We start from the raw sequence: 144,179 nt of genomic DNA on the forward strand, positions 1-144,179 counted from the left end.
TCAAGACAAGCGGAAGCAGGTACAGACATGTACCCAAACTGCAGTGCTTTAAACACATCATCTCCTTCTTAGCTGTACCAAAGCTAATTTTATCTGCCCAAGAGCCAGGAGATATGACAGAACTGTGCAGAACACATCTGCCAGTCTTATGAAGCTGTATTGAGAAGCGTAATTTCCAAGTGCCTGGGGAAGGAAGCCTCACTGAGCTACAGCCATAAGTGCAGAGGAGGGTGCTGAACTGGAAACAGAATGCAAGAGAATTTGTTTTATGTATGTTCAGATAGTTTTATATTCTCCTTCTGGGAAGAAATGCAAGAAATCTCCTCAACAGAACAGTCTGCAGGATTGCTTACCTCATTATTTTGATTTTTCAATTGACCTCTAGATATGGAGAGGTAAGGTAGTATTTTTAGCAACATTCAAAATGGGCAGGAGCCATTTACTGCTCACAGTCCCTTTTGATTGCTTCGCTTGAGCAAGGAGAAAAATGTAACAGACATTCAGGTAAAAAAGAAAGAGACAATGAACCTCAGTCAAGCCATAATAATAGTGTAGTTAGGATGATTTATTTATTTGCCAGTCCTTGTGGGCTGCTTTGTGCTGACTTCATCCTGTTGCTTTAACCCTCTAGGCTCTGCATCATCTCGGGTCTGCGACTGTAGAGCTGCATAAGCTTCTCCATTCATTTCCTTTGCAGTACTAGGATTTGAACGATAATGAAGGTGAAGGGTATTTATGGCAGGCTCAAAGAACCTGACAGCCTGTGATGCAGCTGGCCAGTCACTCGAGCGAGATGCCCAACAGAGGAGAGTGGAGGATGTCAAAACACAGCTCAAACCCCCACACAAATAGCTTATAGAATGACATAGTTTATGGATGGGTATTTTTCGTTGGGGGGAGGGGGCGGTGGGAGGTCTACTGCATTGGAAGAGAACTGAAATCGGGGTTTTCATTTCCAGTGTAATTCCCAATCCTGTTATTCACTTCCAGCGTCTCCCCGGACAGCTCACTCGGGCTCAAACCTTGATAACCCCATTAGTTTTCCTTTCTCCAATCAAAGAGCCTTCGGCTGGAGACTGGGAAGCGCCGAACACCTGCGGCCCCCACACGTTCCCCGTTCTCCCGAGGGAGCTGCCAGGGTTCCCCGAGAGGCGGACACGCCTGACGGGAGGCTGGATCCGGAGCTCCCCGATCCCCACCGTCGGCGGCACGCTGGTTCCTGCCCCTCAGGACACGCCAGCGGCCCCGCGCAACAGGGACCGCCTGCCGCAGCGCGCCCGGCCGACACCGCGGAGCCTCGCCCAGGCTCGGCCGTGCTCCCCGCGCCAACGCGGCTGCCACCGGCTGCTCTCGGGAGGGGGAGGCCGTGGGGCGACACCGCCCCCGCCCCGGCGGGCACGGCACGGCACGGCACGGCACAGCACGGCACAGCACCGCACGGCGCCCCCGCGCCCCCTGGGGCAGGGGAGGACCGCGCCTCGGGCGCCCGGCGGTCCCTTAGGGCACCTCCCCCGACGGCTCCGGCACCGGGCACGGCCCCCGCCCACCGGGGCAATAGACGCGCCCCGGTCCGGACGGTGGCCGCCCCTTCCTCCCGGGACCGCGGCCTCTCCCGCCGCCGGGGGATCCCCGCCCCATCGAGGCGGCCCGCGTCCCCGCTGGCTGGCGGCGGCCCGCGACCCACGGCCGGAGGGACGCGACGCGACACCCGCCTGGCCCCGCCCCCGCCCCGCCCCGCGGGAGCCGCTCGTGGCAAAGTCACCGACCCCCGAAGCCCGCCGGGCTCCATCAAACGCCGCGGCCCCGCCCGCCGACGTCATGGAAACAAGCGCGTCAGCCTCCCGCCCGCCAGTGGCGGCGGCGGCGGCGGGCGGGCAGCGGCGCGGGGCTCCGCCTCCGCGGGCGCCGTGCCTACCGGGGCCCCGCCTCCACCTCCCCATTCAAGGCTCCGCACGTCGAGACCCCCCTTCCTGGGCCGAGAGAGGGGCCCCGTCACGTGGCCCGCACTCCGCAGGCGGCGAGGGAGGCGGCGGGGACCGGCGGCCGCGGCGCCGGGAGAGGAGGGGGCGGCGGGCACGGGCAAGTGAGTGACCGCGGCGGGCGGGCGGGCGGAGGCGGGAGGCGGGTGGATCGCCGCGCTCCGCCCCGCCCCGCCCTGCCCGGTGGCGCCCGGCTCCTGTAGCGGTTGCTCTGCGGCGCAGGGGCTCGGCGGCGCGCTCGGCGCTGCCCGGTGTGTGCGGGGGAAAGGAGGCGGGCGGGCCCCGGGGAGCGGCGGCGGCGACGGTGGGAGCGCCCGAGAGGAGGGCGAATCGCTGATTCCTGCCGGTGAGGCGACGGGGGCGGGGCGGGCGGTCCGCGCCCCCCTCCCTCCCTCCTTCCTTCTCCTCCCCCGGCTCTCCCCGCGCCGGTGCCCCCTCCCTCCCTCCTTCCCTCCCCAATTCGGTCGCCGCTTCACCCCCCCGCCCCCTCTCCCGCCCTCCTCGCGCGGCCGCAGGGCGGGGGCGGCGCGGCGGGGCCGGCCGGCCGTGGGCAGGGCGGGGAGCGCGGGGACCTTGTGCGCTCGGCGAGAGAACGAGCGGGCGGCGTCAGGTTTACGGGCGCCTCGTCCTGGCCCCCGACCGGCGGCTGTGTCGGCCCCACGGCGCAGGGGTAAGCGCGGCGGCGGCTCGGGGCGGCTCTCCTCCCGGCTGGCCGACCGGGGCGGGCAACAGTGCGGCGGCAGGTGCAGCGTCGCTCCGCTCCCGCCGCGGGGCTGCGAGCCGTGGCCGGGCTCGCTCGGAGGGCCGGAGGGCCGGGTGCCGCGCTCCTGGGCTCTCGCCGGTTCTCCCCGCAGGTAACCGGAGCGTGCACCTGGCCGCCACCGTGCAGCCGGGGCACGGCGTGACCTTGAGGGCAGCGGATGCGGGGCTGAGGCGCCGCGGGAGCGCACCGCCGCGCCGTCGGGGACCCCGCGGCTGGACACGGCCGGCACGCCACAGCCCTGCAAGCTCCTGGCGGGCGGGCGCGCTCACGCCGTGGATTAAGGTGGTGCTCAGCCCCTGCCGCCCGCCGGGTTAAGTAGCCGGGATTAGCCCGCTGCGGCAGCACGACACCGACATCCCGGGCACTTCGCCGCCCCGCGGGGGCTGGGAGCCCGGCACCCGCGCAGCCTCGCCCGCCCGCCGCGCCCCCAGGGCTGTGTTTTTGGCCGCGGCTGAGTCGTACGCAGCTTTCCGTCGGAGCGGACGGGCTGGTTTGATTTATCGATGCCCAGCCGGGCTGCTCATCGACCGGCGCGCACGAGGAAGGGATGCGGCGCCGCTTCGCGTGCCGGGAGAGCGGAGCCCTCGCGGGCGTTTCGCCGCGGGTGAGCCCGACCCCGCCGGGGCCGCTCCGCGGTGGGAAGCGCCTCTAACGGCGGTGTCATCCTCGTCCCGGCGGTGCGGGTAACCTTTGGCTGATGCACCACGTGAGTTTGGGAGCGGGCTGGAGCCTCCGCCGCGGATGGCTGGCCGGTGCCGGGCGCGGGAGGCAGCGCTCGCAGTGGGGAGAGTGGGGTGCGTGTCCGCGCCGCCGTCTGCCCTGGCTTCCTGCCGAGCCCTTCGGTCAGTCGGTAAAGGCTGAAGTCGGAAGGACTTAGGATTTCGAGAGGAAGATCTCGTGAAAAGCGGTTTGTTGTCCCCGGCAGCGTTTCCTTTCGAGCGGCCGTGCGGGTGTTGTTCGCCAGGGGCAGGAAGGGGCTCAGCCTGAGCCCGGGGAAGCGTTTAGGGAGCGGAGAGCTGTGGTTCAGTCTGTCCCAGGGCTCGCAGCCTCAGGGGCAGTGTATTAGTTCAGCTGTAACAGGATGTTATGTAGTGCTGTGCGGAATCCACAAAAATCTTTTTTACCTTTGACTTTTTAAACTGTAGGGGCTCGTGACGAGAACAGTAACAAAATTTCGGGAGCTTTTTTTCTTGTCATTTTAAGATCGACATTACAGAAATCCTTAAATACTTGTTATGCATGGCGTTTGTGCATTTATAACTTTAGTTGCTGAGGCTTTCTTCTCAAGGTCTGTTCAGAAGGAGCTGGAGACACCTATGCTGTGTCTGAAACTGTCATTCTGAAAATCTTTGCTGGTATCTCACCTCACAGTGCTTGAGAGGTGACTGGCTAGGTGATTATTCAAATCATGTCCCTTCTTAGAAGTCAAGTTCCAAGCCCACAGTGCTGGTGAAATATCTTCATCATTACTGGCTGGCAATCTTGACCCCCTGGGGAATTAAGTGAGCGTGCATTTGGAAAACTACCGCCTGTAGGAAAGCCTCTGCATCCCTTAAACATTCCTGGCTCCTAATGAATTAGGGTTAAAATAATGTGTTTTGGTACTTGGAAAGGTGTTGGTTAGATAACTTGCCAATTCCTTGGTTCATGATTCTGTGTGTTCAGAGGGTGGTAGCTGTAGCTATAGCCAGGGCCATTTTTTTTTTCAGCTGTTTGTTGGTGCTTTTCAAGGATTTCTTCCAAACACCACAAATTGTGAATTCCAATAGAAGTAAACTTGTGTATCTTTAAACTGTTGGCTCTTCTGGCAGGAACAGCTTCCAGTGTACTAGAGCTTTAATACTTATGGCATAATGAATGGAAACTCTTGGTGTCAGTGGAAAAAGTGGTCACTGAATTCAGTGAGGAAAAAAAAACTCCTACACTTCAATGTGAAATTTTCAGTCTGGAAGAGCATCATTGTGTGGTTCGGTTTATTGCTGCTCCTGCTGATGATTATGGTGACCGACCCAGGCTGAGTTAGCTGAAGGAAATGTGAATCCTGTGTTGTGTACAGATACTTGCAGGTTTTCCCAATCAATGTTCCTATGTCAGTGCTGAATTGAAAAATTACTTCTGTTCACTCATAGAAAAACGCATGGAAAGCCATGTGGATCACTCAAATGATACAAGCCAAAACTTATTTTAAAGGGAATTGTGGATGTACTATTTGTAAGCGCACATACTGTTACTTATGTATATGTAGCAAATGTTTTTGGGAATTTAAAGCAGAAAACAAGACTTGTGTCACATTAGCATTGAGTAAACTGTATCGGTTTCTTACACAAAGTTGCATTATGTACAGATAATGGTGCAAGGGAAGGATCCCCATTCCCCAGAGTATGTATGTAATACATATTCTGCTAATAACCTGGGGTTAACCCTGGAAATTGAAATCCACTGTACTCTAAAGGAAGAGTCTTGTTTAGAAAGTCACTCTTTTGTGGACCACAAAATATAGAGAACTTATGTCACTTGTTAAAATTGCAAACATCTAAACTGTTTTGTAGAAAGCTTCAAAGGAAATTCAGGCTTGAAAGTGTCCTGTAGCAAAATCACAAAGGTCTAGTAATTACTTCTATTCGCTTTAGTTTTAGCTGTTTGAATTTATTTGTAAAGAAGGATGTGATAAATGGGAGGTAATTATGAGGTGATACTAAGAAGGAAGATACATAGGCTGGATCTGCTAAAGCCACCTCAAAAACAGATGCTTTGGAAGAATTAGCTTCACCGAACATTTCAACATTTAAGATTTTAGAACTGGAAACTTACTATTAACTGGCTAGTTCAAAATGAATGTGGCAAAACAATCAATAACATGCCATAGCAGGAGAGTCTCCCTTGACATGAGGGTGGACATGATAACCTAAAGTATCTTCTAACTCGAATTTTTTCCATTAAGGTAGACTAAATATTAATGGCATTCTTTACCACTGAAATGTGACCTCACTAATGTCTTTCAGTGTTTGAACTCTTTATTTTTATATATGTTCTCTTCTGTTTTTAAAGAGAAAATAGTACTGGTGCAAAAAGGGATTCACATTTTATTTAAAGGTGAACTCAGATGTCAGCCGAATTTAATGCAGAATAGCAAACAGCTATGATTAGTCCTGGGCATCTAAAAGTAAATATCTTCTGAGAAATAAGAAAGACTGCTTGAATCTATAAGAGATCTCTGTTATAGAAATACATTCTTATCTTATTACAAAAGGATCAATAAAATTGCAGTAATAGTCTTAAATTTGTATTCTCTAGTATTCTCTACTTGTCTTAAGTAATAATAACAATAAGACTTGTTAAAAGTTGCAGTTCAGCAGATAAGGATCTTTCTCTATACAGTATTTTAATTAAAAACTAGATAAAATCTAGGAGTTGCAGAATTGTGTCTAAAAAGCTCGGATTAGCTCTGCCTACTGGCTTTCTAGAGTGTGTGCAACAGTCTCAAGAAGGGTTTTTTGGCTTTTTTATTCAAACCTGTTAAATTTTCTCAAAAGACATTTTTATTTCTTGCAAAGTGTAACAGGTCAAAGAACAAGGGAGGTAGGAAAGATAAGGTGATACTGTTGCTGGCTTGAAAAAAAATAAACCTATGATACTTTGTGTACAGGATGGATATTTCTCACAAATATTAAGATTTATTAATTTATTCACAATAGCTTGCCTTTATAAAGACTGGATTCCTCCTCTTTTCAATACCTAATGTTAGTGTTCTTCTGGCTTAAGTTCAGTTAGCTGAAAAGACCATGTTCATTAATTGAACAGCAGAGTGATAAAAAAGTAAGTTTTTCTTTTTTGTTCATGAAGCCCTCCAAACGTATCTTAATGCATGTGAAAAATAAAAATGTGTTCAGCAGTTTCACACCGAAGATGTAAGCAGTGATAATGAGCAATATAGAAGGAGGATTTCCAGGAGGTGACATGTACAATGAAATCAACAGGCAAAAATTAGACTAACCCATCTTGAAACAGTTGCACCTACTCAGACAGAATGTCATTTCTACACAGACACTTGGTATTGTCCAGTTTGTCTTTTATTTTTAAATTATTATGCTTTCAAATACTGTTAATTAAAATGAATTTCTAGTTTTCATGACAGATTTCACTTGATATGAGCAGTATCTTTGAAGGAGCTGTCTGTTCAAGCTATTGGTATTCAAGTAAACATTATGAAGATTATTTCTGCTGCCATTTATAAATCTTACTCTAACTGACAGATGACAGCAGGAGGTGTTATTAGTTTAATTTTGGTGAATTGCAAAGTAGGTATGAGGCTTTCTCCATTGGTATTTTAAAAGTCTTGTGGGAGAAGAAATCTAAGGAAAATGTAGGAGACATTTAAAAAAGAAATCAGAAATAGCTTTGAAAATAAATATAACTTCTTTTTTCGTCCAGTAAGAGATAATATGTAATTGCTGTTACAAAGCAGACAAATAACATTTGCCCTGCCTTTGAAGGGGAATGGAATGAGAAAGAGAATATATTCCTCCTTTCTGGTGTTGGCAAGTGCACTGTGCATTTAAAGAGTGCATAGATCCATATTGAGGATGACAATTGATGGTCATCCTCCGTAGTGCTGGCCATTAAGTCTGGCTGGTTTTGCCACTTACAGCATGACCAGTCTCAGCACTAGGGGTAGGTAGCCCTGGCTTATTGCTGGCTATAACCTGATGTTGCTTTGTAGATGAGAGTTAGGTAATTTTCTGCATGGCTTCCTATTTACAGTGGACTTCAGTGGTTTGCATGTCTTTTTTTCTTAATATTGTGTTTGAGCTGGATGTTGCCTTCATTCTCAGTGAGCACAGGAAACACCATGTTGCCTTCATTCCCAGTGAGCACAGGAAACACACTTCTTGGAGCCTATCACTTGTAATCTGCTACCCTTACTTGTGCCCTTATATTCACAGAAAGATAAGGTAGCAGCAGGGAAAACAACACTATTGGTTTCTCACCACTTGGTGTACAGTGTCTGGTCCTGTAGAGAGGAGGCCCAGGATGTACCAAGCTCTGCACAGTTGATAGCAACAAACCCCAACTCAAGGCAGGAAAGATGATTCAGCCCACTCTGCTTTAAGCAGCTATCTAACTTCTGAGACCCACCCCTAGGGTTATAGTGGTGTTCTCTTTTCCTGCTTACATGGTCATTAAAACTTAAACTTTCATATTAATTTTAAGATTTTGAATCAAAGATGAACTTAGTCACTTTTGCCTTACATACACCAGTGAAAGAAACCCAAGTGCTCTTCAGTGGAGTGTTACAGATGTGCCCTTATGTGGAAATCACACTTCTGCACTTGTTATTTCACCAGGGGCTGGTGGCTTGTCTGCATGGCTCTTTCAGGATTGCCCCTGTGTCTCTGCAAATACAAGGATGTGTTCTTGTGCTGTGTATTTTGGCTCCTGTCTAGATTTTAAATAAAACAACTGGTGACTCCATATGGGGATAGGAGGAAGAGTCACTAGCTGTGTTTGGTGGAGTTTTCCACTGTAGAAAGAAAAAAACCATAGTGCTATGGTCTTTATTGAAATAAGGAACTCAGGCCACTAGCAATAAAGAGGTCTTGTAGCTACAGCACACTTCTTAAAAGAATATTGTAGAGTGTTCTAAAAAGTTCAAGGTGATCACTGTGACTCTCCAAAAGCTTGGAAAACATTTGGTTTTGTATGGTAGGTGTTTCAAGAGATAGGAGTCTTTTAAGTCCCCATTGAAAGATTTGTTAGTCACTTCTGTTAATATGTTTGATGCTCTTTTAATATTCCAAAGTTTTGTCAGACTTTTATGATGGCCTTCTGAAGGTGCTGGTTGATCAGCATAATCCAAGAGGCTGGGGACAGAAAGAGCATAATTTGTAATTGCCTATTTGGCTTGTCACTGTGAGTGCAAAGTTTCTCTGGCTGGCTGAGGTGACCTTATGGCTAATTTCATTTCCATCTTAGCCTAACTGCAATAATTCCCCCCTCTTTTGTGCCATCTCTGCCACTTTGAGTCAACTCAAAGTGCACCACTAGATGGTTTGTCACAATCTTTGTGCACAAACTGGTCTCCCCAAGGTGAGAAGTGAGGCTCACATGAGGAAAGCAACACAAATCTTTGGATTGATGGTTGGGAATGTTCCTCCTTGTGCAGTAGTCATGTGAAACCATTCCCTGGAGAGTATTAACCTTTTCACATGGGAGAACTTGAACTTATTGTTTTGATGAGAGAGTCATTTGAGTACCAGTTTTCAACTAATGGTGTTCCATAAAAGTATATTTGGGTTTAAACACAAGAACTATATGCCTGGGTGGTTTCTGATACTGCAGTGGAGTAAAAGAAATTTTGCTTGTGTTGAGCATCCAGGCTTGCTTTCTGATGTTTTTACATAGAGAAGACTGAGTAGATAGTAACAATAAATGGCTAGAAAAGGGGGCAGTTGTGGTTAGCCCTTGAACTGTTTAAGGGTGGTATTTTTGAGTCTCTTCTGGTTGTTTAGATCTAATAAATAGTAGATCAGGATCTCAGTATGCATATTGAACAGGAGTTTTTCGCTTCCATCCAGGTGGTACTGCTATCAGTATTGATATTGCACTTCAAATGGCTTTATGTTGCTCGGATCTGCCAATTTTTCTTTACTTGGGAATGAAGCTGGTGCAGAACTTCATGAAGCCTATGGAACATAGTGCAAATCAATACTTAAATTAGAGCAGTGTTTACCAGCCTCACTCAGTTGAGGTTGTATGCAACATGAAATGATTTAAACTGGCTGTCAGGGTCTGTGCCAGATGGCTTTCAAATATGCATAGTTGAGACTGACAGCTGGAGAGAGTAGGGAAGGTACTTTACCACTGCTAGCACCACTGCTTTACTTCTGCTTTATTAATAACACAAATCATTACAGTTTGTGTTCACCTACTTCTGCTCTGCAATCCAAGTAGTTAACGTTGACAGTGATTTTTCTTATTCTGCAAAGAGCTTGCTTTGCATAGTGAAACATCTTGACATCTTAACAAAGTCTGCTTTCAGATGCATTTTGATAATAGGTAGATCTTGTTGTAGTGACTGCAGATCTAAGGATTTGTTCCTAAACTAGAGCTGTATTTCTCAAGTGAATTAAAAGAGATTTGGAAATAAAGGACTAAATTCTCTGGGATTTGAGAAAGGCATGGTCTCTTTCTCTGGATTTGTGTGTATGTGTGTTGTTTATTGGTAGTGGAGTTATCCTTCACGTAGAGTTATTCCTTCTGCAATGCATGCCAGGTTATGGGAACCTTTTGAAAGAACTTTGGTGCAAACACACACATCCAAAATTAGATGCCAGCATATAAAGCAGTGGTACATGCTAAGTCTTGCTTGTGAGTAATTTGTGAATGGCTCTCTGTTTTTTTTATTGATCCTGGTGTTGCCGGGCACTGGACAGCAGCTCCTCAAACCATATTAGGAAAATGGTTTAGAAAAGTTGTCTTGGTTGTGGGAAGTCTCATACTCTAAAGCTGTGTTGTGCTACCTTCTAACACTGGAAATTGGTTTACCAGATGGAAAAATACAAGAGATGTATGCTTGAGGGGAGTACTTCATATTTTTTGGGAAGACAGTTAAACATTCTTGACAGATGAACCTCTCATTCCAAAACTGCAGCGCTGAATTTGCATAAGCTCAAAGTTTTATATTTACCTTCTTCTGATAGTCAAATCTAAGGCTGCAGAAATTGTTATGGAGAATAAGGTTGTATATATAACCCTGGGCAAAATGCTTTGAACTGGACAAAGTTAATACATGTTACTTTGAGGCAGCTATTGTAAAACAGGCCAATTTCAAGCTCCTGATGGGGAGCTGCCCAAGGCCACTCCTGAGCATTACTGAGCTGACACAGTACAAACACATCTGACAGCTTTCCTCTTCACTGTCACAGCTGGCAGTAGCTGAAAATGGTGGCGTGGTTGTAGGGCTACTGCATGGCCTAGATTCCTGGAGCGAGGGTGAGCAGGAGAGCTGAGGCTGGCTGGCACCTGTACCTGCCATGGGGACGAGGATGCCTGTAGGAAAGGTCTTGGCCACCCTGCAGGACAGGGAGCCTGAGCCAGCTGCTGGGCTCACCTGGGCTGGCAAGGACAGGCCCACGCTGGGCAGCACGAGCAAGAGCGTGACCAGTGGGCTTTGCCTTCAGTCGTTCTTGTGAGGCCACGTCCAAAAATGGTGCCTTGTTTTGCACCTCTCCTGGCAGTCGATGAGGGGCTGTCCTGTGGTGTGTGGAGAGAATTAGAGTGAGGTGGCTTTGCTGGAGCTGGAAGGGGAAGGCTAAAGAGGGACCCTGGTGATGGTCTGTAGTGGGGCTTTGCAGGAAGGGTGCAGCCAGGCCCGTCTTTTTCCCAGGATGACTGTGGGGGTGTGGAGAGGAGCTTCCATGATTGACTTGAGCTGGTGAGGCCTGTGCTGGCTGGAAGGGGCAGTCCCTGTCACCGTGTGACCTTCAGGATGAACCGCTGGTGTTGCTGCTGTCCTGCTTGTCACCGGTTCTCATCTCGGGCTGTCCCCTGCCCTTGAGGTCAGGTGAGCGGCGTGCTGGCGCAGGGCTGTACCTTCTGGCAGTAGCACAGCCTTGGGTATTCCTGAACTAACTGTGAAGCCACATCCTTCCTCTTGCTGTGACATGGTAGTGCAGCTGCTCGATATGCGAGTTCAGCCCAGCCGACTGTGCTTAACTTTGGCAGAGCAATCCTGGCCACTTACATAAGCGTCTTAAAAAACTGAAACCAGTCACTCTGCGCCGCTTCTGTTGCTGAAGCGACGCAAGCGCATCTACGATGAGATGCATGTGACTATTTTAGATCATGTCCTAGGTGGCTAAATATAATATTTTCATAGATATGTTTTAATTTATCCATTGGCTATTTACAAAAAGCGCCTGAAGTGCCTACCTTAGAGGCAGGTGTTCCTGTTTGGGCAGGTGAATCTTGCATATGATGGAAGGAATGTGAAGTTTTAACCCACAAAATGCACACAGGCTTCAGAACTTAAGATAGACCCTTCAGGTGGTGAGAACAGGTGATGGGAAAGAGCATCACTTTAAAAGTCAAGACTGACTTTTAAAAAAGCTCTTGCATCTGTTGCATGATGTCTATTACCAATTATTGATGTACTAAATCATGGGGAGTGATTAATGCTAGAATCAGTAGTTGTTCAGCTGTGTACTAAATGTGGGGGTTTCAGGTTAAAAACTGAGATAACAAGCCTCTGTAGATCCTTAAAGGCAGCTGTAGTAATTCTAAAGTATAAAATTCTGTGGAATTTTCTGTAGAAACTTCACCAAGAGGAAGGATGCTCATGTTTCAAGGGGCTTTTCAGCCCTTTCCCCCACGCCCTACCTACTTTATATAAACGGATCATGTGTCTTAACTTGCTCGTTAGAACCCTAATGTCAGCCTCTCAAATGTGAAGTGTGTTATAAACATAGTTAGTTGGGAGCTTAGCAAGGCTCTAGTTGCCGGATGAATTAGAATTTGTGGTCTATTTCCTGTGAGTATGGTGTCATATTTGCTTCACTCAAGCAGGTTCAGTGTAGTTCTGTGCCATGTTTTGAGTTGGCACTGGCATTGGATTATCTGTGTGGTGAGTCTGGTTAATAAAATATAACCATTCTGCCTGAAAAAAGAAAGCATTTTTACTATCTGTATACCACTCTGTGTACCTGCAGGAACTTCAGTGTTGTCACAAGAGACTGCAATAACTTGGGGAAGTAAGGGATGATCAGAGTGGTTGGTATGCATCCTGACACTCGATCATCACCGCGTTTGTGATGGAAGAAGCATGGCTTTCCTTGCTGTGGTTGCTCTGCATAAAACATATTGAGAAGCCTAGCTGGAGTCCTGGGAACCACCCAGGCACAGCACACAAATAGAGAACACTGCAGGAGCTCTGAGTTTCAACAGCAAAACTCTGAGGTGGCTTGGTTGCATGATAGGGGTAAAACTTTTTAGTCAGCTATAAAATACCGTGTAAGCTCTGTAAGATGGGAACCAGCTCTGCCCACACTGAATTACTAATTTTGTGAATCTGCCATGTGAAAACGAAGCTGAGAAGTGAATACCACTTTCTTGTAGATGGGGAGAAGAAACAGCCATCTAATTTGCTGAAGGGTGGTTATTCTATTTTTACAACCTGAAACAAGTGAAGGCTAAATTATGTAGCTACAGGCACATTCTTCTTCAGTAGGTAGTAATCAAAATCTAATGATTAAAGCTGTCAAAGCTTTTTAAAGTTCATGTGAAGTTTAAGATGATGGAAATTTATCTTTTCTTCAGGAGGAGGAGTGTTTTGCTGCTCTTCTAAAGGAAACTTTAAGACAAAGGCATTCATTGCACTTGTATGACTTTCTCATATACAGATTTCTAAATAGTGAAACTTAGAAATAGTCCCCCCAAAAATTATTTGTTGAATGCTTAAGAATTCATCAAATAATTGCAAAGAATTGCATATGAGCTTAGCCTTGTACCTACAAGTTAAGAAATGTGAACTTTATTCAAGAAAAAAAAACCAGTAGATTTTGTAGACTAAAAAACGTGGGTGTGTGTTTGTGGAGTTTTTGCCAGGAAGGTATGTTGTCTCATGTTGGCCTATAGTTTTGGGCTCACCTCCATGAGGTGATGGCAACAAGCTATCAATCTTTCTGCTCAAAGCCTATTTCTCTTTCCAAAACTGTTTCCACAGCCGCCACTGTGTCAACACCGTTCAGTCATAATTGTCAACTCCAAAGCAGGCTGATCAATGGAAATGCTAAATAAAGCAGCAGGGCTCTTGCCTCCGAGGCTGTGTGAAACCAGATTTGCCAGGAGGTGTATGCCTCTGAATATCAGCAGAAAGGCTCACTGTTTGTTATCACCTAGTCCAACACTGTTGTGTGCCTTCAGGGCTCCTTTGCTTGATGTTGTCTTGACCTCTGAGTTTTTCACCTTGTCTTCCAAGTGAAGTTGTTTTCTAAGAAATGGACAACTAAAAGGGTTTAGTTTTTCAGAAATTGAGAGACTGGAATCCATAGGAATAAAAACTTGAATTGCAGCTATGTGATGGTTTTAATTGTTGAGTTTTTGGTTGTTTTTTTTTTTTTTTTTAAATTTAATTTTTAAAAATGTATTTGAAGCATCAGACTTTATGGTACTTGTTAATACTGTTAGAATTGCTCCAGCTATTCATCAGATATGAGACTTTTAAAATGTGACAGCTGGTTGAGGATCCAAAACGAAATACCAACTCTACTGCCCATTGACATACATATCTATGAAAGACCAAGGAAGTTCTTGGCATGCTTTAAACTAAGTGCATTAGATTTGCAGGCACAGCTCTTTTAGTGCTTTCTTACAAGGTATCTTTTTCACAGCTGATAAGTAAAATGATGTCTGTACTCCCTCTGCTGGCTCTGCAAAAGTAGCTTTCATGAGCTTAAATAGCTGAGTAGCACCTCTTACAAATATGCCTGCATGTAATTCTGAGTTAAGAACAGTTTAATGAATAGAAGAGAGATTTTCCTGAAAAATGGGTCAACAAATAGTTCCTGAAAGCCAATCAGGTGTCTCAGATGCTATCTCCTGCTAAAATGGTAAACACTGGTGTTGTGTATACCTTTGTAATTGTAGTCTGATCTGGTTTTGTGTATCAACAATTGGATGGGGTTGTCCATTAAAATACTTGTACATCTAGTTATACATCTAAGCTCTGCTCGTAAAGGGATTGTGTTCCATATGTATATGAAGAGCTATGATTAGAAGTCTCACATGGGGAAAGAAAACTTATCTACTTCCATAAATTCGAGTGCCATATACCTTTATTTGCTTATTCTGAGACTACTTGTTTTTTTCAATGTGAAGAGATGTTCAATATAAAAATTCTCAGCCAGAATGGAAAAAGTTTAGGCTTGAACGAAGTCTTGGTGTATAAATAGGTGTTATGAACATAATCAAAACAATTGCACTTGGAATTCAGTAGACATCTTTACATGCCAATGTAGTTCATTCTGTTGTCTTGCTTTCTGGTATTATTATTCTATTATACTACTGCTCTGGTTATTTTTAGTTTTTGGAATTCAGTGACAGTTTAACAGTTTCAGAGAACTAAAAGGGTAACCCACCCTAATATACTGGTCAGTAACCAGATAAGTGGAATAATAATCCAAACTGCCTTTTTACCGTTTGCCAGTTCAAAACGTCTCTGAACAAGAACGTTTGAGCCTTGTGACATGGAGTCTGGTTTCTGGTTGTGAAGTCTGAGGAGATTTTCTGGATTTTTGACCCTGCAAAGACCCTCCAGTCTTTGTCCAGACACTTTACTGTCAAATATTCCAGAACAGTAAAAAAATTGAGCAAACTCAATTAAGAATTCAGTGCAGCCATTGCAGTTCCTCCTGTTGAATTTCTCTTTGAGTGTACCTGTGGCTGTCTGCAGATGTCTTCAGGCATTGCTGTACTTAGAAGGGGCTTTTTGGCTGCAAAAAACCAGACAGTTGCCCAGGCCTTCACATTGAGGTTAGAACAAGTCATCTTCTCAAAACAAGTGAGTTCCTCCTACCAGATATGCTCTTCCTCCCCCTGCTATGGTGGATTAAGTTTCTGAAGTTTATCCCTGTGACTTGGCTTATGATCAGAATTCAGAGTATTACTACCATGCTCAATATTTTTTTTAATGTGCAAAGTTCCATTTTAATAATCATATAAATTGGCAAGTAAACCAAAAATTGTGGACCTCCATAATATAGGCCATTAAATTTAGCTCGGCAATGTCTGCCTTCCACCCTGGTCTTGTCAAACAAGAACAATGGAGGATTCTCCATGCACAGGAAAATGCATCAAGTTTTTAGGAACCTAATAGTACATTTCAGAATCTCCAAATTAAAGAGTCAGAGAATCCTGATCTTAAAATATCTTAAAATAATAAAATAGCTTGGTTTAGGCTTCCTGTGGGCAATTTTGCCATGATGCAGTTGTTTAAATACTTGAAAATATTTGCTCTGTGCAAATATGCTTGTGACAGCTGATGGCTTATTTTAATAATAATTGCTCAACAACAAGGTAAAGTTTTAGTAACTACCTACTTTTTCAGTTTTGAGAAAGCTGTCTTGAAAGCTGTTTAGCTTAATTATGTGCCTGAAGCATCACACGTCAAACTCGATTGTGACTTTGACAGACAGCCCTGTAACTGCCTAAAATTGTTCTTTTACACTTAGTTTGATTCTGGATTCTGACTGTATGCTCTTTGATCACATTTCTGGCTTCCTTTATTAGATAACTGTTTAAACACCAACAAAATTAGCTATTCCATCAGCCCCCCAAACAAAACCCCAAACAAACCAACCCCTACCCTAATTTCATGCTATATTGGTTAGAGCAGAAGATTTCAAAGGCAATGGATACATGTGCAAAAATCTGATTCCTTTGGCAGGGTTACGACACACTAAGTAGCAACTTGCAGTTAGTAACCTAGAGCAAGCTACTAGACACTGGTAACAAGTCTGAGTGCAACATACAAAACTACTTATAAAGGTTCAGTATAATGCATGGCTTTTGTCTGAAGGTGAACTGGGAACATTTTTTATAAGCTGTGTTGCTATGTCTGAATAGATATGAAGAGTCCATTGGTATAGAATTTTTGTCCTTCTTAGAGCATCCCTTTCCTTGAGAAAAGGAGGAAATGGAAAACAAATGTTGCTAAACCAAGCTAAAAAGTTAATACGTTAGAGACCATGGTAGAACTGGGCTGTGAATGTGCTTGTCATAGTGTACAGATTTGAATTTGTGTGTAACTTAAATGACCCAAATTCATAACAACTTTGAAATTAGGTGTATGGTTGGTTTTCACTGTGTAGGACTTATTCATTAACTTTCTCTTCATCTTCCTTACCAGTGCTTTCCTTACCTCAGGTCTGAAAGTGTGAATAACAAGTCTGCTACTTGTTACTAGCGGATTACATGCTTGCACCAGTTTTTTCTAACTCTTGTCTACATCAGATAGGATTTTTTTTGAAAGGCTACTGAAATAATGCTTAATTATAGAGGTTTTCAGATGGCTTCTTTCTATGTTTCCCTTGATAAACTAATGAAAATAAATCATCCTTAATGGAACTGAAAAGCAGGTTTTTGGAGAACAGTCCTAGCACAGCTGCTTCCTAGTAGGCTGCTTTCTCTTCTCCAAATGCTACGTGTCCTTCAAGCTTAAGGGTCTATTGAAAGTGCTGAAAAACCAGCTGATGGCATCCTTTGAGGAAAACAGGGATACAGGAGTTTGCTTCGGAAAGTGGAGCAATAGGACCAGAGAAGGAATCTCCTAAAATTACCTTCAGAAAAACTGAGTCCCTAACTGTGAGAGTTTGGGTAATTTGTGCTATGTTTTGCTTCATGGTGCCGTGTCATTTTTTGTTTTTTTTTTCATGATACTTTTATCTTCTCAGTCACTTCCTTCCACTGGGGAAACAGACATTTCACTGAGTATTACTAGCCTCAGGCTAGAGGAAGCTCTCGTGTTCCTTACTCTGTTCTTCCTGTGTGTTGCATATGATAAATTTGTGAGTTGCAGAATTTAGATTAAAAATATAGTTGGCTTCTGACTTAACAAGGTCTGTGGGCCCCTACTCAGCTGTATAGTGAAATAATCTCATGCTGAGCCGAGGTGTGATACAGTCAGACGTGCAATGGTGCTGGTCCTTTTGAGGGAGTCTGCTGGAAGCCATGAGCTGAACATACAGATCTTGGTTATTTAAAGAGTTTGTGCCATCAGCAGTTATAACATGCACAATTTCAGCAGGATGCTCGAGGTTTGCCACTTGAGAAGCTGATACTGCCTTTCCCAGTCCCTTTTCTTCAGAGATACTGTATGATTTTGGTATCACTAGAAACAACATGATTGTAACAGCGTACAACTTGAGCAATGTGCCACTGCAAAACAAACACTTGTGGGGGGTAGCTTTCTGTAGAAGAAACAAAATAGGTCTGACCTTGCTGAGACAGAATGATGATCTGTAGTCTTCATGGGTGGGTTGTCTCTTGGTCCTGAGGGTCAGCTGCAGATGAGCTATGAGCATTTAGCTGTGCTAAATGCATTAGGCTCTCAATCCAGATACCATCCTTTGGAAGGACAGATATTAAGCTTGTTAAACTAGCAATTGCTGCTGAGGATTCAGAGCTACCTTATCAGAAGACCGACACCGCACTGTATATGCCTGAGGTGGTTATGCTGCAGGCATCTGAGTGCCTGCTGGTTTACCACTTTAGTTCTGCTGGCCTTGTGCTTTGGTAGGGCAGGGGAGTGATGGAGTTGGGGAGCTGATCCTCAGCACAGAGTAGGTTCAGCTGGTTGTGATGGAGTTCTTCAAGGCATGGCCTTTCTCCACCTAGGGGAGGTGTGCCAGAGCTAAATTAGACACCTAGCTCACCTCAGAATTTGAATGATTGCTAATTAACCTGGAAGCAGAGCTGTGTGCAAAAAGTGCATTAGGATCCACTGATGCTAGCGAAGACTTAAGGCCTTTGGCTTATGGGAAGTGGGAGAAGGGATTTCCTTTGTTGTGTAGCATAGGACTTACAAATATTATCATGGAGCGTGGTTTTATTTGCACTTTTCCTGAGTTGCTTTCTTTTTTCTAATTAATTAATCAAGCACTGATGTCTTTGTAATCTCAGAAACCTAAGGAGTTATACACAATGAAGTACTTCACAACTGAAGACTTCAGAAATGAAGCTGTGATTATTAATTGCACATAGCCACTTTGTATAGCAATTTTATATAGCCTACCATGGGAAATCAATTAAATTTACTAAATCTGCTTGAGCCATTGTCTGACAGTAATGTCAATTTGCTGTTCAGTCCAGTGTCTGCCCTTCACTGAAAAGTTATGTACCATGCTATTTTTTTAGTGGCAAGCCAGTTGAATTGTGTCCTGGGTTTGCTCAACCCACTTTAACTTGAAATAACAGAGGGAAGAGAAACCTTCCCTTAAAGGGAGATTTAATGTTATCTTTAAGGTGGCAGCCATATAGTTCTGTGATAAAGATGCTTCTAGCATTAGCTGAATGTGTGTCTTGTCCCTTAAGCTGACATATCCACATTGCTTGTGCGACTTCTACAAATAAATCAGCCCCTCCTGGTGTGTTGTGGGAAAACTTGTTCAGAGAGTAGAAATGCTGCTATTTAAATTTTTCCACTGAGGTGGGGGAGATCCTTTTTGGATGACAGCTTTCTGCACCACCCAGCTACAAGTATCCCACTCACAGGTGTGGAACCATGAAATGCACAGCTACCATCACAGCTAGTGGGAGGGAAGGTGGAGGCTTGGGAAAAAGCACCATGGTGCTTTCTTGCTCCTTGGATCCTGGAGCGGGGCAGATTTCATGGCTAGGAAAAAAAAAAAATTGTTATTAAAGGTCATAGAAGTACATGGAGCAAGGAAGAAGGGAAGGAGCATTAGTAAAGGAAGAAGTGCCAAAACCATTTGGAGTGCTGTATATCCCATGAGAGAAGGACTTAAAACAGTACCCAAATGAAATACCTTCTCAGAGGCTGAGGTGCTGTAAAGAAGAGTAGGGAAGCACACAAGAAGTGTGTGTTCCAGGCCCGAGGTTGCCTGTGTGCCTGTTGCAACAGCAGAGCTCCCATACTCTGTTACTTCATTAATGCAGTTGGCAGAGCCCATGGCTTTTCCCAATGCAAAAGGATAAGGGTGGCAGGTGTAAGTTGCAGTGTTGTCAGTGTCAAATAATGAGAGCTGCTTCAGGACCTGTGAGTGGGAGTGTTACACCGTGTCACTGCAGCACAGCCATACCTTTGGTCACCTGAGGATGTGACAGACTTGCTGCTCTGTTAGTTACAAAATGCTGCGATGGGAATCTCAGCTTTGTGCATTCTGTCTGCTAACACTGCTTATATATTCCCTGTCTGTGTTAAAGAAACAAGCTCCTTAGAGTATTTATTGTCTTATTTTGGATGGTGGAGATGGGATTGTCATGTGTGTACTGATCACAGAGCAGTTAATTTACCATCATTCTACACACAGTTGCCAATAGCTATATTGCAGTAATGCTTCGATGTGTGTAAAACTATCCCAGAGCAGCAACCAACCCTGCATAAATGAGAAACTTTGGAGTAGCTAGAAGTGTGTGACAATGCAGGGAGCATGACAACTTAGCCTTTAAGTGGGTGTCAGACCTCAGAGAGATGGAAAAGTATTATCATGAGGAAGGACTAATTTTGAAACTGGATAGTCCCTGAAGGATGAAGCAATATGTAGGCTTAAAAAAATCATTAAATATGTCAGATAATACCATGAGGTGAAGCCTACTGAACATGCTTCTTACACTGTACCAGAAAGAGGAGGCCCAGTGGAATGGATCAGTGAGCTGAGATCTCAAAACTTATCAAAGAGAGCTAAAGGAATGACCAGTATAATCATAATAAAGAATTTTGTGAGAGATTTCACTCTTGTGTTTCTGCAAAGCCATATACTGGATTCTCAAATTCAAATATTGAGGTAAAAAAGCCCTTACAAACAAAAAAAAAAACACAAGCCAAAAGGACCCCTGAACCTCTTTACAGAACCAGCAGGAGGAGTAAAGTTGTGGAGTATTTCTCAAAGTGCTGCTCAAGTGTGGACTAGTTATGATATTTGAATTTTAAAACCCTCTGTCTCCTTAGGAAGAGAAAATAGCAAACATAATTGCAGGGATTTTCTCAGAATTACTCTTTTAGCCAGTTTATTTGGTGTATTTCTGGCAGGCAGGAATTAATGAGCTTCAGGTGAAGCTAGCATAGCTTTCAAACTAGATTTCTGAAGAAATAAGGCTCTTTAAATGTTTGAGGATAAGGGTATACTGGGGTATGGTATTTCCAAAAGGCTTGTGAAAAATCTGTAGCTGAAGGTTCTCAGACTGGCTTTTTACAGGCCAAAAGGGATGCTTCTTAAACTTTAAACACAAGAGGACAAAACATACATCCAATTTAGCATCATAGTGTGGACTCACTGGGATGTGTGACCAGACCTGAGGCTTTTGTTTAATTTTTCTTACATTCCAGACACTTGCTTGGTTGGAATGGTGATTTTGAGGATCATAAATGGATCCTGTACCACATTAATATCACGATTTGTATATTACCTGTTTATGGTTCAATGAGCATAATAGAGTATTTTGTGGTAGTCTTTGTACTTAGCAGTAAGCTAGTCCAAAGTAGCCAGAAAAGCCTTAAAGCTTTGCCTAAGTTACTTTTATTGCTCTAATAGAAAGGAATTGGTTATATGCATAGTGTCTTTATGGAAGTAATTTGGCTCAATCTCATAGGCATAAATATTTCCTAGTAGTTTTAAAACTAATTTTAAATCTCTTTTGAAGTTTTCTGAATACAAGAAAAATCGGGTAAGAATGGACTTTTGCCTTTTGCCTGAAGGCTCATAAATCTAAAGAGCTTTTTGCATCTCTTTGTCATGAAGCATGACCACACTCAAAAGCCTACTGCTCTGCCTAAGTGGATACTAACATAAAAGAATACTTTCTGAAAAAAAAAATGGGGAGTGTTAAAATCAGGATGAAATGGTAAATATAAGTCTGTGAAAAAAAGGTGAAAACATTTCTCAAGACAAGTCATACCTGTAGGAATAACTGATGGAGTCAGCTGCTGGCTTGCTGACATTATCAGAAGTGACCAGCTGGATGCATTGCACTGAGCTCTAAATACAACAAGTAGCTGAAATCCAGGAATCCCAACTCCATCTCTGTGGGATGAAATTTGGTACCATCTCACTTCACCTTTACTTGAAACTTAGTTGCATATAGTGATGTCATATGCCTCATTTAACACACACCTGTCAAGGTTTGTGACCTGAGCACATTTTGCACTTTAGGAATGCCAGTGAACTCTGTTGTAGTCCTATGATGCATAATTTTAGTGAGTTGGTTGCCATGCTACCACCCTATCTCTTTTGGGAAAAGTTCAGCTTTGTCTTGTCATTTTTGTCAATATGGTTTTGACAAATGTTGATGGGAAAAGTGTGGTAAGTTGTTCATGAACCTAGTAATGTGAATATTTGTTAATGGATGACTTTACTACTTTTTTTTTTTTAAACCCACTTTTAGGTTTATATATTTAGCTATAGACAGATCTGTTAAAAGAACTTCATTTACAGCATAATTATCCTAAACTGTGCAGGATTAAGAGACTGGAAATCCTCAGTCATCTTATTTTGAACTCAGTGGATCTGAAGGAAAGGAAAATATTGATGGGCTTTGGGCAAAATTTTTTTCTTGCATTTTATACACCAGCAGGTTTGCCTTCAGTCATCAGCTGCCTTCATCCAAATTTTGGCAGCTTCACTCACTTCAAGTTAGATGAGGAAGCTGACACACACAGTAAATACATTTTAGGTGCTTGAACGCACTCAAAATGATTCTGGATGGGACAGAGTCCCATCTAGAGGTTAAAACTTTTTTCCACTGGGATTACAGTCTTAAACTGGAGTAACCTTTCATTGCGAAAAGTCCTCTTGAATGTAGCCTTTAGTTTATAGTGTCATCACAGAGCAGAAAGTAGATGAACCTAGGAAAAAGAAGTACAGAGAAGGAAGCTTCAGGGCCTGTGGGTGGAGAGGAGAGAAGCTGCCTGAGTGTTGATCAGAGCTGTGGACTGCAGAAAAGTGGTTTAAAGTGGTTACAAACTTGACGCTTTTGCATGGTTTTGTCTTAAGTGTTTGTCATCTTGTGGACGGGCCAGCAATGTGATATGAAATAGGTGACTATGAAACCCTAGTACCTCAAACACACAGAACACTTGTTGCTTTCTTTAATGATGATCACATTGCTTTTGTCCTCTGGGATTTTCCAGTATGTCTCAAAGTCTGATGTTTCTTGAAAGTGGTCACAGATTTTCTGAAGCCCTTCTTGTCGCATCAGTCTGTCTATTTTTGGATCAGTAATATCTATTTGGTTACCTCAGAAAGCTAATGATTGGTTTAAACTCTTTGAGAAAATAGTTTCCTACAGCACTTTCTGATCTTGTTTCTGAGTCCAGATGTCACTGCAGCTGGAGCTGAGTTGTTTAGTGCGTGGGGAGAGGCCCTGGCTTGGACAAGGCAGGGCAGTACAGGCCTGTTCAGATGGTGCATGGCAGAACAAAATGTCTGCTTGCTTGCTGGGCTCCTGGCAGAGGCTGTGGACCAAGCTGCTTTGTAAGAGAAGCTTATGTCCTTTGTGCCATAATAATTCACCTTCAAGGCTTGTACAATTTTTCCTTGTTACTACCAAAACAAGAGGAAAATTATGCAGAACCTGTGTGTGAACACTGCTGATTTGTATTACTACTAATCTGACTTCAGACTACTGAAATCCTAATTTGTTGGCTATAATTTCAATAAGAAATAAATTTAGGGTCTTAAAGGAAAGAAACCACCAATGGATGAAATGGTTTCTACAGGTGTCAATCACAGTAGGCAGCAGAAATCCCTTAGATTAAGTGTCATAAATCACAGAATCACAGAATAATTTGAGTTGAAAAAGACCTTTAAATGTTATCTTGTCTAACCTCCCTGCAATGAGCAGGGACAATCCCGGTGTTTAGATCCAATGCAGAATCTAGGCCAGTTTTTATTTCAGATAGGTAAGTACATCTGCTTCCCAGGAGATTAGGCTTCAGAATTAAATCAGATTTCTCTTTGAAAACTAAGCAAAAGTCATGACCTTTGATGAGTTTACTGTTTATAGCACATAAGCTGTAATGACTGAAACTTGTAATTGCAACACTGTTTGACATAGACTCAAGATGGTATGCTAAAAAATTTGTTTGTGCCCTTTGCCTCTTAGTTCTTCAGTCTTCTTGTACATGTCTCTTCATAAACCAGGCTGAGATGTTTGCTCTGAAACAATAGCACGGCACTGAAGTTATTTAACTCCTGTTTGTTCAGTAATGACTTGTAAAAGGATACTGTTCTGTATTTATGTTTTGCCTCATTAGAATTCATTCATATTCCTTGTGAAACAACTGGTGAGTTTCTGTAGCCTGTCAAGTAGGTGGGAGGATCTGTCTCTTACAGCAAGAAGTTTGACCCTTCAGAGCACAAAACCTCAGTCAATTTCAGTTTGATTTCCAGGTTACTTTCTCAGTTACACTTTGTAATAATATTCCATTATAATAACATTGCAGACAGCTTCCCTTCTTTCTTTCCCCCACCCCTGCAATGTTATGTGATGGCTTGAAGCTGTGGATCACACCCAAACTGAAGTATGCAAAAGCATATAATACGTTTTCAATATCTTTTAACCTTTGTAGGCAGGTTAAAAGGCATGACAACTGAAACATATGGGATGGTTTTTATCACAACAGCTTCTTGATATGCAGATCTGTCTGGTATTCATTGTACTAATTAGATTAAACAAAGGCTTTCCTGAGATAATCACTTTGCAAGCCCTTTCCTATATTACAGGGCCCAGTTTTAGTGTGTTGCTGAAGGTCAAATGCTACCAGCTAATGCTCAATATCTGAATGCATACTGTTCAAGCAGATGTATAAATTAAATTGAATGACACAAGATTTATAATTGCTGGAGCTTTGACTGTTGAGGTATGAGTGTGCTTAAGTGTTTTAATATTAAGAAAATTGTATCTCCTTGTAGGTTAGTGAAGCAAGTATTAAATGTAAATGTAATCATAGGAAAAGCTTGGATAGGAGTCTAAGGCACGCTAGGTCCTGTGCATCTAGGCAATAGTAATTGTGCCACTACAGGAACACTTCAAAAAACATGTTGCAGCTTTTAATTTGGTCAGCGCAGAATGTTCTGGTAGCACTAAATAGATAAGTAATCTGTAATCTCTTCATGCTTTGGTGAGCATCTCTTCATGTAGACTTCTGTTTAGAGCTTTTCCTTTCTCCAGTCCAACTACAGAAGCTTATCATTATGAACTTCCAACACTGGCAAAGTTGTCTAACCTTTATTTATTGGGTTATGGGTTTGAATTAGTGTCTTTGTCTGGTAACAACACAGTCCTTTAGCAATAAATAGTGATTTGATTTGGGCAAGGAAGTTATTCCTCTTAAGCAGCTACAATGATATGATGTGTCAGTGAAGTTACTACAACCAAAGAGCAGCAAGGTCTTCTCAGAGGGATTTACATAAGTATCTGAATTCTACCTTTGAGAGTATGTGCTGCTACTGAAATATGCCTCTGCAGTTCAAGTTTTTTAGTCTGTTTTTCTCTGTCAAGTTGAGCCAAGTTTTTCTCTGTCACACTTTTCTGTGACAGAGAATAGCTTTTAAAGTTATTCCTAGTCTCTGATATAAAGGGATAAATCAAGTGTCGATGATAAAGTATTATTCAAAAGTTGATGTGTCCAATGAAAGATAGACATCTTAATAATTTTGTATGCAGCTTGTTTAAGCTGGAAACTAACACAAAACTTTAACTGAATTAAACTTTAAATAGGCTGGAACTTCAGCATTGGGTATAAATGAGTTCTAGTTTGATAACTGTTTCCTGAATTTAAAGTTTGAGATCTTAACAGATTGGAAGTTTGAGGTGAGTTGCTTTAAACTATAGTGCTTCAGAGCTCATGCTATTCAGTTATTTCATTGACTGATGCAATAACTGAGAACTGAAACACTGGTCAAAACAAATAAAATATTTTTAATTAGTCGAGGAGATAAATACTATTAGATGATCTTTGTAGCTTTAAAATGTGCTTCCTTTTATGCTACTAAAGTTGTCATAATGGTTTCATTACGCATCGCCACTGATGTTACAAAAGTGCGCTCTTGGAACTTGCTGTAACAGGAACTGATTGAATGTTGCAAGCTTTTACATCAAAACTACATTAAGGATATTTCTTAAAGAAAGTTTCTTTGCTGATTCTTACAGAAAAATCTGTGTTAGACTAAGTCTGTCCTGTACCCTTATGACAAGAAGCTATTGTTGAAGCTCTCTGTTGAAATGACTGGTAAAAATGGACTACTGAAGCAGATCCTGGTCTGATTTTGTGTAAAAATTGATAATGTTTAATCAAATTTTCATAATCTGGAGCAATACTGCACTTGTTCAGTATTCAGAATTTAAAGTCTTCACACTGTCCCTTTCAATTTTCCACAGTTCTTTGCTAACAGGGATGTACCAAATAATTTGTTATCACTACTAGAGCTGATCTGTAGAACTGCACTGTTTTTGTAGTTAATGAATGCTTATTGAATTTGCCTGTGAACCCTAGGGGTCTGTTGGTATGTTAGGATGGAATTTAGAGCATAGGAGGACCCCCTTCAGTATAAACTTATTAATGACTAATATGGATTATTATTTATTAGTAAAAATTGATATAGATGCATAGTTTGAACTGGAGTGCAAAGCACACTGAGTTATGATTAAGTAGAGTTACTGCTCTTCAGTTTAGTTGCATATGAAAGCAAGTTTGGCCCACTCTATGCATATATATGGAGAAAGTCCTAAAACTTTGATGACAAGTGAACAGTGACTAGAGCTATAGCTTTTTCTATCCTTTTCTCTTGCATTTGGGTGTATTTGGGCATCAAGAACAGGGCTGCTGCTAGAGGCTTGAACAGAGCTTTTCTTAATTAAAATTGAATCAAGTTTGATGTAATTGGTTGTGGGGCCTTCTGCTTGGTCTATTTTTGCTTAATTAGCAGCTGCAGCATCTTCTCCATAGCTATACAAACTCATTTGCCTGATCTGCTTCTTGTTATACTGTCATAGCTTATGATCAGATGCCAGCTGATAAATCCTCCTAGGCTACCAGCTGGACAGCAGCATCCAGCTTTTGGGCATTGGATAACAATGTGGCATGTCTTTAACGAAAACTCTTTCATACATGGTTTGCATGAAATGCTTCACTTGCAGGATCACTTGTTCTCTAACAGAACTCATTAGAGTCTTAATCAAGACTATATCCTAGCATGCAGGTTAACACTATCATCATGGACTCTTCAACTGTTCCAACGTTTTCTTGCAAGTGACAGAGAAAACAATGAAGATTTAAAATTATTTTAAAATTAAGATATTTTATGATGTTATAGAATGTTGGGAGTTTTATGCATGTGAATATTGATTGCTTTATGCTTTTTGTCACTCTCTGGAAAACAGCCATGGACGGTGGTTTTCTCAGAACCTCCTGTGACAGGAAGAGAAGAGCAGTTGCTGTAGAAGACATAGTTCTGCCAGAGATGGGTCTGTCACTTGTGGTCAGGTGGCATCAGTTCAGGGGTTTACAGTGTCAGTGGTTGCTCTCAGGGCAAACCAGGTACTGTGCCACGGTGCTTTAAATGGTAGATAGATTTAGTATAGCTGCAACTTATTATTTCCAGAGCAGAAATCTGAGTCTTTCCTGGAACCAAGACTGTAAACTTCTGGTAATTGGGTGCTTATACCTTTACTTCAACATAGGCTCAGCAGTTCAGCCAAACAGTCCTCTAACCTGGCAAGGAAGTAGCTAGAGATATTTTGCTCGCTGATGCTTTGCCTTTATATTTTTGCCTTTGCTAGGCATATGACACCTGAGGGTCTTGTTGACCTGGAAGTGTCCAAGTTGTTGTTCATCTGAGCCTGGCAGTGATGTTTTGTGGGGGAATATGTTGTTACACATGCTCATTGCACTTCATTATGCCAATAAAGCTGATTTATGTGATCAGAAGTCTGGTTTTGGCACACAGCAAATCCTCACACAGGCATGAGGAGTTTGTGCGTGCATTGCACATCTTGTGCAAGCTGTGTCTGCTGAGTGGGAATTAGATATAGAATGCCTGTGCAAGTTCAGATCCTGTGGCTAGATGATAATTTCTCAACTACAATAAATACATTGATCATCAGACAGAAGAACTGCTCTCAGTCTGCTCATCCCTTCTGCAGAAAGGGGATGTTGTGCAATTTTTCCCTCTCTTCAAAGAATTACATGGAGATACTGTGCAAGGCTTAAGTTGTGATGAAGTGGGCTGGAGCAGGGCTAAAACTGTATGGACATAAAAATTTATTAAGAGCTAGGTCTGCCTGAAGATATAATCCTACTTAGAATACAAAAGTACTTCATGTGTGGGCTAGCTGAGTGTTGAAGTTTTTAATTGAGGTTTGCACAAACCAATTAATGGGAACACAAAAAATCTTGCTCTTCCCAAACTCTGAGGTGAGTGCATCGTTGGAAAATGGGAATTTTTAACTTGAGCATGTTCTTTCCCCATGTGACATCACTTGTGGATGCTACAAGTTTCATTTCCCTGGAAACAGATTTAATTTTAGGTATTTTTAAAGGTTGCTGCTTGATGATGAACCATATGGACATTTGAAGGAAAATGCCAGTGTTAAAGGCAACAGTTGTTACAAAGTTAATGATTTAAGGAAATCCAATAATGCAAGGTTGCTTTGGGGTGGGAAATAGTCATTTTCTTCCTTGTCGCTCTTGTCTGCAGAATGCAAACTAAAAATATTATAGGAAATGAAAAAAGAAATTTGTTCTGTAACCTTAGTGCCAAGAGTAGGGACTGTCTTACAATGCATTTCAGTATAGCTGTTATGTAACTGAACGTCTATCTATTCTCTCCCTAGACTGTACATGCCTTTTGGGGAACAGAACGCACCATGGGACAACCTCAAAGATATCTCTCCAGACGGGCTCTCTTGCTTGGGTGATGTGTCTGCTCTCCTGACTGTCTTCATACCCAAAGGATTTATTTTCCTTTTGGAACTACTTTGAGTTGAAATTTTGTTCCTTGCTGGAAACTGTCTACGCTAAAGACTGCATGCATCATGGGTGACATGGCAAACAACTCGGTTGCATATAGCAGCGTAAAAAATGCTGTAAAAGAATCTAATCATGGAGATTTTGGAGTTACTCTTGCAGAGCTCCGTTCTCTTATGGAACTTCGAGCTGCAGATGCACTGCATAAAATACAGGAATGCTATGGTGATGTACATGGCATCTGTACAAAGTTGAAAACTTCACCAAATGAAGGTAAGTAAATTCTAACACTTACTGAGGAAACTCCATTTAGGAAAAGGCTTAGTAAGCAAACTGATTTCTTTAATAGAACAAAGTTTGTACACGCATTTTAGCTACCATAACAAAATATTGCTTCTTGTTCCTTTAAGACAGAAGTATTCCATGGTAATAAGTAAGCAAGAGTTTTTTTTTCAGTTGGTCAAGCTGCATGTGAGATGTTATATTAATGAAGTTCCACTTGGAACAAAGTTCATTGATGTAGACATCCACATATGAAACAGCAATGCAACATAGCAGTGTTCAACTCACTGTGAAAGCACCAGTTTTCTGAATAGTTCATATGACCTATAGTTCCTAATTCAGATCACGCTGTTGTAGAGCCTAGGGTTTTAATATTCTAATGCAGGGCTTATTAATGCTTCTGTGTGGCTGCCTAGTTCTTGGATTTGCTAATGCAGCAATTTTTAAAACTGATTATGTGTTTGTGGTCTATTGGATCCTTAATAGTAAGATCTAGTTTTTAAATCTGCAGTATTTCCGTAGTATCAGAATTCTGTAGATTTCATTTGAACTGTCCAAAATAACTATCAATATAACTTGAAGCATTGATGTTTACTCTTAGTGGAAGGTTTGCAAAGTGATTACACAGTCTTATTCCCTAGAAATAAGCATCTCTGATGGAGTCTTTACCATGTTTCACTTAGTGGCATTCTGTAAAATGTGGCTACACCATGCTTTTACTATCTAGAGTTATTACTCTGAGATAGACTGTACAAATGTGAAGAAATAAGTAAATAAATTTATTAAGTCTCCTTCTTGAGAACTTTCTAGAAGGCTTTCTTCCCATATCAATAAAAACTATTAAGTGTATTTGTGAAAGATGGAAATCATACTGCATAAGGTACTGTAATATCTACATACTGTAGTACTTGCAGTAAACTGTACTTAAATCAAAATATGTCAAAACATCAACTGAAACTTACTGTGAATTCCTGCTGTTGAGAGTAATTGAAAATTACCAAAATCAAGATTTTGGCAAATTGTAGTGTCTCTGCATTTAAAGACTCACTTAGATTTTAACCAATGTGGTGTCACGTTGGTAGCAGCAAAATACCTGCTGTCTTAATCCTGGAGAGCCGTTGCTTTCTGTTCTTCAGAAATGCTATGGAAAGATTTACCTTCTTGGACCAAGAGCAGCCTACTAATGCCGTAAGGTACCTCTGGGTACATCTGCATTTAGCATGTTTTGGCTTGATCCACTTTTGAAGCCAGATTTCAGCCTCCTGAAATCATCAGTAGATGAATTTGGTTCCTCTTACCAAACTGAAACTGTTCAGCCAGCTGACATGGCTGAACTACCGGTGAATGGGAGTAGACCAGTTTCAGGATGAAGAAGTTTGTAAAACACGAGGAGCACAAACTTCTGTTCCTTGGCAGTCTTGAAGTACAGTGCATGTGTGTGAAGCACTGTAGTGTATAAGCAGTGTAGCACACCTCAGGAGCAGCAGGCTCTCATCACCCTCTTGACCTGCTGCATAGTATTGGAAGGCAGTTTCCTTTCTCTGTGAAAAGGGATATGGTTTTCTGCAACTGGGAATTGAACTGAGAGTTGAATTCTGTTGCACAGTGATCTGCAAGGCTAAAGGTCCATTGTTACTCCAAGCTAGGTGGAAATACAATTTTACATAGCCACGAGGCACTAAGCACCAAATAAATACCTTGTGTACTGCAGTGTTCACTTTGTCTCTTAATGTAACAAACATGCAGGTTATTAAACATGTCACATGTCAGCGAACTAAAACTCAAGGGTTGGATGCCCTTTCCTGCAGATTGATTGTGCTGTACTGAGGGCTGTATCAAGGCCTTTCACTTTCAAAAGGATTTGACATTTAGATGTACACTGCAATCAGTGTACAGTCACTGACTTAATAAAAGGGTGCCATCCTTTTTAAAGTGTGAGAGAAGCTCATAAACACACCAAAGACTCAGCAGTTGAACATGTTAACAGGCTCAGAAAAGGTTAATTGAGTTAGAACAGCATCCAACAGAGGTGTCGTTTTGACTCTAAACGACAACATGAAATTTTAGAGAATCGGCCACCCTGCCAGGTAACCTGCTATAAACTTTCTGGAGGCAGTACTGGAGAGCTCTTGTAAAGGTAGAACTAGGTCGCTGCTTTTGTCAAATTCTAACCGTAGGTGTAGAAAGGGAGACAATACTAACAGAAAAAAGTCTAGGGAAGATCTTACAGAAAACTGTTACCTGTTACACTAATACTGGCTCTCTTAAACCTCCTGTGTATACCTGCAAAACCCTAGGACACTTTTTCCTATCAGATGCTTTCTCTATGACATGACACTCTTACCACTATGTAATTGCCAGGGGCTTCACAGGAAAAGTACAGGTAGTTCTGACATGGTACACACTGGATGAGTCCAGCTTGTTCTGTTTCTTGCTGTGAAGTTGTTGACAATGTAAGACAACATCTATTTTCAGGCAGAATTTGGATCAAACTTATCTGATTTGAAATTAGAAATTCGAACAATCCTTTACCAGTATTACTTAAAAAAAGGACACTGAGCAGACTTTACTGCTTACATATACGCAAATGTGCAAAATGAATGTTTGACCTATCTTTAGTAGCAAAAGTCTGTCTAATATTCTGGACAGATATAGATATTTCTACTAAAATTTGAATATGAAGCATTAACTAGTCCCTTGGCTAATATTTTTCAAACTTAACCCCAAATAACATAAATTGCCCTTGTTAGGACACATAATTAAGAATACAATGGCAGTAGTTTTGATCTCAGGACTGTAGGTTGTGAACTGCGAAATTACCACCTGTCTGGTAAATGTAGCAAGTTCAGTAATGATGCATGGTGTATTATAGTGTATACTAAAAATACAAATGCTTTTTATCTTTGCTAGGCTTATTTACTAATCTTCACTAAGTGGTTCTGATAGTAGCTTGACTTTATATAGCCTCATTTGGAACCACTTTTCATTTTTCAAGGACCTTTGTTGTATACTTCTGATGTTCTGCACTGTGGTACCCTGGAAAGGGAGGAAGAGGGTGATGTTGCTAATATTATGTAAATAAATTTCCAAACTCTGCCCATGTTAAAGGAATAGAGAAGTAGTATCTTCTGCAAAATAGCAATATGGCCCAGTGTTTTGGAATGCCCACACTGTCCTGAGTTTCTGTAGATCCTGTAATGTATAGCTTGATTTTGAAAATAGTCTTGCAGTGCTCTTTGAGTTGAAGTGAAAGTAAGCACCTTAAAGCTTGAGCTGCAAGAAATGTAAGGTTATGGCTAATGAGTACAATTTCTCCTTTCTATTAAACCTTCAAATACATGAATTCAGAGTGAATTGAAGACTGTTAGAATAAATATAATATATCATATACACAGAGTATGTTTAATTAATTTCTCTTTTGAAGAGATCTGCATATAGTTTGCTTTTCAGTTAAGTGGTTCCATAGCAGTTGTTAGCACTCAGAATTGAGCTTTGCAGTTCAGTAACCTTTTCAAAGTGTCTTGAAATATGTGATGATTCTCAGAAATGTCTGTTAGAGATGTTAAAAACCCCCCTTATTGTGAAAGCCAGCTGCAGTGGCTGCTGTTCTTATTTATTACCTAGCATGTTTGCAATGCATTTATCACTAAGCAGCTGGGTTAGCTACTAAAAAATTCCTACTAAGAAAATAATTGTCTTTGAGCTGGTGCTAATCATAACCTTGGGGTCAATATGATTGAAGTACCCAGACCTTTGCTCTGAAGTTTGGCAATTTTGTTTTGAAAAATGAGCTTAATTCTGAATGGTGGGTTAGTCAGCTTGAAATTTTTAGAGGAGTAACCAGGAGATGCGCTCACAGAAGACCTTGAGTGCATGACCTTGCACTGAAAATACTTGGTATACCTTTATTTTTAAGATCTTGGCAAGCTCGTGAAACATGCTGTAGCTTTCATGTAGGCCCCTCACTCTTGTCTGCTAGTGTCCCTTAAGGATGGTACTAGAATTGAGACAGAGGAGGACTAAAATATGCCATGTAAGAAAGAAGATGGGCACAAAACTGAGGTGACAGACCCAGCGTAGTGCTAAACATGGGCTCTCTGTGTGAGAGGAGATAGAAAGTGAAGCTTCAGAAGAACAAATAACTACCACCATTCCAGGTGGAAGCAGCATCATAAAAGTGATTGCATCTTTTCACATGGTGCCTGCAGAGAGCTTCAACCATTTAAAATAGTATTTTATATAATAATTATTATGGAAATAAAATAATTATAATAGTTACCTTTTTAATTATAATAAACATCTCATTATAAATGTTACGTTACTTTTAGGATCCTAGGATGTTGTGTCTGAATACAGAATCCCTACACTGGGAACCAGAGCTGCCTTCACGGGCTGTGGTCTTGCTAAAGCTTTATGGTGCTACTCAGTCTCAATAGTAGTAACTCTACTAATGAGCTTGTCTTGCAAACTTGTTTACTTTGAACAAAGGTATGTCTGTTATTATTACTCCGTTCCTATGTCATATTAAGTGACATATTAAGAAGGTAGACCATCAGCTTTATTTTGGCAAGGTGAGAATTGTGAAATATAGCTGGCTTTCTATAGTGACTCTGATTTAATGGTATTACTTCCATAATTATGTTTGAGATGTGGCTTTTTTGGTTTTGTTACTGAAATGTGGAGTGGGACTTGATTCCATGAGTGGGAAACTTCAGTCACTTCTAATGTGAGGGTGAAATGTGTGTAAGTATCACTAACTTTGTCTTATTGTTAAATAGGTTTAAGTGGAAATCCAGCAGATATAGAAAGGAGAGAAGCAGTTTTTGGGAAGAACTTTATACCTCCTAAAAAGCCAAAAACATTTCTTCAGTTAGTATGGGAAGCACTACAGGACGTTACACTAATTATATTAGAAATTGCAGCCGTAGTATCCTTGGGCCTTTCTTTTTACCAGCCTCCAGGAGGAAATGAATCATGTAAGTAAACTTCTTGAAAAGTAGGTATCTACTATTATTATACTACTGACTTTTCTGGTTCAACATGCCTGTACTGTAAATCTGATGGGAGACAGTAAGTCAGTGGAAAAGCAGCTTATTGTTCCTTATTGAGAGCACATTGCTAAAAGTCTAGCTTGCCTTAAAAGGGCAACATGAGATTTCCTTGGTCATGATCTGGTGTTATTCTGACCAAAGGTAAATTGCAAGCAGCAGGAACAAGAAATTGTTTGAAATTCAGTCTCTGTGCAAGTGGGGTTTTTTTTAGCTTTGCCTCAAATATTTAAGCAGTTTGATTTGCAGTCATGGGCTTTCTTTAAGGAGTCAGCAAGTCTAAAATTTTCTTTAATTTGTGATACGACCCTGGTAACTTTATAATTTAAGAAATGAGGCTATATTTATACTTCTGAACAGAAAATAAAGGGATTGTGACTTCATTTAACTGAATTTTTGCTGTGATATCTGGTTTGTTTAGACAAATGTAAAGTTGGATATGTTGACAAAGCAGAATGTTGTTTACCAGTCTGGCATTCTTATGCCATCATTTAACAAAATAAGGGCAGGAAACTTTCTCTATGTAGACTTCTCTTGTGTTCAGATAAGTAACGTGGTTTAACTTCCTCAAGTTGCTCTAACTTTTGGGTTCTTTATCTTCTTTGTGTATTACCCTTATGGAAATACAGGTGAAATTGCTAAGAAGGCTAGCATGGAAAATATTTACCAGCTGTAAGTTTTTTGTTTTCCAAAGCTTTCTTTGTTGAAATATCTTTGTGAACTTTCTTAAATCTAAAACCTGTTTTCTGCAGTATGTGGATCAGTAAATGTTGGTGAAGAAGAGGAGGAATCTGAAGCAGGTTGGATTGAAGGAGCAGCAATCCTCCTCTCTGTAGTTTGTGTGGTATTAGTAACAGCTTTCAATGACTGGAGTAAAGAGAAACAATTTCGGGGATTGCAGAGCCGTATTGAACAAGAACAGAAATTCACAGTCATCAGAGGTGGCCAAGTCATCCAAATACCAGTAGCTGACATAATTGTTGGAGATATTGCACAAGTGAAATATGGTAAACATATTTTTAAAGTTGAACTTTCTTTTATTTTTAAAAAAGGAACTGCAGTCAACAAACCCAGTGATCTCTCGTAGGTGACCTTTTACCGGCTGATGGTGTACTCATCCAAGGAAATGACCTCAAAATTGACGAAAGCTCGCTGACTGGGGAATCTGATCATGTTAAGAAATCTCTGGACAGAGATCCTATGCTGCTGTCAGGTGTGTAGCATTTGACAATTTTTGAATAAAGTAGGTTGTTTCTGCGGTATTGTGGTTATTTAAAATTTTGTGGTTAAAACTAGCAAATTGGTTTTTTATCCAGGTTGTCTCCCTGAACTATCCCAAACCAGTCCACAAAGTACAGAACTTTTTTGGAGCAATCAGACCAATAAAACTGACAAACATTTTGTGTAGTTGCTTATGGGTTTACTTTCCAGATATCTTTAGCAGCTAAAGCTTTAGGGGAGGCCAGTGGTACATATACACAACTCAGAGTTTTGTCAAAGTCAGGGTTGAAAGCTAATTTCCTCAAAGTACTTGTGTGCCCTGCTCACATCTCAATGGAAATCCTGATTCAATCTTTCAGGTACACACGTGATGGAAGGCTCTGGAAGAATGGTGGTTACTGCTGTAGGTGTGAACTCTCAGACTGGAATCATCTTTACTTTACTTGGGGCTGGAGGAGATGAAGAGGAGAAGGAGAAGGAAAAAGAAAAGAAGGAAAAGAAAAGTAGGCATAGTAATCATAAAATGCCTTGGTGGGGGAGTGGGGATGGTGGTGAACTTTTGAATATTACTGGATAAAAACATGTCATCCAAAGCCAGAAAGCTTTTAAAAATCTCATACCTTCTGTAGGTTTCACAGGAAAAACACCTTGGGTCCAGTGACCTGAGAGTGCACCACTGCTACTAAATATTGTCACATGGAATTTAGTTAAACTTCAGATCCCATTGATCAGTCAGAGTCTGGGAAGTTTGCAATTGCTAACCAGCCATACATAACATGTATAAATAGTGAAACTCTCATCTTGTGTAACTTCAAGGTGCATTGATGTCTAATAGCAAATACTTGTTTATGGAAAACAAGTTATTATGAAGTTCAAGCTCATAAGTATCTAGTCATACTTATAAGTGATCTTTTTATCAGAGGGATACAAGACAATAATGGAAAATTCACACAGAAATGTGTTTAAGATTCTCAGAGACTTTCAAACTCAATAGGCAATTGCTAAAATGTGTGCTCTGTGCAGGAATTGAGATTGAAGGTTTTTTTGTCTTGTCGTAACCCACAAATACTTTACAATTCTTACCCTTCTTGAAACTTGAAAAAAAACTAGTGAGTTCCTTTACAAGTTAGAAAAATTATTACAAGAAGAATTGAAAGTTCTAAGTTAGCTTCAAGCTCAAGCATGACAGCAAAAAGTAAAAGCTGACCTGCAACACTTGCAGTCATTAGTGTGAAGCAGTTGCCATCGTGTGCCTTCCCCTTACAGAGGAAGGAGAAGGAAACAAATAACAGTACCAGCTGCTACAGGAGATATGGAGTGGATTATAGCTTTTATTAATATTCTGCCAGTGTTTATTATTCTAAAAGCAGAAGTCTCTTGACAAGCAGTGTTTTGGTGTATCCTGGGACCCAAACACTAGTGGGGTTTTTTTGTCTCCCAAGATAGATAGGTTCCTCCTTCCCTTAAGTTAGGTGCCTAATAAGATTCTCCTTGATAAAACTCAGGTTAAACTAAATTAACTTCTCTGTGAATGTTAAGGAGATTAAAGGGACTATATTTAGCTGGCTGTGTATGGCACAGTTCAGAGTGAAAGCAAATGTATGTACAAGCAGTTGCAAGTAATTCAAATATAGAACTTCGCTCCTGAAAGAGGAAGAGAGGAACCAGGGAAGAAGAGGTACAAAGTCAGGAAACAATGATGAATTCTTAAGAAGTCTGAGGTGGCATCTTCCAGAGAAAGTGAACATGCCTTTATTTTTTTCCTGTTAAGCTGTTGTGAGAACGCTGGGAGAAATCTTATGTGTAGAAATCAGAGTGTGTCTACAATAATTGTGTAGTGGAGATATTAAATGTCATGCCAGACAGGCTGGTTGATAATTTGATTTTCTTCTACTTGAGTATTCTTGTAAATTTTGGTCTACATAACCTAAGGCCAAAGACTTGGTGAATTACCAGTAATTCTGAAAATGTTTGGGTTTTGTTCTAAATTGCTCAATTTTGTGCTTTCATTTCAGTTTATCACAAACAGTAATTATAACCCTTGCTTTCTCTACTTAGAAATAAAGCTTGTCACTTTCTAAGCTCCCCCAAAACAACACATGATGTGTTAGTCGTCCAACCTTTAATATTTCACTTGTTAAATTCTTTCATTATTTCGCTGCCCTTCTTTATGATCTCTTGTTGAGCCCCATTTCTGAACACAGGTAGGAGTGATATTTTATTATGAACTTGAGCTGTTCTCACCGTCATGTTTGGTACATTGCCTGCAGATTTATGGTTATGTTTGTGTAAATAGTAATCCAGTGCTGTACCTCCACTAAGCTTTGCTATGGATTTATGAATATTTTATACCACAGTAGCTTCTGCAATGTTGTACAAAAGCACTGATTCTCAAAGTGAGACCCTGCAGTTTATTTACAGATGTAGTCAGATTCTGGTGGCAAGTATTGGAAGAATACAGCAAGATGGAGGCCACCAGAATCACTGAATTGTCATAAATATCTTTCCTAGAAAAACACATCAGGATGCGTTTTGTGAAGACATCCTGACATCTTCCTCACAAGCCATAAGTGTCAATATCAGTAATTTGTGCAAACTTAACCATGTGCAAACTTAACCATGGTAGATGAACACTGCAGCAGTCTTGTATGTGAAAAGTAAAGTCCAAAAAGTGCCATGAGCTGTTTCTGTAAACTGACTTACATGTTTTACTTTTTTTTTTAATGCAGTTTCTTTTTTAGCAGAGTAATGTAGTTATATAAAAACATAAAATAATGAATTCTGCACAGCCAGCCTAAAACACAACTTGTTTCCCTCTCTGACAGGTAAAAAGCAAGATGGAGCTGTTGAAAACCGTAACAAAGGTAAATGCAGGTTCTCTGATTCTTTCTTGCAATCTCTGTTTTCTAAGAGTGTAGATGAATACAGACTTCCCTATAAAATGCATATTGAATACTTATATCCAAAGTGTTTATGGTAAGGATGGCATAAGTGAATCTGCCCAAAACAAATGTTTCGCTGAACCTGGTATTCTATCAGCTGTACACAATACACTTATTTAAACATTCATGTGTAGTGTGGCCTCTCTGGATACAAGATAATTCTCAGTGCTCGTGTATTTAGTGGACCTGGGCATTAAGCTTTTTAGGTATCCTTGATTTGAGAGACTCACTAATGACTAAACTTTTTTTTCATCTTAACTTCTAGCTAAAGCTCAGGATGGTGCAGCCATGGAAATGCAGCCACTGAAAAGTGAGGATGGTGGAGATGGAGATGAGAAAGACAAGAAGAAAGCAAACTTGCCAAAGAAGGAGAAGTCAGTTCTCCAAGGCAAACTCACAAAGCTTGCAGTTCAGATTGGCAAAGCAGGTACAATGTCTCAGTACTCTCCTTATGTTGATGTCATGTTAAAAAAAGTTGGAACATGCATAGTTTGTGAGGAGATAAAATAATCAAACCACTCAAGGCTGGCTACTTAAGTGCAAAATTCTAATGCATGTAGGTATGCTGCTGTGCCTGAGTAGGCCAATGGCCTCTCAGGCTCTGTCATGTGGATGGCTTTTATTTTTCCTTAGTTTAAATAGAGTCAGGCTTTCAAGTGCCAGCTTCTAGGAGGGAAAATTCCAGCTTCATAACATTGGACAACTGTTATGAAAGATCTTTTTAGGTTAGATACAGCATTTAGCAATGTACCAAGAGAACTGTAAGTTGAGTGAAGCCTGGAAAATGTGCTACAGTCAACGAGATTCTCTAGTACTTTCAGGGGCTTAGAATTTTCCACTTAACATATGCCTTGTTAATACATATGCCTTACTGACTTCCTACTTATCTATCAGCTTATATTCAGCTGCCTTGTCAAAATCTTTTGTAGATTTTCTGCTTGAAAGTAGGCTAAAACAACAGTGACGTTCAGTATAAAATTTAGGCTATGTTATCTAGTCTATAGTGGTTTAATTCAAATATTTCAGGATATTCCATGTAGAATTGTTGAAAGGTTTAGGCTCGAAGGAATTTCAAGACTTCTAGCCCAGCTCATCATGGCTCAAGAAGGGCTGACTTTAGCATCTGGGTCATTAGACACTTACAGCTTGAAATGGAGCAATGAAACTTTTAGCTGTAGCACTCTGCAGTTGTGTATGGTGATATTAATTTTTTAGTGAGATAAACAAATTCCATTATATGTGTACTGTAAACTACTGTCCTCATCAAAGATTTTTTTTCATATCTTCCAAGAGGTGTTGTGTTCCTTTATGTACCTTTTGACCCATTGTAGTTCCCCACACAGCCTTAATACTCATCTACTTCATGCATGGATTTGCCTGTCCTCCTGCTTCGAGACTGCACTGAAGCACTCTACTGAATCAGTCAGCATAAAATTGGTGAAGGCCTGCTGAATTTTTTCACTTCTTGTTCTGCTTAGTCAATTGACTTTACATATTGGTCTGTCCTGTTACTAATTAGCTCCATGCTTTTCAATTAAATTGGAGAAAAAAAGATTTCTAGGTACTTCTAGGTGAAATGCATGAGGAAATACTGCATTGGAAGCGGGAACACCTCTGAGAACTGCCTCCACGTTTTGACTTGCCTGTTTGAAACCTTAGTTCTAATCCAGCTTGTATAAGGGCAGAAGTATTTGCATGTATCTACAGTCTGTATTGCCAAATATGTGAGATAATTTCTTAAAACTGTTTATTCTCTTTTTAACAAGGTTTGTTGATGTCTGCAATCACAGTCATTATCCTTGTGTTATATTTTGTAATTGATACCTTCTGGGTTCAGAAGAGACCTTGGCTTGCTGAATGTACCCCAATTTATATTCAATATTTTGTGAAGTTCTTCATTATTGGAGTTACAGTCTTGGTGGTGGCAGTACCAGAAGGTCTTCCACTTGCAGTCACTATATCTCTGGCTTACTCTGTTAAGGTAAGTAGGTAGAGGGCAAATAGATTTTTTTAAGGTAGGTGGGCATATTCATCAGCTGTTAAATATGTATATATATACATATGTTAGACTGGGAAGAAGCTTTTCTTGTTTTCTGAACTGCATGAGAATTCTCCTGCAATACTTTTCTTCATCTCTGAATGAATACACACTGACAAGACCAGTAAGCATTGCCAGCCTGTTGTCACCAGCTAAAGATAAATTGATTCAGTATGTAGCATTGTAGCATTTGCTTATAATAAACAGATGTCTTAGAGTTTTCTGTAAATGTGAACTTCTACCTAGCTGATGTGTTAAACAATTGCTATGAAAGTTTCTAGATTGATTTTTTTTGAAGACTAAATAGTGTAAAGCATTTTTTTTCTGCTTACTATACCGCATGTTTTTTAACTTAATTCTTTGTGTTCTTAATTTTCTTACTGCATCAGCATGCTGAGACTGATTATTTATCTAAAATCGAATTGTAAAGATGATGGGTGCTTAGGCTGTGTTCTAAATTCATAACTTGCAGCACTTAGTAGTAGTGGCCTTATTGTATAATTTGAAATTCATCTGCTTAGAGGTGAAAACCCTTAAAGGCTGTTAAGGAAAGAATTTAAAGTGATATTTAATCTAGGAAACTCATGTAGCCCTCACTATTTTAGTTAAAACATGAGGTTCCACTTTGATTATAAGTCTGAATCCAGGATCTTTGAAATACAAATTATCTGATCTTCAGATAGATCAAATAAGCTGCATTAGACTTTTCTTGTAAGCAGAAACATTTTTTAATTGTTGTATCTGGTAAAGTTCAAACTTTACCTCTTCTCAATTTCTAAATATTGTTATAAACTGTTTTCTCCCAACAATCTGAATAGTATCAATAGTTAGTGTGACATGCAGGTACAGGAGATTAAGATTGTATTTATGTACCTTGTTCAAAATGAAGTTTACTGTGACATAATGGACTTGGGGAAATCTATACAGAAAGAGGCAGCTGCAAGTTCTTCCTCTGAAATATGCCAGATGACTTAATGTCTGAGTGTTTTCTGAAAGTGCTGTGTAAGGCTGGATCCCATAAATGAGAATTTCTGAAGTCAAGTAATGGTCATGGATTGCTGTTAACTGCTTTTATTTCCTTAGAAAATGATGAAAGATAATAACTTGGTGAGACATCTGGATGCATGTGAAACTATGGGCAATGCCACAGCCATTTGCTCAGATAAAACGGGAACATTGACTATGAACAGAATGACAGTGGTCCAAGCCTACATCAATGAAAAACATTATAAAAAAATTCCAGAACCAGAAGCTATTCCAGAGAAAACTATGGCTTATCTTGTGACAGGAATTTCTGTTAATTGTGCTTATACTTCCAAAATACTGGTAAGTGGATTTCTTAATTCCAATCAAGATAACTGAGTAATTTCCTCAAAAGATGCCAATTGTCTGATGGCCAGAGGCAGTTTCAGTGTAAATGTGTGGCATAATATAGGGTAGGGTATTCTGTACCTGCTGTAAACTGCTCAACCATTCATTTGAAATTTAATGGAAAAAATAGCTTATTTCAGTTAGAACTGATAATTCAAAGATAACATCTTAAGATAATTTCCTTTCAAGTTCACAGTTGTTTGTTTTTATAAGTGGGGCTGTTTACGCCACTTGAAGAGTGTCTTGCCTGGATTTGAGCACTACTTGAAAATAAATATTAAACAATTAATATTTAAGAGTCGTACATTACTACATAAAATATAATGAAAAAATGTAACTATAGGTAAGGATTTTGATGGATTTTTATTCCAGATGCTGCTGTATAAGTTCGTAAGCTTTAGAAGTGTAACATATTTGCCAAAATCTTATTTGAAACTTGCAAAATGTTTTGAAATTAAAGACTAATTGACTGTTACACATTTTACATAGTGGATTATTTTAACATTTTATATGCATTATTTTCTAAAACTCTAAACATAGCTTCCTTACTGTAGTTATTCCAACATGTCGAATACTTTACATTCTTCAGGCAGTAAAAATAATAAGTAAAATTTAGTAAATGCATTTCAAGATTTTGCAGAAGCCTCCCCTATGGATGCTTTGTACACAAATAGCAGTGAAAACTCAGTTCAAAAGCTACTTATCGACCAATAAAAATGGTATGTCTGCAAGAATTTCCACAATAGCAGTACTTGAGGCAGTACATAAAGTATGACAGCACCGATTTCTCTAAAACAAGATGGAAATTCTATAATGAGTTACAGCACATGAGGAGTTTCACAGTGTTTTCTAAAGCTCTTTCTATACCAAGAACAAGGTAGCTATTTGTAAACTGACCTAGTCCCTTATTACTACAATTTTAACTGAATTACATCCACTGTGGTAGAGTTAGGCTGCTTTGCAGAATCACAGAGGGCTGAAAGGGACCTCTTGAGAGAACCTCTGATCCGCTCCTCCTGATCAAAGTGAAGTCAGCTAGAGCACACTGCTCAGGGCACTCACTCAGGGTTTAACAATCTCAAAGGATGGAGACTTTGCAACCTTTTGGGCAGCCTGATCAAGTATATTATCACCCTTAGAGTAAAAGGTGTTTCCTTATCTTGAAATGGAGTTTAAAAATCTTCGGTTTGTATCCATTGCCTGTTCTTTCACTGGGCATCACTAGGAAGGTCTGGCTAGACAGTCCTTAGCATTGTTCCAGCCATGTGCCTTATTCAGGCATTCAATGCACACCGAAAAATTTCTCTCCCTGAGTGTTGTCTTGTCCTGACTGAACACCCTTTCAGCTCATCCTCATATATGTATTATCTCTGTAATATCTTTGTGTGCCATGGATGCACTTACTCCTGGATGTTGATACCTCTCATACTAGGGCACCCAGAACTAGATGTCTTAAACTGCACATTAAAGTGAATGTTTTCAAAGTGTGAGTATTCAGTGTAGCCAAATCCAAAATCTTGCAGCTCTGAACAATGAAAATGGACCACTGACTTATGATTAATGTAGTTCAGCTCTAGCCACCTGAGACATGTCAGATGAAGTAAGTGCTTCTCCATGTTTTGCTTCAAAAATGCTGTGGTGTTATGCATATACAAACTCAAATATTTTGAGATAAATACTTCTTTACTTATAGGACTAGCATGTGCAGAACCCACATTGCTGAGATAAGAAACTTTTTCTGGTATTAAAGGATTGGAAACTTGTTTCTGAACTCTTTCCAGTTAAATAGGCCATGGCCTGGAAAACAGAACTTGTAGTGAGACTTAAGAAGCTTAAAGACTTAGTTTGTTCAGAAGAAGGCTAACAGGTGATGTGGTCATAGTCTAAGTCATTGAAGAATTATTACAGGGGAGAATACTTTAATGTAGCAGAAATAATTCCATTTAGCTTGCTGAAGTCAGTATATGTGAACTTATCTGTACTTTTAAAATCCAAAACAATTGTTCAGGGTCTATACTCAATTGATCAGATAAATATTTAAAGTAATGGAAAATGTCCTTTAGAAAGGTCATGCTGGGATTGATACAAACTTAATTGGTGATTTCTGAAGAATTGAAAGATCCTAAATAGGTACAGAAGTTACTTTTAAAAAGCAGCATATGACTTAGATTATGACTCATAGGAATTTATTAAGTAATTACTGAAAAAGAAAACCTCCCCATCCCAGAACTAAGCTTGTCCTTCCTTGTGTTTTAAGTGCTGTGCTTCAGTGGTTTATAAGTTAACCTAATCAGTGGTGGTTCTTGTTCTTGCAGCCTCCTGAAAAGGAAGGTGGCCTACCACGTCATGTTGGAAATAAAACTGAATGTGCCTTGCTGGGATTGCTCTTGGATTTAAAACGTGATTATCAGGATGTAAGGAATGAGATACCAGAAGAGGATTTGTACAAAGTGTACACCTTCAATTCTGTTAGAAAATCGATGAGTACCGTGTTGAAAAACTCTGATGGCAGTTTCCGGATATTCAGTAAAGGTGCCTCTGAGATAGTTCTTAAAAAGTAAGAACAACTATTACTGTGATTCAGCACTTAACTTTTGCTTTATGTTGTGATAGGTGGAGAGACTGACATGCTAAACAACATAGTCCGTGGAATACTTGTCTCTCCAGTCACAGATAAGGGCAGCATTCCTGTACCCTTGTGACTACAGCTTCACAGCCTGTCTCCTCCTGTTCTCCTGTTGTTTGACTTTCTGCAGTAAGATGGGCCATTAGCATGTTTATTACTTTACTTCAAACACCCCAGCCCTACCCCTCAAAACAAAAGAAAAGAGAAAGAGATGGTGGTCATGCTTTAGTTACACTATTTTACTTTTAGGTGTGGTTGATCAAAATGCTCACCTGCCTTATAGTAAAGTCCCAATAGTTGGTATGCCTAAATTCCAGGAAGAGCTTGTGCCTTTGAAAAGCGATTACTTTTAGCATATTATTGCTTAGACTATACAACTTGCTGTTGATCATTGTAACAGGAGGTTGAACTTGAATGTTTGAGCAACTTGAGGGGTTTTAATGTGACAAAGCAATTGCTTCCTTATCCATCTGCCCACCTAGAAAGGATTTATTAGGATGAGATTAGACTTAGTGAGTGATTAGGTACCACTGGGACAAACCTTTATAGGTGTGAAGTCAGCTGTGGTAACTCCTAACTAGGTGAGGAGAGATGTCACACGTGTATGTATCATGTTCTCTAGGAACAGCAATTGGTAGCCAGGCCTGTTTTGGTTCTGATGTCAAAGTGTTTCTAGTCTGAGTAGCACATAGACTATATTAATCAGTTAAATTTACTTTTTTGCTTGTTAATAGCTCCCCAAATCATTACCTAGGAAGGTACTAATATACTAAAGAAAAAATATGAGCTCTTCCTTCTCCTCAGCTTTTTGCTGAGAACAAAATGTTAATCTTTAAAGGACTCTTGTTCTTGATATGAAACTTAATTTTTTTTTTTTGTGTAGCTTATCAAAACCTTATAAATGAATAGATGTGCCTATATTCACATTACTTCCACCTTCTGAAGTATTTTGTAACTTATAATATTGGACAACTGAAGTGTAGAAGTTGCTAGAACTCAGTCATCCCAGACTCACGTGGTCCACTTGACTTAGTAACTGAAATAACAAAATAGATAATAAGGGCATTTGGCAAAGAACAAGAAAACCTAGACTGATTTGGATATTATAGGAATAGTGTTCAAATAGAAAACTACTTCAGAGTATGCACTGGATTGGACAAAGATTTAGCCATCATAATCTGCTTCCTATGCAGTACCTGTAATCTGGTTTGCCAGTTATGCTGCTCTCTCTATTTTAACATATGTAACTACACTTGAATACTGAACCTTAAACATGAACATTTATAAGGCACAACTGAGTCACTAGTAAGTGTACAAGAAATGCAGAAGATTTTGCATGTAGAGCATTTTTTTTTTCTTTTCCTTATCACTAAGTCAAATATTTGAAGTGAGTTCCAGTGTGGTTTTGCATGGAATGTATTTATGTGTATTTAGTCATATTGAAATGTTTGAATTTGTCACCAGCCTTATGATTACAGCTAACACTAGATATCCTTAATGATTGCTGACATTTGAACCGATAAGTAAAATCAGAAAATTCACATAGACTTTGAATTTCAGTTATGATATGAATTTTGAAGCTCTAAGAGACTGCTTCATTTTAATTTTCTGTATGAGGTGGAAACTTTTAGGGAATTCCCTAAATCTTTGGACTGTACACTTAACTGTAATACTTGTCATCTTTGCTGGTCTGCAAGGTCTGAACTTGATATTTAATGAAAGTATTGAATTCAATTTTTTTCCCAGTGCTGTAGTAGTACTAATTTGTAAAACTAATGGATAATAGTGTTAATTTATGGCAAAACTTTGTAAAGACCACACAAGCAAGATTTAATTTCTTATTCAAATCATTAGTAATGTTATATTCATGGCATCAATATTCTTAAAGTATATGTGCTGTCCATGAAAGCAATGGCATCTTTGGCATGAAGAAACATAATTAGGAGAGCAAGTATTGAAATGTTAGAGTGCATGGTGGTGAATCCAGTCTCCTATACAAACATTTAAATAAGTTTCAATATTTGCTTTTAATATTTCACATTGGCTCACATACCAGATGGTCTCTGAATTCTCTGCACTTAGACTGGGGGGGAAGGGGAAAGGCTGCAAACCTTTTTGTTCGTAAGGGTAGCAGTACCTAAGCTTGCTTATAGTGCTGTAAATTTAATGCTTGCAACTGTTCAACCACCTCATGAGTGTTCTGAAAGTGTGTTTACTTCTGAGACTGTATTGCTGTTAACAAGGTGGGATTATTTTGCTGAGCATGAAACTGGATTTCCTCAACCAGTGCAGACACCAGTGTGTTTACATACAATGGAGAAATGGATACTGCTGGGAGGTAACTGATGTTTGTCTGTGAAATTCGTCGGGCAATACTTTCATCCTAGGATGACTGGCTCAGTTGAACTTTCTACAGAAAGTATGTTTTGCAACTGAAAAAAGTGCATTTGGAGAGGATTGCCTTAGAGAGATACCACTAGTGGATTTTTGTGCCTGTGTGTTAGGGTCTAGCAAAAACACAGTTTATAGAAACTTACTGGACTTGACTGATAAGATGAAGAGTGAGTTGAACTTCTGGTTAAAATTTGATAACTCTTTAAACCTTTCTTTCCAGGTGCTTCAAAATACTGAGTGCTAATGGAGAACCAAAGGTATTTAGACCTAGGGACCGCGATGATATTGTGAAAACTGTAATTGAGCCCATGGCCTCTGAAGGTCTCAGAACCATCTGCCTGGCATTCAGGGACTTCCCAGCAGGGGAGCCTGAGCCAGAGTGGGACAATGAAAATGATATCGTTACTGGTCTGACATGCATTGCTGTGGTTGGGATTGAAGATCCTGTGAGACCTGAGGTAGGGTCACCAGCTAAACTGCAGTGATTCTGTTACACGGGATTCATGTTTTTCATCATGCAGAGTACAAGGAACTGAACTGCTATTGTATGCCTTAAGCATAGTTAATAAATGAAAATCTAATTTCTTAAAGAGAAAGTTAATGGAGCTATAAAAGCAGATTAAAACTGCTTAATGTCACTTATGCTGTGTTACTGAAGCTCTGTACAAACTAATAACTTAAGGTACTTACTGTGCAGGATCTCAGTAAATGAAACAACTTGTTATTTTTTTACCACTTGGAGTATTAGGACTTCTGGTTTGGAAAAGATTAGCCATTGTACTTGTTACCAGTTTCTCATGGGAAATGGAGAGAGGTGAGCTTGTCACCTGAGAACTGAGGGCAGGGAGTATGGCTTGTGGTTGAGGTGTAAGGTTTTTCAATAGTGAAAGCTTTTATGCCACATGCACGTGAAAGTTGGGGCTGATCTGCACTATTGTCACTTCACAGTAAAAGTTACTGATGAAGTAATGGCATATAAGCTGTAGTTTATTTCACATAATCATAACTAAAATGGCAGTACTCAGTGCAGCCTAATATGTCATGAGGATTTTTGTGGTATTTTGAATGCTGTAGTATTTCAAAAATTGCAGGAGGGAGGGGAGAGGGGAACAGATATAGCAGTGGCACAAAGCCCCTTGCCAGAATTGCAACTTGTGTGGTTTTTAGGAAAACAATTGTGGTATACTACTTAATTTTTTTAATTTAAATTTTAAATACAAGAGTTCTATAACTGAACTCTTCATTTTAAAATAACAGTTATCCTTTACTGAGCCATAAACATTCCTTTTACTCACAAGTCTAGATTTATTTATCTAATGCACAGTCTCTAAGCCTGTGGGGTTTTTCCTTGCTTACAGGTACCTGATGCAATAAAAAAGTGTCAACGTGCAGGCATAACTGTACGTATGGTCACTGGTGATAACATCAACACTGCTCGTGCTATTGCACTGAAATGTGGTATTCTGAATCCTGGTGAAGACTTCTTGTGTTTAGAGGGCAAAGACTTTAACAGGAGAATACGCAATGAAAAAGGAGAGGTAAGCATGCTGACTCTCTCATTGAGTAGAGCAACAGATACTCTAAGTTTCCTACCTGTGTAAAATATAACCAATGCTCTTTCTGCAGATTGAGCAAGAGCGAATAGATAAAATTTGGCCAAAACTTCGTGTTCTTGCAAGATCTTCTCCCACTGACAAACACACTCTAGTAAAAGGTAGGTAAAAATTCTCTGAGCTTCTAAGTAAAGTTGGATTATTTTTCCCTGTGCTTCTAGGAAAAAAAAATAGGACTGAACAATGGGAAATGCCTGTGAAGTTGTTTCCAACTGATTTTTTTCTTTTCTGCTTGAGAGGGGGAGCAAATGAGAACTGGTTTTGGTGACTGTTGTGTTTGTTTGTTTTTTTGTTTTATGACTGATAATGACAAAAACTGGGTTTCTCTTTCAGGCTAAGTCTTTTCTGTGTTGCTAATTTAGAACTATAACACTTGTATGCCGTTTTATTTTAGGTATAATTGACAGCACTGTCTTTGACCAGAGGCAAGTTGTAGCAGTAACTGGTGATGGTACCAATGATGGTCCAGCTTTGAAGAAGGCAGATGTTGGATTTGCTATGGTAGGATTTTTTTTTTACATCCTCAGTATTTTATCAATGACTTATCAAATCACTTCAGATTAAAGAACCTTGTTTCATGAGCAGGAAGACCATAATGAAAGAGACTGCAGATGTTGATGTTCAGAATGGCTTTGGAGGCCAAATCTTGTACATCTGAAGTACAATTGAAGCAACAGCATTTGATAATAGTGTATGCACTTGTCTGGATGATTTGTTAGATTACATGGCTTTCTCAGCTACCCTTTCATGTGGCTGCCAACCAGTGTCTTGGCTTTAAGTGCCTATACTGTATAGACACATGCTTTAAGTATGTGGGTTTCAGCTTTCTTTCAAGACACAGAGTAAGACAGATTCCTCAAGCTTCCTTTTGCCACAGGATTCCTCCTCAATCTTAAATGTAAGAGGTACACTTTGGTCATGGCAGCTCACTGTAGTCTTAAAGCAGTTGAAAGGAAAGAAAAAATGAAGACCACACTCTCCTATACCACATGCAGAAAAAGAAGGACAGACTCAGATTCTACTCCTGAGAGAAAAAATAGGAAAGATATTTCACATCATTCTTAAGGAACTTTTTTCAAAAACATAACTTAAAAATTTGACAGCTACATATGAAATGTTCTCTAGACTGTAACAGTCTTGTAACAAGTATCTTTGTAAAGCTTCTGTAGTTCCCACTGTCAGGGGCAGATTTGTTTATCTGTTTTGAATGTTTCCTGCAGTTGCTGCCTGTGTTCATCAGAGTGAGGAACTATCTTCTCTAACTGCTTACCTAAACAGCACTTAAAATATACCATATGATATTTAAAGGTACCTTTTAAGGTGAACACATAGCTGTGCAGGTGACTCATTTCCTTGACAAAATAATAAATCAAGAGTGGGGATCATTAAATTTGCTACTGAGTTAGTGGATTTGGAATGCCAAAAGAAAAATTAAGATTTTTTGAAATAGGTGTCTTCAGGCATCATTACACAGAACACAGCTGTTTGGGTACTGTAGGAGACTAGAAGTGCTTAAAATTTAAGAATGTCGTGTTACTTTGCAATGTATATGCAATGACATTGCATAGTCTACTGTTCAATGCTAATGCCCTTCTGCAAAAGGCTTTTGGTAATGTTTATGATCCTACTGTGTTGCAAGCACATGTGTTGCCTGCTGCTGGAATCCATACAACAAAATAATTAGGGTAGAGCTTGAACTGTAGCACTGCACCATCTGGTGGCCTTCAGCTTGAACAGGATTCAGTAACATTTCTTTGGGAGAACTTAATGTGTCTTTACTGTCAACCCTCAAATTTATATTAAGGTCTTTATTTTAAGGAGAGCATTACTTTGTTTTCATTTTTCCAAGACTTTCAAGTAGAACTTGTTTCAATAGGCCTTTATATGCTTACGTTAAAGGAGTCCTTCAGAAGTTGTGCATCCAAGTGAATGCTGACCAAGGACATAATAGCTTTTGTCATAAAATGTCAGTGCATCCTGTTATATTTCATAATGTTTTTCTTTTTCTTTCAGGGTATTGCTGGAACAGACGTAGCTAAAGAAGCTTCTGATATTATCCTTACAGACGACAACTTCACCAGTATTGTTAAAGCAGTTATGTGGGGACGAAATGTCTATGACAGCATCTCCAAATTTCTTCAGTTCCAACTTACTGTCAATGTAGTAGCAGTAATTGTTGCTTTCACAGGAGCATGCATAACACAAGTACGTACCAGTGGGGAATTGTTTCAGTTAATAAAGGTTGAAAGAGTCATGATTGATTAATTCTTGAGTTCAAACTCTCACTTAAACAGTAGTCCAAGCATCATAATGCTATTCAGAACATGCCGATATTGTATGATAGATGCCTTTAATAGCTGCAATTTTTGCACTTCTATTGGAGGGTTTATGTATCTATTTTTATAGGATTCTCCACTTAAAGCCGTGCAGATGCTGTGGGTAAATCTCATAATGGACACATTAGCTTCTCTTGCCCTGGCAACAGAGCCACCCACTGAAGCTCTTCTGCTGCGGAAGCCTTATGGTAGAAACAAACCTTTGATTTCTCGTACAATGATGAAGAACATTTTGGGTCATGCATTCTACCAACTTGTAGTGGTCTTCACACTCCTGTTTGCTGGTAAGAATACTGAGGCATTACAAAGTTATGCTGAATGTTGTAGAGAAGTGTTTCTTTAAAACTCTTTTTTTTTGCTGTAGTGTATATGTAAAGACACTAATCAAGCTGTTCATAAATGCCTTTTATATACAGGTGAGAAAATTTTTGACATCGATAGTGGAAGAAATGCACCTCTGCATGCTCCTCCTTCAGAGCATTATACTATAGTATTTAATACATTTGTGATGATGCAGCTTTTTAATGAAATTAATGCCCGAAAGATTCACGGTGAAAGAAATGTTTTTGAAGGAATCTTTAACAACGCTATCTTCTGTTCCATTGTGCTGGGGACATTTGTTGTGCAGGTAAGCAGAGTCTTGGACAGTGGGGGGAAAATGCATTTAGTGCACTGTGTACTTGCTTACCTTGGAAAAGCCAATCAGCTAGTGCCAGAGATCTAATTTCTGCAACGTGGAAAACCTCCAGGGTCAAGCACACAATAATTAAGTTGTAAGTGCAGCTTGATGGCGTTTTCAAACCTCTTTGAAGTTGGCAATACTGGAATGTTGTATTGTAGTTACCTTTCAAATTTTCAGCTTCTTCAGTTTTATTCTAGTATTCTAATCTCTTGGCAAAAGATGAAGTTGTGTGTCATCTGTTCATTCACCCCTTGCCCCTAAATCTTTCTTATAATATCTACTGGTGTATCTGAATGAGAGTCCATTTAAACAATTATAGAAAAACAACAACTTTTTATTTTCTTAATGAGATTAGGATGTGAATAAGCTTTCGAAATCTGACTATCAGTTTTTACCTTTCTGGTGCAGGAACCAGTGATGTCTACTGGTATATATTGTAGAGGTGCTATTTTAAATGAAAAAAACATGATGTCTAGGGATCTTCTGTTCCAGCACATAGGGGAACTCATCAAAGCTAGTTAGTTAACTCAGTACATGTCAACAAAGGAAATTAAATGATCTTCAGTTGATTGGGTTCACATGCTGGTGTTGAGAAACACCAATTTAAAACAATCTACAGTAAATAGTTACAAGAACTATTTTCACCCTCTAAATAGCTTTCACTTTCATTAGTCAGAAGAAATAACAAACAAATCAGTATACTACTTAATTTTAGAACCCATTTTCATTTTGAATTAAGTTATTTGGGACAAATAACCTACATATTAAGCTTCTCCTTAGACTTGATAATTCATGAAGTTGATGGAAGTTATATCAGTTCAGGCATTGGAAATGTATGCACTGCTGCTTCACATTAAGTCAGGGAACTTACTCTCTCAGGTTTAGATTTTTATAGATGACACTTCTTCAGAAACTGCTCTTATTTTTTGGGTTACGAATAAGCAGATTGACTGTTGTGCAACCAAGCCAAACATTTAGAAATTACTCCTGACTGCCACTGTGTTTGTTCTCTTTATAAATTTGGCAGTCTGAATGCCTTCCCACTCCTGATTTATCTCAGTGTTTAATTTGGAGTTAAAACAGAAGATACTCTTTGCTTTTTCAGCTGTCAGGTGTCCTACTTAATGGTCAATACTGTCTCCTTTTCATGCCTGCCCTGCTGCTTTGAATTGTTGATTCTCCAGGGCAGACTTCCATGCATATAATTCTTATGCAGAGGGATACCTTGCTCATTAGGGCCCATACAGCTTGTTGTAATAGCTGAGGCAGTAGGAGCTCATTTAATTTAGCTTTTGAGCTCTCTGCCCCCTTCCCCCAAGATTTACTACATGTGGTGATTTAAAGTCTGATATTTAACAGTGATGTGATACATAGTAATATCCTGTAGAATTACTTCTGAGATGTTTCATGTCATATGGATCTACAAATTCTATTAATACAAATTTCTGGCTCTTGGACTTAGTTCCAAGAGGGGTGTTCATAGCAAAAGTAATCGCTGTACATTTGTAGCATCAAATGCACACTGTAATCGTGAAATGAAGGGAAAAAAAAAATCAAGCAAAATTGAGGAGTCAGCAAGTTTTCATGAGTGTGACATTTGAAGAATGAATGGGTAGGTCTTGAAATACTGAAAAGTGGAAGAATATGGCATAGGTTTGGAAACTTGCTCAAACTGCTAAGACAATAAAAGAATATGCTTAATGAGATGGGAAGTCTTGTGTTCTCTTGCAGAGCTGTCTGTTGTGATCTTAAAGCATTAGGGAATTTTCTAGCAACAGGTCACTGATACATGTTTAATTATGTTTTTCTCCACAGATAATTATTGTGCAGTTTGGTGGAAAGCCTTTCAGTTGCTCAGAACTCTCAATTGAACAGTGGCTGTGGTCCATTTTCCTGGGCATGGGCACACTACTTTGGGGCCAGGTAAACTAGGATTTTTCAAAATGCCAAATATCTACTTGCAACAATATACTTTAAATGGAAAAAAAACCCACACTGTATTTAGCATTCACATCTTTCAAGTGGACTATATGAATATATGAAGACTAACAGTAAATATTAATTACAATTGACTTGTTCAATAGATATATTGAAGTCTTTAGTTGAATATTCCTCAGAGTGGGTCAATTGTTAACATTTCATAACTAGATCCTGTGGCTGCTTTGTTTAGCAATTTTTAACTAGAAGAAACTGTAGTTACCTTTTAAATATGAAATTCTTATCAGCCAGATATGAGTACCAGAAAATGTGGTAACAATACACGATGCAATGAACATGCTAATGTTAAAATATATTTAACTTGGTGCTTAGAAGTTTTCTTGAAAATTGAGAATTGCTAAATTTGACAGTATTTTCTTGATTTAAAAACCTCCCTGAGTAGCAAGAAATGCAGCAAAACTCAGAGCAACTTTCTTTTAATCGTTATTTGCATAATTGTGGCATAATTGAAAAGGCTTCCCACTTAGTAAGCCATTACATTTGGACTTTTATTTCCTTTCCCCTCCCCCCAGAGTGTCATTACTATTGCATGCACAACAGTGCTTGTAAGCAGCAAGCTTATTTACGTGAAACTTTAGAGCTACAGAGTTTTCTATTATTTAATGACATAGTTGTCTAAACTTTTCATACCACATGAAGAGTTTTCCATTACAGTTTCTTTCCTTCCACTAAGTAAAAGACACTTCATGTTTCACCCTAAAATTGGTAGGATGATTTTTAGTTGTAAATACATACATAGACATATGTTCTGAAAGTGACTAAGCTTTTTAACAAGATTCTCTGGAAAATTAATTATTTAAAAAAATCAAATAGTGTCACTCTGAGGTGACTCCTAGGAGAGAATCGAGATGGCTTGAAATACCTTTGACCCAAAGTATCTTCCAAGGGCAAAGCTTCCCTACTGCCATTCATGCTGCTCTAGCATCTCATTAAATTCAAAGAGCTTGAATTTTCTGAGAATAATAGAAACTGAAGTGTGAGCTGGGAGCATTCATAGTAGCAGTTTCAGCATAAAGGGCTGTTTATCTTGCTTTTGGTGCAGACTTTTTTCCTCTGCAGCTGCAAAAATGTTCTTCTAGGTTTGTAATGATCAAGGAAAGCAGTCTTAGAATTTATCTGAATCTGCTACATATAATATACCGAAAAATTACTCCCCTTAACCACATGTAGTTTTTGTTTAAGATATATAAATTGCTATACACCAAGTAGCAAAGTAACAGCTTGAGATACATAAAATTTCAGAAACATCACTTGCCTTGCAAATGGATTGATATCTCCCAGGTCACAAATGAATGAATGTCTCTTCTGTATTTCTGAATTAATTGTGGTTACTTTAAGTGATGGAGGTCCCACTTGAGGTGACAAGTCATGCTCATCAAACTGGTGAAACTGTAAATGCTTTGGATACAAGCACAATCTACAGGATTAATGGCTTTTGTAGTTTCCATACTGCTCCTTCCTGGCATTGTCAAGTAATGTTAATGCGGAATTCTTTGTCCCTGGCAAGGTTGTTTTGTACTCCAAGTTTAATTTCACACCTTGGTTGAGATAGTAAGTATATTCACTGCTTTGCAGCTATTCAGCTGGAGTGATTGTTTTACACTGATGCAGTCACCCTGTCTATGTAATTTAGTTTTTTCAACTTTGGAAATTGTATGCAGGATATCTGTTAAGCCTTAAGACTGGTATTACTCTTTTTTCGTTGTTGTTGTTAAACAAAGAATATTCCTTATAATCCTGATTTATGTATTTCATCCACTGTTAGTTGATTTCAACAATTCCAACCAGCCGACTGAAATTCCTTAAAGAAGCTGGTCATGGAACACAAAAGGAAGAGATTCCTGAAGAAGAACTAGCAGAAGATGTAGAGGAGATTGATCATGCTGAGAGAGAATTGCGTCGTGGTCAGATCTTGTGGTTTAGGGGCCTAAACAGGATACAAACTCAGGTATGGTCTTGAAAAAGGTAGGATGCAATGGGTGTTACGAGGGAAATTTTCTCCACTTTTGACTAAGGTGGCTGTTCTAACTGGTGTGACTGAGACTTTCAAAAGGGGGTTTGGATGGATGTGTAATCCCTCAGGGCCCTCTGTTTTCTTCAGCTTTAAATGCAACTCTTGCCTGTTTATCTGCTCTGTTTTTAAAAAGTGCCTTTTTTTCTTTACTTTTTGTGTGTTATAGATGGGATGGTCCTTTCTCTTGTTCTCTCTCTCTCTTGCTGAGCAAGCTGTCACAATCTCTGATTCCTTGCAGATGGATGTAGTGAATGCTTTCCAGAGTGGAAGTACCATTCAGGGGGCTCTAAGGCGGCAACCCTCCATCGCCAGCCAGCACCATGATGTAACAAATATTTCTACCCCTACACATGTAGTGTTTTCCTCTACTACTGCTTCTACTACTGTGGGGTGTGAGTGTGTGTTCCTAAAGTGCATGAAATTAACATTTCCTAATTCACGTACCTAACGTTTCTCATTTTCTCCTTAGTACTTAAAAATCATCGTTCAGGCTTTTATAGAGCTCTTCCACAAAGTGGAGTCCTCAAGACTTTTTTTTCTTAGAGGGCTGAGAACAGGTGGAACAGTTTCAACAAAAGACTTAAATGCGAAAGCTGTGAGCCTGCACATCCTGTGCCTTCATCCATTCGTGTACAGAGGGAGTTTTAAGATAAAAAGGGAAAACTGTTGTAAATTTTCGAGTATATGCCTCTTATAGTGACTTGCATTGAATAAGTGAATTAACTGTATAATCATGGACCCAGGTCAACAAAAATAGATCTCTTGCACTGTAGCACAAGCAATACTCAAGTAAGCAAGCTGATTTGGAAGCAAACGGTATGTTGAAGACATGAATGTAGTTAGAACATGGAGCACTTAATGCATTTTCTTTGTAGCCTGTAAGGAACTTTATGAATCTCTGCTTTCATTGGACCTCATTTACTGAATAACAACTTTTTCAACATCAGGATTCAGGTGGCGAAACAAGGCTTCTAAAATGCATACAAGTGAGAAGAAATGCGAGTTAGCTAATATAAGAAGGAACAAAAATTAAACATTAAATGGCAAAACTTTCATTCGAATCTGAAGGGTTCTTTTTCCTCTCTAGGTTCTTCTGGGAGCAGTTCATAAGCCATCAGTGACAGCGAATTATCTCACCTCAATTCTACCATCTCTATCTTGTGCTCTAAGTGGCATTTCAGTTTCAGCCTTCCTCTCTGTAGAGGCTGGAGATTTATTTGCTCTTGGATGTAGGCCTAAACTCTGGAGCCAGAAGATGCATAGTAGTTGTAGTTGAATACTGATAGCCAATATCTTTCTTCAGAGTTTTCCATCTTAATACATGTTTAACTTTCTTCTCTAACTTCCTAGAGACGGGTTAAATAATTGGTTTTTTAAAATAACTCTGAGAGGGCTGCTTCTCCCCCTTCCCCTCCCTGCTTAAACTTTCAGATTACCAGATGGATGAAGACCCTTAATTTCAGGAGCTGTCTTAAGTGAAATGGTGAAATCTTCAGATTCTATTTATTTATTTATTTTTATTATTATTTTTGGGCTCAGGCAGAATTCGCGTGTGAGGTTGCACAAGCATTTACCTCTGTATTTGTTCTCCGGTGGTGAGACAGGTATTTCCCTACCTTGCAGTAGTACTGAGAAGCTCAGCTCACAAATTTGCATGCCTCAAGAACACAAAATGAAAAGTAGATTTAACACTTAAGGATGCACAGGATTGCATCTCCTAGTTAAAATGCTAATTAGTAACCTGTATCCCTAACTACACTCCAGAACATTAATTAGACATTCAGAATTCTCTAGAGAGCAATGTCATTCCATGCTGCTATTTGAGCAGAATCTACTGGGCACTGCAGCATCTCATTGCATCAAATGACCAATGCAGATACAGAGCTACTATAGCAGAGAACTAGTTTTTTATCTTCACTATTACAGCCTTCTGCTACACCCTCCACAAGAGCAGCTTTTGAGAACTAATATAGATTAATGGGAAGCAGATGTGTTATTGTCTCTTTTGGAGCTGCTTGTTGGAAAATAGTTCCTATGAAGTAAAGTTGCAACTCTTAAGCAGCCATCTGGTTAGGAGGATTTGGAGTGCCAACTGCGTTCCTTGCTATTCTGGTACTAATATGAGGAAGGCCTGATGACAGTATGAATTACACTTAACAAATTGTCTTGTTTGCACCTCACTTACATGATTTATTTATAGTTATCCCTCTAGTTTAATTATCTTGAGTGGTTGAAAATAGAGCCTTCAAAACACTAGATTTTCCCTTTTAAAGTGCTGAAAGTTTGATTTCTGCCTTTGTGGCTGGACTCTGAGGGTCCTGGGCTTGCTGTAGTGTCTAGTCCACTTGTGTAGTATGCATTCTGCATGGGCACCAAGCCTTTATTGTGGGTATGTATATATTCTATGATAATTACAGCTGTCCTCTTAAGCCAGAATTGTTTTTCATTGCTGCTGATGTTTTAAATTCTCATCTGTAAGCAATGAACAAACAGTCCCATGGGACATTCATATTTCATTCTGCCACATAAATGGCACAGTGGGATGCAACATGCCAAATAAAGTCATTGCAAGCTTTCAGTCTGGTATTGTCACTGCTAGTTTTCTTGGTAAGTGCCAATCCAGTTTAGGCAGCTGGCTGGACTTATTTAAACCTTGTATAATGCGTCAGCTCCTTGACAGTGTGTTCAATTCTTTTCATGCAATGAACAGTAAAGTACTAGCTGCTGTTATAGTCTTTTCTCCAGCACATTCACTCTCTTTTCTGTCCTCCCCTTACTGGTAGTTATGTCCTCCCCCTTGATTGTGTGCCCCATCCCTGTTTCCCCTTATTTCCTGTGCCTTCTTCCCTTGCCTCCATGGTTAATTGGGCTCAGCATGTACCTCTAGTATAAAAATGCGGACATGATCACTTTGGAGTAAAATTCTTTGTGCAAGTGGTCTGATGAAGCAGAGGTGGGAAAACAATGCTAATTCTGGAACACAGTTGAGACATGAGACTTTATCATGGTTCAATGGTGCAGTGGTTCCATTTAACCAATTTGATTTTACACATTGCTTTTGGGGAGCCCTTCTCTGTTTACAGGGAACTTCCCAGGTGTATCTTAGCTGTTTTGAAGTCTCTGCTCTTGATCTGCTTGACCTTCCAGCTTCATTCCCTCACCTGGAAGTCACTTTATTTTTCCTGCTGAGGAACTCTGGAAGCACTAGTCATGATGTGTTTCTCAGCTTGAAACAAGTCATCTTGGATGCGCTAAGAAAAGCTTTAAATTTGACTTGCTTGTTTGTAACAGCAAGTTCTTGTTTACTACAGAGTTGCTCTGCTGCTTACTATTTAACACTATTTCACACTGCTTTGCTGGAGACTTGCTCAGGGTAGGGGTGTTGAGAATTGAATAAGGAGTCAACAGGAGGGAGGGGGAAACTGTCTTGGGAAAAGTGTTGGATAAACGAGTGAATGACTTCTGCCTCAGCATACTTGCTTTATCAGTTCAAGAATGGATCCTCAATTTCTCTAGTTGATCAGGGAAACACGAGGCATGGGAGAAAGGGGATGTGGGCAGCTGGTTTCATCATTCAAATAATAGTTAGGAAAGCTTAAATTCAAGTCAGCCTGGACATGCACAATTTGCAAAATAAAGGTGTACTTTCTTTTGTCTCTAATCTAACTATGAAAGGTTTATTTCTAAAATCTGCTAGCTTGGCTTTCTGATTCAAAAAATATTAAAAACCCGAAAGACACGAAACAGTCCTCAGCCTGGGAACTGTGTCCATGAATTCAATGTAAATCGAAGACTCAGCAAAGGCTGATCATCCTGCTTTTCTCATACCTGGCACTACTTAAGTAGTCTCTTCAAAGTTACAACCTGTCCTGGCTACTAAACTGTACAACACAGTATTCAATTTCCTACTTCTGGTCTTAAGTTTCCAAAGCACTGTTCGCTAAGGAGCTTTCTCTAGAGTGGTAAATGGCTATATACTCGAATATTTACAGCTGTTACAGCGGTATTCTTTTTTTGCATGACTTTGTAAATGTTCGTTCATTGTGACATTGGCTTATACTTGCTTGGCTTTTTCATAGTCAGTTGACATCCTAATTCCTAGCATGAGAATTAGTGACCCTTTTATCCCCTAACTTATTTTCAGCCTCTCCCCTCCTTCCCTCCCTTCAGTCTCACCCAAATATTCAATAAAACACTCATTGAGATTTAATTTTTGAATAAGTAAATATTTGTTGGTCTCACTGCTGAAAAATGCTTAGCCCATGTTAAATAATTAAACAACTCTAGTGCCATGTCTGAATTTTAGGGCCCTTCAGCTTTTTGCAGTACTTTCACAATTTTTATTCCTACTGTGTAGACTGGCAGTGCTCTACTGAAATGCTCTTCATTTTTTACAGTTTATTGCAAGTTCCACTGCATCATGCAAATTTGATTCACTCATGTCTAGCTGTTTGTGGATTCAAACTCATAAGAACCATGCCATTATCAGTAAATATGCAGCATTTTAACAATACTTTTTCTTTGTTTACAGATCCGAGTGGTGAATGCATTTCGTAGCTCCTTGTACGAGGGGCTAGAGAAACCTGAGACACGAAGTTCAATTCACAATTTTATGACGCATCCTGAGTTTAGAATAGAAGACTCCGAGCCTCATATTCCCCTTATTGATGATACTGATGCTGAAGATGACGCTCCAACAAAACGCAACTCTAGTCCCCCTCCCTCTCCCAATAGAAATAACAATGCGGTTGACAGTGGAATTCACCTTACAACAGACAAGAACAAGTCTGCTACCTCTTCATCCCCAGGGAGCCCACTACATAGCTTGGAAACATCACTCTGATTGTAAGCTGAATGTTAACACACTAGCTGCATTGTAAAGAAATTGAAACTGGGTCTCTTCACACATTATGATGGACAAGATGATATTCTTGTCTTGGACTTCAACAGAAGAAACACTTGTACGAATGTAGATTTATTTTTTTAAAAAAAAGCTTTCTGCCAGACTGGAGGGTGCTTTTCTGGGGGTGGGAGTAATAATGAACTCTGACAGATAAACAGTAACTCAGCATAAGTGACCTGTGGATCATCTGTTGTACTAAGAATGGTCCTGAAGAGTGTGTTAGCAGAGCTTTAGTTTATCGTGATCCTTTTTTGAGGGGAAAGCTGGGAAGGGCAAGGAGGCCCTGGATCATTGAATTGATACTTTAATTTCTGCTGTTGGCTGTTAATAATTTGGATTATTTATGTTTATAAATGATACAGATCTGTTTACAAGGTTTGTAGATACTTTTTTGTTCCTGTTCATAGATGGGAAGCTTCCTTATAAATGATGCAGAGAAGATGAAAAACAAAACAAAAAACCAAAAAAACTAGTCCTTCAAATACTGCTGTATTTTCAGGAAAAGGGTGTTTCTATTGAAACTGTACTAAATTTTGCCTGCAATTTACCTTGTTAAATATTGTAGATAAATTGCTACTACTAATAGCCAAATAGATAACACTAATGCTTTGTAAAAACATGAGCAGTGGTGTTCTAATGAAGTTATGGCCTCTGTCCTAATTAGTTTCTTAAATACATTTACTACTTAATGGTTTTGAAACAACTGTTTAATTTTTAAAAATTTTGAGAAACTTAATGAATAACTTTTGTTCAGAACTTAGTAGGATTGTTTAATGCAGGACATCAACACGTGATGGAACTTGCTTGAAATATTTCTGTTATCTCGGGCAAAATGGATTAAATCAAAATACATCAGAATCTTAGTCCTTTGTTTTTGTCTAATCATGTTAGTTTAGTGCTGTCTTGGTGAACTGTGAGTGGAACTGTGATTTTTTTCTAATCTATAGAATCCTTCATGCAGCATGAGGGCTGTTGGCATTTTGAAAGGTTGTTAGTGGGTAGCATACATGTTCTCCTTTTTGTTTTTGAAACTTGTTTGTAAACATGAATAAATCTGCCCTTTTGTTAAAATAAAATTGCAGCAATGGTTTCTTACAGATTTTTTTTTCTCAGCTCCTACTGGAAAAAACAGAAGGTACTCTTTTGTGTTACTGGTTACCTTTAAACTGCAATTTCAAGATGGTAACAGCCCCACTCCAAATAGCTCTCTGGGTAAATGGAATCATGATGGCTGCCTCCAGAATGAATGTAAGTTAAGGTACTCAAAAGTCTTCACTGAGCCAACAGGATACTCCTGGGGAATTAATAGGTCTGCCTGAAATTCCAAGACTTACTGTGAGTACCGTGTAATAAATGTATCTCTGACCGCTTAAGTGAGGGAGCCTGAGAACTGACATAAAGCACAGGTGAAATGCACCAGAACTGATCGGCTAGAGATTGACTGAAGAAGTTATGGTCTGCCTCTGCTGTATTGTTCACACAGCGAAGGATGATGAAACAGTACTTGGTCTGGCACTTCCTCATGTTTTCTTGGTCCAATACTGCTTAAAAGAGCAACAGAAGACATGAGTTGTAAGATTTTCTTTTTCCAGCTCTGTATTCTTAAAAATACCAAATGAATTTTTTTGTTAAATAATCTAGAATTATGGACATTTTTTAAAGTGGTCCCTTCAAAGGACTGCAAGAATTAAGTTGGCAATGAGGAAGGAGATAATAGTAGAGCTAACTGCAGAAATGAGCAGGTTGGGAAGCTCAAGCACATCTTTCCCTTGTGGTGGGGTACATGCATGCTTGGGGTTGTCCTTTAGTGGATATTGTTCAACCTGTGGCACTGTATCCCACTGTCAACCACTCCTGAATTCCATCTTTTCTATTGTACTTCAGTAAATACACTGAATTCTAGGCAAGGGGGTTGAGGGTGGGGGGTTGCACTTGACACTTTGTATAGTGATTTCTCCCACATGTTTCTAGCACTTTTCTTACATCATAGTTCTTATCTAGAGCGCTTGGTTGGGGGGTCAGTTTTTATGTAAGCTATTTTCTCTTTACTACAAAAGTCAGATAAGCACTGGCTTAAAATAAAGGGAGTTTTCTTTACCTGTGAAGTACACTGCCATGTGGAAAACTATCTTCGTTTAACTTCGTTAATGAGTAATGATTTGACTTCATGTCAAAACAAACTTTAATTTTCCCCTCTTCTCTAGGTGTGATCATGACTGCATGTTAAATCTTTTTTGGAATAATATCTACACTTAATCCTTTTGTGGGGGGTGGGATGGTGAATGTAGGCTTTGTACATCGCTGGTCCCTCTTGATTCTGTTAACATCAATGTGCTGTTCTTGCAGGAAACATTCTTACAGAAATAAGGAAAAGTTGTTTAAGAGGGGGGTATGCTTTCTTTGTGATCTCAAGAAATCATAACATTGCCTAGATTATGAAATGGTTTTCACTAAGCTCATGAGGCCTTCATTGCCTTTCTGGTTGTAAGGTTTACTTGTCTTTCTTCTTGTAACTGAAATAAATAAAAGTGCTGTTCATCTCAGTCTGTATGGGGACTGAAATTCTTGAATGTCAGTACAGTACTGATTTAATCCTGAAATGCATGCCAGTTATATAAAACAGCTCTTGCTACAATTTTGCACTCATTTGCTTTCAAGAGGTCATGGTATAGAGTGTACATGGTTGAGTGCTAGTGACTTGGAACATAAACTCAGTTCTACACTGAGCGGCTTAAAATGTGGTTTAGAGTGGCTTAAAATGGGGTTTCCTGGGTGGGATGTCTGCTATAACTGTGTACATGTTAGGACACCTCATATTGGCTCTGAAGGAGGGCTGAAAACAGTAACTAATGTAAGAAGACTTTTTTCTTTTTTTTTTTTTTTTTCCGTATTGGCCTTAATAGGAAGAGGAAAATGCTGCATCATAGAGCAGTCTGGAAACAAATGCCTTAATGCTAAATAAGTGGGTAAATGCAGAGGTCTACAGCAAGTACAAGCAGCCAAAATATATGAAATAACATACTCAAAGGCTTTCTTAGAATAACAGCAAATTTTCCAATGTGTTTTGAAGTAAGCAAGCAAATGTAATATTCATGGAAGTATAACTTGTGTATATTGAGTATTGGAAAGTGATTCCAAAGGCCTGATAAGTTCAATTTCTACTGCCAGTAGTTCTAGCCTCTGCAGAGCTGTAGAAAAATCCAGATCATAGTTAGCATTACATAGATTAAAGTAGAATATCTTAATGCAAATAACTTTTCTAATGCAAATACTTGGTTTTGAAGAGTTGCTGGTTTTTTCCACCTGCACCCTCTCCCCCAGCAGTGCATTTCTTCTGATCTTACAGATTTCAAGCCCTCACTGAAGTACCTTAACTATTTGGATGAGCCTGGCCAGCTTCAATTTATCTCCAGATTGATTAGGCCTGTTTATTCAGGACCATGTCATGAGAAATTCTGGGCCAGAATAAAGACCCTTATAGCTGTTCCTGCCAATCTTCTCCCCTGAACTGTGTCCAGAAATACCTAGCCACCTTCCTCAGGAGGTTTCAGCATCCATCAAGGAGATATGACTTAGTTTTTAAACAGAAGCCTCCTACAGGTAGTCCTTGTCCTTTGTGCTCAAAGATGAGGGCTTGCTAATAAAATGATGGGATGGGTTTAGACAACTGAGAAAAGACAGCATGTAAAAGGTAGCACACTAGATTTTTTTACTACTGTTACGTACACTTAATTTAGAGTTTTTTTACAAAATTTATTCAATTAGCAGTTTGAAAAGGGTACCTTAGCTTGCCCCAAATAGAAGAGAGTGGGAATTTAAACTTGGAAAAATAACTAACAGGAGTATTTCAGGGAGTTAACAGCTTTTGGAGGAAGTGTACATTCTGGAGTACTGGAACATCATCTCACATTCTGGTGTAATGGCAAGTGTCAATCCAAACATGAAGCAGCAGTTGCTCACTGAAATGGAAGTGTGCATTCTGGATCCCTTTGAGCCCTTGCACATGTAGCAGTATCTAACTATTCTGAGCATCTTCACTGGCTTTCCTAGGCTGCCTCTTTTGCAGGGCACGAAGCTGAATTATGCTGAAAGACTGTAAGTATGATCTTACAGAAAACTTTTCAATGTCTTCCTCCTTGGCAAAGGAGGCCTCCTTGGCCTTGGTGTCACTCTATGGCAACTGCTCAGGCACAGAATGAATACTGGCTTTTCCTGTTTTAAAGCACTCAGTCTCTTGTAGAGAATTAGGGTGTGCTTTGTGTGAAAAGCCTCCCAAAGCTTTTGATTTAAGATATAATAAAAACCACAAAGCCAGTCTACAAATAAACCCTGGAAGATATGTTTGTTATCTTCGACAATGTCAGTATTACAAATACAGGATTTAACTTTCTCAGTTTTTCACAAGTTGGTTGCTCTGATGGCTGCTGGGTACAAAGCATCTTCAGTTATGACCTAAGGTTGTTGCAAGATCTGAAGGTAAGCCTGTATTTGGCAGATAGTTGTGGGGAAATACGTAGCTTATTTTGAATGCTGTGCTGGCAGCTTCTGCATAGTGTTTTGTGCTATGTATTTTAGGAGAGAATCTGCAAAATGAACAATTTACAAAATTCAGATCCATGCAATAGGACCTGTAAAAGGATAGATAAGTGGCACCGAATGCTTGAAATAGGAAATTCTTCAAACTGATATTTTGGTAGAAACCAGGATTTTTCTTTGGACAACACTGCATTAGAGATGGGAAGATTTCTCTTTAATCACTTGCCATGTATTGGCCATTAATGTTCTGATCAGTGCATCAATTTAATTCATTGAGGACCATCATTCAAAAAACATTCTAATAAACAAGTGTTTTTAAATAAAAAGAAAACTCTGGAGAAGGTACTTTTTCGTCATATTTTAATTTCCCTAAAAGATGAGTCATTCTTAGCTTCTTTCCTTTTGCCAAATCAACTAGGCTCTGCTGAAATAAATCTAGCAGTATATAGACATAAATTACAACTTGGTAACTCCTTCCTGTCTTCCCCTTTCCAGTCTGCCAAGGATGATTATATGGAATCAGTGAAGGACAGATGGGGTAAGATGTGCAGTTGTGGATTTGTCTCTTTTATCATATTTCTATCCTGCCTTTTGATCCTCTCTTCTGCTTTCTTCTTCAAGTTCTCACCCATTCTCAGTAAATTTTGGGAGTACTTTTTATATGGTAGCATCCATTGGTGCTGTAGCCCAGAGCAACTCATAGCTCTTTCAACATGATCTATGGAAAGAACTGGCTTTGGAAAAATAAAGAATGAAAGAGAGACAGACAGCTTTTTTTTCCCAATTATTAAAAAAGTATGAGTTTCATGATAAAATTTTTAAGCCCAAAAGAATTTGCAGGCCAAATATCACCAGAATGGCTTGGCTGGTTACTTAGCCCATAAAAGATTCAGAACACAGCTAAATTGATGTCCTTATAAGAAATCAGTTTCTGATTTTCCCAGTCAGTCAAAAGCGACAGCACGTGAAAATGCCTGAACACAAGAAAACACACAGAGAGGTTAGGGAGTCTTCATCCTTGGACATACTCAGAACTCAGCTAGACACAGCCCTGAGCAGCCTGCTGTAGCTGATGCTGCTTTTAGCAGAGGTTTGGAAAAGATAACCTGCAGAGGCCCTTGCCAAACTCAGTAATTCTCTGATCCTGAAATTCTTGAGCTGGAGGTGTAATTCTATTGGGTTTCTTCATTATCCTCATGGATATTATTTCCTTACATAGATGGAATTCAACAAAGACATCAGTCACTGGAACAATCAAACCTAAAGCAAAGCAAGGAAGCAACTGATTATTTTCTTTCTCTTAAACTGACCTGACCAAACTGATTATTTTCTTTATCTTAAACTGACCTGACCAAAAGGCTTGCTGATATTTGCCTGTTTTAATGCTTACTGTGGTAGCAGAGCTTGGATCACTTCTGCTCCAGTAAATCTTCTAGAATCATGACTGGCACTCTGTAGTTCATAGGAAAGCCCACAGATTGTAACATGACCTATAGAAAGCTGAAGACCTGTGGAAATTAGCTTCTCTTCAAGGAGAGGATTTCTCAATTTGTTATTTGCCTCTTTCAGGTGTAGAAAGAAAAAAAAATTATCTGTTTCTAAGGGAAGTTAAACTCCAGCTTATTTGAAGATTTGTGTGGTTTCATGTTTTTAATTAGAGAAGGCTATAATTTACCTGGAATTGAGAAGCTAACTTTTCTCCTTATCTTAGTTCATGGAGTGGTGGTGTGGCTTTTATCTAATTGAGCAAAGTACAGGTGAAATTAAATGAAATGCCATATCAGTTCTGATCTTGCATACAAATGCTGCCTTCTTCTGCCTAGAGTTGCAGAAATATTTTGCTACACTTAAAGAATCTAGTGTTGTATCAGAATTGGATTCTCTTTTTATTGGCTCTCACATAATTGTCTATAAAACTTTAATGCTAATGTAAGAAGACATTATGGAACTGCCATTCTGATCTTAAAAAATGTTGCAATACTAAAAAGTTTCAAAGAGTCCATGCATAACCTGCATAGTAATACCAGAGGGCTGGCTGATCAAATGTCATAGTAATGAGATGATTCAACCCAAAATTTGACATTCTAACATTTGAAAAAATAGCTGAGTTTCTGCAAAACAGAAACGTGGTCTTTTTTTGCTAGAAATAACACATTCCTTTTGAAACTAAAACGCATTTAAAACAAGTATGTTTAGAGGATGTGGGGGAGTGCCTACAACATTAACTTCCAATATGCTGTATAATGGCTCTCTACCTTAAAGGTGCAGAAATCTTTATAATTTTCATCTGTGGAGTCAATATATTGAAGCATGTTTCATTTCAAAAGTCTTAATGATTCAATAAAAGATAACTCTACAGCAGGAGGTTGAAAGTATTCTGAATTGCCATTTTTAAGGAGCTTGGGATGATGCCCAGCCAATTCTGTAGTCATGTCAGTACTTGAATAGTTATTATGGCTTTAAATCTTACTGACTTCAGTCTTTTTCAAAAGGGCCATAAACAGTCCAAATCTGAATATCAACTGAATGATCAAGTGTCAGCTTGATACCAATTAACACAATCAGCATTTTACATATTTGAATGAAGTGCTACAGGCTTTTTGATCACTGGATGAGGAGTGCGAGCTGATAAAATACCACTTGAGAAAATTATTTTCCATTGGTTTTCTTTATTACTGTTCCCAAAGGCAATCCACACAACCAATAGACCCCTCAGTGTTTGTTTTCCAAGGTCATGCTTCATCTCTGACAATCATTGTCAAAAAGACTGAAATACTGGGACACACTCGTGCATGCTATCATATACCCAGTTTGGAACATTGCACTTGGAACCAATCCAAGTCCAACAGTTAAGCCATAGATAGCTATTTCCAAACTGACTACATCTGAGATATTGCCAAAAAACCCAGAAGTGCTCCCGTGGCTCTCTTGCTTTGTTTTAGTCTTGCAAGTCTTCATGATTTTGCTTTAACTCAGAGAAATCAGGCCTCAGTGGAAACTTCATGGAAAAAATTATTTATGTACTAAGCACCCTAATAAAATTATACAGCTCAAGTGGTATGCTTTGGTGTTGTGAAATGAAAGGGCTTAGCCATTTCTAAGAAGGAAATGTGTTATTTTTCTGTTCATGCCTGTTGGTCTACCATCTCCAAGCTTTTGAACACGCTTTGCCACCTGCCAAGGAGGATCCGGTGTTGAGGATTTCTTTTGCTCTCCCACCAGGGAGTGTCAACAAGTTCAACTTATAAGTACCTGTATAGTCAGCCTTGTCAGCTATCAGCAAAACTGTAGCTTTTATAAGCAAACTGCTCCACCTCATTGCAGGGATGTGATTGGGTTAAACTGCTCCTTTCACAGAGTGGAGATGCAGTGTGTGATGCTGGGCCAGGTTACCACTGCTCTCTTCCTGCAGCGTTCCCTCTGTTTCATTTCAACAGCTCCTGTGACAGTGTGGTGAACCACGCCGGAACCATTTCTGGGCAAACTGCTGCTGCAGGCTGCTGGGCTGGGCTGGGCTGGGCTGGGGTTCTCTGCTCAGCAGCAACTCAGCACAGACCTGCTCCCCCCGGGACTCCTGCTGCCCAGCTCAGGGAAATAACAACCAAGGCACTGTGCATGAAGGAAGTAGGAACTCAAAGGGGAGAGTGCAAGGAAACATATGAGCAATGAGAAGGTTTTTGAAAACTTTTGGGGAAGAAAAGCAGGGTAACAGGATAGGAGTAAGAAGAGCAGAAAACATGAATATACAAGTCAAAAAGCTTGTGTTTTAAAGAAGATTTATCCAGCTTAAGGCAGTAATGTCAGGAGCACTACAAATTAAGCCCTCTACTTATGCTAGAGTATTTCAGTCACTTTTTGATAAAAACAGTTAATGTTCTGTGATACAACAGAATGCTGTTAACTCCTCAGGAAGCTGAGGGTTTTTTCTGAAAACTTGTTCTAATGAGAAAATTGTGGGCATTCTTCCTTGCTTCATTTTGTACTGCTAAGCAGATGCCTTCTTCTGCTTCATCCCACTCTGATACCACTCCATTTTTCTCTCTGCATCAGCCACACAAGTAACAGTCAAGAAAAAAATCTACATGATAGCAGCAGGAAGCATCTGTGGCAGTCCGTCATGTTGTGGGTTTGCCAACTGTCATGCTGGGAAGTTCTTTCTCCCCAAGCACCCAGTGCTGCAACAGAAAAAAAAAAGGAAGCAAAAAAAAGAAGAGTACAGCTGGAAGGATTTCTTGTCCAGAACAAGTCCCTGCCCTACTCTGGTAAAGTAGTGATGAGCACAGATGTGATTGGTAATGTTGTCTCTCATATCTCCTCTGCAACCATCCTGAAATGAAGCAGCTGCCACTGCTGCCTGAGTCCTGTCCCACAGGAGGGGTAGCTAACCAGAATCAGTCTCCTAGTTCTTCTGAACACACTAACAGAACTCTGGTTCAGCCCTGGCAAAATAAACCGGCTGCTTAGACACATGCCACAAAGCGGCAGCAGAGGAGAGAGCAGTGACATTTCTAAATCAGCACCCAAGTGGTCATTTCAAAGTGGTCACTTCTGGACCGCTCATGAGATACAGAGTCAAGGATCCTTTTAGAGGATGCATGGGGGGTGTGGAGCTGGGAGACTTGCACTATGACATGGCAAAACAAATGCATAGAGCACAGCCTCTGCTAAGCACCTGGAGTCTGGTGGGTCAGACCTCACCCTTCAGAAAGCAATTAGCAGAAGAAATTAACATCAAGGATGTTGTAGCTGCGGTTGTTCAAGAACCATTAGGTTCCTTATTTTTCAGTAATTGTGGCATATTGTTTTTCCTCACCTGTTTTTGTAATTACAATTGTTATCATTTGTCTTACTTTGTACCTGGCAGTTGCAGACATTGGTTTCAAGCACTTATTTTAGCTTTACTGCTATTGCAAGACTGCTGCACTCTAAAGAAACTAATTTTATGGAGGATTATAGAAAAATCAGAAACAGGATTAATGTCTAGCTCACAATTCTTATTTCTGCACTCCAAGAAATTGCCAGTGTGCTTCCAGGGAATACTTACCCCTGAAAATGATATATAAATAAAATTCTGAGTTATAAGAGTTTTTTTTTTTAAAGGCCACTTGCTAAAATTACCTATAAACATGCTTAATATAGTTCCACTTCGACAATTACATTTTTTTCCTGAAAATTTAGGTGAGTTCTGATATCAAGAGCTCATTTTTCTAGTTAGATTTCTTATTCTAGATTCCTTGTCCATGTTTATTCTATTCCCTAGATCATTCTCCTTTAGGTGAAATGTTCCCTTCTAGTACATACCTAAAGAGTTACTTTACCAAACCAGGCATTTCCATACAATTCCCCAGTTTTCATTGATTCACCTTTGCAGCTCATGTCCATGTTATAGCAGATGAATGATCCTGTTAGAAGATGTACTAAGTGAAGATGCCCTAAATCATTCTGTATAGGATCTTCTGAAGCATTAATCAATTTGTACTAACCTTTTCTATGTTGTATTAAATTCTTCTAAAATTGATCTAGCTCTCACAGACTCAGTAAGACACAGGAATAGTAATAGATTTTTAAGTGAACATTACTAAACAATTTGCTAAAGCAAATTTATTCCAATACATTGAATTTTGCAACATGACAATTTCAGATATTGTATGGCAAAGAGACACCAAACTACATATCTATTTAGGAAAAAACTGCTTGACTTACTTTTAGAAAAGCTGGATGAAAGTGCATTGAAATAAAAATCTATTTACCGACATACCCATGTTACTGGCAAAACAGCAACACAGGAAACCTTACTGGTATTGATCATCCATTAAAGCATTCAGGGGGGAAAAAAAAGGAAGGTGTTCTTTAAATTTGGAATTGCATATGGGTATTCAACCACATAGCAATGCTACTGATATAAAACACCATGATAAGATTATCCCAGAAAATTTCATAGTAAAATCTGTTCAATTATCCAAAACCAATTAGTGTCTACAAATTTTCTGAGATTCAAATAATGCACATACATTATAGAGGGCAAGAGTTATAGTCTGGCATTTAAGATAACACTAAGAGATTTAAATGCACCTCAACACATGCTGCATATTAGTCTGTCAATGTTTTTATTGTGCTGTTTGGGTACTAAGGGAGGAACATTATGGGATTTAATCCCTATAGTCATTATGAAGATATGTATCTTATACACAAAAGCATTTAAGGAAAAAATAAAAAAGGACTTTTGGATAACACATATATAAATGTGTTTATACAAATTCTAATGTCTTTAGCTTCTTTGGCAGAGTAATTGTCACTCTCAACTTCTAATCCAGACGGTTATTTGTTTTAAAGTGCTGGTCTTAAATTATGCAGTTTTCTTTCACATGTGTTTCCCTTCAGGCATCAGTAATAAGAGAGAAATTCTCTTATTCATCCTTCCGTACAAATAAAATCCCTACACTGAAAAAAGAAAAATCTCAAACATCTATCTGCATCAATAGACTACTCAGCATTTTTGCTGAGTAGTCTATTGATGCAGCATCTCCTCTGGACCTGCTACAACAGGTCCATGTCCTAGAGTTGGAGGCAGAACTCCAGGAGGGATCTCATGAGAGCAGAGCAGACGGGGAGAGTCACCCCTCTCAATCCAGTAGTCACGTTACCTTTGATGCAGCCCAGGATACATTTGGCTTTCTGGGCTGGAAGTGCACATTGCTGGGTGATGTCCAGCTTCTCATCCATTGGTATTCCCAGCACCTTCTCCACTGTTTTCAATCCATTCATCCCTCAGTGTATATTGACACTGTGCATTGCCTCAGGCCAGGTGCAGAAGAATTTTAAACTTCATGATGTTTGTACATGCCAATTCCTCATGCCTGTCAAGGTCGTCTGGTGCCCCCTGATGCAGTGTCTCTGTCATAGGCAGCCATGAGATTAGCTGGGCATGACTTGCTCTTGGCAAAGCCATGTCGGCTGTCTCTAATCACCTTCATACAACCACCCCTCATAGGCTTTGACATAACTTCCAGCAGGACTTGCTCCATGATCTCGTTGGGCACAAAGGGAGGCTGATTGGTCAGCAGTTCCCAGAGTCTGGGTGTGATAATCCCTTCCCTCCAGTGCCTGAGATAGTCACAGGTAGTCACTGTCACTCCAGTCACTGAATGGCAGTGACTTTTCAAACATGATGAAGACATGACTCTGCCATTACAGCTGCCAATTCCCTCAGAACCCCAGGAGGTTTCTTAGACTAAAAGTAACATCATAAGTATTCCAAATCATCCTTGAATTTCAAATTGTTACGTACCTACTTGATATTCTTTTCTTTCCCATTCTCTTCCTGCCATTGCCAGAAAGACTTCAATGGGATTTTGATAAGAAAATTTCAACAGATGCAAAACCCCAACACTACTCCACAAGTCATTTCACAGATTTAATATTTATTTTCATAACCATTTTGCTGGAGGAGAAAAAATGTAGGATCAGAGGATAGAAAGAAAGATCATAAGGTATAATGGTTCTATGACACCAAGACAGCCTGCAATTAAATCTTTGTGCCCTTGAACTACATTGTCTTCCTGCATGTAGGTGGATGAATACCCACGTGGTGGAATAACACCATGCTGGCAAAGCAGATCTCACACTCCCCTCTAGTGACAGAGCATGACCTCCTGAGGCCTCTCAGCAGCCTGGACTGCTCTGCTGCTAACACTGCTGCTCCCAACAGGAGCCCACATAACTACAGCTGGGGCTCTTAGTTTTGTTTTAAAGTAGGATTAACACTAAGTTAAAATACCTCATTTTACATGAAAGAAATTTTGGTGGGCTACTATATTGCTAGTGTATTTGCCCCTTATGCTCATGTATTGTTTTACATCAATTATTATTATGAAACCATATGTAATTAGTGTAATTAATGTGTGCATTGCAGCATTCATGCACCGAGGTTATCATGTCTGTCCACGTGTCCTTGAATTCTATACATCCTTTTACTAATTCTTTTCCTGCAGTGACCATGCAGTCAGCACAAGCTGGAATTACCATCTTAAAGTGTTCTTCTCTAGATACAGTTTTTGTTTGGACCTATTCTACCTTAACACAGTGCCTGAGAGAAAACCAGCTCCAAGCCTGCTGACACATGATGCTTGGAACACATTTTCTGAGGCACCATTTATCATTGTCATCACAGTGCACAACAACTTATTACAGTAAATTACTCCTGCATATCACAACCTTAAAAAGACAATGCCAGCTCATAATTGTGTTATTAGGAGATTATTGTAATCTTTAAATAATTTCAAAAATAAAATCTATATGTACTAATGAGGGAACATAATCATCACAAAAACTATTACCTGCCAGCTTTGTAACTACAGTCACTCTAGCTAATTACATGTCTGCAGTAAAGGAATACTTTGCTTCCTACGTGCATTTGGGAATCCTCAAAGCACTCTCAGCTGAAGAGAAACAGCAAGAAATAGATTAACTTTGTAAACCCCACAATTTGAGAAACACTCATCTATCCATTTGTAGAAAGAGAGATGCCACCCTCCTTCTCTCCAAAATCACAGCCCTTCCTTTGCTTTATGCCTATCACCTGGCAATTTATAGTCCAGGATTTCTGTGGGCAGGTAGAGATTCCAGTTTATTGTGAGCATACCAAAATTAGTAAAGTATACTGACCTGCTGGAAGCATAGCAGCTCTAAAGAAAGCAAATGGAAAGGATTCAGCAGGACGGGGAACTGTCATTCAGCTCAGTTTCCAAAAAAGTAACATGTTTCTGACCACTGGGTTTTAAGCAGCTTCCAGAACAGATCCAAACCTGAAAACACAAAGTTCAAGAAATACTGAAAGCATGCAGCACACAATTAAAGCAGCAGAGATTGTACTTTCTCCCATTCAGGAGATGAGAAGACGCAGAATAAATTACGATCACACAAAGTTTAGTAGTAGCCCAGAGGGATAGAATCTAAATGTAGTCTCCCTGATGAGATACATCATTCACAGGTGAAAAAAACCTGGCAGAAAGAAGATAGTTGGAAAAAAAGTTGAGAAAGGCTGGAAGACTTTAATAATGGTGAAGAGGTCAATTTAAGTTTAACTAGTTAACTTACTGTTCCTGCAGTGGGGTAGAGTGCAGAGCATTTAAGTCTTCTCATTACTAACTTTTTAAAATGCTACATTTTACTTTGTGATCTAAATAATAGGGACTAAAACAAAAGGATGGGAGGGTGAGCTGTGTGGAAGGAAAAAAATCCAAAACCAAACAAAACTCCACCAATAAGCCAAACCAAAACCAAATAACGGCAAAAAAGCTGTAGCTTTTGCTAGGTCCAAGTTAAAGTTAATATGTCTCGTCCCACCACTTATATTTATGAAAAGTGTTCATGTGGTGAAGTCAAAATGGCAAGTTATCAGCCTACATGACCTCACTGTAAGGACTGCTAGTAGATTTTCATGGAAACTTCCTTATATACTCGTGATAGTCCTACTTTTTTCACCACTTCCAAAGTTATTATTTTAAATGTGCATTTCATGGTTAAACACAATTTATTTGGAACTGTCCTATAAGTGACAATTCTTATACTTTGGCCTAATTACTGACCTGATTCTGTAAATCTAAAAGTTTAATGTCAGAACGCCCAGTAACAGACTGGATTTAAAACAGAAGGGAAGGGTAATTGCAGTAGGAGTTACTCCTTCAGGAACAGTGGCCGCTGGCGGATCGAGTGACAGCTTTGACATCGCAGCCATTCCTTTGCTAATTGCTGCCAACCATGTCTTTACTAGCAGAGCTATGGAGCCGTACTTTTCCCGCGAGGCTGGCTCCCTCACCTAGGTAATGAACATTCACAGCACTATCACCAACGTTGCAGCACTGCGCTTTTCTTAATTTTTGTTTAACATCGGTGTAGTTTGTTAGAGCACTAAAGGTCTGTTAAAAGACCACTCTGCATGATACAGACGCGAGTGCCAATTTGGAAATCTAGAAAGTCCGACCGAAATAAGAAACAACTAAAGAAGAAGACAAGAGGCCAAACTACCTAAGGCAGCTTAAAACAAAATCAGTCCGAGGTTTTAAACACAGCTGTCCTGCACGAATTTGGAAGTCACAAAATCGAGGTAACGCTAGCCGAGCGTTCCACCTATGTCTGCGGCTCCGCCGCACCGTGCCCCACACTGAGAGCTCTGAGAGCGCCCGCAGCCCCGAGGCCGCCGTGTCCCGGCCCGGCCCGGAGGGTTTAGCCCTGCCCGCCCCCTCCGCGCGGAGCCGGGGCCGCCCGGGCGCTGCGGCTTTAAGGGCGCCCCGCGCCCGCGGTGCGGCCCCGCCCCGCGCAGCGCGCGCGCGCATGGGCGGATGGGGCTCCGCGCTCTTGGCGCGGCGCATGAATCCGGGGCTCGGCAGGCCGCGCCCGGGGCGCGGGGCTCTCACGGGCAGCTCCCCCCGCTCCGCCCATGGCCTCCCCGCTGGTAAGGGCTCGGCCCCGGCAGCCAGGACGGCCGGCAGGCGAGCCGCGGCCGGCGGGTGTCGCCCGGCGCCGAGAGCTGCCCGGCCGCGGCTGCCGCCCCCGCCGGTGGCAACGCTCCGGACGCCGGGACTGCGGCTCCCGCCGCGCGCGGGGCGTTAGCGGCCCCTGAGGGGCGGGGGAGGGCGAGCGCGGCCGCCCCCGCCCGCAGGCTGACGCTGCGCACCCTCTCCCCAGGAGGACCCCGTCCTGATCCGGCGTTTCCGCGGCCACACGGCGGCGGTGACGGGCGTCGCCTTCGACGCGAACGCGGCGGAGCTGGGTGAGTGCTGGGCCGGGCGCCGTTTGCTTTCCGGGCGGGGCAGCCCGCTCCCTCCTCCCTCTTTCCCTCCCCGGAGCCGCCGGGCCGGTCCGGGCGCAGGTCCGGGCGCGGAGGCGGGGCGGGCTCCCGCGCCTTCGGGCGGGCTAAACAGTCTCTTCCCCTTCCTTAAGCGACAACTTTTTGAGCAAACCACAAGGCTGGAGGAGGGGTTTGTCCCGCGGAGAGAGAGGAGGAGGAGGAGGAAGTAAGTGAGGGGAGCGCCGAGGCCGGAGGGGCAGGGGCTGCTCCGTGCCTCCGCCGCCGCCCCTCTCCCCCGCGGTCCCCCTGGAATCTGCCGGGCCCACCGCGGAGGGCTGGCTGCAAACTCTGCCGGCGTCCCGAGCCCGAGGCTGGGAGTGCCTGCAGCCCCATCCTCCCTGGGGCGTGGAGAGAGCCGGCAGGAGTGCACGGACCTTTCTCTGCCAAGGAGCTGCTTTTAACTATTTAAGATGAGGATTCGTCTGGCGAGAAGATGGACGTGGATGCGCAAAAGCTGCCTGTTCCTGGGCTTCTTAATGATCGCTTACTTTGTGGTCGAGCTGTCCGTTTCTTCCTTCGGTGCCTCCCTCGCCGGCAAGAGCATCACTAAAGGGAAATGGGAGAGGCGCTTTTCTGACGGAGCAGAAAAAGCTGTCGATTTGGCTCGTCCAGTTTATGACAAACCCCCACCCGATCCTTATGCTCCAGGAGAATGGGGTAAACCCTTTCGCCCCCAGCTGAGTCCTGAGGAGCAGAAACAGGAAGAAGAGCTGATTGAGAAGTATGCAATAAATATTTATTTAAGTGATAAAATTTCTCTCCACCGGCACATTGAAGATAATCGACTGAGTGGTTGTAAAACTAAATCTTACAACTACAGAAGACTGCCCACAACATCTGTTATAATTGCTTTCTACAATGAAGCCTGGTCAACACTGCTGCGGACGATACATAGTGTTCTTGAAACATCACCCTCAGTGCTTCTGAAAGAAATTATACTGGTGGATGACCTGAGTGATAAAGTGTATTTGAAGGCTGAACTCGAAAAATACATAAGCAGTCTGAATAGAGTTCGCTTGATAAGAACCAACAAACGAGAAGGATTGGTTCGTGCACGCTTGATTGGCGCTACCTTTGCTACAGGTGATGTTCTCACATTCCTGGATTGTCACTGTGAATGTGTTTCCGGCTGGCTGGAACCACTGCTCGAGAGGATTGCTGAGAATGAGACTGTTATTGTCTGTCCTGTCATTGACACCATTGACTGGAAAACATTTGAGTACTACATGCAAACGGCAGAGCCCATGATTGGGGGCTTTGACTGGCGGCTGACATTCCAGTGGCACTCGGTGCCTAAACATGAACGTCTCAGGCGCAAGTCGGAAACCGACCCCATCAGATCCCCAACCATGGCTGGCGGCTTGTTTGCTGTCAGCAAGAAGTATTTTGAGTACCTGGGAACCTATGATACGGGAATGGATGTTTGGGGAGGGGAGAACTTAGAATTATCGTTTAGGGTTTGGCAGTGTGGAGGCATGTTGGAAATTCATCCGTGCTCCCACGTGGGCCATGTGTTTCCAAAGCGTGCACCCTATGCTAGACCAAATTTCCTTCAGAACACGGCACGTGCTGCTGAGGTGTGGATGGATGAGTTCAAAGATCACTTTTACAACAGAAATCCTTCAGCAAGGAAAGAAAACTATGGAGACATTTCTGAAAGAAAGATTCTTAGGGAGCGTTTGAAATGCAAGAGTTTTCACTGGTATTTAAAAAACATATTTGCTGAGTTGCATGTACCAGAAGATCGTCCTGGCTGGCACGGCGCTATCCGCAGCACTGGAATACCTTCAGAGTGCCTTGACTATGTCTTACAGGAGCATAATCCTACTGGCTCTCACCTGTCTCTCTTTGGCTGTCATGGTCAGGGAGGCAACCAATTTTTTGAATATACATCAAATCAGGAGATTAGATTTAACTCTGTAACTGAGCTATGTGCTGAAGTCCCTGAGCGTGAAGACTTCATAGGTATGAGGAGCTGCCCAAAAGATGGATCTCCTGTCCCAGAAATTATTATCTGGCACTTCAAAGAAGATGGGACTATTTATCATCCTCATTCGGGGAAGTGCCTTACTGCTTATCGCACAACTGAGGGGCACGCTGATGTGCAAATGAGAACTTGTAGTGCTGGAGATAAAAATCAGATTTGGAAATTTGAGAAATAATCACTACTGGTAGTATGGATCGGATGGACTGTGATCTTCAAGCTTTGAATGGAACGTGTGAACAGAGAGCAATGTTTGATTGAATACCTTGAAATGTTTTCACATCTCTCTGTGGTGGTGTAGAAACTGTCTACTATGATGAACTGTATGGAAAGCAAAAGTAAATAGTGCGGTCCAGTTTCTAAAACATGGATTAGAACATTTAATGCCTTTATTTTTGTAAAATTTTGGTCCATTATTACTTTTCTCAGTCTTGATTATAAAACAGAGGCTTCTGAGGGGACTGAAGTGGGATTTTTTTAATCTTAAAATTATGCAATAATTCAGTGACATAATGTTCTGTGTAAACAAAAAATTTTTACTTACAGAAGTAAAAGTTAAGATTCTTCCAGTGGTACTCGCTGACTGTGTTACAGATACATTATAAAGTATGTATCTAACACCCTAAGTAATGCTACAGTAGCATGTGATTGAATGGGCATTGATGTGGAAAGTTGAATGCAAGCCTTGTAATGGTCTGCGTTTTTCTGGGAATGTACATGCTGTTAAGGGTACTATATTCTACAGAAGAATAGGAAGTTTATTTACTAGAAGGGCTTTGGCACTGCTTTGCAGTCTTGTACCTATTGTAAAAATCTTACCCCATGGGGCTTAGTCAGGAGCTCTCATGCATTTAGAGGAGAACATGGTAGCAGTAGAACCAAGGACATGCTGATCCCAGAAATGGAAGAAATAGGGTTGGCTACAAATAAGAATTTTGTTTAAAGGCAATGGAGAAGGAAAGGAATCACAAAATTGCCTTAGCTACTGCTGTTTTTCAGCTATATATTTAATGTATACATTGCTTCTGTGTAAGCTTTTCCATGTTCAGCTCCACATCTTAGAGACAAAAAAGTTATGTGATCTAGACCATGTATGGTTTTTTTGTTGTTGTTGGTTTTTTTTTTTATTTGGTCTGTCAGCAGGCTAGAGAAAGGTAACAGAGGAACATTTGGGCTGTTTTATTTTGCTTTTTGTGTTTTGGCAACAGCTGGCATGGGTCAGCCCTAGGAAGAGTTTGAAATAATACAGCATAAGTTGCCTGTTTCTAGTCAAAACAGTACCACTGGAGACCTTGGGTAAGACTGGGAAGCTGAAGCTTCTGACATGAAGGGAGTTGAGAAGACAAAGGAGAACACTAAGATTTGTTGGTGATACAAATAATTACTTGTTTAGAATGTTTTGTTTTTTCTGTTATGCTGAGTTTTTGAAGAATACTGATTCTCGAATAGTGTCTCTTAGTGTCCCTAATCTGTTTTGATAGTGCTTATAGATGGTAGTCATGATAGATATATTGTGTACTTGAAAAAAAATCTTGCATTAGTATCTGTATTTTAGTTTTGTAAGATTTAAGTTGAACACTTTTCTTAGTGTGTTGGGCATTCCAGCTGTTTTTATTACTCTCACTGAAGTGATAAATATTCTTCAGTAGCCATAGTGCAGTAAGTCTTTACATGGGGCTGGTAGGTAGAAACTTAAGCTAGTGAGCATTAGTTACCTGGATACTTGAGGAATGTAGTGGATGTGCACTTACTACAGGTGTTAGCAGGTAGAAGGGTTGAAAAGGGACAAGTGAGACCTGATATAGTTGAAGTTTTCCAAAAATAAAGTAAGAGTAAGTTATAACATATTCTTAAATTGTAGTGACTTGAAGGCTTTGAGATGTTTGGGTGGAAGCAGGTTAACATAGAAGATGAACAGAAGAAAATGTGGAGCTTGGAATGCAGCATTGAGTCATGCTAAAAATGCTTGCCACTGTGTGGCGTGGATTCTTTTAAGACTTTAATTTATTTTTAGGCAGTTACTTGCAATTTGGGTTTTTTTTCCCTTTTTTATTTTCCTTTTCCCCCTAAGTTGAGTTTTTGTTGTTGATATTTTTTTTGTTTGTTTGTTAAAAAAAAAGGGAACTTTTTACTACATAAGGGAAGCATTCCTGAAAAATTGCATTCCACTTTGCAGCAGGAATTCTTTTGTGTACCTGCAAGTTATGAACCATTTATCAAATTTTAAAAGACAGCCAGTCGTTTTGTACTGGGGCAATAAATTATATAAAGTATGTGCTTTTGTGAAAACTGTAGGCTGCTTTTCTGTAGGCTGTTACATTCAATAGAAGTGACAGGGAAAACGCCTAGGTTCTCTTATGTGCAGATCATAAGTAGTGTGTGCAATGCATGTTTCTTCAGATGAAAGTAATTAAATGATATGAATACAGACTATGCAAATTTTATACAGTTAATTTTTTAGCACTTGGCAGAAACTATTTTTTGTGTAAAGAAGTACCTTCAAGTTAAACCTGACATTCAAAGTGTTCCTTCTCTATTTAAGCAATAATCATAAGTGAATCTGCCTCTGAGTTTGAAAAGTTATTCTCCCTATGTATCTGAACCCCTTCCTCCTCCCCATGACCTCCCTTTCTATTTTTGGAGTTATTTAGAAACAAACTGGGGAGAACAAAAAACCACTAAATTAAATTACCTGTCGCTAAAAAAAAGAACAAAAATTTAAAACCTTCCCAATGGGAAGAAAAAAGTGAATAGAAGGAGGAGGGGCGAGAGAGAGAAAGAAAGAAGGAAAAAACAAACGACACCTTACTATTTCAATACTCCTATCCTATTATTTTTCAGTATGTAGAGATTTCTGGAAAATCTGAAAATCTGAATAGTTTTCTATTCTGTTAGACTTTGAAAATTTGGTGAATGCTTGTACATATTTTAAACTACTGATTCTAAGTGACTTAAAAAAACTGAATGTAAACTTTACACTGAATAAATGTGGAGGGCTTTGGGATTTCTTTTGAAAAAATAAAATCCAGAAAATAAAATGTTGACTAGTGTGCTGATTCCTCTCAGTTCTTTTCCTCTTTTTTACATGCATATAGAATGCAACAAAAACTGCCAATAACTTGAATTTATGGGAGTTATTAAAAGTTCTTCATATTTTATCCAATGTGCTTAGAATTCTAGATTGGCGTTTTTGACAGAGGTTAAATTAATAATATTTTTTCTCCAAGTAGGAAATCTTGCAATTAACGGTAAAACGTGTTTGCATTGTGAGGTTGTACTGTATCATTGAGAGCTGCAGGGTTCCTGCAAAGTGTGGGGGTTTGTTGGCAGTGCTAGGTTTGAATATTCACACACCCATCATTTGCACTGTATTCCATCTGCCCTGTAATTCTTGCACTAAGTGATTAATTATATTGGAGATGCTTCGGTATTTTGAGAGATGTACATCGAGCTGTTAAAGCCTGTCTGAGTTACTCTCTTTTGATCTTTGCACAACTTTCTTAGTCACCACTTTGTTATTGTGGAAAGTGAGAGTGAAATGGTAATTCTGTATTACAGCAACTTGTGTTCATATATTTGTGTGTGTGTATATAAAAATGTATGCCATCAATAGTCACAGTTCATAAATTGAACTTTGTTTCATTGTAAATACCATAAAATCTATTTTATGGCATATGTGAAGCTTAGGTATCTGCTTACACACCTCTTTGCTATAGATTTTTCAACTTGGCCTTTGCATAAGGCCAAGTCTTTATTTTTGGTGTTCAATTCTGTAGTGACTCATCAGCAGAAAAGCAAATTATCCAGTGATGTGTTTGCTATATGTAGGTGTGTACAGAAGCATTGATGTTTAAAGAGGAAAAGGCACTCAGGTTATAAAGTAGAGTAAGTTGTATATTGGAGCCAGCTCATTGTGGATTTTCAGTTTTCTAAATTTTAGTTATATTTTGCTGTTGATCATTGCAAGGGCAAATTGTCTTTCACCTCTAAACATGGTTCTGGTTATGTCATGTATTCTCTGAGGAGCACCAGGCCTATTTGTGCTGTGGCGCATCCTGAAAAATTTCTTCTGGACTTTCTGTGTTTTTTTTTTGTTTCTGATCCAATATTTAAGCGTTGCATCAGGTGGCAGGGAGTCCAGAGGAAAAATGAGGATGATTGTCACGGATGTCCCACAGGAAGGAGAACTTCAGATCACTGCTTGTGCCTCATTTACCTTGGGACAGCCCATGTATCAGACAGCAAGCTACAAGAAACCAGGCTCTGAATGAATGGTGCTGTCATCTTTCTAAGAATATTTCCCTCAGTTTTTAGAACTGAAAGCTGATACTGCACAGCATTCATGCAGTTCATAAGGTTCCACAGGTATTTGGTAGTTCATCAATGATTTGTTTTAGAAGCCATCAGTCTTGTCTGTTTCACATTTCCAGCCCTATGCCTTCAAATTCTATTTTAGCTTATGTTTCACTTTTTCCTTTTAGTTTTACTCCACTGTAGATCACTTTTCAGAATCAAAGGGGCAAAGGAATTCTTTCAAGTACAATTAGAAAAACCCTGCTGTAAAACAGGGTTTTGAAAAGTTGAAGTGGGGGAAAAATAACTTGTATTTCTTTGTCAAATATAGGCCTGTTGATATGGGCATAGGGATAGTCTGGTCACACATCTTTTAGCAGAAACTCGTCTTTAAGGAATAAAAACAGCATCTTTGTAGTAAATTTATAAAGGGAATTTATTAGATAATATTTAATAGTCTAATATGCTAATATTATGTTTGAGGTTTGCCTTGACATGTGTTAATAAGGAAACTGAATTTCTTTGTGCTATGTTGGTGCTTGAAAGAAACTGGGAAGAGAAAAGCCATCTTCATATACTCTTCCAGCTTCTGGAGGCCCCTGTTCTTCCTCTCCCTTCTTTTCTCTACTGGGGAATTTGACAACTGAGGGATGGGAGTGTGAATACCTTGTTTTTATTTATGTCTATATACTTGACATTTAGCAGAGATGAAGATGGTGGGGATGTAAGAAAACCGCATGTACCACTTTAATTCAACTGCTTATTATCTTTGTTTCTTATAGTTTCCTGAAAATTATCAACCTCTGGTGAAAGTTAGGTTTGCCTTTTTGACTGCAGATAGTATAGTTCACCTGTAAAGTGACTGCAAAAAACCCACCCTCAAGCATGCTCTATTTTCAGACTGACAACTTTATGTTCTCTTTTGAACTAGACAAATGTTAGTTATAAAATTGATACTTAAATAGGATTATAGAATTATCATACATCAATATTGTCACTCAAGTGTTAGAAGTCATGTCTTCACTTTAAGTTGGCGTATTTTTTTTTGGAGTTGAACACTTGATACTTGAAACAAATTCTATCTCTGAGATCAAAATGAGATTACTGAAGAATTTGCCTATTGTTCTTAGGATTTTGTAAAACCAAATCTGGATTCATACTCATGTGCATGATGTTTGGCCTTGAATGTTTTGCTCTGTGTCATCAAAGTACTTGTAAACCAGTTGGCTTAGTATGTGAGAGAGCTACCTGTTGAGAATTATCCTTTACTTCTCCCATTCTTGTGGCATCCTTCTGAAAGCCTGGTGTTGCCACTACTTGCTACCAGGCTTCTGCTTAGGCTAAGTATCCCTTAAAGCCTAATAACTCCTCCCTCCTGCAATACCCGTTAAGTTCTCTGGTGAATCCAAATCCATAGTTGTTAGCTCTGACTTTCATAAAAGCAGTGAGCAGGCCCCTAATGCCTTTCACTTCTTGCAGTTACCTGCTCTGTGGACAGCCTGCTCATACTGTGGAAGCTGAGGACGCCGTGCAGCGCCTACAGATTTTCAGGGCATGCGGAAGCGGTGACAAGTGTAGAGTTCTCTCCGGATGGGCGGGTGCTGGCTTCAGCTTCTCAGGATCACACGGTCAGGCTATGGATTCCTTGCATGTGAGTATAACTGAGAAGTGCTGGATATGTGTTTCATTATTGAGCAGTGTGAATATGCGAGGCTTTACTCAAAAAAGTTTCCTTTTCCTTCCCACATGCCTGGGCTTTGACAGAAACAGAGACTGGGGACCACAAGCAAAACAGTTCTTTGCTGTATTACTTTGTTCTTTTCTGAATATTCTGTAGTTTCAAAAGAAAAATATAACAACTGAGAGGTCACAATTTCATGTGTGTAGAACTATGCTTTGTAATATTTCTCTGGCTTAAAGATGATATTTTAACAAGGATTGCATGGCTGCACTTCATTTTGGGGAGACAAGTGTTGAAGAGAACAATAGTTTTTTTTGGGGAAAAAAATAATTGACTTGCTTTATCAGACTGTTCTTGAGTAGTAGTAATTATGAGTAATTCAGTGTGATCTTAGACTAATGTTACTTGAACTTCCAAGCGTTTTATAGATTACTGTATAAAAAATTCTCTTTCCAATACTAATGCTGATGAGACTAAAGGCCAATGATGCTACTGAATTTCACTGTTCTGTAAAACTGGTCATGTTAAATGCAACTTAAGGAATGTTATTCTAATAATATTTAAATAAGTAAAATATAATGGTGCCATTAAGATTTGGCCTCTGTATACTGCTTTTTCATTTGAGTAAGATTATAAAAATGCCAACATTGAGTTTTATGGGGATTGAAGCTCTTTAATATAACTGTGATTTTTGACTTGGTATTTGGGGTTTTGTTTCCTTTTCTTTGCTCCCCCCTTAGCTATGGAGAATCATCAGTACTGAAAGGTCATACAGCCCCTGTTCGGAGTGTGAGCTTCTCCCATGATGGCTACTCTGTAGTTTCAGCATCCAATGATAAATTAATAAAAATATGGAGTGTTTGCTCTCAGCGCCTTTTGTTTACCCTATTCCAACACACTGGTTGGGTTTGCTGTGCCAAGTAAGTGTTGTTTTTATTCTCTTGGTAAAGTAGAATTCCTAACAAAGGGGATTTTGTATCTCAGGGTAGAAATAAGGGAAGAAACATCTGTGAATGACAAGTAATTATCTCTCACCAGTAATTAAATTTTAATAAATGAATCTTATGTGCACAAGTTTTGTGTAGACCTAGCTGAAGTATGAAAGCTTGCTCTATGTTAATATGTGAACATACTAAATCAGTTACTGTCTTCATTCTACTACAGTAAAGGACAAATGGGGTCTTCTGTATTTATTTTTAGTCAGTGTGCTGTCTTTCTCCAGTTTTGTTTGGTTTTTTGTTGTATTATTTCCCAGCACTCATGTCTAGATTTATCTATGCGTTGTAGGGGTTTTCTCAAGTATTCTTGGAATCATAGTGGCATTAAAGAATGGTCATGAACCAGATGAGTTAAGCTTACGTAATTGGAAAAGGTAAAAGAAATGGCCTTTGGACTGCAGGTTAGGATTCATACTCTTTAAAGACAGGACAGCTTCTCAAAGGCAAGAAAATATTGTTTGCTATCTTTTTAAAAAATTTTTCCTTTCCTCCATATTAATGGAAAATCTGCAGCTAAGAGGCCTGATATAAGAAAAAGGAAAGTTCTAGGAAATCACATTTGAAAGTTCTTGAACAGTTTTTCAGTGTCATTGTGCAGTTGCTCAGTAAGTGAAATAATAATGCTTGAGGAAGTTATAGACAAATCACTTTTCCTCTTTTAAAACCTGGTCTGCTAGTCTAGGAATAATTGTGAATTCTTTGCCTGCTATTTATAAGTTTAGAAAGAACTCAGAGAACATAAATATAGGTTAACATTGAACACAAGATTCTGCTGTATCCTCTGTGTCTTTTTACCTATAATTTTCTTTACTAATCTCTTAGTCATCTGTAGTGACATCCTTAGGTTGCTGACACCGTCCCCTCAACCCCCTCTCTTCCTCTTGCTTATGGCTCTGTTTGTAATTGTAGTTCCTTATGAAATGGGTCAAAGTGAAATAGGGAAGAAGCTTTTCAGTTTTATTAGTCCATGAGAAATACCAGAAGTTCAAATGTCCTTTAAGTGTGATGCATCCTTATTTCAAACAGGCTTCCTTGGTTCTGGTGTTTTGTTACTTATGTCTCTAGTGCTAATATGGGCAGAATCAGTTCTTAAGTAATGTATAGACTTGTGTGTTCCAGATTTTCGCCTGATGGAAGAATAATAGCATCTTGTGGTGAGGACAAATCTATTAAACTCTGGGATACAAGAAATAAAATTTGCATTAATACCTTCTCAGATTATGAAGGGTAAGTTTTACTAGAAAAAAGGAGAAATGTAATAGTGTAATTTTACTGGCATTAATTTAATATCCTGTGCTTTTAACATCTATATATGTTAAATCTGAAAACAGATCAGACTTCTACGACCCATGTCAACTAAAATAATTCATGTAATGTTTTTCTAAAGAGGTTAACTGGCTGCACTTATACAGCTGTTTTACAGCAAACAAGAGATAATCTAAACAGAAGTAAGATTATTCTTGGATTTTGGAATGTTTCCATGTTTTCCCTCAATTTTGGTAATGCTATTTGATATTGGATGCTTCAACAAGAAGAAAGCTTGAAGACTTTTCCACTTGTTGATGAAAACAGTATTTTGTTACTTTCAGTAACACTTGCAGTGATCTGCCTAATTTAAGTTTAAAAAATATGTGCTTTTACTTCTATGCAGTTGTCTTAAACGTCTTGGATCCAGAGTTTTAGTTAACAACTCAGTGGAATATTTAGCTTCTATATATGCTTTGCTGATTTCATGTCTGCCTTCATCCTTTTTCAAGTCCTAAGTGTTGTCAGTTCTTAGACAAAATTCTTTTATTTGTTATGAACTCTTTGTAGCACTATCTTCCAGGAACTTTGTACTCTAGCACAAACTCTGAAAGTTTGACTTGGATCAATTATATCGTGTTTTCAACAAAAGTGAGATGATTTGTCATGTACATCTTGTTTTCTTATGCTTATTTCAGTTCCTTGAAATGCCTTATTTGAGTTTCCATACATATAGATTCCACACAAGTTTGTAGCAGCTTAGTGTTAATATCGTGGGCTTTATATATATACATGCACCTAGGTATTATACCTGTGGGAACACATTATAAGTCTGTTTTCATTAATTATATTTAGATTTCCAACTTTTGTGGATTTCAACCCAAGTGGAACATGTATAGCTTCTGCAGGTTCCAATAACACAGTGAAACTATGGGATATTCGAACGAACAAGCTACTGCAGCATTTCAAAGGTAAAAACAATGTAGTTTGTTTTATTTTCTTTACAATGGGACTCTTTGCAATTAAATGTGATTTATTAAGAGTATTATTGGGGAAAGTTGACAAACAAGTCATATTGACATGTTGTAAGTATCTTTTTGTAGTCTAGCAACACCAAGAATCTAGTCTGAATACTTTTTATTTCTTTGCTTCCCTTAATTTTTAGACCTGAACTAAGCAAATACTCTGACAAGTCTTCTATGCCTCAGCACTTTTGTTGTTTTTTCCTTAAATGAAGTAGTTCTTTGGGAAGTAGAAAAGAGCAAAGAAATAAAGTGTACATACCTTCATAGTAGATATCTACAGCTTTTGAATATTGTCTTCTGTAAATCAGTTCACAGAGCAGGGGTTAATTGTATATCATTCCATCCTTCTGGTAACTACCTCATCACTGCTTCTTCTGACGGTACCCTTAAGATTCTGGACCTCTTAGGAGAAAGACTTATTTACACTCTTCATGGACACAAGGTATACACAATAACCCTCTTTAAATGGAGATCTTAATAGGCTGTTCAGTATCTTTACAGAGGGAAAGTAACATTTATGCCATTGTGTCTTTTATCTTGCAACTTCCAGATGAAATTTAGTGGACAACAAGGTGTTGTGTTAACACACCTTGTCACAAGTGGTTAAGAAAATGCATCAGTTTTTACCTGTTAGCATGCTTTTTATCTGTCAATGTGAAACACTTGATGTTAAGTAAAAGCTCATGTTCTAAATTCATTAATAATTCACTTAAATTTCAAAATCATGTTATTTGGCACTTCAGTCCTATTGTTTATTGAAAAACAGTGTTTTCTAAGGAGGGGGAAGCTTACAGAGGATAACCTTTGTGAAGAATGGCAGGCATTTCCTCCTTTTCCTGTTAATGCCAATCAAACCCTATTTTTGATAATAAATCATTCAAACATATTGCCTTGAGTAATGTAATATATATATTGTAATTTTTCATTGCAAAGATGAAGTATAAAATCTAAGGACACTGCCATTATTTTCCTAGTATAGATTGTTGGAGTTGTAATGTAGCATCTTATGAAAATGTGCAATATTAACTTTTCAATGAAGTTTTGCAGAAATTTCACTACAATTGTTCCTTATTTTAAAAAATTGTTCCTTATTTTATTAAAATTGAAAAATCTATTACATTAGGTAATGGCATTGGTGTTTTACTCTGCACTAAAATATCATGATTACAGTAATAGCCTAATTTTACTGTATGCTATTTTTTTTTCCAGGGACCTGTACTTTGTGTGGCTTTTTCAAAAGGTGGTGAAAGTTTTGCCTCAGGTGGAGTGGATGCTCAGGTTTGTGGTATTGTCTCCTTGAATGAAATGTCTTAGTTGTTACAGTGAATGGGAGTTAAATATACTATATCACAATAACTTGCTAATTACTCACATGCATTCTGGCTACTTATGTGTTATATAGACTTTCCATTGGATGTTATGAGGAGAAGACTAACCACACCCATTTTACATATTTCAATAATATGGCTAAAAATATTTAGTGGTTTTTGACTAAGAATATTTAAAGTGTTGCAATTCAGTGTCAATGAAGTAGTTATATTGCAATTAGTATTAAGTGGTACCTGCTTTGTTAGGTTTTCACTGCTTTTAAAGTCCTTACTCTGTAATTGTAGGTATTAAGTTGTATTACTGGGAAAACTTTGGCTAGAATTGGGGAAAAAAACCTCTTATGTTACCTTTACTAATTTACTTTGGTGAAACAGTAAAGTACTGGATTTTATAAAGGGAAGAAGAGTCATTTGGGCATTAAAAAAAAAGTTAAACAGTAAGTCTCATAATTAATCTCTGTCTTCTGTAATAAATAAATAATTAAGAACACATACTATCTATCTTGAAATCATCTCTATCAGGTCTATAAAGTTTCCAAAAAGAAATAAATTTTGTAGCACAATATTTAAATTTTCAGTCTGAAATGTTCCTTAGCTGTCTTTTTCATGTTTTCCTGTTACAAAAAGCTAAAAGCTCAATGTCGATAAAAAAAGCTATGCTGTTGAAATTAAGATTTTTTGAGTTTACCATAATTCATGGCTATATTCTGTTTTGTGCAGTTTGAAATAAATTTCAGCTAGTAGCAGAGATGGTCTTGGAAGATAAAAAAAAATGCTTTCTATCAGGATGTATTAAGTAAAGTGTACTATCAGGACTTGAAGTTATTGGAAAAGCGAAAATGTTATCAGACATCCAATATTAATTTTACAAGCAGGGAAAAAACCCCACAAAAACCAACTGAGAATGGGGGAAAGATATTTATTTCTTGACTCACTAGTATGATCTTTGATTTTCCATACTGAAGTTAAAATCTTATTTATAAGTCCCAAAATGCAACTTAGTCCCATGTAATTCTGAATTGTTGACCTTACCTTCCATGAATATTTTGAGTTTTATGACTTGGTACATTATACTTGAGAGGAGCAAAAGTGAATGTGTTCACATGACAGAAGATTAATCTGAGAAGCTCTGATGAAGGCAAAGACTTAAAGTATTAAACCTAACACAGCCTCCCACACCCTGGTAATGCCTGTCTTACTTCAAAGTTCTTTGAACTTGGGGCCCCCTGAATGGCATGTGTGTTCAGTGCTGTCATGTCATTGCCTTTTTCCTGCCCTGATTTTCTGTTGTAAAGCTGGGGCATGAGAGCATGGAAAAAGTAGTAAAAATCCATGTCTTCTAGTCCTCAGCAGTTTGATATAGTGGGTTCATGGTGAATATATGAGAGGGAAGATCAGTTTCATCAGGAAACACTGATGAAATGTTGAATTAAAAAGTAGTCATAGCAGATCTAGTAACTTTCAATTACCTTAAAATGGGCCTTCCTGGTTTGTTGAAGTTATTCCCTTTGTTTTATGAAAATTTTGGTGGGAGAGGAGTAGTTACTTTGCAGCTTTCACTTTTTTAAGTTTTAAAATGTGCTACCCACTGTTGGGTAACTACCAAGGTGTATATCTTTATCTATAGTAAACATGAGAACTTTATTCTGTGTCCATTTTCTTTTGGTTATACACACATACTTCTTAAACATTCCACTTTGCTGACCTGTCCACAGCCTTCTTCCAGGTGTGCCAGGAGGAGTTCTCAATTCACTGTGATTATTGGTTTACTGTAATTGTAGGGTGTATTTGTTGGGAAAGTTCTGCTGGCAATGTCATGCTTATGAGCAGAGGTTAGCCATAGAAGTATCATCTTCTACCCCTCATGCAGTACCCAAAATATATTGTCTGTTCACAGCATGCACTGGAGGCAGCTGATACACTCTTAAGTTTATGCAAGACTGCTTCCGTCATACATATATTATTTCAAGATGTTTTCAATCAACAGATCCTTCCATACCTTTCCATCAAAGAAGGAAAACCAGTATCTCTGCTTCTTGTATCAAGTTTCTGGTTGGTGCAGAACCAGCTGACAGTTCAGATGCAGGTTAAATATTTGAAACAAACACTGGATACTTTTGTTTCTTTCTATTTGCTTCTTTCCTCAAACAAAGAAGATCTCAAAGTGTAGTGTTCTGTCATGTTCCTCACAGTTTTGGCAGTATATGCACATTGCAATTTATTTCATTAACCTGTTGCCATGGAAAACATAAGACCTTTTATGTGAAAGAGCAAAGTTATACCTATTGGTTTGAAAAGTAGTAGCCTATGTGGAATATTTATAAGACTGGATAGAATATCTTTGGACTACCTCTGTGTCCCATGACCTTCTGCATTTGGTCATATATGTGTGACTTCAGATATGGTTTCTACCTAGAACATAATGAGACAGAGTTCAGAAAAGAGATTCCTGTTGCCAAAACACTGGAAATCAGGTGTTTCAGAGTTCTGTGGAACTCTCTCATTTCTCTTATTCCTTCAAACTTTCTTGTTAGACCTGCAAGCCTTTATAGGGGGCAGAAATTAACAGTATATGATCCCTTAATCTGGCAGAAAAGTAACTTGGGACAGCTCAGTGGGACAGTTTGTGATTATAGATGTGTTTTAGGGGTTACTTTTTGAATAGATTGAACCACATCTTTTAGATTTGAAGTAAAGATACTCTAGGGAAGTGCCTGTGTTGCAGTAGAGATTGGACTAAGACATCACTGCAGTATTGTTATAATGCAGTTATCTACTAGTAATAGCAGACTTTACTGAATAGTTAGGTTTTGAGCACTGAATAGCCTGCAAGTAGTTACTGATATGAAGATTTCTTATAGGTGTTACTATGGAAAACCAACTTTGATACTTTGGATTATGAAGAAGTTCTCAAACACAATTTTAGAAGAACACATATTGATGATCCTCCTCATCTTCTTGATGTTTACCCAAGGTCATGTCATTTCCATGATGAAACAATTACATCAGTTGAGGTGAGTGCAATAAATTGTCTAATATAGGAAACAAGAAGCTTCTGTTAACACTGTCTGACATTTATAGTTAAATATGTTTTATGTATATCAGGGAGCTTTTTATTGTTATGTGTAATACTTTTGAAGCAATCATAATTTATGAATCCTCATTAGGGTGACTAGGCAAGCTGATGCTGGCAGGTTTAAGCTGAAATTACTTTCATGCTTCTTCTGGGTCTATACTCTACATCTCATTCAACCAAAACATACCTGATAATCTGGTTTCTGAAATAACTCTGCAAGTGTTGCAGTAGGTATCTTGAGCTTTACAATACTTATCAAAATACATCATTGTAAGGAGGGCAGTGTGGTGATATTACTGAAAGTCAAATACTTGCTTGTCACAAGCTGTCCCTCTTTCCAAGACCTTTAGGTGTTGTGAGAAGGTCTTGATATCTACCTAAAAGACTTTCTAGGCTAGCAGTGTGTTTTACAGCACTATGGTGTCTGATTTCCTGATATTTCATTCTTGAACAGTAGTTACTGTCAAACTATCTACTGGCATCCATTGAAAGTGTTGGAAATTAGGGAATAAAAGTGCAATGCCAAATGTTCTGTGTCAGTATTAGGAAAAATCTTGTGTTTGTCAAATAGTCTGAAAGTTGTGCCCAGTAGGTAAACAGTGCTATGCCTTCAATGAGGTCGTTGTTTACACTTTATTTGTCATAGTCCCTGATAGAGCTGGCTGGCTTCTGCATGGTGATTACCTGTATTTTCTTCTCTTTTTTGATAGTCTCCAGGTTCCTCTGGTGTTGAAAAACTTACCTGAGATAAATCTAGAACAGCAATCAGAACTTTCTGGTTGCTGTAATATGCTATCACAGTACTATAGAAATTCACCATTGCCTGGTTGCCTACATAGAAAATGTAGATACTGCTGCCATGGCATTTGTTTCCTGCTCAGAGTTTTAAAACAGACATTTGGGGATATTGAGCTTTTTTTTGGGTGGGTGGCTGTGTTTCCAGTATGAATACATGCAAATGAGTGGTATAAAGATTGAGAACATTTGCTGGAGGAAGAGAACTCTGACAAAATAAGATTTCTTCTGTGCCTGGTTCCATTGCCAAGTTGGATGTGTAGCTTTCTAATCCTTAGCATTTTGGTCAGAACAGGATGACTGCATCCTGTTCTGACCAAAAGCTTCATTAATGAACAAACTTCATAAACAAACTTCCGTGCTGGACTTTCATATTTGTTGTAAGGTAAATGAATGAAGTTCCTTCTAGTTTACTGGTACCAGCCTTCAGTATAGGTGGTCAGTGCCAGAACAAACTCAATCTAAGCATTTGCCAGCAGACTCAAGCCAGTCTTGCTGGAGCAACATTTTGCTACAAGACCATTCAAATTGCACTCAGTTACAACATGTACTAAACACAATGGCTTATAGCTGCAGGGGTCCATTGTCTTCTTTTCAGGTCAACATTTCCAGACCTCTCTGCTGTTTACATGTCTGGTAAAGATGTGAATATACTCTAAATTAATTTTTCAATTTTTTTTCTTGTCCTGGGTAATTAAGAAGCTCTGGAAAAGCATTAATGAGTTCAGGCTGAAGTTAAACTAAGGCTAGGAAGCCTCATTATCAATCCTGAAAAGGCTCATCAAGGAAATTCAGTAGCTGAATTTCAAGAAATTATTTATTAGTTAGCTTTGACAGAGTTAACTTAGCTTTATGTATGCATTTATTAATGGCTGCAGCATTTGTAGCAGCTGATAGGCTCCTGGGCTGCTCCATAGTAGTGAAAGAGCTCTATGGCTTTGTCATAGCAAAGTTTTGGACTCTGTGTTATATTTTCTGGCCTGATTTCAGGATTTTAATGAGAGTCACTTCATTTAGTTTTCTATTAACATTATATTCTTACTAGAATATCTTTCTCTCAGGTAAATATCAAGTATGTTATATTCTTTGAGACAAAACAGTGTCTGGCAGTTTCAACAAAACTCATTATTGTAATATAATATATTTTCATATTGTTAAATTAAATAATAGAGTGATAGTGATTAGAATCGTTTTTGCAGCTAATTTTTAGAATTAATGTAATGGTATAATAATTGAGATGGTGTTAAGGTGAAATTATCACATTTTCTCACTCCATTTGTCTTTTCTTGTTTTTATGGCTCCTCCTATCTGTCTCAACAAAAATTGTGGGATTTTTGTTGTGATCAGGAAGAGTAGACCTCACCAGCTGGACAAAACCATGATTTATACAGACTAAACTGGTATCAGGTTACTACCAGAAGTAACATGCTTTCATTAGCATGCACTAATTCTTAGGTAGCACTGTGCTTGAAATTTTTCAGTGCTTCATCTTCTTAACTATTTCCTCTTCTAACTGAGAAAAACAAAATGTCTAGGCCCACTGCGCTGTAATCTGGAAAAAAAAAAGAAAAAGGAAAAAAAAGTACAAAAAAGAAAAGGACAAAAAAAGTATTTTTGTCCTTCTTCTGTTAAAATATTTTTTTACATGCCAACCTCTTTCTAAGCCAGAGGCAATACAGAGAATTCTAGCATTAGGCTGTTCCACTGCAGTCCTACCCTCATCTTTCAATGGCTCATCATGTTTCTAATATATAAGGGAAAGGAGGAATGGAATCACAGGCATGTCAGAGGGAGCTTCTGGAGATGATCTGTTCTTCCTACCAGTGGGACATCAGTTCAGCTGTGTCTGGTTAGGGCGTCTTGAAGAGGTTTGGAGATTCCCCTATCTCTCTGTGTGATCTATTCCACTAGAGCATAGCAGTTGTAATGACAATTTTTCCCTATTATCTCATCTACACCTCAGATCATATGTAGAACTGCTTCCTTTCTTCCTTATTTTCTTCCTTTCTCGTCATATTTCTAAGTGAACAGAGTAAGATAATTCATCAAAACTAAACAGAAGTAACAAGTAAGAGACCTGGTAACATGAACAAGAGTTACAGGCAGGCGGAGGAGGCAGTTTGGAGATGGGATTTTTTCAAAGTATCAATGACTGCTTAAGGTTTGCTATAAGCCACTACTACAATGTCTTCTAAATGCTTGAGATGTGGTGTAATACATTGCCTTGAGTTATGCTCAGCTGGTTTAGTCACCTCTACAACAGGACTGAAGAGGGATTGCCTTAGGATAAAATTAAAGGTATTAGAACACAAAAAGTTAAACAGATGTGCAGGCAGAACTCAAGAGGAAAGTAATTTGCCCCCTATTTTTAAAAATTCCTAATGTTTTTTTTACTGCTTTTGGTTAGCAATTGCTTTTCTTTCCCTGCTTGTCTTAGTGTGACAAAGTCCCTGTAATTCCAGAACTATATTCTGGGGGAATAGTATACACAAAAATGGAGCTGGCTTAGAATTTATTCAGCTGGGATCAGAGGCACAGTTGCCATGTTTTCACACATCACCTGTTGGAAATGCTGCTTTGAATAAAGCAGCTGGCACAGGGGCATTAGGAATTGCAGGTATCATCTGGTGTTTTGCCTTCAGGATAGTAACAGAAAGATGAAGCTTGAGTGTATTTTGCTTTTCTGATTACTTTTTCTTATTCACTCTTCAAAGCTAAACATTGAACCAGTAAAATTTCAGATACCTTCCCTATTTTATTTTCTCTCTACCTACCTATTTTTGAGGCATAATTAACTTTTACAAGAAAATCATTAGTTTTTTCTTCTCAGCCCAGCAGTAGCCTGAATTTTAAAGCAGTGTTGAATTTCATGTTCTTGAGTTGTAAAACTTTATAATTGTCCCCCAACTGCACTCATCAATGTGATTCTTGAATATTCAAGTAAGTAGAGTTTTAATGCTTATGATAATTTCATTTTTTCAGACAACTTGGAATTGTAAATAAATTATTTGTTCTTTAAAGGTACCTATTTTTTTCTGTTGGTCACAGAGATAATCTTAGGTGATTATCAGCTCAAATACAGGTGTCTAGCAGTATGTCTAAATTTAGCTGAGATAAATCCCAGTTGTTGTCTCTGTTTAACATAAGGACCTTGTGGAGTTATTTGAAAATAGTAGTTTAATCAGTTATGCAATTTTAGTGAAGTATACTAAAAACTACATTCCACTTGGTGAGAATTGTATTTCTGAATTTGCCATGATTGTATGTAATTGACCTTTCATGTGCTGAAGACTTCTTTAAAATAAGTTAATTTGTTTCAAAACAGCTTTGAGGTTTGAACACATTAATGTGCATAGAGTTTATCTCTTGTGCACAAAGAGCTTTTATTGATTTAATTAAATCTTAAAATTTGCAGCATATTTTCAGTTGTAAATATTTTCTCAGATGAAGGAAATTCAAATATACACTAGATGGCAGTAGAAAAAAGATTATATGGCTTGCTTGAGGGCCCCAGTCTAGAACTAGAACAGTGTTTAGTCAAATTGAAACCTAATTTTCTCTTAATGTATTTGGAGAGACTATTTCACAAATCACTTTCCTAAGAAATACTTTGTGAGTAATTTAAAACTTCCTCTTTGAATTTTTCTAATTCATGAGAGATTCTGTAGAAACCTTCCCTTCAAATATATTTTATTGTATTATGGATCAAAATGTGATAACTGCATTATCATGTTAAAAGATGATATTGAAAATATGTATGTATCAGTTTACCAGGTAATTAAAGCAAGGCTTTGAAAAGAGTGTTTTTGAAAACCTGTAATATGTGACAGTACTCCCTACCTTGCATTTTAGTGCTCAGGTTTTTCTGTCTTGTTTCTTAAAGGTAAGTCTTTTCAAAGACTTACCTTGAAGATTTCCCTTGGTAAGATTATTTTACAGCTAACCACATCACCTTGTCAGGAAATGTCAAGTAATTTGAAACTTTTACTTTTAGCTTCATTCCATTACCTCATTCATTTTTAGTGCAATATTAAACACTAATATTTGTATGAAGGACTTGGATACAGCCTTTATATTTTTGTGCATTTTTAAACACCTTTTAGATGCTATTTCTGACTAGTTGCTTAATAATTTTATATTAATTATTTTAGTATGGCTTATGACAGTTCCTCCACCTCCAGTCAGTGTTTACAGTGGTCTTCATTCTCCCCTTATCACTGGTAAAGCAACAAGCAGAAGCATAATCAGAGGAACTTTGATTCTTTCTTCAGGATTTGACACTTCTACAAAAAGAGCATTTTTAAAAACTTAATAATACCATGTATTTATTTACCACCCAGTATCAAGAATTTAACTCATTCTGCAATATCTCCATGTATGCAACAAAGAGATACTATCTCAAAGAAGATGTTTCAAGAGCTATTAGTGATAATACTGCAGTAGTTCCTCCACATTAGAGTACTGATAGGCAGTAGGCACCTACTGTCCCCCTTCTGCAGAATCCTGCAGATGCATTGTCCTCTCTTCAGTGCCCAAATGATGCATGTCAGAAAGTGACTTTTGTCTTACCTGTCCCTAGTATGATTGGCACTTGGATAATGCAGTAATTATATTTATTGTAGGGCTCACAATGTCAGAAGCAACTGACCCTGATTATCCTGGGCATTGAACAAATGGAAACTCTGTGGACAGTTGGCTGTGTGTAATCTCAATAGATATGATATGTACAGAGGCAAAACAGTAAAATTTGCACTTCCTCTCCTGCTCACCTTAACACTGAAAAAGTGGTAAGCAATACTGTATGCAGAGGAAGTTTTGATTAATCATGTTTCTGCAGAGAAGATTCTAAAGGAGAAGTCCAGTTAAAATGGTAGAATTTTCAGCTAAATAGAGGTTTTTACATAGACCGTGTTACCTGGCTTTGGTTCTCCTCTTTCCCTTTCTTTCTTCCAATTCTATTTGACAAAATTGAAAGAAAACAAGGCTTGATCCTGATATCTACAAATGAGAGAGAATTTTAAGTGTTCAGCTGTGATGACCATGTAGCTGAATGGGTTTTCTTGATTGTCCCTGAGTCCCTGCTCATTCTTGACTGATGCACCTGTAATCAGAAGACAAAAAAAAAAAGATCACAGATGAAGAATGGCTTGTTGAAACTGAGTAAAAGAAAGAGCTAAGCACTGCTACTCAGAGAAGTGAACAAGCTTAAAAACAGTGTTAAGATCTCACCTTGAGAAAGGTCTGTCATCTCTGATTTGTAAGTGCTGCAAAGAGTAAGAATGATTTTCACTTTGAATAATCAGGTAATATCTGTTTTTAAATGTTTCTTTACCTTCTAGTTTGCTAGTAAACTTTGTCCATCCTCTTCAACTTGTATTTACTGAGGGAGATTTTACTTCTATTAATTTTAACCTAAATTTCTGCATTTAAGTTATGTAAATTTAAATAAACTGAATGAAAAGTCTTCAGGCAGTATAAGGTGTTGCTGCCCTCCTTCCCTGACTATTAATTCCAGATATGAGATTGAATTCTAGATACTTAACAAACATGTCTCTGACCTAAAAGTCTTTATACCAATGTATGGACATCAGGGATTTTTCCTTTTGGAAATAGCACTGAAGCAGTTACTGAGAGAGCAGCTCTGGCTGAGCCAGACTTTTGGCAGACTTCAGGTGAAATAGTAGTATCTTCCTCTTGAGAAGTCAAAGTAAAATGACCCTTGTAGCTAAGAAACTTTCAGTGACCAAACTTAATCCTGTCACTAGGCAAGTGTGAGCTTTGGGGGTTCTGGGATTTTTTTTCTGCTTTCAATAAGGTGGTTGGGATTAATACTGTCTCTGGATTACTGATGATATTACATCAGACTTCTTGGTGATTTCAAAGTCATCTGGTCTTTCTGTAAATTTTGCCAATTTCATAAAATATTAAGAATAGTACTTCCATGCATCATTCTGAGAAGGCAAACATCTTAGGCTGTGATACACCTAGGTAATATAGTGGTAGGGATAATATGCACACGGATTTTTTATAGGGATGTTATTCTGATCTCTTTGGTGAAACCATAAGATAAAAGCAGCTTTCTCTAATTTCATATTCTCTTGTACTTTCCTAATGCTTCACTTTCTGGAAAGGACATTAGCAAAATATTGCTAAAGTTATAGATTAACTCCTATGGCCAAAAATAAGCAAGTAGTAACTGATATTAAGAGCAAAATTGCAGATACTGTAATGACATTTCTGTCATCTATCATTCTTTCTGATCAATCAGCCTCTGAATTTGTCCCGGTATAAAGCATTTTTTCCTGTGGTTTCAGGAGCAACATCTTTTGTCTTTGATCTGTTACCTTATCACAGATTTCAGTGTTACCTACTACCTGTTTTCCACAGAAGTGCTTTCAAAGTTATTTTGGCAATCAGAGTTGGTACCGAAGAAGTAAGCATATCAACAGTCTGTTAGTACTGGATGACTTAAGGAACTTGAATAGGGATTGGGAGCCAATTGATCTAGGCTGCTAAGTGTGTTCTCACTTTTTATTTCAGTCTTATTTCCTTTTCTGTGTTGGTGCTGAAATAATGATATAATTTATTTTCAACAGGTTGACCCTACCTTTGATGTGCCTGATATGCAAACACCTGACCCAGTTATCTTCGATATTAGAACATCTTCATATATGAGTACTCCTGTAAGTTACTTTAAAAAAAGAAAAAGGAAGAGGGTAAGGTATAGCTAACACGTTCTGGAAATGTGCTTTTACTGTCCATATGAATGAAATTAATTTTTTAGCAGTTGTCAAGTGCTCAGAGCTCAATATCCTAAATTCTCAACTTAAACTTTGTCACAGTTCCCAAGTCTAACCAGAAGATGGTGTAATAGCAAAGCTTTCTTTTTATACCTACAGTTTTACCACTATACTAAGCACAAATTCTGTTTATAAGCCCATGCTAAGTACATCTAAATATTCCTGTTAAAATTCGTGGCTTATTCTCAAACACTTTTTGTTATCTTCAAATAATGGTAGCACTAAAGAATCATTGTCTCACCAATACAATTCTAAAACTGATGTTTTATTATTTCTCCTTTTAAGGCATTTAATAGTTCCCTAGAAGGAAAAAAAAAGGTAATACATTTTAAGACAGAATGATGGGATTAGAGTCTTCTAGTGTTAGCTTTACATATGACATTGGTATGGCGTGTGGGAGGAGAGGAAGGCAATGTTTTAGCGGCAGTTTCGTGGGAGGAGAAATATGCTCTCCTGGTATGAAATCTAAAAGACATGCTGTTCTAGAATTAGGTTAAAATGAGAATTTTTCTTTTAGCTCTGAATCTGTTCCTGTGAATGCAAAATTGTGTCTTAAGCATTTTAGTTACCATAAAAAGTTTGTGTGGTTGAAGGGTTAATACTTATGAAAAGGCAGCAGGTGTGGTTTCTGCTGTTCTGTTTTGTCCTGAATGCTTTATGAAAGCTATGTTGTGAAGGTACTATGTAAAATTCTTTCAGATCATTTTTGAAGATCATGATGCACAGGTTGATGAGAAACCTTTACTTCAAAACAAATAATCATATAAGAACTTATATTTGAGAGGTGATATGTATTTTAAGGTTTATCAGTTGTCATGTTTTCATAATGGAAATATAGTTCTTTGTAGACTTACAGGCATCTGTTTAGTAGGCTTCAGAGACAGTGCTTTGTGGTGGATATAATTTATTGACTACCTATCACTTTTAAGTACTGTGTGTTCATTACTTACTCTGCTCATCACAGAGTTCAAATGTGTGGTTGAACTGTAATTCTTTATTCCATACCTAAAAATCACTTAGTCTTAATTCTTTTCCTGTGAAAACACCTTATAAAACTTTTTGCCCAGAACTCAAAGGAGTACATTGACCCAAGAAGTACAGCATTTTTCTGACTGCTGTCTTTCTGGCTTTACAATCTTCAATACAAAAATGCTGGTTCAGAATTTATGCTTTTTGGCTGTGTCAGTAATCACAATTTTTTTTTTCTCCCAGCATCTCAATCTACCAGTTATCATTGGTTCTCGCCACTGTTGTATTTCAGCATTCCCCATCTGCCTCTTTTTCCATCTAGAAATATTTCTATAACCTAACCTTGTTACTCAGCATTAAGGACAACTGTCCTTTTCAACACAGGTTAACCCTAACCCTGCCATTGTTCACACAAGTTCAGGAATCATTTGCATGTTTTCTTGGCCACTAATATCCTTCCTCTGCCACAGTCAATAACATTCTTCACCTTTGCTAACCAATCTGGTCCTCCCTGCTTTCTAATGTCAGCTCATCCTTTAGTATCATCTTCCTGTCTGTTGTCTGTCTGCCACATTACCAGCTTCTGTCATTTGTGGAATTATCATCTGTTTCTTAATCAGGCCAGCCACCTAGACTCTTTGTGTCTTGTTTCTAGAGGGTTCTGGATCTCAGTGACTTAGACCTTTTATCTGAGACTTTCTCAGTTTCCCTAATGTATGGAGGCTGTCTAATGGAGGCTTGATGTGTTCTTCATAAGAAACAAGGAGAAAAGAGCAGACACTGCCTTTATTTCTATCACACCTTCACTGACAGATTCCTTTTCATAGAGTTTGTCCTCAATTGAATTATACTACTTTTGTGTATTATTTGTATTTTTTTCCTTAGTCCTTTTTCAAGTTGAGGTCACCATCCTCTAGTCCTAGTCTAATTCATCATGCTATCTCATACATATCCCTGATTCCAGCCCCAATGGGTTGCTCTTTTTCTACTGCTTGTCAAAGACATTATCACTGTGCAATTTTTTCCCCTTCAAACATTTTGAGACCCATTTTAAATCTGTTTATGGCTTTTTGGTGCTGCTTCTACTGAAAGAATGCTGTTTAAATAACAAAAATCTTTGATCAGATTGTCAGGTTAATTTATGCATGTCCTATCTGTACCTACTTATTCTTTTAAGGCTCTGCCTTAAGGAGTTCTTCTGCCCTTCTGACATGTGCAGAGAGAAAAATGCAGTCTGCATTTAGGTATCTTTATGTATTTTTGTTCAATGCATTTATCACTCACGTAACACAGCAGGATCTTAAGGGTTATTTACAAAACATATTGGCAAGTTCCTAGACCACTGGAAGTAGTTAATTAACATATTTACTTCAGTTTTTCTGCTGAAGAAGAGAGATGCTTGAGAGTGATCCACAAAAATGCGAGTCTTTAAATACAGCCTTTCTCTGGGGTGAGTAACAACACTGTAGAAACTTCTGTAGGATTTCTGGTGAGTTTCTTAAAGCTCCCTGAAACCCCTTCAGGAAGATAGAAACTCTGTGCAAAACCTTGTAATGTTTTGTTGAGTAACTACCAAAATTCCTGACAGTAAGTGATCAAAAACTTGTAGGTCTCAGTCTAGTCTGGGAGAAAGGACAATAGAAGAAAGTGCTCTTCTTATTGAGAATCTTTTCTTCAACTTGAATTGTCCATTCTTCTACTCCTTTATGGGAAATGCATTATTACTGCCCCTAAGATGATTTGTGACAAAGCAAAAGGGTTTTTTCTTTTCCTTCCTTCTTTGAAGATTTGTTAATGAAAGTGATAGAGTATCACTTGGGAGGGATGTCTGGAGTAATTTCATCTAACCTTCCCCTTAAAGCAAGGCCAGCTTGGATAAGGTTCTTATAAGCCTTGTCCATTTCATTTGTTCATAGTGTGTAAGGATAGAGATTCCACCACCTTTCTGGGCAGCTTGCTCTAATGTTTCGTTGATGAAGATAATTTTTTTAATAATATGTAACTAGAATATCCTATGTTCCATCATATTTATTGCCTTGAATTCACAGTGGTCCTCTAATACATGTGTGTGTGTCTGTCTTCTTTCTATCTACCCATTAGATATCTGAGATGGCAGCAAGATCTCCCTGTACCTTTTCTTCCAGAGAGCAAACCTGGTTCTCTGCCTTTCCTCGATATCATGTTCCAGCCCTTTTGTTGTCTTGTTCACTCTCAACTTGATTTTCTTCAGGATGTCAGTGTATCTGGAACCAAGAAGCCCAAAAGAGGACACACTACTCTAGAGAAGTAGGATGCTGCAAAATATCACCATCATCTATTCTTGACAACAGTCTGCCTAGAGAAGATTTTAAAAACAAATATTTAAAAATATAACACTCTTGATTCTTTATTGTGAATTTAAAATAAATATTTAGATTTTTTTTAGCAGTTCATTTATTTTGAGCTGTAGCTGTCTAAGAAAATACTAGTATTATCTCTTCCTCCTACTTCTCCTCTTTTCAAGGAATTTTAATTTCTTGCTTCATCAAAAGCAAAAATCCATCACAGCTTCCACACTTAAAATGCCTTCTTTTGTGTTTTGTTGTTTTTTAATTTAGTTCTATTTTCTTGCTTCAGAGTTTAAGCTAAGATAGGCAAATATGAATGTTCTTACAGGGTTTTTACTAAAAACACATTATTAAACTGCCTGAATTGTAAACACCTTATCTTTTCAGCTTCTTTTCTAGCTTGGTATTAAAGCCAGTTGTTTTGAACGTGGTGAATGAAAAATCTTTTTTCTTCTGAGGTTCATACTGATGCAACTTTTTTTTTAAACTCAGTGAAGGGAGTATGATCCTTGTGTCAGTGGAAAAATTTCAGTGAAATCTTCAGTATGGAGTTGCTTTCTTTTGGACTACAATTACATAGCCATTAAGAATTCCTGTGTATTATTATGGTTAGGAAATAGCTTTGGATTTGATGGTTCATTTACTCAGTTCTCATGTGTATTATTGACAGCACTGTAAAAATTAGCTGTGAATGCCTAACAAACTGGTACTTCTGTAATGTCCTGACTTTTTCAATGATAAGAGTCCTCATATGTTGCAGTTACCAGAAATTAGGTGTGTTCTAGCCTTTTGCACTCTGAAAATATTCACTAAATTGGGGTCAAATATGGGGGCTGGGGGTGGTGCTTCTTTCTCCTTTCTATTTCATTGAAGACTCTGAAAGCATTAATGCCTCTCTCCCACTCAGTGTCATGCAACTTAACATTGCCTTTGTTTTCTGAACTATTGAAAAGGAAAAATTGGAAGTTTTGTTTCTCTTTGGGACTACTTCTTTCTGTTTCATCCTTCAATTTTAGTTTTAGTCATGAGAGAGGTTGAGTCTTTTCAATTCTGCAAGGCACTACACCGGTAACCTCCAGTCCCTGATAAGCTGTTGGAAACAAGGGAAAGTTGATGGTGTCTCTGTAGTTTTTACTGACAGAAGCAGGAAATCACTGTAGAGGCTCTCTAATGTTTCATCCCCTGACCTTGCTCGTGTAAACAGGATTTGGAGGAAGCAAAGCAATGTACTGTAATCTGGAAGTCAGAATGTCTGCACTAGCTGGGAGATGTTTGCTGTTCTTTCTCTTCCAGTGCCATTTAACACTAAAAACAAGACATTCTTATTGTTCATTTACAGTACAACTCCTGCAAAGTTAAGACTGGGTTAATTACTGAGTAAGGAAAGATAAGGATTGTTTCTGTTTGGAGCAAAAAGAACATACTAAGTTTTAAAATAGAAAGTTTATCTGTACTGCATTTGTAGTATGCGTCTTGAGGCAAAAAGTAGAAGTATCTTGTGCTCTCAATTTGTTCTGTACACATCGCTTTTGCAGTTTGTGTTTCAGGGTTTAGGTATTTTTGATACACTCTGCCTTTGTTTTGAATTAAAAAAAAAGCCCCAAAAAACCAACCAAGCTCCACAATCAAAAAACACCCCATGTATTTGGAAAGGCAGCAATTATGAAGGAAAAATTTGCATGTATTTTTCTATTTCTGCATACATTAAGGCTCTTCTTCCTCATAAAAATTTGCTTTTAAAAGTTCTTGCAGTAATGTCTCTTCCTTGTTCCTTAACATAACTCCAGAATCCAGTAGGAGAGGATGACAATAGAAATTGTATGTTAAAAACTAATTTTTAAAACACTTCATATTTTCCTTACCATGCAACTTCAGATTTACTCTGATTTGCATCCTTTCCTAGTTTCAGCCTTACAAGGAAGTAAACACCAACTGTCTTCAGTGAGGTTCAGGGAAGGGTAAAAGGAAGAAAGGAAGTAATGGCAATTTTATACATAGATCATCTCCTCTGGGGCCTAAGTCCAATTCAGAAGGGAGCAGCTGGTAGAACAAAACTTATATGTCACTTCATTGTGCAGAGTGAAAAAAAAACCTTTGCTGTTTTTTATAGATCATTTGAAAGCACAATAGCTTTCTGTAATTCGATGATATCAACTTTCTTAAATGTCCTCAGACAAAAACTCTGATCATTACATGGTATGCATACATTTTTCTCTACCAAAGAAAAGTTTCAGCAGTATTCCCTTTGAAAGAAAGACTGGAATCACTGCCCCACTTGTGTTCCTTGTCCAAAACTCAGTTTCCAATCAGACTGAGCTCTGCACAGGGGAGATCCCATGGGTAAAAGGGCTTTGATAAGAATTGACACTTCCCAGCCTCTTCCATCACCTTACCGTCTTTGTTCCCAGACAGGGAAATAAGAAAGGCTACTCCCTGAATAGCTATGAACTTTTTTTCATTTACTGACATTCTTCTGATTACCAGTAAATGCTTATTTGAATTGAACTCCCTGAACTCCCAAAGACAAACAGAATTAAATTAGAAAATAGTGTGAAGAGATACTGTGTCTCCAAAGTTTTGAGGTAAAGCCATCTGCACCTTTTTTGTAGATACGCATACCAAAAAACTCTCAAACAGGCTCTGAATGGCTCATGCTAAATCTTACACAAACACAGAATAAATACTGTAAATGGAGGAAGTCTGAAGTGCTCAGTGCAGCAGAATAAAAATAAGAATTGTGCTTTTGTGTCTTTGCAAATGAATCTCCCTCTCTGTCCAATCTTGCTTTTAGACAGGCAATTTTTTGTGTCATCTTGGCTTTATAGTACACTTTAGACAGACCTTTCTACTCTTTGCATGCTAGGCAGGTAGAATGTGTGGGGCTGGTGCAAGAGGGTCGGCTGCCTTCTCCCCAAAACTCTGCAGTTAAACATGTTCAGCTGCTCTCAGAGAAGGAATGTCTCCCATTTCCCCCTAAGGCTACTCCTGATCCATCTGGAGTAAGCATGAAACAGTGCAGACAGCTTTTTCTGTTGCCCATCTAAGAGCCTTCTAAAGAAGGTATGGTGTATATGAACAAAATGACTCATCACAAGTGCAGAAAAGATGAAGCATTTTGCATATTGAACAGGGAATTTCTAGACTTGCATTTTGAGCTGCTGTAGATGTCTAAGCATGTTTAGAAAGATTTGTGTACATAATCTTAAAATTAGTATGCTTTGATACCAATAACATCAAATAAAACTTAAGGATCAAATGCTTGAATGTGAACCCAATGCATGCAATAAAAGAGGAATATGATCCAAATGCTCCTTGCATTTTGTGGTGATGCTCTTCTAACACAGCATGTAACTGCTGGTTTACAAGGAGAGAACAGGAACTATGTTGTGCCTTTACATAATTAAGTAATAATACATGTCCTGATGTTCCTTAATGGTCTTGATTATATTCTCTGAGAGAACTGGAGCTGGAGAGAAAGTCAGGTTTTTATCGGAGACTGAGTTCTGAATTTGGGCACTAGAGAGTGCAAGAATATAATATTTCTTATGCTATTTTTAGCCTGCTTTCCTGAGGAAATGCACTTTATGAGATTGTGCTGTTTATTTGTCTGTCACTATTCTGTCTCCTTAATAATTTTATAATCAAATTTTTTTAAAATGAAATTTAGAAATAAGCAGTTAGAATAAGGAAACATATTGGTGCTATCACTTAGGAAAAAGCCAGTGGATGTGATACCGGAATAGGCACGGAGTAGCTACTGGTGACCCACCATGTAAGAGTGTCTCAACACATAGGGAGGGAGCTTGAGTTCCTATAGAACAGGAAGCCTAGGAGAGGGATCTAACAGGAAAAAATTGTACGCGTGCACACATACACAAATATTTTGCAAGAACACAGGCCTTTTAAAACCGGCAAAATTTTACTTTGTGTAGGGCCTTACTCAGGGCAGCTGTGTTTCAGGAATGTTTTTCAAGATGATCCATGTGTGTATATTGTTCCTTTAGCACATTAGCACATTTCTGGGAACTGGAGGGATGGAAGTTCCAGGTATTATTTCTCTCTCAGTTTCCTGAGATACTGTACATGTACGCTCTGACCTTGTCTGCTCAAGCAGTGTTTTCCTCTGCTTTGACTGGAAATCTAAGCTGTATTCACAGTTCTCACAGCTGATTCTGCGGCATGCAGAAAATGCCCGACAGCTATCAGCCCACACATCCAATAACAACTGGTTCCTTCCTCTTCCTGGGGAAGAGTAACATCCTCTGAGAAGAAGTGTCCCTTGAGGAATGCAGGAACAGCAGCAAGCCTTTCACACAGGAAATTACTACTATAGCACTTGTAGAAAAGTGTTTCTGTCACTTGGATTGTCAGTCTGTAATGAGCTTCCTGCTGACCTAGATGATGATTTACTACTGATCTAAGTGCCGTTTGTGAGTCATTTAGCTTAATGGAAGTTAATGAAGTTATCATTCACTGGTTCTGTTACCCTATAAGCACCTAGTTTAACTTTTTTAATGCAGTAGTACAAATAAAGTTTTCAACTTCTTAGTATTTACAGGACTTTAATAATTCTGAGATTGCACATTTTGTGGGACTAAAAAGCAAGGGAATGCAAAGTTTAGCTAATGATGTGTGTCTCTTAGAGGAGGCTGCAAGATTTTCTTTTTTTAAGTTGCGTAGTAAAGCTGAGCTACAGATCAAGTGTGTCAGAAAACAAGATTGTAAAGCTAAATACTGCCCTTGAATTACTCTTAGTTCTTAAATACAACTGGAGTTTAAGTTTAGCACAGCATGCTTGCAACTATGGGGTAGAGACTTGACTGAAATTTATATATTCTATTATGATTGAACTTAACTGAAATTTATATATAATATAAATTTATATATATGTACTTGAATGAAATTTGTTTATATATAAAACTCATATGTTATTCAAAGTTGTTAAAGCAAGTTTGTTATAAAAGCAAACACTTTAATACTGCTTCAAAATTTTTTTTTTTTCCTGAACAACAGTGCTTAAACAAGTGCTAGCAAATTCTATTTATCACTTAGGTTAGGCTGATATCTAAACCCAGAGGATGCTTTCTGACTAAAAGCTTGTTTGAGTGTTTTCCAAATCTGTTAGTTGTTCCAATACAGTGCATCTCTCTTTGAAGCCATGCTGCATTACTGTCGAGTTTACAGTAAGAGATGTAGTTACTTGCTTAATGTGAGATAATGGAGACACTGAGTCACATCCAAAGATTACATAGGTTACTTAAAACAAGACTAAAAAAACGAGACTTTTCAAATAAAATTCAGCAACTAAGGAAGAAAGATTTTCTTCAGCAGATGAGTGTTTGATGTAGAAAAACATCTTGGCTTGTATCTTCCACCAAAACAGTATGGGGGTTAGAAATTAGGTAAAACAATGCTAAAGGATGGTTTCACAGTCATTTCAACTTAATGGCTGTTTTTATCTGGTTAATTTCTTCCATGCCAATTCCCCGATCTGTTCAGCTGTCCAAACACTAATAGGAGCACAAAGGAAATAATGAGAAAAAATTATTTAGAGATGAAGGAGTAGATCAGAGCTGGCTGTAACCTAACTGTATTGACTGATGTCTGTGGAGCCATGTATCCAGTGTGATTGTGCTGTAATACAAACAGGTGTGTTGCATGCATGCAACAGCTGAATATATTTCTTAAGTTGTAATGGAAAAAAATAGGAGGAAAGGAGGTGGTAGTAATGGTTTCCTTTTGTTCAGGAAGTACATGTGTTGGATTCATTTTTTTTTTTCAGCCTGAAAGGATTCAGATTTTTTCTGTCTGCATGGCTGTAATGTAAACAGCAGGTAACTGAGACTGAATGGAGACAGCTCCATCCTTTTTGCTTGAATTTGAAGCATTGTAAAGTAAAAGCTCTGAGAGTATATGAAATCAGAGGAAAGCAAGTGAGAAACAGTCTATGGTTAGTGATTCTGGAAGAGGAACACTGGATTCTGTTGCATTTCACAATAAAAAATATTTGGGGAAAAAAATGAGTAGCTGTGTGGGTGACACAATCAGCATTACTGCTCTGAAGAGTTGGTTGGTTGGGCTTGGGCTTATTCTTTTTTTCTCTGTATCCCCTGGCATATGATACTCTGGTTGTAGCAGTTTGGGTTGTTTGAAGGAGGGAGGTGGGGAGGGGAGAGATGCTGTCCTCTGGCATGTTCTTACTGCATAGATATTTCCTGTACACCAAAGTGTGAGTTCCACTCTGCATGTTAGATCCTGAAGTGAAGGCATTGCAATGCAACTCTGAGTTAAATACTGCAGTATTTTTATTGTAAAGGAAGACTCCGTACTTGTAACAGGGATTTAAAAGAATTGCTTTATCCTTAAGCTGTTCTTAGATTAACCAGTATCAAATGTTCCTCACTGAAAAGGTTACTCTTCCAAGATGTTTCTTCCTTCCTTATGTCTCTTGGGAAAGGAATTCAATGTCCATACTTCCAGTTTTTGCTAGTGTAGTGAAATAGTACAATACTAGTTGCTTAGCAGTTTCAGTTAGTTGCATGTAAGATAGAGTAATTCTTCACTCAGTAACCTTATCATAAAGGTTTATCATTTTGTCCAGTTATGTGTCATTGTAGATATTTTCAACACCTCTGCTTTCTGTAGTTTATTACTCCATAGTGTATTCTTCTCTGATGCCTTGTATGTGTACATAAAGTTGCCTTTTGACAGTTGAAGGAAGTCAGAATGCCAAGTCAACCTGACTGTTTTAGTAGTTTACAGGATGCCTTGTTGTCACCTGTAAGCTTGATTTTCCAGATAGCTGGTTGTGTTTTGTGTGGGACTAAAACAAGAGCAGATTTCAATGGAGTCACTAAAACTAGCATAATTCTGCAGTGTCTTTCTGATTTAACAGTTTTTGAAGAAACACTAGCAAGATAATTGAGTTCATGATGCATTACAACCTAAAATGCAATAATAAAATTGTAGAATGCATATTATGGATATAAAAGAAAGGATGATTCTGTCAGTAATAGTTTGACTAAATATTTCATTAGATAGGTCTTCAGTTTGAAAAACCATTTCTTTTCTGTCCCCTCAAACTGTACTGATGTTAAGCCTTAAATATTTGCTCTATATGCCCTAGGTCAACTTTTTAGTTGATTTTTTGGCTTTTTCCTGACACAGTTCTCATGCTGACTGTGACCTGTGACCACGCAATTCTCCTGTTTATCCTTTGTGATTACTGATGGAATTTCAGCTTCCCCACACCCCTGCTATTTTCTCCATAATATTGCAGGATATATTAAAAATCTGTATCATTATCTGACTTGTGAAGTTATTCCCAAACCAATAGTCTTTTTTGCTGTGGTTGGAGTAGAAATTTTGTCAGAAATACAATTACAACATTTATTATCTTCTGAAATGGAAGATAAAAAGATGCCATTAAACACATAAAAAATAGGCATAATGATTTAATATCTCTAGCTAATAAGAATGCTGTTGCTGGGGCTTCTTTTGTTTCTGATACTTTTAAAGTGCAAATAATATTTGAGTTACAGAAATTATTTTTCAAGAGTGAAACAGGCCGCTCCAAAGTTAACATTTCTTGGATATTTGTATGTAATTTTCAAATTTCTCAGTTTCTGTTGTTCCCTAAATTGATTCTGTCTCAGTAAATTGTAAAACTCAACTGACTTAAATGCAAAGTTGTTCTGGTGCTACCAAAGCATTTTTTTTTACAATCCCTCCTCTGAACAAAGCAAGACTGAGTGTTATTTTTACCTTAACAAATGGGACAGCTTATCAAACCTTCTGAATATTTACTAATGCTGAGCACGGAAATAGCTCAGGATGGACTTTTGCTACTTTCTCCAGGTATTTTGTGAAATCTAATAAAAGCATATAAATTTGACTTTTCAATCAAAATTTTGAAGCTTCATTTTATCCTCATTGGGAGTATTTTTGTGGCACTCTTGTTAAAATGTTTGAAGTTCTTTTGAAACCTTCGCCATCCACTATAGGTGTAGCATTTCATGAACAAAAACCTTGTTAAAATGCTGAAGAACCATGTTTCTTCTATTACATAGTAAAATATATTTTTATGGCTATAGTCAAAGGATTTCAGTTCTCAGCTATGAAATATTGGACTTCTTTTTTTCTTTTGCAGAAAGTAGTATCTGTCTCTTTGGCAAAGTGTTCAAGCAGTTGTGCTGGCTCTGTTGGATTTAACTTTGGACTCTGCTATGTTGGATTGCTAACTTAATTTCAAATGCTTTTAATTCTTTGTTGTTTTCCTGTAAGTAATTTGTATTAGAGGAGATTTGACACTTGCTTCTGTGGAGTAAACAAACTCTGTGTATTGTCAATAGCCGCCGGGTCAGGTGGTATAACCACCTCTGGTTACTGCTGCTCTGAAAGGAAATCAAAGCTGCCAGATCTCAGCTAGGAAGAGATTTCTCTGTGAAATTATCATGTGGACATCCTGCCCCCATCGCATCCCCTAACAGGAGGCAATTTAGGTTCATCTGTGCAACAAAGTTTTGTTACTACACAAGTTATGATGATACTAGGTAGCAAAATAAGAAAATTTGTACCAGAGCGCAGACACTTATCCTGACAAAAACCATTGATACAGATGCAGTTCTGCTGGCAGAAAGGAGTTTCTTTTAGCTTTGCATATAACTTTGAAGAAGTTGTATGTAGATATGTACATAGGTGTATATTTATGTGGGGGCTGGCAAACAGCACCTGAGTGCTCCTGCACCAGGGGCCCTGCTACAGTGCCAGGGCATGAAGGGAGGCTCTGCAGCACAGGCAGCTCTGCCCTGTGCCAGCCTCCTGCTCTTGAGGAGCACCAGACCCCTGGCTGGAGCCCAGGGACTGCAGCCCTTCTCAGCTTTCTGCAGGGCTGAGGAGAGCATTATTCACAGCCTTCAGTTCTTGTTCTGGCAGAGCCTGTCTGTTCTGGATTTTTTGTCTATATAGTAATTTTTTGCTCATTCTTATTGAGAAGTGGGGTTTAAGACAGAAGTGGAACTTTAGTTCTTCTCCTTTACATACAGTGTAAAGATTGCTCAAGATTGGTTTTGCCTCAACAGGTTAAGTATGAAGGCCTTATTTAGGAGAAACCAATTGCATGTTGTAAAGTAAATTCTTTTATTTTTTTCTCAGGAGTAAACATGCCTTCGAGAACAAGAAATGCCTCTGGGTTTGTTGATCAACCTATTTTCATTGTAAATTCATGTTGAATATGAATATACTAGGTGACTTTGAATGAGATAGAGGAAGTGCTGTCCTTTATGTATAATTTAAGACTGTACAACAAAGTCACTGGTACCAGGTATCGTTTCTTTGTAAAGTTCAGTTAGACTTTTCTAGCTAGGTATTGGTCTAAAGGCTTTCATTCAGTTTTTTTAGCTAGGGGAAAGAAGACAGAAAGGCGTCATGAGCAGGCAAGCCAGAAGAATGGCTGTCATTTCTCTGATTAGGTATGTTCCTGGTGAGGATGCTCTACTCTCACTCATACCCTGCCTCCTTCCTCCCATGTGCTTGATGCCCTCTGTCAACCCACACAATCTGCTATTTGAAGTACAGGGAGTTTGCCCACATGCTAGGAAAGTCCTAGGGTTTTTATACCTTGGTTTTTATTCATTAACATTTGTAATATCAAAAATAGCAGAATATTCTATTTATAGTGGTAGAAAGGAGACCTTGTCCACATAGAGTTATTAATTTACTATCGTTACTTCCTTCTAGTAAGCGTTTCATTATATTTACAGTTTCTGTTGCAAGTATTCCTCCTGCTCTCCTTTTGCTTTTCTCTGCCCTGGAATGGATAAGAAGTTCAAGCAGAGTTTGTAATACAATTTTTATAGGACTCTATGCAGGTAAAAAGAAACCATCATGGCAACTTTTTTTCAATTTCAGCCATAAGACATCCCCTTGGGTATGCACGCAAGCAGTCCAAAGTAATTTGCCTAAATTAAACTTGACTATTTTATTTCATAATTGTAAATAGTAGGAAATGCTTCTATAGTGTCATGTTATTTCTCCTTAGTTTTGCAAAGCTTCTTGCTGAAGCTGAAGGTATGCTGGAGGTAATTGATTACCATTCTTTGCCTTTCTTCTACAGGGTACATTTTTATATTTTGGTGCCTATGGTACAAGTGTTTTTATAACTTATGAAAGTGTTTGAGTATAGTCTTCCTGAACTGTTACATTAGAATTGACTTCCTGACAGGGGATTCTCACCTTTGGAAATTGAACCTCCAATGATTTCTGCCTGATTTGTTTTGGATGTTTATGATATGCTTTGAGGTTTTTTATTTGGTTGTTTTGTTGGGGGCTTTTTTTGTTTGTTGGTTGTTTTGTGAGGTTTTTTGTTCAGTCGGTTTTTAATTATCAATTCCTAACTTTTCACCAGTATTGCTTGTTTTTGGGGGGAAATACTTAGCTTTTTAAAAAGTTTAACCTCATACAGACTGTGCAGGGTACTATTAATATTAGAAATTAACATCAATGAGCAAATTAGAAAAAATCACCTGGTTTTAAGTAAAGTTTATTACTGATGATCTGAGAGTTTAGAAAGAAGTATTTCAGGAATATTATTCATTTCTAACTGGATGCACTCAAATATTCACAGACTTCTAAGAGGTTTTTATTAGAAAAATAGAAATAATTTTTAATGGGTTTTTTTTGAGAAAACAGGGGTTATTATGTGTTCATTTTGGATGGAATATATGGAATATGGATATGTTCAATGGATGGAATACAGAGAAAATATTTTTGTTCTTTACTAGATTCTGTATATGTGCAATTATAAAATACTGAGTGCATTGGATGTACTGTTTTACAGGGTTTTCTCAAACCGGAAGCCGCACTCTGGGAAAAAGATGACATAAAAAAACTATGTAGTCAGTTTCTCAATATGTGTGTGAAAGGTTGCTTGTAAAATGTGATGTAATTTCTTGGCCTAGAACTTTCAGGATATCTTGAGATGTGCCTTTGGTCAGGGGAGTTTATTATTCATGCCATCACAGGAATACTAAATTCAGTATATCTGTCATCCTGATAGAAATAAATAAATCTGATTAATCAGACCATAGCTGTAAGTGCATCAGGATTTCAGTTAATTTTCTACAGATAATTAGATAAAAAACTCCACCATAGTAAGCTAAGAGTTTTCATTGCTTTGTGCTGGCCTGGCTTCTATAAACTCAGTTAGCTTCAGGCTGAATTTGCTGTTTTCAAGACTTGAAGTGTTATGCTCTTCCATCTAAGGTGGAAGTGCCTGTTTTGCTAAAGAGTACAGTCTGATAGTTTGGCCTGTTTTATTGGCTGTGAGTTTGTAACCTGGTACCACTGCTCATGATCAGCCTCTAAACTGAGGGGTGTGCTACCTTCAGGAGTCCTTCCAGGTGTTTCCATGTCAGACTGGATGTGATGCGCTTCTGTTAAGTGCGCTTTAAGTTCTTTATTTCAGCTTGGGCATTTTTTTAAAAACTGGAGAAGACTCTGATGTGTAAGATGACATGAAAGACTTTGAAGTGTGAGAGTCTGCATTACAAGTTCTGAAAGCAGACTGCTCAAGCTAGAAGTGCTTAGTAGAACTTTGCTCTGGATGCACCACATAGTTTATCTGTATTTTACTGCTTGAATGCAAAACTTCATTAAAATTTACAAATAAATGATTCCAGAGATACCTTATCAGATGACATGGGGCAGCAAGCCACAGTGGGCACATGGCAAGTTGTTGCTGTGTGTGCAATATGAGAGGAAATGAAGAGTGCTGTCATCAGCTGAAACTACAGAGAAGTTTTCTTCAGTAGGAGCTGATAAAACAGCATTTAACATACTCAGTCTTTGACAAATAGATCAGAGAGCTGTTTTATGTGGATCACTCATGGACTGAAAAAAATAATTTCAGACCAGAAGTGATCTGTGAGTAATTATATCCTACAAAAACCCAACCCCCCAAAAAAACAATAACAACAACAAAAAAGCATCAAAAAAACCAACCAAACCGTTCAAAAGCCCAACTCTTGAACGGTTAAATTTAGCATTTCCACAGTGAACCATTTTTATATGAGGGTAGATTCACAAGAGCAGGAAAAAAGTAGTGATAATGATAGTACTGTTTCTCCTAAAAATTTCCCATGATTTCAAATAACCAAAAGACACAGGAATTCAATATCTGGTAAAGTGGGACACTACTCTGTTATGCCTTTGCTCTTTGATCTGTTTGAGCTTAATGCTCTACTAATGACTAATTATTTGTAGTTGTTTTAATCACAGTATCAGAAATATTTTACTATTAGTAGGCAAATGTACCATGTGTTCAAAATTTAAAGGTTTAATTTTAAAAAGCAGACTATGCCAATTTTTGTGATTCATTAGGAAGCTTACCAATGTCACTTTTTTATAAGCCCATCTTAATTATAAGATTCTAAGACATAATTATAAGATTCTAAGACATGCTTTTAGAAACTCTGGTCTGTAGTTTCCATATTTGGAGCTCATAGAGGATGGAAGCCTGTTGATAGGCAATTGTGTGAGAGAGACTTGTATTTTTTCTTTTTTTCTTATTTCCCTTGAGGGATTTTTTTTTTTCATTTCTATAAATAAAACTGCTCAGGCATCCTTATATATGGATGCATTTTACTCAGATTCTATTCTTAACAGTTATGAAGCAAAGGGAGGCTGGGATGCAGTGTTTGTGTCTATGTGCTGTGTGAATCTTTCATGGGAAAACATTTGGGAACACGCAGAGGTGATAAGGTTATGTGTAAGGATTTTTCACAAATTGATCAAGTACCACCCACAGAGTTTTGGCTATTTTGCTTGACAGAAAACAAAGATGTGCAATTATGGTTTGCTGTTTGTGACATCATTTTATAAGCTAAATTTAATTTTCTGCTGAACATCCGCTGGTAATGTCATGGTAATAACTTCCTATTGATTAATTAAATCTGTTCCTTCTCCTCCTTATTTGTAACTTGCATGAAGTTGCCCAAATGTGAGTTTATGTTATTCCTAATGGTCTGTGAATGGAAACACTGTACACATTTTAATTTTCTTCTCTGCTTTGCTCAGAAGTAACAATTTAAAATTGATTGCCTTATTAGAATTTATTCTCTCAAAATAAGCTATAGCTTTGACTCTCAGAATAGTTTGGGGTTTTTTTAATATAAGACATTTTTACTACATTGCTGGTGACATACAGAATTGTTTATGACTTGGTAGCATTTTAAGTACTTTAGAAAGGGGCTAATTTGAAGGAAAGACAACATTTAATTCTTGATACTTTTCATTTGAAATAGACTGAGTAGAAGGACTTTCTTTAAAAGGAACTTAAAGTGAAATGGGCTGAATAGAAGTGTTGGACATGAACTAACTGGTATCCAAAACTAAAGGCAATCTTTGAGACTAGTGTCACTCCTTTACAGCAAGGTTTTGGCATTTCAGTGTTGTGTTAGATTTCAGCCATTTTGGACCTTTGCTGAGCTGGAGGAGATTGTAAAGTTAGATATTAGGAAAGGTTAAAATATAAAACAGATAACCTTAAAAGTATAGCAGCATACTTGATGTCTGATAGTATTTAAAAATGTCTCTACAAATTTCCAGACTATGATAACGATAACCATTTTGGACACAAGTTAGATAAGTTGAAAATTTGAAATGGTCTTTTTTCATTTCTCTTACAAATTTTGAAAGCTCAGTTATTTGCTTATCTTGTTTGAGTTTTGACAAATATCAAGGTCTTTGTCTTATTTCTATAAATGCTTTTATGTTGTATTGTACTTCCAAATGTTTGAACATGTAGCAGAAACATCTTAATTTGCTGCTTAACCCAGTAAATGATAAGAGGATTTTTCCATTACTCTGACTTGCAATGCTGGTGGCAGTTTACTAAGATGCAAAACATTCTTTCAGATCTATTTGTCTGATATATTGAAGTTTGGATCAATGAAAGAAGGGGTGAGACTTTTAGTAGCTTAGCATTTGCTGTGTTTACTGAATTGATAGCTTTCCTCCTTGGGTTGAAATAATCTCTCTTGCTTCAGACTTTACCTGACAATGCTAGGATGACAGAAATCAGTGGAAGTGATGTCAGTGAATGCCATGGTACTATCAAACCTTGAGATGGCTTCACTCTGGCTTCGTGGCACTGTCAGTTAAGGTCTGAGTACATGCCTGGGTATGTGCCCCTGTCTCTCCTAACCATACTCTGCACTTCATGGGTTCTTGCCTGAGGCCTTGAGACCTGCCCTGCAGAATGTAACTGCACAATGGAACTTTTAACCCAGAGAGGATTCTAAGACTTTCTTTTTTGCTCTCTTACCTTACCACAGTCTTTGCTTTCAGCTGTTTCCCACCACACAGGACTGTGCAGAATGGCACTGGGGACACAGGAATGTTATTGTGGATAATGCAGCAGTATAAGTTCACAATAATATTGATATGATTTAGTATTACTTAAAATTAAAATAGTTGATGTCTGATAGTATTTTAAAAAGTCTGTCATTGTTGCAGTACTTAAACCATCAGTCTCTGATCGTACGTGATTCAAAGGCAAGGTCAACTACAGTTAAATCATTCTTGACAGAAACTCATCAACATACCTAGGTGATCCTGTAAAAGTCTGCTAATAATTCTGCCTAGCAATTTACATTCTACAAGATTATTTTAGAGACTTAGGAGATTTTTTTAAAATGTTTGACAATTCTTTTAATACCCTCTATTTTGAAAATCTGTTCAGCCTTGCAACATAAATATATTTTGTGCACATTGTAAATATTGTGTATTTTAAATACATCAGGTGAGACTAAAATTTCCCCTTTGCAAATCTAATAGATATTTTCATGGGCTGTCAATAAATTCCAAAGAAATAGTTTAATTGGAACTATTTTAAAGGTTTATTTTGTAAATGTAGATATATGAAATGTAATCAGAAATAGTAACACTTGACTACTCAATTTATTTTAGTGTGTAAGTAAACTAAAGTTGTCTGAAGATACAAGAAGTTTTTAAAGAAATCTCAATAAGTCATTAATTATTCAGGTAAACTTGTTGTGAAGGACTTTCTAATGAATTAGCGATGATTTAACCTCTCATGACTCAAAAATACCATTAAGAACTTCAAGGCACAGACAAAACCAAATTGGTTGGGAAGATCATTCTCTCTCACTTAGCCTGAAGCAAAGTTTACACATCAGAGTTTTTTCTCTCAACGTTGCCTTGTGTGGATCTTCTCTGTTGTTTCCTTCTCCCATTTTCTGAAGGAATCAATTTTTCAAAATGTACCATTACTGAACAAACAGCTGAAAACTACTTTTTTACAAAGCTGAAATAAGAGGTTAGTTCATACTAAGCAAAGGTTTCATACTATGAAGTTGGAAGAAGCGCTTGTGGTTGTCTAGTAACATACGGATTTTTCATCTGTATGACTAGTCTGAGTGAATATCTTCATCAACCAGGGCTGTCTTTTTGAAGAAAATGCTCCTCATTAATTGTATTTATTCAAGCCATAGTGGTACAGCACATAGCTCTTCAATCATATGTACCTGAAACATGTACCTAAAGTCTGCTTAGATTTTCCTTATTGCCTCATCCATTACAGCTGGAATTCTCTCTTAGGTCAGAACAAATTGAAGTGTTACAAATTGAACCTGGTCAAAAAGCAAATCTGAGAGTCCTTGTGTGTATGCATATATATATGTGTGTATATATATATGTATATATGTGTGTGTGTGTGTAGATTTTTTTTAAAAATTAAAAGCCTGACTTTTGGCTATCCTGTCTATCTTATGATGTGGTTCCACTTAAATAAAGACAAAGGCAGCTGAATTTTCAAATTATGTTTCTGTATTCAAGAGTGATGGCAGAAGTGAAGAGCTGCCGAGTCCCTGTGATTCTCCCTCAGCAAGAAGTTCAAAAAGGAAGGCAGAGAGTGAGAGTGGGTCAGCTGTGCTTAGTGTAGAGCAGCCCAGAGGCATCCCCTCCTCCGTGGACTGGGCTTTGGACCACATTGTGGGCCAGCTGGAGATGTTAACTGTAGTAAGTATGCAATAACAGGTGACACTTGCAGTGCAAAATGACAGTGCTGTCAAAGGCAGCAGTAGCCTGGAGTCATGTTCATAAATCAGAACTTTAAAGACTATGGGGTTATTTTGAATAGCTATATAGTCAAGTGACTGTTTTGGTGTTTTCCTTTCAGAAGATATTGATTGCATGTATTGTGTTTGCCAAAGTGAAAGCTTCCTGGTACACAACCATGAAGATTGCTGCTGTATTTTTAACTCTGGCTGAAGAGAATCACTGTTTTTCAGTAATGAGATCTGGTAGTTTTGTCAGAAGGCAGTTATTTAGCAGACATTCCAGCTGGAACAATCATGCACTAGCAAGGGATGAACAAAGTAAATTGGCAATATACAATTAAATCCCTTTCCCAACTTAGTGTGTGAGGTGTTGGCTTAGGTAGGAATCCAAGCAGTGCAGTAAGTCCTTGTGCCAATGAAACTGCACAAATACTCAGTCCCAGTCAGTGACTCTGAGTTGCTTGTTTGCAAATGCTCAATACATCTTTTTAATCCAGATTTAGCTTATATTTTCAAATACTTCTTTGTAGTCTGTAATACATTGATATTAAATCACTTCAAAATGGAGCACCTAAGGGTTTTTTTTCTGCGTTCTTTTGCAATATATATGTTAAGTAGGAAGAAGCAGCTTTTCAGAAGTATGGAGTCCAGTCATGAGTTGGAAATTATTTGTGTAGTAAGTTGTAAAAGAAACTGCCAGCCTGGGTCCAAAAACTTACTTCTTCCACTGAAGATAATATCATGGAGAATAAATGCTTTTTAATAGTATATTTTTTCTCACTTCCTTTTCTTGGGGATGCCTTAAAAGTTTCTTTTAGTTTTTTGAAAGATATCATTTGTGGTCACAGGTATGGCTGTTTTTCTATTGGAATATGGATGCAACTTTCACACAGTATTTCAGAGTACTTTACATTATACATGTATGAATTTCTCTTTCTCAGTGAAAATGTTTTGTGAAAACAAAAAGCCTTTAGAAAATCTCCATGGAGGCAAAGCTGTAATTTTTAAATACAGTTGTAAATAGTGGAATAGCTAAGGAGAAGCCATCTTATAGTATTTTTTCCTGTTGAGTTAAAATTACTTTTCGTATGTTGCACACTTTTATAATATTGTGTGAATAATATAAACTCCATTGAAATTGTTCTCTTCTTCATGCAGACCATTTCAGTCCTGGAAGAACGTCTTACTTGTACAGAAGATAAATTGAAAGAATGCATAAAAGATCAGCAAAAAATGTTGCTTAAGGGAAAACAGAACTAATAAAATACGAAAATGAACTATGTTGATGAGTATGTTTCATAAAATCACAAGGAATGTTTCTTCACTGGATTTTGCTATAAGCAGAAACATCAAATCAAAGTAATAAAAATGGAAGAAATTAAAAAAAAAATTCAAACATTGGTAGCAAGCAGATATTCTGGTTATCTATTTAATGAAGTGTAACCCAATCCAAACTACAACTTTCCAAATAATTTCCAATGAACATTCCAGAACTCTTACTTCAACCTAACAAGATATTTGTATATAACTAAGCCACTAACTATGTATCTTTAGATGAATAACAGTTATTATGCAGGTTACCACTGTGCAGATTTTTAAACTCAGTCAATGATGTTTTTAAAAATAATGTTCTTTGTGCTAAGACAACATTACTGGAACACCTAAATTGAGTAAGACATAATATAAAAATGCCAGAGGTGTTCTTTGTCCCTTATATATTCTCAAGTGTTTTACCAAAAAATAGTGTGCTATTCTTTATCTTCTCAACATTTTAGTAATGATTGCAAGAAGATGTTGTGTGAAAACTTTTAGTTACAAATGCAGGAATTAAGTCACTTTAACTTTGAAGCTGTAATTGCATCTATGTGAATCCAGCTGCAAAACATGAGTTTTGATGCACTTGAACACTTATGCTTATCGTATCCCCATCAAAATTCACTTTTCATATTTATAAAAACAAAAATGAGCTTTATACTTCTGAAGAATATATTTGAACCAAACACAAAAATTTGCAAAATCTAGGTCATAAATACAAAAGATTCTTATCCCATAAGAATGTCCATGTGTGCTCGAGCTTTGCATGCTGTGAATGTACCTGATCAAGTAATGCATTGTGAATGCTGACATAAGTCAGGAAAAACTTTGCAGTGTATGATGATTTGAGTTTTATTTTTAATAAAAATGCAATTCGTAGAAAGACGATTTTGGGTCTTATTTAATGGAAAATATTTATTTTCTTTATGTCTGTCTATTTTTTAAAATGTCAATTGCAGAACACGTGTTGTAAATCCACAGTCAAAACTAGATAATTGTGCGTTTCTGTAACTTTACATGTCTGTTGAAAAATAGGACACTTGGAATGGGGAAGCACTTTAATCCAATTCTCACCTGACTCTATATAGATAAAGCCCATTTCCCAGGCTGAACCTCATTAACATCAGCAGAGTTCGACTTTAGTACACAAGCTCAGTGTGTAAATATGACTGCAGCTCAGGCCACAGAAATGTGCAGTCAATTTTTCTTGTGTAACTTATTTTCTCTTTCAGCAACCATCTTCAGATCGCCAGACATCACCTCACTTCCTTTGTTAACTCTGATTTTTACCAATAGGTACTCAATATTTGCAGCTCAGTCTTGAGTTCTGCTGGTTATGGCAAAGAAGCAATCTCTTATAAAATTTTTGGATGTAACTGTTTCTAGGCAGCGTCCCGGCCACAGATTTTTGTCAGAGGGTAGTCATATATATTCCAGCCTGACCTTTGATTATGCAATTGATTATACTACTACATAACACAAAGTTATATAAATGCTGTCTTTTGAATCAAATGTACTTCACTTTATGAATTTGCAAATACTCTTGTGGTTTTTGCTTTTTCTTGTCTCCATTAGAAGACACAAAACCACGTAGCTATTAAAATTTTTGCTTATTTCCTGTTTTCTCTTGGTGGACTATATATATATATATATATATATGTCTTAAATCTGCAGATTTTTCTTTTAAGTTTTTTTCAGGATTATTTAATCAATAAGATTTGGATATTTATTTTACTTCCATATTTTTAAATAAAATTTCTACTGCATTTTTCCCTTCTGCCTTAGCTCCTGTCACTAATCCCTCAACTTTTCAGTACCTATTATCTGGAGCATTTACTACTTAATCCAGTTTATTCCTCCGTTGTTTGTGCACCTGGTGCGCCAACATAACATTCGCAAATTAAGACATGTTATTGTCATTCTGTTGGGTGGTCTGCTGATACTGAAACTCAGCATGAGGACACTTGGGAGGATGTCTGGTCATGGTTGGTTGAAAACAAGATGGATGTATTTTCCTCAAGCTGTGATGGCTTTCCTAAAACACAGCCACAACCATCTAACATGTTTCTTTTCAAAAAGCATTGATGTGGGCTAGTTCTCTTATTCTCTTCATCCATATAACTTCTAATAAAGTTTTGGAGCAGAAATACTTCCTTTAAAAGCACCTGCCAAGGCTGTTAAACTCTCAGAAGCATTTACTCTAGATTTTGTACTCTGTCAAGTAACTGGTGATTTGACTAATTTGAATTACAAAACTAGAGGAAAATGACTGCTGTTTAGTCTTAGTTGTGCTTTTGCACTATGTGAAAAAAATAATTGCATGGATCTTATAATTATGAAAATTATATTTGTATTGGAGACTTCATTGAAGTACTGATAGCCCAAACTTGTTCTAAAGAAGCTGAACAATGTACCTGATGCAGTACAGTTTCCCTCTGGCTAAATTATCCTTCTGATACTAAATATAAATAGGCCCCCCTGCTGGAGAAAGACTGCTTCCAGCTTTCAGGCCTGCTGCTGCAAAAATGGCTCAATTACTTCTTAAAATAATGACATGTAGTAGATCCCCAAGGTTTGTGTGTTGAGGGAGAGAAGGTGGTGGCAGCAATAGTTGTTGCTGGGAGACTGTCTCTGGAGAAACTCAATTTCAAATTCCTCAAGTGTCAAAGCACTGTGCAGCAACTCAGCAGCTCATTGCAACGTATTTCAGCAGACATTTCAAACTAAAAACGCTCTTCCAAATTGAAAGAAATGCTACCAATTGTTACTTCAGCATTCACTTTTTGATATTGATATATTTTTTATAAATTTAGGGTTTTTGAAAATCAGTTCCCAGAGGTGAATGCATCTAAACAATTCCCTTGTCCTTGGGGGATTGTTGTTTCTTGCTTTTATGTAAGATAATAATTAGTTTTTCATTATCATCTTCATGGTGAGAAATCTAAATCTGGAGCTTTAAATTTTGATCATATTAATCTTTTAGCTGGAAAAATGTTGGTAGAATAGGTTCACATTGCCATTTTAGGATGTCCTGAACACATCCATATAGAATGAGAGATTTGAAAAATACAACTTACCATCTTTATTTATGTCTCTTTAAATAAATAAATAAATATGCAGTACTATTTTAGGGTAGTGTTCTTTTTTCTTCCTACAAGTTTTTTCACAGTGTTGCTGAATTATTTTAATTGCCATATCACAGCACAAAATCACTCTTGATTTTTCTACTGAGCGACAGTGGCCAGGATGTGGCTATTTCCAGGGACATAGCTTTATGTAACCCGTTTACCTTGTAGGACTTGTAAAAATCAGAAATTCTGTACTCATTGCCCCAAACAATTAATGAATATGTATGTTCACATTGGATCCAAGAACAGTATGTTTTTGTCAGAGTACCCCCTCAGGGACTTTTGCACGCTTCGGATGCATAATACAATTGAAACTGTTTCTTTGTGAAAAAATAGGTTAATGACTTGCCAAAAGGCAGATGTTAATTGGAAAAAGTGCATACAAGTCCTTTTCTTTACAATGTATATGGGTTGCATTTGTTAGGACTTGCATCCAAGAACAGGTGCAATTTCAATTGACTCAGCTAACAGGATGTGCTGAGTGCACTCCTCACCAATTTCACCAGAAATTTTAAATCCAGCAGAAAAAAAGAGTTTCTAAACTAGTCAGTGAGTGATAAGCTGCTTTTATTTTCTGTCATAGAGCATATTTATAACTTAATATTGTACCTACAATTAAGCATCTTCATAATATGAAAATAAAATCTTTGATTGTTTAATGATGTTGTCACATTTTACTGGTGAGCACTGGTACCTTACATGAGACAAAATGTGTCATCCTTTCTAAATCGTTTCTTTTCAAGACAGTCAGGAGTTTTAGACAAAGTACCACCAGTGTAATTGTAAATAAAACTTAAAGCAGAAAGATTGTCTTTTTCACTAACACGTTTCCTGCCATGAAGCTACACAATCAGGTCAAGGTCTTTGTCCTGCCTTGCTTCATTTTCCCACAGTTCAGAAGCAAAAGTTAATGAAGCAAACAGAGGTCTCTGGGAATTTCTAGGGTACTCATACAAGTCCACTGCAACAGGAACTTTGGTTTGGATCCACATGCCTCGCCTAACCTCATCCTTCAAAGTCTGAGGTGGGCTGGATGTGAAATTCCTCTGCCTGGGGTGTATCAACAGTCTAAACCAGTGCAGAAAAATCTAGTTCAAGATGGCCCATTGGCATTGATGAGGGTGCTGGTGGTTGGGGTTTTATGATTTTCCCATGCCTGTAGCAAGGACCTGCTCAGTGCACACAGAAGCAGGAATTAACTGAGAAGAAATACTGAGAGTCTCAATGCCATATAAATATAGAATTCTGCAGCTCTCAGTAGCAGTTAGGTTTGTAAGTCCATCTATGGCCTGTGTTCTTAGAGACCTGCCTAAAAAAGAGATACCTTATTTCTCTTCAGAGCCACAAAAGAGTAAACAATTGCCAAAAGAGAAAAAGGAAAGACAATCACTGACTCTTTTTCATCCACTTGTGCTTTGTAATGTAATGAGATAGTAGCTCTGTCTTGGGTTTTTATCTCCTCCTAATCCCCAGAGGAAATCCCTGCTCCTTTTATAGAGATAAAACCTTAGCTCACAGAAGGTAGCAAGAGCTGGGAGTCTCTGTGCTAAAGGGTGTCACTAAACCCTCTTCTGGCCACAGTAGGGAAAGCCAAAGGCCTGCAGTGCTTACTCCAACACCTGCATTGAATGATGTCAATTCTCCCTTAAAATTCAGAAAAATATTTATAATATTCATAAGCAAAGCATGTTTGTGTAAATCTGCTGTTTACTGGGGCCTCATGAATAAGTGTCAGAGAGACACAAGTCTGGGAAGGTCAAAGCAGTAAAATTCTTTCTCTGATTTTTTCTAAGGAAGATTCAGGTGAGCCATATGCACTAAGTTCTGTTGCTTTGTGCTACCTTCATCTTGCACATCTCAGAAATGTTTACGATGAAATGGGCTTGGGTGATAAAAAGAACAGCAGCAGTGCTTTCTCATGAGTGCATTGGTTGAATAGTTTTTGATTAATATTATCATTTCATGATACATGCTGGGACTGCAAGACCCAGAATATTTACTGAAGCCTAAAAGGAGTAATTTGAAAGAGAAAGGAGATGGTTGGTGATGGTTTCTGACAATATCCAATTTCTGCTCTGACTACTTGGGAATATTCTGTTAAACTTCACTGATGCCACACCTAAAATTTGATGTGATGAGCAAGAGCAGGGTTTAACCCTTAATCTTAAGACTTGAAAATTCTTGTACTTCCCAAAACCAGCTCTCACTTCTAAGAAAATTACCTAAATGTGTTAAAATGTGATTAATTTTTCAGTTAAGCAGTGAGTCTAATCAAGCAAAACATAGATTATATTTGATTGCATGTAACTATACTGAGTGATTTCAGTCTGCTGTGATGTTTCTCTGCAGCTTCATTGCTGAAACACTGTGAGCTTTTGTGCAGCTTCTGCAATCTATTCAGTATAGACCTTGCCTATAAATAGCTGCATTATTGAAAGACTGTGAGAGGTTCATTAGAGAAGTTGTGAAAGTCTCCTTCAAGCCAGGGCTGATATGGTACCACTCCAAATTACCAAAGAGTTTCAGCATGTGGGTAAGACTGAGCACGAAGCTGGGCATTTGGCCATGCAGCAGCAGCGATGCCCCCTCGAGCATGCCCCTGTGAGCCCGGCTGCAGGCTCTCACAAAGCACAGTGCACTTCGTGCTGCCTCTGGACACAGGGATGAGAGCACAGCGTGTGGGAACTCGTGGTCACACCAATCTTGTCCCAGAGCAGAGGCAGAACACAGCCAGGGCGTGTGCTGGGGGCCAGGGCCGCAGGACATCCTGCCGATGCACCTCCCCGCAGCCAGGGAGATTAGTCACCTTAAAATCACACACAGGCAGAAGGGCTTTGCTGACTCAATAGGAAGTCACGGCCTGAAATCAGTGGGACTTCTCACGTGATTGAATTTACATGCTGCAAATGTCTTAATCTTGTGCACTGTGTTCACATAACTGTGGGGCAAAGAAAGAAAGTTTGAATTGCAGCTGATGTCTGTTTCCAATAACAGTACACGAAAAACAAATATGGTCTCTAACTTGAGCTTCTGGTTAGTTTAAAAGGGCACTGTGCTATTTATTTCACAGCTATCTGAATTAGAGGCTCCCATGTTCTCTGGCTCTGGTTCTCAGGTGAATGAAGAGAATGTAGGACTAGATCTCCAGTTTGTATGCAGACCTTCTCCTACACCTTTTGGGTTCTCCTTTAGAAGAGATGCTAGATCAAGAGAGGCTTCCAGTATCACTCAAAACCATAAAAGAGGAAATATGCCTCATCTTGTCTTTTTTTATTTGAAGAAGAAAAATGCTGTCAACCATCCAGGTAACCCAAGTTGTGTATATATTTTCTACACTTCTCTCTTTTCTCTAAATGCTCTAGTTAGAAATTTCAAAGTGAGAGAGTTATGTCCTTGTTACAGAATATGTATTCAGGGGAGAAGTTATCAATATTTTCTTATCTAATGGACTTGGTAGGAACAAGGAGGAATTAATAACTAACAACCCGTAATATCTGAAAAATCCTATTCAGAAGGGAAAGATGATGGATACAATAAAATTGCTCCATCTTCACCCAAAACTCACCGTTACTTCTGTGTTTGTGTACATTGTAGGGTAACAAATCTGAGCCTTCAGCACTTGTGGAAAATCAGACTGAAATGCTCAAGAGCTCATTTTTAAGATTTGCTCCATATAAGGAGTCACTTACAAAACTATATATAATGTAGCCTGTTAACGTTAGCTATGACACACCCAGTTTCTTTCCTCTTCCTTCCATTTTTTTTTTCTTTTTTATTATGTAAGGAAGGATTATGCCATCAGGAGCAGGGGCTGGGAGGATTCTGTCAGCCCAGGTTTTTGTCAGAGAATGCCGATTTGTCGTAAGCAAAATGTTTTGCAGAAGCGTCTCTGTCTGAATGCACTTCCGATGAAACACAGGGCAGGTTTCCATCACAAGCCCGCCTGACTTCCTGCCAGCTTGCCTGGCAGCTCTCCAGGCTCCACGGCTCCGGGATGGCTCTGGACTGAACCTGCCATTCTTCCTGACTTCTTTTACTTATTTTTTGACTTTTTTTTTTTTTTTTTTAAATTAGAGGGAAAAGGTCTTGACAGAAATACACATTGGCTCTGCTTGGCTTTTTTTTATTATCTTGAATTACACATTTTGATAAGTAAGGACCTTGCATAGCCCAGTCCCATGTTTTATTATGTGGGAGACCCAGGGCAGCTTTCCTCCCTTCCTGAGAAGCTGCTCCAGTTAAAATGCCTTGGAAGAGAAATATTTTTCATATCACAGTGAGCTTAATTTCTGAGCATTTTCAGGAGACCTCCCAGTGCCAATATTGTCTCTTCTATTTTCTAAAATGCCCACTTGCCTTGTGGTTTCTTCATGCTAGCAGTGCCCTTCAGCACTGCCTCCTTCACTCACTTCTTCCAGGCCAGTTTCTGGGACAGAGGCTGGCTGTCTTCTGGTCACTCTGGCTGCTGGAATTGGGGATGTGAGGTAGTTTCTTGGGACACAGAGATATATTCTTGAAAGCCACCTCAGTGGCCAGCTGCTGGTGGTTTAGCTGCTGCTCCCTGGTTTATCTGCTCCATCTTCCCTTGGAGCCAGAGATATTTCTGTGCACTTCAGTCTGAATCACCTGGGGGTGCTGGACGTTTCATTCCTTCTCTTTAATGTGGGGTTATCTGAGGACAGGGCCTTGTGCAGGCATGTGTTGGGATCCTGGGGGCTCAGTGGGTGAAGCAAGATGTGGAAGGCAGATAACTTCCCTTCCACCTCAGGGCTTATGTCATAGGCAGTCACTTTATCTGCCTTTGTACTCCAAACTCTTAACCTCTAACATCCTATATCTGTTTTTTAAATTCAGTTCACAAGCATCAGTATGTTGAGTGTGTCTGTGTACCTGGGTTACCTTGGCTTTGAAAAGCATTTGACTGAGGAGAAACATTTGGTCAACATCAAGGTCTGGTGATTTAACCTCTGAAGTTGGCTTGGTCTTGGTGTTGTCAAGCAACAAAATCCAGCTGCAAGCATCATTTTAATATTCTCTTTAAGCATTAGAATGTATCATTTTTTCCAGACCTTTTAGTTTTAGTTTCTCAATCAGTGACCCATTACATCCAAATGTGGATTGCTCAAGAGGCTGGCACAGCCAACAAGATCAGCCTTGTATTGCCATCAGAGCATGACCAGGAGCTATAGAAAGAATTGGGAAAGAAAGTTATGTGCTCCAGTGTAATTTTCTAGGCAATATTGTAAGTCCTGCCAGACCCCGAAACTTCCAAAGAGAAGAGGCTTCAAGTTTTCAGGGTGTGAGATGAAGAGACAATGCCAGCAGAGGCTGAATGTAGGCAAAGAGAGAAAGATAGGAAGAGGAAAAAGATAAACCCCATTCTCTTAAATGCAGCCTCTGATAATATGGTTGTACAGTCCTCAAAAATGGACTGACAAGCTCTGCCTCCTTCTGCACTAATATTTGTCATGCCTGTATTGTCCATTCTTCCATAGCCAATCAGTTCTTTGCTTATCTCTTCTGCTCTGTGCTTTCATCCTCTATTCTCTCCCATCCTTTTCCTCTGAAAAAATATTTTGCAACCTTCAATTACTGCACTTGGCTGAAATCTTGTTGGGCATATCAGGAAATTTTCTACATCGCTCATGGGTGGAGTTTCCCAAAAGCATCAATTTGGTATTAATGCTGTATAAACAATGGGCCTGTCAAACCCTGAATATCATGAGGCAACCTCAAAATGTTGTGCCTTCTTGCAGATTTCTCTCATGGTTACCTCACATGACAGAGCCAGCATGATCCTCACAGTCACACAGCAAAAAGTGACCATGGGCATAACCTCAGCATATGCCAGAGAAACCTACCTCATCTTCAGGTGTTTCTTTCCATTGGTCTGAAGCATCAGGACCAATCCTGTTCAGCAGAGGTCTGTCCAAGCAGCCATTAAGAAGTTCTGGTGGGTGACAGAAGTGTAGCCACATTTCCAAAGTTGCATGTGAATTACCAAGCTCACATCTGCCAGCTGTCATGGTATAACAAGCTGTATAATAATGACTTTGTCTGCAACAGCTATGGAATCCAGTTTGAATCAAGACATTGTCTGTAAGAGGATTTTAAATAAATATTACAGTTCATACAGCACTAATATGGCTTGACATAGAGAATCACTTAACTCATTTGGGAGCTCCTATTCCTGGTTAGGAAAGCAGTGGACAAGAGCTCATATAATTCAATCACAGACTCGGTGTGCCACAAATAGCCATCCTTTCCTGCATTTCTTCTTGCAAGAGGCTGTTTGCATACATTTTGCAAAATTTGAATTAAATTTTCCATGCTAGGCATCCTTTTCAGGATGAATTTTTCTAGAAATTCTCTGCCTTTTGAAGGAATAAGATAATATATGACCTCCCCCTTTAGACCTTTTCTGGAGCCTTTCTGGCATCAGAAAATGTAAAGATGGGAATAACTGGTGCAGGAGACATTTCTTCTGAGCACAAAGGCAGGCAGCTCACTGAAAGCTGTCACAGTGAATGAGCCAGGCAAGACCAAATGCGGCTACAGTGGGACCCAGACTAGCTCAGTGTGGAGATGAGACTGGGGTAAGGAGATGAAAGGTCTGAGAAACACAGAGGGGCTTGGGACTGGACAAGGCACTGAGAAGTCTGGAGAAGGACTGAGGAGATCTTAGTGTTGGGAGAAGCCAGGCTTGGGGCAAAGGGAAGAAATGGCTCTGGACCATTAGGTCCTGTTTTTTTGCAGTTTGCAGAGCAGCCTCTTGTTGTACTAAACAGCTATTGAGGCACTTGCTTAGTATTTCCCCAACTGCTCACTTTCCCTGTGGCATGAACAAGCATGGAGGTTAACACCCTGCTTGTGTTGTTGATTTCTTTACCTGTTCAAGAGGCAAAGATCAATGCCATGAATCTAAAAGCATAAAGAAAATACATACAGAGAAAACTATCTGGAACTGTATGCTTAAGTCATTTTACTAAGCCAACTTTTGAGAATAGAATTTTATCTCTGCATCTGTATCATCAGCCTGGCAGCTGTACTCTGTGTAGGAAGCAGTGGGATGGTGCTCTGAAAAGCCTGGCAAGGAGGGGGATGTAAAACCCAAAACCTGGAGACTGCAAAGTTATAAGGAAGTGTTTTGAATTCTCATTGAGATCTGAGATACCCTACAAGGAAGAAAGCAACAGAGTTTAAATCAAGAGACAAAGAAAAGCAATGCTGTGCTTATAGGTCCAGTCAATAGCTTTTATGCCAATGGGAAGATGAAGAGGACAAGGAAGGACCTTGTGAAAAGTAGAAATGACAAAAAGCTGAAGTTGCCTGTTTTCCTGCCCAAGAAAAAGATTCAGCTATCTAATTAACAATGGTTTTATGAATCATAGACCATGTTTATTTGTTGCTCTTCCTATTTGATTTTATAATGGCAAATGCATCCTTTTCCATTTTTCAAAATAATTTTAGTGCTTGCAGAGTGATTCGCCACATTAACATTCTCTCCCCATCTCTATCCATTCAGCCTCTAATGAGTAGCTCATGCTGCCTTCCTCTCATGTACTCACATCCCCACTGACTCCAAGGTCTTTTCCAATCTTCCAAGCACCCTGCAGCATTTTCCCCCTGCCCCCTTCTTCAGCAGTGGTACTGAGAAGGTCGCGCCTTGGCTGCTGTGCCTGCTTCTTTGTGCCTGTTGAAGGCAGAAGGTCCTGCTCACCTTCTCAACGCTGCTCCTGCTGTACTGCTCAAGCACAGGAACCTCCATATCTGGGAAAACTGCTGAGCTGAGCACAGCATCATCAGGGAGACTAAAAGATTGGATTTCCTACAAAGCCCAGCTTGGCCACTGACAATGTTTAACCTCGAGCTGGGTCTGTTGCTTCTCGATTTGCTCCCTTGGAGTCCCTGGCAATGTGTGCATGCCTGGCTGTGTGGTGACGGGAGACAGGGTTTGCTGTAAAGCACATGGTGAGGGTTTGGAGCTGCAGCCTCAGGTAGATGCAGGAGCAAAGAGAAAGGAAACCTGCTCAGTGAACTAGAAATTCCCACACTCTGTTGTCAAACATGCTTGTTCACTGGTGTGGAAAAGGTAAGCTGAGAAGGAGAGAAATGAGTTTGAATGCATTTTAATTGGGATTAGGGGCATATGGCGTGGTGTCATTTGTTTTCCTCTTCCTGCTCTGCAGTGGGGCTCTAATACCTTCACACATTTGCCTTGATTTGCCATGTCAAAAGAGAAGACAGCAACTGGCTTTTTTCTCCCCTCTTTTGGGGCCACGCTAAAAGCTCTCACTTTGCTGAACTTTGCCAAAAGAACAATCATGATTTTCAGAAAAAGTGCAGTCAGATCACAAAAACAGATTAAGCAGCTCTGACTTATTTTTATTAAACTTTTCAGCTGCTCCTTGCAGGACCTTTGCTATTTTCCAGTAGCAGGAAGGGATGGATTAAAGGGGGGAGAGGAGACATGATGGACACAGTACCACATGTACATAATTCACCAGCAGCTGGATAGTTAGGTTTTATTGTTATGATAGTATATTTAGTGTTTTGTTAAAAGCTACTTAGGGAGCTGTTTCCCTTGTTCTACAGCAGTTTGATAGATGTAAGGTTCAGACATAAGCCTTTAATTGTGCCCAGCATCACCGCAAAAGCAATTTCAGCTCTCTCCCCTGCCTCATGAAGCATCTTGGGATGCTCTGCATTTGAATGTGAACAAGCTATTGTTTAGCATGGCTTTAAATCATTACAGAAATATTCTGTAGCATCCACTGGGGAAGGCTGCTACCATCTGTCCTGTTCATTTCTCACAGTCGCTTTGGGAACCAGGGCCAGCAATCACAGAAATTTTGTTTAAAGGTTAAGCACAGAGTAGCATGATCTTCATACACTCTGAAAGATAATAATGGGTGAAAGTGTTGCTCAGAAACATTTAAAGAGGAATGCAAAGCTTAAGGCTAAGCATCTTTCTCAACCTTCACATAAGTGAAGTTTCCACTCTTTTTCCAAAACTGTGTATGGCACAGTATAGGATTTGCAAGGGACTTACAAGCAATGCCCATTTCAAATAAAATGTCTCTAACAGTGTTGTAGGCAATCAGTCTCCTCCTGGCACTCCCAACACAAGGGCTCTGCAATAGACTGTGGCTGCCTCAGTGCCATGGCATCACAGCCTGACTCAAATTCTAAGTCTGTAGCTTCTGGAAAAATGTCAAGCCTATTAGTTTTCTTTTGAGAAATAGGTATTTTTTATTATGGCATAGACTTGCAGAAAACACAGTGCCTAATGTTTTTCTATATATCCAATATTTGATGCTATTGTCCCAGAGTTTCTGTTTCAAATAATGATGGAGGCAAAAAAAAAGAAAAAAAGTTGTATTAAATTTACATCAAAGGAAAGCTGGGGGTGCAGAAACATGAATAACAAACACATGCATAATATGACTCTGAACAAAGAAACCTGTGCTGCCAGTGCAGGATGGGCTGTGTGGGAACACGTGTGTCATTGCAGTGTATGGCTAACACATGTGGGGTCATCCAGACATGCTTGGGGGCAGCTGACATTACTGTTTGAAGGTAAATTTGATAGAATATAATTTGTAGGTACTGTGGCAATGTCTGCAATTTCATCTTTATAGCATGGTTACCACAGTCCTTCATGTGTTATCTGGTAAAACTTCCCTATATAGGATGTGCCAAGAGGACAGTGGATAGAATATGAAAAAAAAAAAAAAAACAGAGGATAATTGCATTCTGAAGTAGTTCATGCACATCTTTAAAATGAATGGAAAAAAATCATTAACTTATAATGAATTTCACTCACTAAGAGCTCCAAAGCAGTTCTGCATTTTTTCTTCTTCATCAGCTTGCAAATTTCTCAGCAACATTCCTGGTGAAATGCAGAGCATGGCCAAGGAACACAGCTCCACATGGAAGTGTTTGTATAGAGCAACTGAGAGGTTCTTGGTTCAAAGCTCTTCCACAGAAACTGAGGACATGCTAGTCTTAAAAGGAGGTTCCATTATTGTGGAAGTGATTTGGTACTTTACACTTGTTACACAAAAATAGGTATGCTTGACATTTTTCAGTAAGATTCCTGTTTTGGCTCGGTTTCACCAGATATTTGAAATCTTGAACAAAGAGTGCCTCTAACTCTGAACACATTTTTGCTTTCCTTTACAAGCAGCTCTGGCCCCTGTCCTGCTGTCCTTCATGTCACCCTCAAACCAAGGCAGCACTGCACTGACTGGCTGGCCTTTATTTTGGGATTGTCCAAATGCTCAGCACCCGTAACACTGCAGCAGATTTTCAGCAGCGGGCAGCCATCAGTCATGGTAATTACAGTTTAGGCCAAATTCACAAAAGAGCTTGGCATACTGCCCCAGATCTGATCCCAGACCTGGATACATAATGCTTTCCTGCAGGAATCACAGCTCTGATTTTGGGAGCCCCCTAATTCCACACTCCAAGAGCTGGAGCAGGCAGTCAGGATGAAGGTGGCAGCTAAGTGCTGGTCACTCATGGTGATGCTGGTTAGTGATACCTGTGGTGCAAGAGAAGGCCAAAAAAATGAGAATCCAGCTATTAGAAAATGATAGTTAGGAACACTCATTTTAGCTGTTGCTAAAATCAGGTGGCTGGCTCACTGCACTGAGGTGAAAATAGCCACTTAAGTTTTGGCACACTGTAGCTAAACATACTAAAGCGGTTCTTCAAACCTGGAGATGCTTTTACTGCATCTCCAAATAGTACCTAAGGAAATCCAGATTTATATTCATTTTGCTGGTATCTTAAATTTCCATCTATATTATCACTGAAATATGCTTAGAGCTGCACAAATTCAAAACAGTTGAAGAAAATTCACTGGAACAGAATTATAATCAACCTTAAAATAGCAGTTTTCAGGACAGTAACCACTAAAGTCAGTTGTAGGTTGTATGTTTCTTGAATTTCTGCCTCCCCAAAGGCAGACTCAAGGGTAAAATAAGCTAGATGAAATCAGTGAATTTAGTGTCGGGATTATCCAAAGGCTTGTTGGCCTTTCTAATTGACCCTCAAAAACAGTAGGAATGAAGCTTTGCTCTGCCAGGGGCAGTGGGAATGAAGCTCTGCTGTGCCAGGGGCAATGGGAATGAAGCTTTGCTGTGCCAGGGGCACTGGGAATGAAGCTTTGCTGTGCCCGGGGCAGTGGGAATTTGTTCAGTGAGTGGTGCAGGCAGGATTTCCCCCACGGACACACAGCTCCTCCCGGATGCATGTGCATGTGAGTGTTTGTGTGTATACATACACTTTACAGTACAAAGTACTTACAGGAAGGCATCTTCTCTAGTTAAATATTTTTCTTCAACTTCATATTGCATGAAGTCAGGTCCTCAGTGTCATGGTTTCTCACAGCTTAATGGTGTTAAAGAGCCCTTCTTGCTCCTGACTGCTGCAATAACAATCAGGGTGGGAGGAAGGGGAAATGAGCACGCAGCACACGCTGTACCTTCCAGCCACCAGCTATTGTTAAGAGCACATTGCTCCAGACAGAGTGGCAGCAAGGCATGGGGTGGGAAGCAGGTGTAACCTGCCAGGAACACCAGTATAGCAAAAGTTGATTTTTAATTCAGATGAGTACTCCTACTTCCCTGATGCCTCTTGTCTCCACACTGAAAGAGGTCTTGCATTCCTGTTGCTCAACACATGAAAGCTTAACAAATACCTCTGTGGCAAACCAAGAGCTCATTTTCTCATGCTGGCACTTTGGTCATTCACCTGCAAAGTCAATAATCATCGAGTCCCTATCACAGCACAGCATTTCACGTGCAACAGTTTGCTCTCAGGAAGCTTGTTTCCAGGAACTTTGCCATAGCTGGATTCTTTACAGAATAGTCTTCAATGTCTCCTCCTTGCTTGCCCTGCTTGTCCAGCTCAGTACTTTTCCACTCTCTCCAGAAAGTCCCACCAGCAAAGGCTGTCCAGGCTGTGGTAGCCCCAGTGCAGTACTTTGCTCAAGCTAAGTCTGCTCAGGTGTGTAGCCTGGCACAATTGACAAGGTTTGAACTGCTGCTAGTTGGTCAAAGCCCAATTCAGGTCCCTCACTCCCTGAATTCCAATGCAATGTGTTGGAGAGCTAGCCAACCCTTTCTGCACCCCAGGGCTCTTCACAGACACTCGTTAGGATGTTTTATAAAACATTGGTGTGTAGGTCCTTGCCACAGTGCCTGAAGCCAGCAGCCCACACGTTCAAACTGCTTCTTTGCTTCAGTGTGGGAGTTACTGTGCTGCAGTGCAATACTAAATCTTATTTGTGATCATTTAGGTCATTCTGCTCCTGATCTCCATTAATACCTTGTTTTCAGATACCTGTCTATGTCTGCTACACCCCAAAAAAGTATGATGAAAGAACATCCCATCTATGCCTGCTTCTACCCATCAAGACACTCTCTCCGCTTATTTTCCTCCACCAAGGTCTGGAGATGAAGTACTGGCATGATATATATCCTGCTCTTGAAATGCCTTCCATGGCTGGCTGTTCTCTGTCCAGGATTATCCTCCTGCAGCAGGACAAAGCTGCTGGGCAAGGGAGTCAGTGGACCATGGAAAGGCCTAGACTTTTCTGTCCCCTACTAAGAATTTTCTTCACTTTTCCTTATATTTCTTTTCTCCTCAGTTATTGGTCTTCCTTTACCAGAGGATCATTTTTGGGAAAGAGAATCTACCCCAGTTTCCTGTCCCTCATGCAGCAGCTCTCAACTCCAGTTGAACATTGCCTGGTTGTTTTCAGGAGCTAGCTCAACAGCCTCCCAAAATGCCACAGCAACTAATCCCTGATTGTCTTCTTCTCCAGCTGCTTTTGCATCTCTCACAGGTGATATTGCCCTGTTCCTGGTAGCTTGGCTTCCTTGTCTGGGCTGAAATGATGCTGAAAAACAATGGAAAAAACTCTCAGAAATGGTCTTTCCCCCAAGGAAAATTCTCCTCTTTAAATAGTCCACTTGTATTTGGGAGGAAGAATACAATTTTTATCTCATTAACATATGACTCCCCAGTTATCTGCACTTCTGAGCTCTGTACCTAATTTGTGTTCATTCCTAACAGATACGATTCAGACTATGAGAAAAGGACTAGACACTCAGTAATCGGTTCAGCTTTATCTCACTCAGTGGTGTCTCTTACGAGCAATTTTGGACTGAACAAACTACATCTGTCCTGTGCTGCCATGGAGTGTCTCTGTCTGCACCCTGAGAGCTGTTGTTGCCTCCTCATCTGTCGCTTCCCACTTGTGGCAGCATCACTTCATCTAGTCCACAGTAACTTGCCATTTGCACTGCCAACAAACCTTGAAAATGTTCTCAATTTCATACCTGGAAAGGCCATAAGATGCACTTTCTATGTCAAATCCCTAAGAAACTGTTCCTGTGCTACCATAAAATCTTATCCAAAATGTAGGTTTTGCTGCATTGCTTTTAAACGCTGGTATAACATACCCTAATAAATAACTTTATATTTTGCTTTGCATCTTTGCTTCTGTCTGATCAAGAAGTGAAGATGGGAAGAGTAAGAATCCATCCCCATGTGGGAGTTGGCTGCTGCCACAGTACCAGCCACAGCATGTCAATGCAGTGATGCGAAGTCCAATCTCCCCTGTACTCTAAGTGCCCCCCTAAGAATAACAAATTTGGCTAATTCTTACAGGGATATAATGATGACAGCTGGTCTCAAATCTGTTTCCATCCAAGTGTCCAGGCTGCTGAGCTGTCTGGGGGACAAACAGTGCCCTCAGATGGTGTAAAGCAGCCAGGATTCCTGGCTTGTAGGAAGCACAACACAGCCAGAAGTAGGATGGCTGTGTTCCCATGGGGACCAGCCCAAACCCATCAGCTCACACAGAGCTGGCTGGGACATGAGAGTGTCACCTCCTGAGACAGAAAATGGAGTATGAACCATAGGCCAGCTCTTCTTCAAGCGACTGAAGTGCCGGCTCACTAGGTTGTGCTGCCAGCCCAGTTCCCAAAGGATTTATTAGCTGGAGTAGAGAACCTGCCTGGGGACCACTGGCTCACTGCCACCACAGCCACCCCATTTCTTCAGAAACCAGAGTACTGGGAAGGTGGGACAGGATATCTAAGCCATCTGTGGGAATTAGGTATAACCTGTATTATTCCCATTCCCAGGAGTAGCAAAGGAAATCCACGTGCTATTTTATAATGTTAGGCAAACAGACATCATGGTAGCCCTTGCACTGGCTCCTCCATCACCATGCTCACAGCTCAGGTGCAGCTGATCATAGAATCACTGAAGCTGGAAAAGACCTCCAAAATTATTGAGCCCAACCATTAAACCAAAACCAGTGTTCACCACTAAACCATAGCATAGATGATAGGTGTCACTGGAGAGATGCTTACCTGCAGCTCCCATCTGCACAGTGTTTATTTCTTAACTCCTTGTGCTAAATAGCATCCTTCAGTGTTGGATTTGCTAAAAGCACTCGTATTCTTGTCATGTTCTGTTCCGAAGTCCAGGAGGACTTCAGAGGGAGCAGTAATGATGTCTCTGAGAATCTTTCCTCACGGAATATTTTCAGCATCTAGATGGCCAAAAAAATCAAATTTGAGTTTTATAAATAGAAATATCTGAAATAATAAAAGGAAATTATCAGTTAATGTCTTAATTTGAAGCAGTTTTTATAAAGACTGATAAAACATATACAAATCCATTTCTGATGAGACTTCTAATTTTTAGGAAAATTTGACACTACTATAGCTTGTTAGATTAAAAGAAAGATAAAATTCAACATGTTGAAAACCCCCTTTAAGTTGGAATTCCCAGTTTTAATCTACCCTGAAGATCACACATTTCATATTTTTATGAAACATTTCCTACTTTTATGGCAGCAGATCAGAACAGCACCATTCCTTTCTTCCATATGGCAAGGATGATGCAAAACAATATCTGGAGCAAGAAGAAAAAAGTAATATGTGACTGATTGGAATACAAAGAAAAAAGAACATTGAAATGATCTTTTAGAGCACCATCCCACGTAGCTCAGAACCTCTCAGCACGAGTCTGGCATAAGCTGTGCTATGCCAAACTTCCCCTTCAAGGCTTCCAAGACTCAGAGCCAAAGGTGCAGAATCTGGCTCTGGGCATCCTGTTCTGGCTGACCCTGCTCTGGGCAGGGGACTTGGACTGGATGGTCCCCAGAGCTCCCTGCAGCCTTCTCCTATTGCCCAAATGCCCCTTTTCCTCCACACCTCAATCACAGACTGCCTCCCTGCTGCTCTCTTCCTCGCTGTCTTCTCCCCAGGATGTCCCTTGTCACAGAGAGCTCGGGTGTCACCGTGGGAGCCACCACTGTCCCCTGCCCCGAGCCTGCCTTGGGCTGCTCCTCTCTGTGACCAGCACCACCTTCCTGCTGCCTGGCTGGCTCTTGCAATGGCATTGTCCCCTGGGGAGGGGTGGTATTGCAACAAGGCTGTGTTTTCACTACCCAAAGCAGTCAGCTTTCTCTATGGAAAAATGGCTGGTTTGAATGGCTTTTTTTGTCAGTGAAGAAAGTCTGTTCTTCCAAGCATTTGTGGCAGGGTGCAGGCATGGCAGCCATTGAGGGAGCAGCACTGGGCCAAGCCAGAAACCCTGCTGGGCAGCACCAAAATAGCCAATTTCTTCATAGCCCATTAAAGAGTGAATAGCCTAAAAATTATCCTGCACTAATGGCATCAGTCTTCAAAGACTCCCTTCCAAGAGGCTGAGATGAACCACTCATTTGCAAGAGTTAAAATGTCCTCAGATGCAAACACTAGAAAAAAGAGCTCATAACATCCGCTTTTCCAATAAAAAGTGACCGGTACCGGGCCGGTAGCACAACAGAAGTCAGTAGGTCTGACTTAGGACAGAGCTATGGAAAAAAAATGCAGAAAGATAAGTAACTGCCCTGAACTCACCATTTTTTTAACAGAAATGAGAGATCTTTTACCATGTTAGATCTTCAGTGATGCTGCTTCTGCTGTGCTCTCTTGGCAATTTGTGAGTTGAATTTGGAAACTGGGACATCATACTAAGTTTGGATTCATTTTAGGGCAGAGTTTAAGTATCTCTTGCTTGTGGAGAAGGAATTACCTTTTTGTTTTTCCCCCTAATGATGTAGTTCAGTATCTTGCACACTAATTTTACAAAGATTTGTGAATCAAGCTGGCACCATGTTGGCATGTCTACTTAGAATTATTTTTTCTTAGGCCAACACAAATGATATCATGTCTTTGCTTGTCTGAGGAGGACAAGAACATCGTGTAAAAATAAAACTCTCAAAATCCTTACACAGACATGCTTATCTACACCCTGCCAGTAGGTTTTTGTACTCTGTATTCATTGTGAATTTGGAAGTTAGAGAGGCAAAGTGAAGCATGCTGCTACAGCTGTGCTCCTGTGAGCATGCATATGAGTATCAAATAATGAGGTAATCAGTGGACTAAGCAGCTGGTATTTCTATTCATTTTGAGGAGATAAAAATTTGTTTGGCTTTAATTTCATTTCTTGGAAATTGGAAATTTCTCTGATCATAGTTTCTACTATGTAACTCAGTCTCAAGCAGTGCAGTGCTGGAGGGTGCAGGTTACAGGTAAGTGTTTGATCTATGGGCAGCCACACACATTAAGAGTTGCAAACCCCCTGTCATTTATACTAAAGCAAAGAAAAAAAACTCAATTCCTTTATATAATAAAAAAGTGAGTGGATAAAAACCCCTGCCCAAGGTACTGGGCTGCCTGAGAAAGCCGGTGCAAAACCAAATGCTGCTGGTGAACTGACTGCAAATTGAAACCAAACAGCTCCAGAGCAGGAGGTGTTTGGCATCGGGGATGAGGAAGTGCAGGGATAGCTGTCACCCTTGTGACCAGCTGCAGAGCGGCCCCCAGTCTGATGCCCAGCTTCAGGGCAGCCCCTGTGCTGAGCTCTTCCAGCACCTGCTCTCCTCCAGGGCAAGGAGAGGCTGTTCTTTGTCTGCCTCCAAGCAATACCCAGAACAGGGTGGAGACTAATGTATTTTCCATTATCAGAAAAGCTCACAAACAAGTGTTGCTTCCCTGCTCCCTGCCACTCTCTGGAAAACAGCCTTGTACAGATGAACACGGAGGCACTCCCAGGCCAGGGCTGGTACACACCCACAGGGAGACAAAGGAGCGCCAGAGTACCCAATATTCATCCCCAGGGATTTAGGGCTGCATCCACGGGAGGTGATCCAAAGGCCTCTCTGTGGCTCCCATCAGTGCCTGTAAGGTCACAAGCATTTGTCTGAGCTGCTGTATTTTCCACAGGACCCAATGAAAGAGAAAAGCTGTGCCCTTTCAGCTATGGTAGGAGCACGGCTGCTGTGGCAGAGCTGACCATGTCAACTTTCTGGTGCTCAGAGAGGAGTGACTTCCATCCTGACAGCCTCAGCTGGGATGTGCCAAACCTTGGGCACCAGCCCAAACCCCTCACCTGCATTTTGGTAGGTACTGGGGCCTACATTTGAGGGGATGAATCTTTTTCTGTCAATGAATTTTACATCTCCTGAATGCCTCTTTGGCCACTAAGGTGTTATTTCAGTTCTGAGGAAGTGTTTGACTTTGGAGCAGCAGAAACTTGTTGCAAAGAATTTTGGCATCCATTGTGGCTGTCCAGCACTTACAGGGGCTTATAAAAAAGAGGGAGAGTGAATATATGGACAGATAGTAAGAGGACCAGGGGAAACAGCTTTAAACTAAAAGAGGAGAGATTTAAATGAGATATGAGGAAGAAATTCCTTACTGAATGGGTGATGATGCACTGGAACAGGTTGCCGTCGCTGCAAGTTGGCCAAGTTGGATGGCACCCTGGGCAACCTAATCCAGTGGGTGGCATCTCTGCCCATGGCAAGGATTATATTATAATAATAGATATAACTTGATTATAGTTAAGGTTGATTCCAACCCAACCCATCCTACGATTCTGGTGTACCTGGCCCTGTACCTGCTGCTGTACCTATCTCATCCCCTTTATCACTAGAGCTGTCCCACTAACAGTGTGCCTGTTCCAATGGAAAACCTGCTGAGCACTTGAGTCTGAAAATTCTGCCAAAAAGCAGAAGAGGTAATGTGATTGAGCCCAAATATCAACACACTAATTTCTCAAAGTGGTAGTTGATTTTAAAAATCACCATCCAAAACACAGTAATAATAGGGGTTTTGTTTTATGCGTTATGCTACGCTGCCTTTGATTTCAAGATTTTCTTTCTGAGGCATGAAGGCTAGAAAGACTGGATTCAGATTCATGGAAAGTGAGACTCTCATGAAACTGCAAAACATGAGGAGCTAGGGATTGGCAGAAAACAACATATGTCATGAGATTCACACTAAAATTAGAAAAGTGAGTTGTACTGCAGCACAACTGCACAGGTGTGCAGAACTGCAGTCACTTCATTCTCAGGAAACACAGTTATGCAGTAGAACTGTCTCTTAAGCCTCTATTTCAGGCAATTCAGAACTGAAACTTCTTTACAGCCACGGAATCCAGCCAACAAAACCTGTGGGGCATGTGCTACCCTCCCACACCCTCTATAGTACCAGAACAAAGGCACACAGGAACCAGTGGGCAGCTGCCACTAAAGCTGCATCAAGGCTTTTTCAAGGAATTTGTCCTCAGGAATAGTAAGGAATCTTTCTCTTTATTTTCCATATCAGGTTTTCAGATCAGTGCTCTTCCCAGCCTCTCCTCCTCTGGGCTGCTTGCAGTGTGGAGTGCTCTTTTCCTGTTTACCCTCACATCCCTTTTTATTACTAGGCAGGATTTTTTTTTTTTAAGCACACTCAGGCGCCTGCTTGTTTTTTCTAAAGCTCTACAGGGATTTGTCGGCGTCTTTTGCAGCAGGTCATCCTGTTTTCAGACAAAGTTCCTGTCTTGTTAAAAACAATAATTTCTGGATGTCTCTGTAGGTCTCCTGCTTTTAATCATCCTGAGTCCTTGAGCCATGAGATCCACACTTAAAATATTTAGTGTTTGTTTGTAGCTAAAAACAAAAAGGAAAATAAAGGAAAAGCCCAGAGAACATTTCCTTCTGCAAGACAGGAGAGCCCTGAGCACTGCAGCGGCACAGGTCAGCTGCTCACAGGCTGTGGCACGCTCAGGACAAAGGCTGTGACTATCACACAAAACAGTGGCAGCAGCAGCTCTACCATCACACAAAAACTTCTCCATCACTCAAAAAGCCTTGCTGCTCAGGAGCAAGCTGCCTGCAGGTGCCTGGATCCCGGATCAGTGCCAGCCTGCAGGGCTCTGACAGCCACGCTCACGCCCAGCCCTGGAGCAGAGCTGCAGGGCACAGCAGAGGATGTGCTGGGCCATGGCAGGCTGGCCCATCTTTGGGGCCCAATCTGCACTCTGAGCACCTAGAGATAAAAAGGAGTAACACTGTCTTGTGCATCAGCAATGATTTTCAGACTGATCAAAGCTCTGCATGGGTTTGAATCCCACTGGTAGACAGCAATAAGGCCAGTATAATGCTACATTATTTATAGGGCTTTAATTTTATGTTGAGAGAAAAACTCAAGCAGCCATCTGTCATATTTCATCTATTTTAATTCTGTATATGCCCCCTACTACTGTATTAAGCACAACTATTCAAAGACTACAACTATCACAACTATCCATGCTGACAACACCTCTCATGGTGAGGGGACCACTGTTGTTTCATGTTCATTTAGGCTGGGACAGATATTTAGCATGGCTTCATGTGAGGCAGAGGTGGGAGATCACTGTTCATGCTCCCCTTTACAGCCAGCCACAGTAGGTATTCTCTGTTAGGAGGCAGCTAGCACCCCTAAGTTAGAATCCCCTGCTGAGCTCCTCTCTCTGCAGTTTCTCCTCATTACCCTAGTGAAGGGGGACAGTGTCCTGCCTTTAAAAGTTAGAGTATGCTAAAAAAAATCCTCAGTAATTGGTGATATAAGATGTCAAAGTGTTTAACAAGTGTATTTAGTACCACTCAGATAGAAATAGTTGGGGAAAGCTGGATCACAGCAGGTGATAAGCGTCACCTTAAATTGGGACAAGAAGTCAAGTCTCTTCCATGTAGCCTCAAGGAGAGGCTGGATCTATCTGCCAAGGAGGACCCATGGGAGCACAGGACTGAACTTCTGAGCTCCTGATGGAGCACTTTCCAACCTCTTTCCTAGTGGAAAATGTTGCTATTACAATAGCAAAGGGCAAGAAAGTAAACAAAAAAAGAAAAAACAAATAACTTACTCTCCTTACTGGCTCCAGGTTTGCTCTATACAAAGCTGCATCCTAAAGGATCTTGGGTCACCTCCTTGAAGCTGAGGGACAGCTCACCTTCAAGTGCACCTCCAGGGTTTTGTGTACTGTTATGTTCAAGGAGCTGATGAAATGTGTTTCAAAATATGTATGTTTAAAGAGGCCAGAACCTGTACCTCCATTAAGAGAAAGGGTTTATTTTGTGCTTCCTGACGCTGAACACTCATGCAAAACCATCATCAATCAAAGTTTCAGGCTTTGGTAAATTTACCCCTGACAGTTCTTATAGGAAGATGTTACACAATCCCTAACCAAAATGCTTTGATCTCCTAAGTCAAAGTCAATATGTCCAGCTGGATAAATAGCATTAAGCCCAGCACTGCTTCCTGTGTAAGTGATAAAAAATTGATAAAACCCTGACTTTCAGAAGCACAGGTGCTTTAAATCAATGGAGCACAGTTCACCAAAGCTATTAATACCACCCCTGGAAGTCTCCACTGGAAGCAAAAAGCTTTGAAATTTTCATGCTCCTTAGTTCAGAAGTGGAGTTTAAATTAGGTGGTTTTTGGGCAGCCACAACCAGCGGGCCTCAACCAGAGGCTGTCGTACTCTGTGCCAGTATCAGTGACAACTGTGTCATTTGCTCAACTGCACCAGAGGCCCTGAGCTGAGATTCAGCCTCTGGCACTGCCAGCCTCCCTGCAGGGCAGCTGGATTAGCTTTCAAGGATGTGCTCACAGGAACTGCTTTACAGACTCGTCCCTATTCCCTGTCTTAACCAGTCCTCTCTTGAGACACACTAAATGTGTTACCCCTCCCTTTCAGGATCCTACCATTTTTCTGACCCCACTTAATCTCCTTGAACTCTTAACTGACCACCGTGGGAAAATTTCCTCCTACTCCTTCCCCTGGTATTATCATGGGCCTACAGCCCCTCTTTCTGGGCAAAAGCAGGGCTGGTGAATGATGGGGTTTAGGCAGGTTTCCTTCCCTCTGGTTTATTCACTTCCCAACATTGATAATCTATTACAGATCCTGTCTTACTGCCCATTCCCCTCCCCCCCAATAATAATGACATCCCTGAAAGCTTGCGATAAATATCCTGTTACAACCCAGATGATCGGGCTGAATATTACTTCCATCCTCTAAGTGACTACTTGTGGGGGAGTGCAGATAGTCTGTTTAGCCATATGGATGGTTTTCCATCATTCACAAATGTCACTGACAGCGGGGCAAAATTCCTTTTTTTTGGACATGGTCTTTGAGTTGCTTCAGCTGAAGTTGACTTTTGGAAGGTAAAATTCACCCTGGTCCAAGGCACACTTCATAGCAAGTATAGCCCACATGTTCTTATGAAGGTCTTGACAACATATGTGAAATTTCAGAAAAACATGCACCTTGTGCTAAGGAAATCCTTGGAGGAAATCTCTGACATACCAATCTTAGAAATTCATTTTGAATGAATGAAATATATCCATCTTCTGAAACACCTATCTGACACATCCATCTTCTCTCTTCCAAGTATACAGAGACTGTGAGCTCCTAGAACTGCTGTGTCTTCTAAAAACCCCAAAATTGACAATAATA

General features: G+C 39.3%; 3 protein-coding genes across 7 annotated transcripts; all 3 read left to right on the top strand.

Annotated features, from left to right (window-relative positions):
- The first annotated feature begins 2,203 nt into the window (after positions 1-2,203).
- Positions 2,204-62,439, top strand: ATP2B1 (ATPase plasma membrane Ca2+ transporting 1). 4 transcript variants are annotated; one of them, XM_058805812.1, is made up of 22 exons: positions 2,204-2,325; positions 28,309-28,714; positions 33,502-33,699; positions 34,524-34,778; positions 34,859-34,984; positions 35,352-35,495; positions 37,818-37,856; positions 38,200-38,361; positions 39,701-39,915; positions 41,056-41,298; positions 43,659-43,900; positions 46,584-46,821; positions 47,722-47,901; positions 47,990-48,077; positions 48,371-48,477; positions 49,990-50,181; positions 50,383-50,596; positions 50,729-50,940; positions 52,810-52,917; positions 54,758-54,940; positions 55,245-55,331; positions 59,538-62,439. In XM_058805812.1, the coding sequence occupies exons 2-22, from the start codon at positions 28,510-28,512 to the stop codon at positions 59,847-59,849; spliced, it is 3,750 nt and encodes a 1,249-aa protein (XP_058661795.1). In that variant the 5' UTR covers positions 2,204-2,325; positions 28,309-28,509; the 3' UTR covers positions 59,850-62,439. The 4 variants fall into 4 exon arrangements, with proteins under 4 accessions (XP_058661795.1, XP_058661794.1, XP_058661797.1 ...); XM_058805811.1 differs by lacking the exon at positions 2,204-2,325 and adding an exon at positions 2,449-2,649; XM_058805814.1 differs by lacking the exon at positions 2,204-2,325 and adding an exon at positions 2,449-2,649 and having other exon boundaries at positions 55,245-55,396; positions 59,538-59,788.
- Positions 62,440-74,825: 12,386 nt separating this feature from the next.
- Positions 74,826-120,068, top strand: POC1B (POC1 centriolar protein B). 2 transcript variants are annotated; one of them, XM_058804831.1, is made up of 12 exons: positions 74,826-74,898; positions 75,132-75,216; positions 83,051-83,222; positions 83,993-84,172; positions 85,355-85,477; positions 86,351-86,466; positions 86,829-86,962; positions 87,730-87,798; positions 90,710-90,862; positions 98,316-98,402; positions 117,671-117,853; positions 119,053-120,068. In XM_058804831.1, the coding sequence occupies exons 1-12, from the start codon at positions 74,884-74,886 to the stop codon at positions 119,152-119,154; spliced, it is 1,419 nt and encodes a 472-aa protein (XP_058660814.1). In that variant the 5' UTR covers positions 74,826-74,883; the 3' UTR covers positions 119,155-120,068. The 2 variants fall into 2 exon arrangements, with proteins under 2 accessions (XP_058660814.1, XP_058660815.1); XM_058804832.1 differs by having other exon boundaries at positions 85,370-85,477.
- On the top strand, positions 75,681-80,268 carry GALNT4 (polypeptide N-acetylgalactosaminyltransferase 4). The gene has a single exon (XM_058804830.1). It carries the CDS (start codon positions 75,705-75,707, stop codon positions 77,454-77,456), a length of 1,752 nt encoding a protein of 583 aa, XP_058660813.1. The 5' UTR covers positions 75,681-75,704; the 3' UTR covers positions 77,457-80,268.
- Positions 120,069-144,179: the final 24,111 nt, after the last annotated feature.

This window comes from Ammospiza caudacuta, chromosome 5 (genome assembly GCF_027887145.1).
Source record: "Ammospiza caudacuta isolate bAmmCau1 chromosome 5, bAmmCau1.pri, whole genome shotgun sequence".
In the NCBI taxonomy this organism is placed as follows: Eukaryota; Metazoa; Chordata; class Aves; order Passeriformes; family Passerellidae; genus Ammospiza; species Ammospiza caudacuta.

Coding starts and splice junctions, on each gene's coding strand:
- ATP2B1 (XM_058805812.1), top strand. CDS start 28,510: ATGGGTGACATGGCAAACAACTCGGTTGCATATAGCAGCGTAAAAAAT. Junction 33,700..34,523: donor TCCAGGAGGAAATGAATCAT/GTAAGTAAACTT, acceptor TGTTTTCTGCAG/TATGTGGATCAGTAAATGTT. Junction 41,299..43,658: donor CTTATACTTCCAAAATACTG/GTAAGTGGATTT, acceptor TTGTTCTTGCAG/CCTCCTGAAAAGGAAGGTGG.
- POC1B (XM_058804831.1), top strand. Junction 85,478..86,350: donor ACCTTCTCAGATTATGAAGG/GTAAGTTTTACT, acceptor AATTATATTTAG/ATTTCCAACTTTTGTGGATT. Junction 86,963..87,729: donor ACACTCTTCATGGACACAAG/GTATACACAATA, acceptor TTTTTTTTCCAG/GGACCTGTACTTTGTGTGGC.
- GALNT4 (XM_058804830.1), top strand. CDS start 75,705: ATGAGGATTCGTCTGGCGAGAAGATGGACGTGGATGCGCAAAAGCTGC.